Source organism: Acipenser ruthenus, chromosome 18, assembly GCF_902713425.1.
Source record: "Acipenser ruthenus chromosome 18, fAciRut3.2 maternal haplotype, whole genome shotgun sequence".
Lineage (NCBI taxonomy): Eukaryota > Metazoa > Chordata > Actinopteri > Acipenseriformes > Acipenseridae > Acipenser > Acipenser ruthenus.
This window is the reverse complement of record NC_081206.1, coordinates 24,641,455-24,785,633: the sequence shown is the minus strand read 5'-3', so window position 1 is coordinate 24,785,633 and position 144,179 is coordinate 24,641,455. Positions and strand designations below refer to the sequence as shown.

At 35.8% G+C, this 144,179-nt stretch overlaps 9 protein-coding genes across 13 annotated transcripts in view; 4 read left to right on the top strand and 5 right to left on the bottom strand.

The window, feature by feature from the left end:
• The first annotated feature begins 11,142 nt into the window (after positions 1-11,142).
• Positions 11,143-12,871, top strand: LOC117418206 (somatostatin receptor type 1-like). Its single transcript, XM_058991656.1, has one exon. It carries the CDS (start codon positions 11,603-11,605, stop codon positions 12,704-12,706), a length of 1,104 nt encoding a protein of 367 aa, XP_058847639.1. The 5' UTR covers positions 11,143-11,602; the 3' UTR covers positions 12,707-12,871.
• Positions 12,872-14,914: 2,043 nt separating this feature from the next.
• Positions 14,915-15,732, bottom strand: LOC117963947 (C-type lectin domain family 14 member A-like). Its single transcript, XM_034905857.2, has one exon. It carries the CDS (start codon positions 15,699-15,701, stop codon positions 15,132-15,134), a length of 570 nt encoding a protein of 189 aa, XP_034761748.2. The 5' UTR covers positions 15,702-15,732; the 3' UTR covers positions 14,915-15,131.
• Positions 15,733-36,281: 20,549 nt separating this feature from the next.
• Positions 36,282-74,463, bottom strand: LOC117963892 (N-acetylated-alpha-linked acidic dipeptidase 2-like). The gene is made up of 7 exons (XM_058991660.1): positions 73,489-74,463; positions 72,686-72,786; positions 70,453-70,543; positions 61,969-62,221; positions 58,977-59,058; positions 40,072-40,164; positions 36,282-36,903 (listed from the first exon to the last, which is right to left on the bottom strand). Exons 1-7 carry the CDS (start codon positions 73,540-73,542, stop codon positions 36,705-36,707), a joined length of 873 nt encoding a protein of 290 aa, XP_058847643.1. The 5' UTR covers positions 73,543-74,463; the 3' UTR covers positions 36,282-36,704.
• A 1,287-nt stretch (positions 74,464-75,750) lies between these two features.
• LOC117422047 (glutamate carboxypeptidase 2-like) lies at positions 75,751-92,657 on the bottom strand. The gene is made up of 7 exons (XM_058991657.1): positions 92,376-92,657; positions 90,853-91,144; positions 89,748-89,873; positions 89,360-89,543; positions 81,885-81,978; positions 81,701-81,796; positions 75,751-75,961 (listed from the first exon to the last, which is right to left on the bottom strand). Exons 1-7 carry the CDS (start codon positions 92,579-92,581, stop codon positions 75,907-75,909), a joined length of 1,053 nt encoding a protein of 350 aa, XP_058847640.1. The 5' UTR covers positions 92,582-92,657; the 3' UTR covers positions 75,751-75,906.
• A 15,545-nt stretch (positions 92,658-108,202) lies between these two features.
• Positions 108,203-124,810, bottom strand: LOC117423050 (protein transport protein Sec23A-like). 3 transcript variants are annotated; one of them, XM_058991648.1, is made up of 20 exons: positions 124,620-124,810; positions 123,204-123,445; positions 122,828-122,885; positions 122,630-122,716; positions 122,167-122,403; positions 122,001-122,080; positions 121,675-121,819; positions 121,292-121,450; positions 121,054-121,169; positions 120,076-120,199; positions 119,677-119,757; positions 119,341-119,430; positions 114,418-114,524; positions 112,457-112,610; positions 112,285-112,362; positions 111,169-111,330; positions 110,215-110,301; positions 109,894-110,049; positions 109,658-109,723; positions 108,203-109,270 (listed from the first exon to the last, which is right to left on the bottom strand). In XM_058991648.1, exons 2-20 carry the CDS (start codon positions 123,422-123,424, stop codon positions 109,181-109,183), a joined length of 2,298 nt encoding a protein of 765 aa, XP_058847631.1. In that variant the 5' UTR covers positions 123,425-123,445; positions 124,620-124,810; the 3' UTR covers positions 108,203-109,180. The 3 variants fall into 3 exon arrangements, with proteins under 3 accessions (XP_058847631.1, XP_058847630.1, XP_058847632.1); XM_058991647.1 differs by having other exon boundaries at positions 124,653-124,810; XM_058991649.1 differs by lacking the exon at positions 124,620-124,810 and adding an exon at positions 124,077-124,199.
• LOC117963926 (histamine H2 receptor-like) lies at positions 115,465-118,569 on the top strand. The gene is made up of 3 exons (XM_058991658.1): positions 115,465-116,329; positions 116,750-116,903; positions 117,821-118,569. The coding sequence occupies exons 1-3, from the start codon at positions 115,636-115,638 to the stop codon at positions 117,990-117,992; spliced, it is 1,020 nt and encodes a 339-aa protein (XP_058847641.1). The 5' UTR covers positions 115,465-115,635; the 3' UTR covers positions 117,993-118,569.
• Positions 124,811-126,134: 1,324 nt separating the features above from the next.
• On the bottom strand, positions 126,135-133,897 carry LOC117395357 (signal recognition particle subunit SRP54). The gene is made up of 17 exons (XM_033994260.3): positions 133,778-133,897; positions 133,199-133,395; positions 133,005-133,102; positions 132,523-132,614; positions 131,480-131,564; positions 131,145-131,249; positions 130,955-131,021; positions 130,642-130,699; positions 130,353-130,503; positions 130,082-130,230; positions 129,664-129,764; positions 129,300-129,386; positions 128,866-128,939; positions 128,495-128,603; positions 127,989-128,159; positions 127,580-127,675; positions 126,135-126,817 (listed from the first exon to the last, which is right to left on the bottom strand). Exons 3-17 carry the CDS (start codon positions 133,080-133,082, stop codon positions 126,726-126,728), a joined length of 1,515 nt encoding a protein of 504 aa, XP_033850151.1. The 5' UTR covers positions 133,083-133,102; positions 133,199-133,395; positions 133,778-133,897; the 3' UTR covers positions 126,135-126,725.
• Positions 133,898-134,176: 279 nt separating this feature from the next.
• Positions 134,177-139,536, top strand: LOC117422159 (uncharacterized). 2 transcript variants are annotated; one of them, XM_034036853.3, is made up of 8 exons: positions 134,177-134,355; positions 134,519-134,640; positions 135,552-135,690; positions 136,342-136,400; positions 136,899-137,009; positions 137,201-137,307; positions 137,692-137,782; positions 138,183-139,536. In XM_034036853.3, exons 1-8 carry the CDS (start codon positions 134,259-134,261, stop codon positions 138,297-138,299), a joined length of 843 nt encoding a protein of 280 aa, XP_033892744.3. In that variant the 5' UTR covers positions 134,177-134,258; the 3' UTR covers positions 138,300-139,536. The 2 variants fall into 2 exon arrangements, with proteins under 2 accessions (XP_033892744.3, XP_033892743.3); XM_034036852.3 differs by having other exon boundaries at positions 134,180-134,355; positions 136,279-136,400; positions 138,183-139,522.
• Positions 139,537-143,169: 3,633 nt separating this feature from the next.
• The window catches only part of LOC117424331 (bromodomain adjacent to zinc finger domain protein 1A-like), a 20,208-nt gene continuing 19,198 nt past the window's right edge, over positions 143,170-144,179 (top strand). The window contains exons 1-2 of one of the 2 annotated variants that reach the window (XM_034040571.3): positions 143,170-143,309; positions 143,663-143,813. In XM_034040571.3, the coding sequence (XP_033896462.3) occupies positions 143,701-143,813 (113 nt within the window). In that variant the 5' untranslated portion in view covers positions 143,170-143,309; positions 143,663-143,700. The remainder of the gene's footprint in view (positions 143,310-143,662; positions 143,814-144,179) is intronic. The other variant, XM_034040586.3, reaches the window with a different exon arrangement.

Here is a 144,179-nt window from a genome sequence, read left to right as displayed (position 1 = left end):
ACCAGCAGACGTAATGAACAGTCCTCACAGTGATGAGATTCACTGTATGCCATCTGTTCTTCTACAAAGTTGAGCTGCTGCTTCAGTTAACTAAAATGTATTCTAAAAAGAAATCAAGGATTAAAGCGAGCACCTTGAAAGCTGAACATGCTTCTGTGCATAAACACCACTGATTTACATTCATTTTAAAACTAAACTGACAAGCAGAAAAAGAAAAAGAAGAAAAGAAGAAATGACTCATATGGCAGTGGAGGGATGAGTTAAACTACTTTACAAAAAACATTGGATAGCATTTGGATGATCGCCGTGTTTAATGAAGAAATGTGTAAAAAAAAGCTTAATAAAGAGCAAAAATGTTATGCACACACACACACACACACACACACATATATGAATAAGCAACCTGCATATGGTAATTCGTTGATATCTTTCATTGCCAACTCCTTTCCTGGTGGATAACATTTCACCTCGATAATGATCTTAAGTTCTTACTGCATGTTTTCATGAGCACTGCGAAACATTAATGAAATGAATACTGTGAAGTAGGTATTCTGGGAACATTACAAATAATGAATATTTCTGCTAGTTTGAACTGTACTGTGGTGTCAAAGAAGTAGATTCATCTAGTGAGAAATGATCCAGGAACACTGGGTGCTCCAGAATATCTTCCCTTCAACCAAAAATAAGTTAAACATCTTCTGTTTAAATATTTCCTTAATCTAATCTGACAAATTTGAATAACTTTCAATTCCCTTTCACTTAACTTAAAACCAAGCCCTAACTAAAAGAAATATTCAACCTAGATACAAACCCCTTTCTAAACATTGGAATCCCAGGATGCTAATTCCTGCGCCATTCAAACTAGAAAAAGAATGAAATGAAATCAATTATTGGGTTATGTTGGGGACTCAAATGTGCAGTTTAAATACAGTTAAGGATGTGCTAATCTAGGATCAAGGCTAAATACATTATTTGCAATCAAATAAAACCTTGAAAGCATACACAATGGAATAGCGATTTATAAGCATAAAATGACATCAAAACAAAATTAGCAAAAATCCAGTGAACAGCAGCTTTGTCTAATTGCATTTTATCAATGGCATGAACATATTTGCTTTAGTCACTCCAGTGCTTGCTTATTGACTGCTTTGGATTGCCTTCATTGGATTTAATGGTTGTTTTAAATATAGTCACCTATTAATAAACTACTAATAAAAAAATATCTCCCCTTGCTTTAGGATTGTCATCTCAAATTGATTAAATATTTACATTTGTTTAATAGCACTTGTGAAGATCTTACTGTAGTAAAATAACATCAGGTGATACATGTATTCTGCCTTTTATAGAGACATGATTATATTTGTTCATCCTTCTGTGGTTACAGAAGCAGATGTAGCCTCTTTGACCCTCTTTGATAAAACACTTAGAATCATCATACAGCTGTAACTCTTCTAAGAAAGAATGACCTTTCCATTTGGAAGCTGTGTGGTCTAGTGGTTAAAGTCCAGGGCTTGTAACCAGAAGGTCATCATGTGACCCTGAGCAAGTCACTTGCAGATGAGATATTAAATCAGCGTCCTATTGTAAGTGACTCTGCATATAATGCACAGTTCACAGCCTACCTCTGTAAAGTGCTTTGTGATGGTGGTCCACTTTGAAAGGTACTATATAAAAATAAAGATATTATTATTATTATTATTATTATTATTATTATTATTATTATTATTATTATTATTATTATTATGCAGCAGATCCCACAGCAATCAAGGGCACTATTACTTCTACAGAATAACATGCTTCCATGCACAACCATTCTTAGTGCTAATGATGAAGCAAGCTCTTACACCTGATGTATGTATCCCATTGAAATGCTTTTTCCAATAATTCCATTTTTTAATGGTGTATCCCGCAATATATTTGACATCGAAGGGTATAGTATTAAATTATACACTGTTACAACCAGTTGATTACTCTGTACATTTCTATAATAAAAATAATTTGGAACATGCTGACTTAATAATAAAACGAAACATTCTGAATAATTTCTTTTAGGCTGTTTACTCCAAACAACTTTTTAATGTAGGGGTTGTTGTTGTTTTAGAATGGTTAGTCTTCTTTCTTTTTGATTTTTTTATGATAAAATAGCTTTGAGAATCTTGACCATTGTGTTTTATGATGTAGCAGTTGTTCTTTACACTGGCAATGTTAATTTATCATGGGGCTCTACAGAGATGATAAGAGTACTGTGGAGAGCTCTGCTAGTAAAAGATACACTGAGCTCCATCACTGCACTCATTTTCCTTCACAAGCATCACAGCATACCAGATGAGGAATCAAATAGCAACATTGCGGCACTACAGTGTGTGGTATGCAAAATTTCACTTGCAATACGCTTTGTGGGCACATCCAAAAAATGTATTTTAAATTCTTATTTATTAATAATGAATATTTATTGGAGAACATACAGGTAGAAATGCACTTGTCTACATCTGCAATGTACTGTAGCTACAGTATGGGAGTCTGCAGGGATGGACAATATTTCTTATGAGCTTTGGACTGCTTGCAATAAATGACTATTGTCCATGGAAGGGCATCGAGCAATTTATTTGCAAATACTTTCTTTGTTAATGTTAATTATATTTCCACATTGATTTTGTTTTAATTTGTTACCCCAGGCGACAGACTCTGAAAGTAGTAAAACAAAATAGTTAAGTCATGCATACAATTATCTTTATGGTTCAACCATAAATAAAGCTCCCATTATTCCCCTGTTCAATTCACTTAACCTTTACAGAGGTGAAGCATACAGTATAGGGGTTTTACATTCAAGGCATACAGTAACGAATATTAATAATGCCATACACTGTTTGTACCCATGCAGAGGTGTGTTTGAGGCATTCTCCTATGACTGGAAGTGTGATAAAAAAAAGAGCAGCATTTTTGTATTGAATCTCCCATTCAGAGCGATTGAAAGGAGGGGATTGTAGATTACAAGAACATGATGTTCAGTAAAAAATGTATCTGATTTTATCTTGCAGAGATATACTGTACAGCTTGACCACCACAACATCACACTTGTGATTGTGTTGGAAAATATATTGCTGTATACGTAGCAGCAATAATAAGCAATAAACTTGGTAATGTTTGGCAATGCTTTAATTCTGGATTCTCAGATAAAGCTTTTTAAATGGCTTTTGGGGGATGTAAAAATGAAGTATGGCACTTACTTTAAAAACCTCTCCCATTGTAATGTGTGCATGCTTACAATAGTACTGTAATGTGAATCCTGCTGCATTAGTACTTTGCATTAGCTTTGAAAATTGGGGGAAGATACTATTGATATGCAATCTATGGCATTTGAAAAACTGTTAATCAAGTTATACTTCTTGTTACGGGGGGTTAATTACCAGACTGATCATTAGATGTTTACAGATTGCAAGTTATGCCTTTGTAAAATGTGATACGATATGATAAGATATACCACTAAGGGATAACTGGCAGAATGTCCAGTACAGTATTGCCTGAAATGAAGTATGATACATCATAGATCTAGATCAGTAGTTTGGGGTACATATTGTTATGTATTCACTTTCATTGCAGAGCCTTGTCTCCTTGTGATATCTTGCAGCAATACCTTCTCTTCAATAATGCATAGTCTGTAGCTTTTAAAGATATTTCTTGATAATAAAGTCTTTTTTTCTGTAGTCTGAGTCACTTTGTTCTTGGGGTTATTTTGTCTTGGTTGTATTTTTGACTGTTTCATTGTTCCATTGCCTGGTTTTGTTATTCTAATCCCTGTAAGTGTGTTGAATTGTTACAAGTTCTATAATAAGAAGTTTAATATGACAAAGAAGCACACTTCCAAATCTAAATCTTTCGACACCACAAAGAAAGCTAAAGGAAGTGGTCTTGACATGATTACAGGTATTATAGAAGGCAAGCACATATACATTAAACATATAATCAAGCACTAAACCATGTAAAGGGTTTGTTGTCTGAAACTAAATAAGTACCCAGAAACGCAGAACCAAATAATACAATCTTTAAAATATCACCCACATGCACATTGAAGGTATGATTGGGGGTGATTTCTAAAAGTGCAACAGCTTCTAATAGTAAACTTGACAGCTGCTTCAAGCACAGTATATTTTTAAAATAGCATGCAGCACCAACATTGGCTAACAGCATGAATACACCAAGACCTTTTCTAAACATTTCAGCAGCTTTGGGGATAGAAAGGGGGAGCTCTGCACACAATTTGGGAAGCAGAGCTGTGTTGATCCATTGAAATATCCAGTCAAAGAGAACACACTGAATACAGAACCCCAGAGAATACTAAGACTTCCGTTTTTCATCATTGAAGGCTGCAAAACTATTACCAGAACCCTTAGAGAAATCTCAGTAAAACTCATTTCTCCTCCATTGATGATCCACCAGATGTGCTCCTTTGATGTATTATCAAACTATGGATTTTTCCTCTTACGTCAGACTTAGTAGTTGGACTACAATTCCTTTAGTACAGAGAGAAAGGCATTGTTCTACATGTAGACAAAAAATGTGTAAACCTATTCTTGTGGGGAATTTGTTAATTTCCTGTTTCTACTCCAATAGTAAGTTACTTCCTTTGAAGTAAACATGTTTTATTGTTATTTCCAATTACATCATGACTTCAAACGCAATAAGCCATTCAAGAGGCTGGACAGATAGACATGACTCAGTGTTTAATGTATAAATATGAGGTAGATAATGTAGTCAAATTGTGCTTCAGCTATCTGGAGTTTATGAGTTCAGGTTCATGCTGCCTTTCAGATGTAAGCTAAACAATTACAGTTACAGATCATGCCTACGATATTCTGTTACCTCCAGTCTTGAAATACAGTAACCATGACATCCTGGACAGAATTATACTTTGAAACCTCACTGAATATTGAAATCCCCTCATGGCACAGATAAGTGTTTACAAGAAGAAATCACAAATTGTTCCTCCTTCTTCTAACCAGTGCACGCATACACAAACAGTCCTCATAATAATGTAGAGAAAATCCAAATGTTACCAGATTATACTGGCATGCAATCCATTAGCTCTGTGATAAAGATGAGTGGTGCAAATTCAAGACAGTTCACGTGTTTACAATGTAGAGCATGGCAGACAACTGGGCAGACATGAAGACGAAAGCCGTGTGAAAGGGTAGCGTCGCAGCCAAGGCTGGTTACCCTCAGGAAGGAGATTCAGAGGCGGGAAAGCTGCAGTTTGAAGAACAGTTGCGCGTGTTTATTTACAAAAACTGGAACCAAATAAACATGAGAACAAAATAAAGGTTTAAAGAAAATAAATAATTTAAACAAACACTCCTTAATATTCAGGCTGGGCAGTCACCTTCACAGAACACTACCTCTCCTTGACCAGCTGGGAATCTGTCTTCACTGCCTACAGCTCTACAGTACAGGTACAGTCTTGGACCCTGTAGTGAGATCTTTTTCTGGTGAAATTGGGTCTGAGTTTGTTCTGATGCAAGATAACACCCATTATCCTACTGGTGGGACTGTCATGAATTATCTTGAGCAGGATATAAGTTATGGACCGGCCAGCAAGAAGTCCAGATCTTAATTCCTTGGAATACATTTGGACTCTCTTGGACGTTGTGTTCAGGGCCATTGTAAATCTCCACTGGACATCAGAGAGCTTAATGTTGTACTGACTGAAGAACAGGACAGGGTCCCCCAAGACATCATCTGCCACCTGGTTAAAATCATGCCCCGTTGATTAAGAGATTGCACACCATGATCGATACAGACATTCATATGAACTATTTTCAAACTGCATGGAAAATTGATCACCAAAGACAAAGCCTGTATATGGGTCTCATGTTCAAATGTCTGTCATTGATGTTATGCATCATAATACAATTAATTTATCTGTTACTTTTGGTGTTTAATGAGTGATACCTTGACATACTCAAATTTGATTCTTGTTGTTAACTAGTATATTTGAGTAGTGTGTATATATATATATATATATATATATATATATATATATATATATATATATATATATATATATATATCTATGTAGTGTGACATATTATGTTTGTGTAATCATCTCCACAAAATTATGAAATTATAAATTTCTTGTGAGTGTTGCTTTTTCATGCTTATATGTTGTTGTATTTCTCTAGAAACTAGTAATTGGTGCTTAAAATCAAAGGATATATTTCCAGTGGTTTTCTTTGAACTTTTATAAGTGGTCATGAATAACCTGTTTCCCTAGATGTCTATTTCTGCTTCAGACAGAACTGGCAACATTCTCAGCAAACCATGTTATTTTTTTCAAATTAGATTGTTTGTAAAAAATAGATATTTTTATTTAACCTTTTAGGTAAAAAAAAAAAAACATGTCCAGTTAAGTAAGCTATTTACATACCTAATGGAGGGAGTGTAAACTAATTACACTTTTCCAAAGGAATTGCCATATTTAAATAAGAACATAAGAAAGTTTACAAACGAGAGGAGGCCATTCAGCCCATCTTGCTCGTTTGGTTGTTAGTAGCTTATTGATCCCAGAATCTCATCAAGCATCTTCTTGAAGGATGCCAGGGTGTCAGCTTCAACAACATTACTAGGGAGTTGGTTCCACGCAAATGCAAGGAGTGTCTGTGTTTGTCGATGTTCAACGATGGAAACTGTCAGGACTTGATATTAAAATAACATAAACTGATAGGCCTATGTATTCTAACAGCAAGAATTGTATACTTTTGATAATTGTAGTGTGAAAATGTATTAAAATAATATAGAAATGTTTTCACAGTAAATCATAGAGCCATAAAACATACTTTTCCCAAACTTGTCTTATGTTCTCATGTTTTAGGTTGAGTATGTGTACCAAAATACATTCGAAAAGTAATAAAGGAAAACATAATTTGTGAATATTAACTCTATCAGCATGGCTTGACTGCTTTACACTTTACATTGCAAATGAACTGATCTCCCAATATTAATTAATATGAAAATGAATTCATATTTCAAATAAACTAAATAAGTCATATGGGAGATTCTAGAATTGCTACTTGAACTGCTACTCCCAAATAACCCATGCTTATGAAATTGCAAGACTGAAAACAGGGTTGGATATAATTTAGCTAATGTAATATACATTATTACAGGCAATACTGATTGTGTATCCTTGACATTGAAGAAAATAACTCTTTTTGAGAGAAACAGTATGAGTTAGAATCAACCCTGTGTCCTCCTTGGTGACCTTAGAAGACCAAGTATCATATAGCCAATGTAAAGTACAATATCCGAAAGGGGTTAATCTGCAGTATGAATCACCATAAAATCACAGCTTATACTGAAGTGACGGGTTCAAAAAGGTCAAACAGCAGCACCACAGGAAATTATTTTGATTAAGGTTTGTCAGAACACAGATGAGCAGTGACAGTGGAGCTGGAGAGATTACATATTTTCAGCAAGTACAGACTGTGGGAATGTACATCTGGAAAGCTTCCAGATCAATCTCCCAATCTGTGCACTCAAAAACATCTACACCTAATCCATTAGTTTCCAAATGCTGTCATGCAACCATTATAGCAAAACTCCTGTATTATTGCACCATGGCTTTAAGAAAAATAAAATAAAGGCCTATTCACACAGAAAAATATTGCCCAGTCTGCGCCTGCACTGATGCAGTCTATTCTTTCTTCTTTTCCGGTGTGAATAGGTTATGCCTGCAAAAAGCATCCATACTTTGTGCCACCACTAAACTACCTGAGGGGCAGAGGTACTGAAAAGCCTTTTTCGCTGTGTGAGTTACTATGCCACCACAAATACAACATTATGGAGTGAAACAGATCCCTGCTGAGTGAAAGGTCACTTCCTGTTTCCTATGCTTAGCTCGATGGCACAGTGCTTGATGAAGAAAATGTGTACAACCGTATAGTGGAAATGCTACGGAAATCAGGGTAGAACATACTAAGAAACAAGTGATATCTAAGCTGAATAGTTGAAGAGCAAATATGATAATGGGCTTATTATGATATGTTGGTTTCATGTTTGCTAGCATCCATCACTCCAGCACTCCCAGCACATCACGTTCATCATCAGGTTAAGGTAATAACGTTATTATTCATAACAATTAATTCTAAAAACTAGTCACGATCACTTGAGCATCTATATATCACAGAATTTAAAAACAGCAAAAACACAGTTGCATGCTGCTTTCTACAGAAGCGAATATATCTCTTAGCTCTAGCCCTTTCAAATGCATGTTTCCATCTTCTAATTTGTGTCTGCATTGTCTCTGAATCACCTTTAATCTCGTGATTAAATATCTATTCTGTAAATCAGCAGAAATGCTGAACAATATGACCCACACCAACGCAGCTTTCAATATTGTTGTCCTACATGACCGTCTGCTGTAGTAACATTTATTTCAATGCAGGTGTTGTAGATCATTGAAAATGCATGGTCTGGGAATAGAGATAAGCCTGCAAAATACACTGAAGCTTCAGTATTGTTAAGTGTTAATGGGTAAATCAGCAGATAAAATGCTGCATCAGTGCTGGTACTGATCTTTTATTTTTTTATATGAATATGGCTTAAGATGATCGCTTTTTATCTGGACTCATGCAGAGCACGACAGAATATACTAAACTTGCACTTTCTGTGTCTTTGGCTTTTTTTCATCTGAACTGCCTAACTGTTGCTATGACTTCACAAATCGTGATACAGCACTTTGATTTGCAACAGCAGTGTCTCCTTCTAGCACCAGCCCATTTTGTTCTGTTGCTGATTTTGTCGTTGTTAACATTATGTGAGCACAGGGTGATTTGTTTTGTGGGTGTAGTTGTAACTGTAACTGAAAAAAAAAAAAAAATTCTTAATGTTTCTCGATCAATTATTTTCCCCTAACACCTAATCCAATGCCACCATTGTAACTTTCATTGTTACATTAAAGGCACTTGAACTGAATAAAATTATTTACTTAAGATGTGAACCATCTTGGTGGCCAAAGAGTAAAACTGTATAGACCAGTAGTGTTCTAATTAAAATTTTAAATTGGGATTTAATGGAAAACATACTTACAATATTGACAATTTTCCGTTCAGTGCGTTGCTGTAGATAAGAAGAACTTAAAATTATTCATCTAAGCATTCAGGACATCTATTAAAGTAATGTCTACAGCTAGGCCTAATGTGTGTGTAATTTCTTATTTCAGGGCTGTGACAAGTTTAATATAAAGATTTTATTAAAGTTTGAAAACAAAACATTTTTAGAGAAAAGAAGATGACATTAAATGTACAGATTCATTTCTGCAAGTGTTTTTGCAGTTCCCATTATATTGTTACAGTAAATTGTTTGATAAACTGTAATGAAAGGTGATAGCAACCCAAAAGTATTATGTAGGAATTTAAAAGTGAATTGATGATGCGTTATATGAGAGAAAAAAGGGCCACCACCAAGTCTGGCTGTGTTCCTGTTTGGCACCAAAGACAAACATGTGTCTGGTGCCAAATCGAAAAAAAGAAAAAAAAAGGTTGGCACATATTTCTTTGCCTGTTCACACTGTACTCGCAGACTATTACATTTGACCTTGATTTTCCAAGTACATGAACAGTCCACCATTTTCGATGTTCCTGTTGCTACAACTGCATTTATTTTTAAACAAATTGATCTTCCTACAAGGTCTGCTTTGAAGGTCCTGACCCACTCAAGAGAAATCAAGACCCCTAAAGTGAAAGAGAGAAAATGTAAAACTGATCAAAATAATATGAAAGGAGGGTTTTGTATGGATTGGCATGGTCAATCCTACAATACCCAACCCATAATAATAATAGAGAGAAAGAGGGAGCAAAGAGAACGAGAGATATATGGGAGCTTATAAAAGGGTCCTTATAAAAGGGTCCTGTCGCCCCTTCCTGTTTGAATTTCACAAAGCTTCTCTTAAAAGTGAGGGGAGGGGTGTTCTTTGTCTGTTTTGTCTGTCAGGCCTGGAACTGTAATCAACGTAGGATATACCCCCACCAACACGGTTCAATATTTGTTAAAAACTGGACATTTAAAAAACTAAACTCACTACACCAGAATCAACACTGCAAAACCTCAATATGTAATGCAAACCTTTTTTTCAATGATTAATACAATAGTAGTCACAAAATAAAATTATGTGATGTAGAAACCAAACTGTAACTATTAGAGTAAATCTGTTTTTCTTTCTTTCTTTCTTTCTTTCTTTCTTTCTTTCTTTCTTTCTTTCTTTCTTTCTGTCTTTTATTAGTGCTTATAACATCTGTTGCATTTCATCCTGTAGTACCTAACAATTCACTGTCCAAGTGTTCATGTCTTTTTCCCAGCTGGAATGTACCTACAGTAATAAATAAACACATTGTACAACTTTTACAAGACCGTTTAATTATTAATTACCTTAAATGTCACCAGACAGAGTTATATTAATCTGTAGAGATATGTTAACATTGGTAAAATGATGTCACTGATTACAATACGTTTTTCAATTATGAAAATCTTAGGTGTTTAGGGTGACTGGTAGGATAAACTCTTAAGAACATGGGGTCATCGTTTATGGTTTTACTGCTTTTCATACAAACACAAAGAAACACTGTTACCATTCTTTCTCTGCATCCAAGACAACAGCCAAACACTGCTGTTTGTACGAACAATTGATTGAATTCACTTTCAATTTCAGTAAAGAGCGTTTTGAATTGTCACGTCTATCAACTTGTATCTTTTCTCCATGTTTCTATATCTTATCTATATGTAGCACGAAGACGCTGCAAAGGCATAATACCCTGAGGTGAAAATGTCATAATGAGTTTTTCCATAAGTGTGCAGCCGCAGCAATGAATAGAACAGATTGAACAAGTACATTGTTGATATAAAATGGTACCATTTCTATTTGCGCGACAGATATGCCCGTTGTATCTTAATGCATAAAATGCATTTCTTATAGAGCAATTCAGATAATAATAATTATGGATTTATAAATATATCTTATTTTACAGAAATAAACATCTCCCGTATGGAGTAGGAAAAAAGTCGACAGCCATATGAACGCCAGTGTATGTAATTACACAATGAACACAAAATCAGCATCTGTCTGTCGCACAATCAGAGCACGCACACATCTAAACATCTACAACCAAGCAGTCGCAGAAAAAGAAAAACCCGGACCTATTCTAACCAATCAGACGTCTCTAGTGAAAAATACCAATCTGAAAGACTAAGGGCAAAGAAAAAGTGGAAGTTCACCTTCTCTGGCGCACACTGAGGGATTTCTTGCATAGCTCGCGTTGCTGTACCAGGGAGTACAGCTACAGCGTCATTTTGCAGCTGTTGGCGTTCAGACTCTTATCATTCACCAGCAAAGGAGAAACAAACCGCGAGGAGCTATCCTTGGTGCTGAACCACTCGAAACGGGGAATTCAAGGAAAGAATGCATGTTCAGGATAGCCATCACCCCTCAGTGCAAAGACGTTAAAGTGACTGTTCTGACTGACAAGAGAAAGCTCTGAGTACCTTTACTGCATTTCGCTCTTCAGATTTTTTTTTGTGATATTTTTTTATTTTGTTTGTTTGTTTTGTTTACAAAATGCTGCCCAACAACTCCTCTAGACACCTGAATTTAGAGGACGGATTTTATTCGTTGAATACCTCTGGAAATGAGACTCACAATGACACTCACGGCAGTGCAGTACTAATCTCCTTTATCTACTCCGTCGTTTGCTTAGTAGGGCTCTGTGGTAACTCGATGGTTATTTATGTGATCCTGAGGTATGCTAAAATGAAGACGGCTACTAACATCTATATTTTAAACTTGGCTGTCGCAGACGAGCTACTTATGCTGAGCGTGCCGTTTCTGGTGACTTCTTCGTTGCTGCACCACTGGCCCTTTGGATCCTTACTGTGCCGCCTTGTTCTTAGCGTAGATGCCATCAATATGTTTACTAGTATATACTGCCTTACCGTCCTAAGCATCGACCGTTACATTGCAGTGGTGCACCCTATCAAAGCTGCCAGATACAGGAGACCGACCATAGCAAAGATGGTGAACTTGGGGGTGTGGATGTTCTCCATAATGGTCATATTGCCCATAATAATTTTTTCTTCTACCGCACCCAACTCTGACGGCTCTGTAGCATGCAACATGCAGATGCCAGACCCACAGCGTCAGTGGATGGCAGTGTTTGTGATTTATACATTTCTGATGGGGTTTCTGTTCCCTGTGATCGCAATATGCCTGTGTTATATTCTTATTATTGTTAAAATGAGAGTGGTTGCCCTCAAAGCAGGCTGGCAGCAGCGCAAGAAGTCTGAAAGAAAAATCACTCTCATGGTGATGATGGTGGTGACGGTATTTGTCATCTGCTGGATGCCGTTTTACATTGTCCAGCTGGTGAACGTCTTTGTGCAGCAGCACAATGCAACTATCAGCCAGCTTTCTGTCATTCTAGGCTATGCCAACAGCTGTGCCAATCCTATACTCTATGGATTTCTTTCGGACAATTTTAAAAGATCGTTCCAAAGAATATTGTGCCTGCGTTGGATGGACAATGCAACAGAAGAGCCAATTGATTACTATGCCACTGCTCTCAAAAGTAGAGCTTACAGTGTTGACGAATTTCAACCAGACAACCTGGAATCGGACAGCATGTATCGAAATGGTACTTGCGCATCCAGGACTACAACACTGTGATGAACGGCAAATCATTGACGAGTTTGACATTGTTTGGGAGGATTTAACATATGTTACATGAACAAATTTAACAAACTGACTGTTTTGTGTTTGTGTAGGCTATTGCTGCTTATTTTACTGTGTCTGATGTTGCTTCGATGTCATTAAATTTTGCACCAACAGAAATATTGTGGCTATTATCTTTATTCTTGCGAATTTATTAAACTCGTTCTAGTGTTTTAAAACGGGATGTTATCCCTTTTCGGGTCTGTGATATATATATTGAGAAAAAAGTATTGCAGTTGGACATTTAAGTATTTCAATGGTTAAATTGGTTAAATGTTATAGAAGCATCAAGTGCTTGCATTATATTTAAAATTTCAGAAATGCAATTCCAGGAGTCATATTGTGCGTGGGGGGGGGGGGGGGGGGGGGGGTCTATTAAATATAAGTAGTAGTGAAATAATATTAAAGACCGCCCCCCCCTTATCTCAGCAAACATTTAATGTCTACAAAATTCATGGCCGGTGTGTGATTACTGCAAGCCCCGTGTGTACATAGCAAGGTTTAGGACCCAGGGGAGTCCTGTTGCAGGCATGCGTTCAATTTACAAAACTCAATGTTGACAGGTATGGTATTAGCAAATGTAATCAGTGCAAAACTGCCTTTCAAATGTGCCGTCTAAACTTCATGTACAGCACAGTCAGCTTTCAAACAGTTTGTTCATTTAAAATGTCAACATGTGCACGCGGGTGCCTGGCAACATAGAGGATGCTACAATGTTCTTTGTACGGCGACTGCCTTTTCCCATCACACTCCACTGTTAATATATTTGATTTATGTGGAAATGAAGGTAGCAACACACTTGGCTGCTGTTTGTTTATCACACTGCCACGTTAAATAAAACATTGTTGTGTGAATTGATGTTTAAAAAAGATTAGCTGCCGAGTGGCTCAGCAGATATTCTCTTACCATCGTGTTTACATACTTTATCAATGCACCCAAAAGGAGCTTTCCCTGGCGACGATATTTACTTAAGTCAACAGTGTAATTTCCTGCCTAGTTGAAAAAAATATATAAGAACATATTCGTCATTATAATTGAAATAAATAGTTTGAAGCACACATATGAAAATAAAAATTGAATTACAAAGATAGATTGTGTGCTTCCTTGTCATCTGCTTGGACCATACATTGCATTGTTTTGGTTCTCTGGTAAATGCTAAAAGACAGTAATAAGCTTTTCTTTTTTTTTTTGTAGTTTGCAATAATATGCCCCAAAAATGTGTAAATATTCTGAGATAATTCGTCTTGTGCACTTGACATAACAACGTTTCATTGTAATGTTTTTCCATGTCTAAAATGAGACTCTGAAGTTAATCAGGGTTTAGACCCCATCCTTCACAAATTATAAGGTCTGTCAACACAAAGTCTGTGTCAAAAGGTTTCTCAGGAAAGATACGATGAAAGTCAAAGTTCACTGGTGTTGTCAGAAGTGTTGGATTTACTAATGAGGTTTTTATTTTAATGATTGAAATAGTTTTAAACAAGTAAGGGAGGAAGGAGGCTAATAATGTGTTTTAGACTTCAGCTTATTTATTCAGAAACCTGTAACCCAGTAGCGCCCCCTATGGGCATTTCCTCTATGCATTATTGTTGTACCAAAATCCAGCCATTTATTTATTTGTTTATTTAGCAGACGCCTTTATCCAAGGCGACTTACAGAGACTAGGGTGTGTGAACTATGCATCAGCTGCAGAGTCACTTACAACTACGTCTCACCCGAAAGACGGAGCACAAGGAGGTTAAGTGACTTGCTCAGGGTCACACAATGAGTCAGTGGCTGAGGTGGGATTTGAACCGGGGACCTCCTGGTTACAAGCCCTTTTTTTAACCACTGGACCACACAGCCATGGTGTAGATAAGCCACCGCATGTGTGCCTATACTCCAAGTGACTTTATGTCAATCCTATCAATATACAGTGTGTTAGGAATGCTTTCAGTGTGAAAGTTACAACACCAAAGTATTTTCTTTTCACTGTGGATGATTTAAAAAATGCCCAAAGCCAAAGCTAATATCTCACATTTAGTTTCAGAATACCACAATTCAATTAGAACTGGTGTATGTTAACATTTATAATATTGCACAACATCCACACCACAAACCGTAGTATATACTACATTACTACTGTGATTTAAGTAAATAATAGTTTTTATAATTTGGGGAAAATGTATTGAGATCAAAAAACATATACAACAAATTACTCTTTATCATAAATCTTCAAACAGGGCATACAAACAGATGTTTTTTGCAATATAATACATTGCCATTTGTATACACATCTCCTGAAAGAAAACTAAAACTTAAAAAGAAAATACACATGAATTTTCTAATACAAAAAAAAAACTTGCAGTTGTTATCATTAGACTTAAGTACACTCAACTTCTCAACTGGCAACGTAATTGTTCTCATTTTCAATAGAATTTTCATTCACATGCTGTGCTGAGTCAGTGTTTTTAGCTGATAGATCCATTGAACCATTTGATGGTTCTCTTTTCCTGGACTTCAATGTCTTAGAGCTTTTTCTGAAGCAGCACTTAAACACACCAATCACAATTACAATCAACAGAACCAAAACCACAATTCCAACCACAACGGGAATGAACACATTCGACTGGGTTTCCTTGCTTTTAAAGTCTTCATCGTGAACCGGAGATGTGACACCTGAAGCTGAAGTTGGAGCTGGGTTCCTTTCATTCAAAGGCTGATGTGTGGAAGATAAGCGAGTAGAAGACTCAGTGAGGTGTTTTTCATCAGCATTTGAAGCCATGTCATTCGCTATACTGGTGATGTCAGCAAAAGGCATTCTTGTACTACCAGACCCTATTCGGATTCCTTTTTGACGGATGCATGACTTTTTGTCTTCTCCAAGAGCATACCCTTTGCTTTTATCACACTCACAAGCAAAGCTGCCAACAGTGTTGACACATTTAAACTCGCATGGGTTTTTTTGCATTCATCAATGTCTACACATTTACCTGCATTGCTTTGAGCGTGACCTTCTTTGCACGAACACATGTATTCCAAATCTGTGTATACGCTGGATGTCAATTGCCACGTCTGATTTTGGCACTTCAAGAGAACAGTTTTTCCAGATTGACAAGTGACATTTGCTAAGGTCTTTGATGGTAAATACTGTAGCATCGTTAACTGATAATGTGCTGTGTAGTTCACTATTGACATACCTTTCATCTGGAGTGCCTTGCACATTTCTTTATCTTGATACTTACAAATAAAACCATACAGCTTTTTACAGTTTTCTTCTTCCCAGCCCCATTCTTGTACCACTTTGTTTCTGTTGAGTGATAGTTTAAGGGCTCCACAACGACTTCCTGTACATGTTAGTGCTGGTTCTTTAATCCATTTACTTACTTCAGTTTGATTACTGCCCCCATCTTTCCAACTAAATCCCCAAAGTTTTAACTCTTTCTGTGTACATTGTTGCTTTTCTCTCTTGAGGCCTTATTGTTTGTTGAGCAGGTTTGGTCAATTTTTTTAATAGGAAAAACAATCACTCTATAGTTTAGTTTCCTGAATACATTTCAGTTTAATACAGTTGCAAAGTCAATTTATTTGTTACTTTTACTGGATTAAAATATATTTCCATGGTGATTCTTGTGCACTACCGTATGAAGCTGCCCACGTTGTAGTTCACACCCTGCTTTCTTAAGAGACTTATAAGAATGAGACAGATGTTTCCTGAGGAAACAAGAAAATAGCAGGAAACTGTATTGAATGGAGTTTCATAGGATCCTGACCACCAGGGTAATTTGGGTGGTATGTGCGCCCAGGAAGTTGAATCATAAGAAAAGCAGCAGGTGCTTGCTTGTTAACACAGATCTTAGTAACAGATTGAAGAATGTATGGGAGTTCTGGAATGCCAAGATAATCGTTCCTGACAGTGGCACAAAAAATCAGCAACAATTTGAGTGCCCAAAGGAAGAGTTCATGAAATGATTTATCAGATTAATATATCATTTCTGTCATTTCAAAATGTCTTTTTTCATGATACAGTTTTATGGCTTTAATTAAAACAATTAGCATTTGTTTGTAAACGTACAGGAGAAAAACAGGAGAAAAACTACACTAGCAAAGAAATGTCGGCTATTTTAATGAAAGTGATTTCCTTGAGCTAAGAAGAAGACTTGCAGAAAATGCAGTGAGTAAAAAAAGAAAGAAAGAAAGACAATCATTTTTAATGATTTAATTTATTATTATTATTATTATTATTATTATTATTATTATTAGTAGTAGTAGTAGTAGTAGTAGTAGTAGTAGTAGTAGTAGTAGTAGCACTATTATTATTATTATTATTATTATTATTATTATTATTATTATTATTATTATTATTATTATTATTATCATCATCATCATCCATAATAATAAACTCAATATAAAAGTAGCAATACGTATATAGCAAAATAGGGTAAGTCAAACTAATTAGCCACAAATTATACACCTGGGAGTGTACTGAAATTAGATAGCTGCTTAAAAAAGAAAACGATAATACTAAGAGTAAGAGGATGAGCTATTTAAATGGTTTAATTAGTCTTATTAATTATTTAACAATGTGTCCTGGTTTTGAGCTTGGAAAATCTGGTCACCCAATTTAAAGGACTACAAACTAAGGTTTTAATATTAATTTTCATACCTCTTATTATCACTCACAATATAATCACTGATCCCTCCCTTTTCTTCTGCTGAAGATACTTTCTGTTTTTTGGGGGGTTGTATTTTAAACAGGGATATGCAGATATTTCAAAGACAATAGGCTGTAGAAGTGAAAGATGCTGCTGTATCCTGGCACAGAATCACTTCATGTGCTGCAGCTCAATTTCATCGAATGGTAAACCTGCAATCAGGTCATGTGACATACCAAACAAGAAGTGATTGTATGTGTATATAAAACAAGCCAAGAAATACGAATGCTTATAGGTGGGCAGTGTTGTTATTTATGGTGGCACTACAGGCAGTTGAAATGGTTATGTGTTTCTTTTTTATTATTTCATCCTTTTTACTTTATTTTATTTAGCAGAAATACACTTTTTCCCAATTTTTTTCCAATATGACATGATATACTTATTTATCAATAAATATAATGTAACCATTTCATAAATATCAGATTTTGTTTAAAAAAATACAGTATAACTACACTCATGATCTTGATAATATCTGGGGCCCTTCTTAAAAAATGATTTTGAATGGATGGTATTTTGATTGTAGGAGAAGTCAAGTTACACATGAAACACATTTAATTGGTTTCTATGCTAAGCCTGGTTTCCTATTGATCTCTTGAGATTATAAACTTCAATGTATCACTGCAACACCTTGGTAAGCTTGTGGTTCTGGGCTGCTTGTTATTGCTTGTTGCTTTGCAGTTAATATGGCAGGTTAAAATCCTTGGCACCTCATGTCCTTAATTATAAAATCAGTCAGATGCAACAACTCAGCAGGCAGTGATAACAGACCAGAAAGGCTAAACAGGAGCATAAGTATGCCTTGCTCTGTAAAAGAAGGAAATCTAACCCACACAAAACAGCTAGTAGTCAGGTATTATACTATACAGAACTATAGGCAGTACCAGGAGAATCATCATCACACCACAGCATTTAATGTAGATAGAGCCCAATTAATTGAGTGTATCAGAATCTTGGTTTATGTTCCTCTCTCATTCTGTATGTTACACATACATATTTACATATTTCGACTGCCTAGCTAAGTTTTGAGCAAGATAAAGAGCAAGATATTTTAAATACCAGCATTGTTTTCTTTTTTTATTTTCTTGAACATGATAACGGAATCTTGCACTTACTCTGTGCAGCAGTTGTTATCTCTTGATAGATCATTGCAGAGCCTACACAGTTTGTGTGTCATTTTTATTGTACTGTAGATCAACAGTGTATTGAACTTTAAATGTAACAATGGTGTTTTTAGTTCTGTTTATACTGTATATATTACACACTTTAAATAAAATATATTCAGTTATGATGACGCAAAAAACTGACTTGATTTCACCAAAAACACCACATAAAAAGACACCTTTTTCTAAGGATTCTTTTTGACAAGCTCTTCCCTTGAAGATCTTAATGCTAGGTGATATATATATATATATATATATATATATATATATATATATATATATATATATATATATATATTTGTATGACTGCTGCCTTAAATACTTTTGAGAGCTTTGTGGATGACAAATGCACTGTATTTATTTTGAAAGGGATTACAGCACATGCTCATTACGAGACATAAGATATGTAAATATAATATTAATTTTAGACCTGCAATATAACATTTAAACATACATTCTCTAGTCTAGCACCAACATTAAAATTAAAAAGAAGATTAATTAATGTGAATAAGGACGTTTGGCACAAGCAATATTCCATGCCATACAAAGCTCGCTTGAGTCGTTAAATCAGCTTCTTTACTGAACACCGAAAGGAGCATCTGCTGACTGCTGAGGCGTGTTTCTCCTTAAGTCTGATCCAGGAGTACATTCAGATGAAAATATGTTGTGATTTGTTTCATAATAACGTTTGTGCCTGATCGCCTTGTACAGACTACAGCAAATTAACCAATAACATTGAATGGGCACGAATGCAATTCAAGCCCACTAAATCAAGGAGCATCTCTATAATTAAAGGCAAAGTAGTAGATAAAACATTCTTCATTAATGGTGAGGCAATACCAACAGTGTCTGAGAAGCCAGTGAAGAGTCTTGGGAGATGGTACGACGGGGATCTAAAGGACACAGTTCGTGTGGGAGAAGTTAGACAACAAGCAGTGACAGCTGCGCTCTACCAGGTAAACTAAAACTCTGGTGCTTTCAGTTTGGTCTACTGCCGAGGTTGCTGTGGCCACTGACTGTGTACGAGGTTTCTTTGACAACAGTAGAGAAGCTGGAAGCTTTAATCAGTTCATACATCAGGAAATGGTTGGGAGTTCCACGCTGCCTCAGCAGAGTGGGACTTTATGGTAAAGGAATACTGCAGCTACCAGTCTCTGCTCTAACCGAGGAGTTTAAGTGCGCCAAGGTCAGACTGGAAATTACATTAGTAGAGTCACGCAATAAATGCGTAAGGGAGGCAGCACCTGTGTTGAAAACTGGAAGAAAGTGGGCGATGCAAAAAGCTGTGGAAGATGCAAAGGCTGCCCTTCGAATTGGTGATATCATGGGGCAAGTTCAGCATGGAAGAGGGGGTCTTGGTTTCAGTTCAGCTCCTCCTACATGGCACAAGGCAGCCCCAGCTCAAAGGAGGAAGCTGGTAGTCAACGAGGTGCAAAAGCAGGAGGAGAGGATGAGGTGTATAAAGGCCATTTCCCAGGCCAAGCAGGGAGAATGGATGAGATGGGAGAGTGTGGAACAACACAAGATTGGCTGGCAAGACCTATGGTCAATGGAACAGAGCAGGATCAGTTTCCTCATCAGGTCAACATATGATGTTCTCCCATCACCACAGAACCTAAACCTCTGGGTAGGAGAGGATCCCTCATGTCCTTTGTGTTCATCACCTGCAACATTAAGGCACATTTTGACAGGATGTAAGGTGGCTCTTAGCCAAGGACGGTTTACTTGGCGCCATGACCAGGTGCTGCGATGTTTGGCCTTAGCATTGGAAGACAAGCGTAACATGACCAATAAGTTGTCACCTGTTCCATCAAAACATTACACACAAAAGACAACATTCCTCCGCCCAGGACAGCAACCACCAAGAAAAGGTGTTAAAACCAATCCTCGCCCAGGACAACTGGAAGCTGCTAGAGACTGGAAAATGCTGGCAGATGTTGGTCAACGGCTTATTTTTCCACCTGAGATTGCCACCACTAACCTTCGACCAGATATTGTCTTGTGGTCTGGATCAGCACGCCTTGTTCACCTGGTAGAGTTAACAGTGCCATGGGAGGATGCTGTAGATGAGGCGTATGAGAGGAAGAGACTGCGGTATGCTCAACTAGCCACTGAAGCGGAACAGCGAGGATGGAGAGTTCGGGTTTACCCAGTGGAAGTGGGTTGTCGAGGATTTGTGGCACACTCTACAACCCGGTTTCTCAGAGACGTCGGATTCAGTGGCCAAGAGTTGCGTCGCACAGTGAAGAACTTATCTGAAGCAGCAGAGAGGAGCAGCAACTGGCTGTGGTTGAGACAGAAAGATTCTGGCTGGGGATCTCAAGCACAATAGAAAGAAAGAAACGCTGATGTACAGGTAAGTAAGCTGGGCTGAGTTGAGTGGGGGACGGAGGGGGGTGATGCTGGGACGCCAGAATCACTGTCGAGCCCTCTTGAGGTGTCGTGGGCTAGTCGACGAAACACTGAGGATGGAAGGTGCCCACTTGAAAACCCCAGAGATGTACCCTACTTAGCTCAATCCAGACAGTTGTCATGCTGATGCGCTGGGGAGGCTGCACTTTGGTTGATCCCCGGAGCCAGCATCGCAGCCGTTGTGTGTGGAGATGCGCCAGGGAGGCAAAATAAGCTGATCCCTGGAGCCAGCATTACACTTCAGCCATTAACACCAGACAGAAGGATATCTACATCATCATATGGAAGGAAACGTAAATGGATGGAGACACATATGGATCACATTAGTTTACTGTAAAGCTACGTCTTAGTTGGTGCTTATCTTGGCGAGAGCCGAGTTCAAATCAGCATGAAGTTTTAACATCTACTCTCGTGTAATGGAAATCATGTAAGCGATTTGTTTTCAGTGAAAGCGAACTCTTCCTCCCATTCTGGTTTAAAGCCTCATACTTTTGTATATCAGTCGTGGAGGGTTTGCTCAATGCCATGGCCTCCACGAAACGAACAAACACTTAATTCAAAATTATAAAATTGACTTTCAACTGCACATCCGGCTTTCACTCAGGTGATCGAAATACGCATGCGCCAGCGATCAAAAGCCATCAAGGAGGTATGACACAGGCCTGGTTTTTGGGATGGAACCGCATGACAGTCTCGCGTTTTGATTGGTCCATATCTGTCCATATATTTGATATTAAAATATATCGCGTAAACGATTACAGATATATGCTAAAAAGTACACCACCACAGAAAGCCAATTCTTACATTCGTGCATAACACGATAATTTATATAAAGTAATTACCCATAGTTTGTTATATCAGTACAGCGTAATACCACATTATATTTTAATGGTAAGGTTGTGGAAAGCAGATCACTCTCTCTCTCTCTCTCTGATTACAATGTTAAAAATGCCTGCACGCTTTTCCACTCGTGTGACGACATATTCATGTGACAGACATGGACCAATCAAAACGCGAGACTGTTATGCGGTTCCATCCCAAAAACCAGGCCTGTGTCATACCTCCCATCAAGTGACGAAATTTCTTTGCAGTGAGCATGCAGGCTCAAAGAAACAGAAGAGAGAGAATGGAAGAGAAGAAAGAATAATTAACATGAAAGAATACAGACAACACAAATAATAAACTCATGTTTATTTTTACCTTGTCTCGCTTCGTTTTCGTTTATCTTCAGTTCATTCAAGCCTTAAAGTGTGTGTCACCCAGCATTTCACCGGGAGCCCCATGCAGCTCGCGAGCCGTGGTTTGGCCACCTCTGGGCATTGTCAAACAACCTATAGTGGATGCAGGTGTTATTTTGTATTCACCGCCTTGACAGGGGACGGCTGTTCTTCCCTCTATTATAATGCATATATAGATATTGTCATTCTATCTCCAGCTGACAGAAATGTCATTAAGGGAATGACAGGAACTGTTTCTGCGAAATGCAAAGATTTGTATTAATATGCAAATTATGGACATCCAGTATTTTTGACAGCACAGTCTATGAAGAGCAAATTAATTGAAAGGCTTGAAGCTAGAGTAATTGGGAAAAATGACTACTGAAACTTTGCATATTTACAGACTGCATCATTGGTTTTAAGCAACATGATGATGAGCTCAAACACAAAGACACACTTTATTTTCATTAATATTTGGATTATTATTTCAGAATCAATCAGCCAATTACCAAATTGCAGAAACACTGAAAAACACAAGACTGTACTTATAGAATGGTTTGTAACAAAGGTTTGTTAAAAACAAACCACCAGGTTTGGTAAAAAAAAAAAATGTCCACTTTGTGAATTAGGGTACTGTAGATTCTATCTCCCTCAATCCTATCATGCTCCAAATTGTACACCTGTTGGAAATACCTTCCTAGTATAGTATGCTTATAATAATAAATATTTCAGAGTGAACGTCTTATTATACACTATAGACCTGAATCAAAATATTGCCCCTGGTGAATTTAATTGGAATGTTTTTGTGTAGCAATTTTTCTTTAGTTTGTCAGTAGGGAACAGCTAAATCTACCCACTGCAAACTCTTGGAGCTTATAATTGCTATTTGTGAACCACAACAAACTTTACTTTCTCAATGATGAACAAGAAATGCTTAGTTATATCAGTTTTTAAGGAACTGATATGGCATTGTAAATTACAAAGGCATTGTTTATGCTTGCTTCTTCTTCAAAATATTAATTAGGAAATTATTTTATTTCTCAAAACAGTGGTAGAATAAAATTGACATTTCGGAAGGAAATAAACTCTCTAGGAAAGCAGAGTTACCCAGTAGGCTTAGGAAGCTAATACTGCCCCCTGCAATAGGAGCTTATCTCTCGAGGGGTTGCCTAGCTCATAGACTTGCTTATATACCTAGGCTCTATATGGATACCTAGAGAGGCATTGGGTCAAGATTTTCCACTATTTTTATGCATTGTAGAATAAACATAGCAATAATTGTATTAAATCCTCGTTTGCTGACTGAAATAAAATTGCCAGTATTATGCAGACAGGACTAAGTGGGTCTGAATTGATAAGAATTGCAATCCTAAAAACAAATACCTGTATAGAAAAAGGAGGGAACAACCACAACAATTTTCAACCTACTGTAGCTCAGTATGGCAAATCAGAAGATGATAGAAACTGACTTCAGTTGGCAGGATTGTGAACCTACACATTAGACAACATGGACTGCATTATCAAAGCAATATTATCTTTGGACCAGCAGAATTCCAGTGTACAGCAAGCTTTAGTGTGTGTTACCTTATATTACAAAGATCATTTGTGTCAATTAAATTCAGATGATTCATAGGAAATAATCTGTTTTCGATATTATGCAACTAAATAAATTAAACAGAACATGCTTGCCAGTTTAATGGCATTGTTTTTGTGATATTATTGAATAGAAGAGGAATACTGTTCTCTTATGACGCAGTGACCTTTCCTGCTGGCATTGGTACAGTAAATTGTATTCATCTAGATGACTGTGTAGATTATGTGGTGTATAAATTCAGGATGCAATCATAAAATAATAAGAATTTACTATAAAGGGTGACAGTGATGATAATGGTACTGCTTCTCCAATTCCTTGTGTGTCATGGTTCATATCTCAACCCCACCACTCAATCTGACCTATTTGACTCTTCTCAGAAGCCAATTATGAGAGTGCTTGTAATCTCCAACTGCAACTATGCCTTGCCTTCTAACCAATATGATTCCATGATGTGTGTTTTCATTACTTCCTGTATAATAAATTGTTGAAAAATGCGTACTTAAGTGTTGTGTTAAAGCGGTTCAAATTTAGCTGAAACTCATTCAAAATTATTTTTTTTATCCCTTTACTGAACACAATGTGACTATTGTTAAGTAAATACAATTGGTTTTCTATTAAATTGTAGAGATACATAGCATTGAAGACTGACAAATAATGTTATACTGTAGAAGTGTGATGATTGAGTAAATACATTTTGTTGTGATTTTGTTGAATGACAAGAGTTAATATGCAATTGCTATTGCAGATTTAGACAGACATATAAACATGCACTGTTCTCCAGTGTATTTTGCAATAAAGAATGTTTATTTCACAAAGGCTATTCTATAACTGTTTCCACCGCATTGAAAGCTTGATCGAAGTACTGAAACAGTAGCTGTAGTATAAACAAATGCAAATAAGGTAATTATCTTCTCATTTAATTGTGAATTCACCAAGTGTTAAAAACTATATATTTATGGAGCAATTTTGTTATAGCCTTATGGCAGGCAAGATAGGATAATAGGGTCTAATTTAATCAACCAATTATCATCCGATCTAAATACCACCACCCTTTACCTTTTATACGTCTGGTATTTTCCACCAGGGCTCATTTAGCAACCCACATCCTTAAATTACTAAATATGTTTTACAAAAAAAAAAAAAGGTTCTTATTTGTTTTGGTTGCTGGTGATCTGCCACTGTTTAGCTCATTAAAAACTGACAAACAGATTGCGAAGGTAAACAAGATAAGAAACAGTAGTACCTAGCTTAATATTGTTTTTTTCCACCTAGCTTACTATTGTTTCTGAAATTGAAATGAATATTTTGTAGTGTTGTCCTTTTCATTCTCTGAATATATTTTGTTAAAGCCATGTTTATAGTTTAGCTTTGGTTATACACATCCTTTTCAGTTTGGTGCACCAGTTATAATCATTTAATATTCATACCAGTAATAATCATTTCATAATCATTTAATATAAACTAATCCCAACTGTTAACACTCAGATTCTGAAATCATGTATTAAAATCCTAATATGTTGAATGTTATATTATGGGCGTTCTTTAACATTCTCTATCCTTGTGTCTGCTTAGACCATGTTCATGCATACAAAATATTCCAGCAAAAAAGTTATTTTCCTTCTACAAGATGGATTTCTACAGTGAGGTGATTTTAAAACGACCCCTAGAGGCATGCATCTGTAATTTCTGTCACCCCTGAAACTGTGACTTTTCATTGAGATTTAACATTTACTAAGTCACACCATGTGCAAGGTATATATTAATATACAGCTATGCAAGGCTATTTCATGCAGGGTTGCATCCACCAAGTAACAGATGGCTTGGCTGCACATAATCCAGAAAAGATGTCACGGAAGCGTTCTCCATAAATAGTCAATAAATCAAGCACACTCACTATTATGAGAAATATAAATGACCATTGGATCCGACTTGTGTTTGCTGTAAGATGTCTCACATCTGCCTTCAGCATTTTAAACTGCATGTTGTTTTTGCCAAACGTCAGCATCAGAGATATCTCATATCAAATTAGCTTCATTTCTCTGCTTTATATGCTCCGTTGGATTAAATAGTGTCACCACAATTTCTGTTTGTAGTCATTTTACGGGAGCAGCAGCAGGAAATATGTGCCACCAAGCTTAACTTACACTTATCTACTGAGATCTTTAATAACCTGATCTTTATTCAAGTTAAATACCACCACCTTTTATACGTCTGGTATTTTCCACCAGGGCTCATTTAATGAAAGTGTCGTCATTGTCCTCTGGCTCACTGTTTAATTGCCTTCATTTGTTCAAATCGACCAGGCACTTGCCTCATTTGCCCATACACCTATGGACCAGGCTGATCATAAATTCATTGTTCATAGGTCTATGGGCAAATGAAGCAAGTGAACATAAAAAGTTCATGTTCAGTTGAAGTTTCGCTCGTGTCACCCAACAAAATGTTTAGCTCACTTGTGTCAAAGGGAGACAACAGCAGGCTGTGTGGTCCAGTGGTTAAAGAAACAGGCTTGTAACCAGGAGGTTCCTGGTTCAAATCCCACCTCAGCCACTGACTCATTGTGTGACCCTGAGCAAGTCACTTAACCTCCTTGTGCTCTGTCTTTCGGGTGAGACGTATTTGCAAGTGACTCTGCCGCTGATGCATAGTTCACACACCCTAGTCTCTGTATGTTGTCTTGGATAAAGGTGTCTGCTAAATAATCAAAATAATAATAAATATTTGTCTTCTTTAAAAGCTGTCATTTGTAAATGTGTTCACCAGTTGAATGTGTTTGTGTTTGAACACCTTGAGACATATTATATATGTGCTTATTTCTGCAAAATTATTTTCCAATGCATGTTTGTATCTCATAAATCATTCAGACGTCCCTTTGGCATTACATCTGCTTCCAAACTGTTGATTCCTAATTATACTTGCAGCACATGCTTTAGGCCTAACAAGTGCTAAGCAAATGACTTGCCACATGACTACCACAGGGCTCTGTCTTTCACATGAGAAGCACTTGTTGTGATACAGATACTCCAGAAACCTTAGCAATCATTCAACTCCACATTAAGGTTGACCCATTATTATTATTATTAGTTTATTTAGCAGACGCCTTTATCCAAGGCGACTTACAGAGACTCGGGTGTGTGAACTATGCATCAGCTGCAGAGTCACTTACAACTACGTCTCACCCGAAAGACGGAGCACAAGGAGGTTAAGTGACTTGCTCAGGGTCACACAATGATTAAGTGGCTGAGGTGGGATTTGAACCGGGGACCTCCTGGTTACAAGCCCTTTTCTTTAACCACTGGACCACACAGCCTCCCATAGAAGCTAATCTTTATTCAAAAGCAGACTAGTGATAGAGCAGGGTGAAAAGCAATGCTTAATTAAGGTATGTCAAATAAATGTCAGAACTATTCCAACAAAGTAAAACTAATCAATAATAGTCTGTAATAAACGATGGGCATAATAGCATGTTTCTCGCATTTCTATTCCCCCATGTTTGCTACCTAACAATTCCATGTATTTCACCTACCAGTAATACAGTATTGGTAAATAACAGCCTATTATAATTTCGCTTAGTGTGATTAGTTTAAAGTATTTATACATGACTTTAAATGTTTAGATAGATATTTTTCCAAATCACATATTGTACACAGACTCTTGTGGTATTCCTAAAAAAGCTGTCTTTTGCATTGTTCCACAATTTATTATAACTTGAATGCAAATGGCATAAAACGGTACATTTTATAACAGTAGACAGTCTGTTTTCTTATTATGTTTTTACTTTTAAGAAAATCCACTTAATGTAAAATCATTTTTTAAGTTTCTTTCTGCCCGCAGCCTTTACAACAGCTTAATAGCAGCCAGAGAAAGAGCTGAAGCTGATGTCAATAAGGGTGGGTGTACATCAGCTATCTGCTCATTGAAAACAATAATGCTGCTACAAACCTTGATGTTTTTCCATTAAATGTATTGTAAGCCATGCCTCTGGTGCATCATTATCAAAGCTATTTTTACGCTTACTGGAGGACACTCTCATTCATCCCTCCACACTTACAAGTCCGGAAACGTATTCATTTTATGTTTCTTTGTTCAGGGATAATCTAATGGAGAGCAATGGTACTTTTAAAATCACCCTGTACAAATCAGATAAAAACAACATAATTGTATAACTTATTTACAATTAATAGCTATAAGAAAAAAAGTAGTTTAATGTATGATTATGCTAAATAATTACCTGTCTGATTTTTCCTGACTAATATCACGTTTTCACCAACAAAATCATATCTCATTATCCTTATTCCGCATTTTTCTCTTTTTTGTTTTAAAAAAAAAAGAATAGTAATGGTATATCAAATTAAAATATTTTCCTTAAAGATATGTATGAGAATAAAAATATGATTTTCATTCTTGTTACGCTGTAAAACTAAATATGTAAATATAAATCTTATGGAACGGATTAAAACTGTACTTTAAGGTTTGTTAGAATTGTTTTAGACTTGATTTCTTGATTTTTAGACACACAAATAACACACTTCACATCAATTATGAGGTGATTGTTAAGTGTAGACAAACGATTGTTAAGTGTAAATATAAATACTAAAATGTGTTTGTAATCTGTTGCATATAGTTTATGTTTACTCTTAAACACCTGATCCACACAGGGAGATTTATCACCACAAATCATTGTCTCTGTCAAAGTCTGTTATAAATAATTAATAGGGCATCTACATATGTGCTATAAAATATATATTATATATATATATATATATGAATATATGATGTTTTGCAATTTTGTAGTTATTTGCTTTTGTTTGCCTGTCAAAATGTGCTATCAGTAGCAAATGTATAATTGCAGTATAAAAAACATGCATAGTGCTTTTTGCTGAACAGTTTAAAAGATGCAATATTCAGTGTCCTGAATATTATTTTTTACCAAGCTTGCAGAGCTAACATTTTATTAACTAAACTACAGTATAGAACTTGGTACAGTATTTGAATAACAACCAACAGAAACTGAACCTGTTTCACTATGCTAGGCATTGGCAATTCTAAACCTCAGGACTGACAGGTACTGTCTGTGGCCAACCAGAAATGCAAGAATAGCTGTTTTTTTTTTTATCAAGATCAGGAAATTAATATAGCTTTTGAGTACTACTGTTAAAATTTAAATTCTACATTCTAAATTATAAATTATATGCTACATGATCACATTGTGTAGTACAAACAAAAAGTTTTTGAAATTGTCATCATAGTCCTCCGGCTCACTGTTTAATTGCCTTCAAATCGCCCATACACCTATGGACCAGGCTGATCATAAATTAATTGTTCATAAGTCTATGAGCAGATGAAGCAAGTGAACATAAAAAGTTCATGTTCAGTTGAAGTTTCGCTCGTGTCACCCAACAAAATGTTTAGCTCACTTGTGCCAGGTGAAGACAACTATATATGTTGGCATTACCCCCAACTCATCCCCAAATGATCACCCTCCAGAACATTATAACTATAGGGCTTGTAGTTTTCAGTTTTTATTTTCCATCTCTCTCCCTCCCTTTAAACCTTAATTAATAGTTGTTAAGCCTTAACTGAATACCAGATTGTTAAAATTAGCGACACACTACTAGAAAAAAAAACACAGTGGAAATTAATGTGGCGATTAGAGCCAGAATGCAATGCAGGTTCAAATAGAATCAGGTGAGATCAATGCAAGTCGATTGTTAACTCAATCAAGATATGAGGGTAAAAAGAAACAACTTCCTTTGGTAAGTAGTGTTTGGTTAAGAAAGCGAATCACCTCAAAATATGTTTAAAGGGACATCACGTGATCAAAAATAAAACCCGAAAACTAGAAGCCCTAATTATAACCGTATACCAGAACTACAGAAAGTACAATATGTGCTAATATGTGAGTAATTGCAATCAAAATGCAGCAATTTTTTTTATTATACAAAAAAGGGTCAGTATATGTTTACAATTTTTCATTAAAAGCATACAGATTCACCAATAAAAAAGCAGGCTGCTGTCCTGTCACTAACAGAGAATTCTTAGTAATGCATAATGTTTTGCTGGTATCTCTATACCAACCCTACCGTTAATAATTGGTCTAAAATTAAGCTAGATTGCCAGTTAGCCTTTCTGAGCTGAAGAAGAAAGAAAGTGCTTGTCATCCCATTAAGTTTAAAGTGATTCTGCAGTAAACTCTCAACTGCTTAATGAGAAAACTTCCCACAAGAGGAACTTTTCAAAATGATCTTGAAAGTACAGACTGTTGCAGTAACATCAATCAGTGTATCTCTTTGTAGCTAGACATACATTATCTGTGTGCTGGGCTCTTGCCAGAGCTCGTCAATCTCAGCCACTGCTGTAAAAGCACTCTTATCAAAAGCTAATGCTTATAATTATAATAAAAGCCTGTCTAGAATGTTTTTTGTGGAAATACACCTGGGTTATTAAGAAAAACATACAAAAGTCTGTTATGATTTGATTTAGACAAAAATACATTTGGATTATTAAGAAAAATATAAGACATATCAAGGCTTGCTGTAATGATTTGATGTTGATAAAATGTATACCCATCCAAAAAATAACCTTCACTAAAAAGTTCTGGGGGATTCATTTAGTTACAGGCGGTGATATCATATCTGTTGGCATTTAAGTAAATGCTGAGGATTCATTGTAATTCAAACAATGAATTGTGTATTCATTTAACAGCTGTAGAAACACAATAGGTTGAATAATTGCCTCTTTTTTGTAAGCTGCTGTCAATATGCATCCTGGTTCATAGCAGTTCAGGAAAGGGTATGTAATTCAAACAACACTTCAAAGAAAAAAAAAAGAAAAAAAACATAAACATCTTTTTTTTAAATACTGAAACACAATACATAATAACGACGGAAAAACTATTATTTTAGGTAACACTTTAATTTGTAAGGGTCTGTGGTTTGCAAAGTGGTTTGCAGTGTGCAGGTGTAGGAGTGATGCGGTGATCAATAACAGACAGACAAAGATGGTGTAATGGTGTTTTATTTTATAATCTAAAGGCACTTGACAACGGTAAATAATAATGAATGGTAGTACACAAGGCTGTGTACTACACAGTTTAACCTAGGGATTCTGTCCCGAAACAATAAACACGGTATTAAATACACGCACACTATACAAACACAGCGCCCAAAGCGAGTGCTGTAGTGCTCATGGTGCAAATACAATTTATCATGAAACCAGTGCAGTGTTGTCCAGGTTTTGTGCTGGCCTGTAGTGACAGCTCCGGATCGTGTTAGCCGTCTAATAACAACAACGAGTATAATTAGACAAAACAAAAACAAACAAAACACTAACAATACACAATACAGTTCTCCTTCCAGGTTAGCATTAACCACAACAAAGGAACAGATCACCTTGCGACGCCCCCTTACATACCATCAATCATGACCCCTTGGTTAACGATTGCAACTGCTCCTCCGATCCGTGGCTGCCACATCGTTTCCCTTCCAGGTCGATGATTTAGTATAAAGTAGCTCCGCCCACTTTCTAGATGGCCGACTTCCGTCTAACCCTGGGAATTAATTGTCTGGCCATCCAGTCCAGGGCACTCTGTTCCCTTTACACAGCACCCTCACAGGTCGGGAGGGAGATTTATCACCACAAATCATTGTCTCTGTCAAAGTCTGTTATAAATAATTAATAGGGCATCTACATATGTGCTATAAAATATATTATAAAGCAATTCCATGTTATGTGAACATTCTAAAAAACTGTTATTGCTTGTTTATAATCATTAACATCTGTAATAACACGATTATAAAATGTTTTATATATTAAACATGAAACTAAAATGATAATGCTCTGGATTTAGATAAACTACCTTTCCCGTTCTCTCGACTTCAGGCCAATAACATATAGGTGTTCTCTATCAGACAAATGGCATAAAAACGTACTACCATAATGACTTTGGAAGTTTGGCCCTTTGGACAAACAACCACCCATTTTGAAGTTTGAAACCACCAGCTCTCCCAAAAACAATAATCTTTTTTTTTTTGTTGTGGAAAATACGTATTTCTTTTTTTAAATCAATAATACGCATCTTGTAACCAATAATGAATAATCTTGCTGCACTGCAATAATAATGTCAAATTGACTTAATGAAAATCAATTTCACCTAAGACAGAAACAATTTTGAGATTATACTACAACCATATACCTTTCTGGACTTGATGTTTTGATCTTACAATCAACTATGACCTTGCCCTCCTTTGAACAGAAGACGTGTGCAGAGAACAAGATTCAAGAATGTTTCTGTACTGGAATTGAAGCTTTATCACACTCAAATACAACTTGCTATTTTCCCTTTGGTGTTCAGATGCATAACAACTAGATACTGCACTTCCAGCACCGCATTGAACTGAATACGTTTATATGGACTTACACAGTTAGTTGTGTCTGCAAAGTTTCGCCCATATTTTTAACAGATTTAGATCTACAGCTGGGAGATCTAGACCCAATTAATCCCACAGTTTCCCAATCCAATGTCTTTTGTTTGCCTCGTGAACATTAATTGCTTGTTGTCTGAGTCACAGAATGTATCATACTGCATGTAATGTGTATTTAAGCCCTGCCAGAGATTCAGTGGTGGAAGACATTTTGTATGACACTGTTCTTGCATATTTTATTTTAACTCTGTATAGCACAATAGAAGCATTAATAATTAACGCTGCGCTTCAGTGATGTGTGAAATGTACATCATGATTCTGAGATGTTGTCCAGAAGCTTTACAATGTAACATGCAGCAAATTAGAAATAAAGTAAAAGGCAATAATGCAGTACTTATCTCTCTGACAGGAAGACAGGCATCCAACTGGCAATAGTATTTATTTTGGCATGGAATTACATTTTCCAGCAATCTTATCAGCTGAGTCATATTGTTTTTAACTCTTAACATCTGGGTTATTAAGAAAAACATAAAAAAAGACTTGATGTTATGATTTGGTTTAGACTAAATGTATACCCAGTCAAAAAATAACCTTTCACTAAAAGTTCTGGGGAATTCATTTAGTTACAGGCTGTGACGAAAAAAAAGAGGATCACAGTTGTTTAAATAAATAGAATAGCAACAGGAAAGACATTTTAATTTGAAAACCTCAAGTACAGGATTATGATATGTTTAAGCATTTGAAGTTTGAGAGTTAACTTACATATTAATATTGCATTAAACATAACGTTGTACCAACTGCCTTTGAAGTGTTTCAGAACACTGCTGAGATCATCAAAGAGAGGGCAATTTCTCTGTCACCTAGGCAAGGAAAACATATTGAAAGCACAGGCAGCCTGGAGCCACATGGGGCTTCTCTTTAAAGGAATCGTTACCAAAGAAAATCAAGACCGAGAGTGCCAAGCCATTTCTCAAGTATTTTAACATGCTGCCCTTATTGCCAAGCTTTCTGTGATTGACCTGAAGTAGTGCAAGTGTAAATTGGTCTTAGGTAAAGTTGCTCAGGACTGCAAAACTATGGAATTTTTTTCTGAATGAAGAAATACGACGAATTGTCTATTGATCATTCTTTAGGAATATTTGGAAACCTTACTTTCTTAATGCATACTGTGTATGTTCTCCTTATTCTACATAGGAATATATATGCATATATAAAACAGTATATATATATATATATATATATATATATATATATATATATATATATATATATATATATATATATATATATATATATATATTGTATACTAATTGTTCAATCTATACTTCATAACTTGATATTGTTATTTCTGACATTATCCTCTGTTTGAAACATAGATATTTAAAAACAGATTTATAAATAACAGCACTTCAGAAACAGAAGGGTTTTGAACAATTCCCCACAGTATATTGCAATGTTTCCAGTAGCACTGTTGATAACATTTGTTTGAAGTAATTGTTCTCTGAGAACAGATTATGTCTGTATAACATAAAGTCCACTTGGCCAGTTGTGATACTGTATGTGCGTTTGTATGTGTTGTAATGGTCAGTCAGTTACACAATATGATTAATAGCTGCTTAGCTGAGTTAGGGGTATTCCTTATTATTACCCGCTGCTGTGGATGAAATGTTTGGATATATGATGATGCTCAGATCTTCCTCTCCTTCCCCTCCTCTGACCCCACCATTCCCTCCCATATCTCTACCTGTCTGTCTGCTATCTCCTCCTGGATGCACTTGCATCACCTCAAACTCAACCTCTCTAAATCTGACCTTCTTTTCTTCCCCTCCTCATCTTCCCCCTCCTCTGATCTCTCTATCTCCATTCCTCTAGAATCTACCACGCTCTCTCCCTCCTCCTCAGCCAAGAACCTCGGAGTAACCCTGGACCCCTGCCTCTTCTACTCTCATCACATCTCCACTCTAGCACGCACCTGCAGATTCTTCCTGAGCAACATACGAAGAATCCAACACTTCCTCACCAACTACTCCACACAACTCCTCGTCCAGGCCCTGGTACTCTCCCGCCTAGACTACTGCAACTCCCTCCTGGCTGGCCTCCCTGCGTCCGCCACCTGTCCGCTCCAGCTCATCCAGAACTCCGCTGCTTGCCTGGTGTTCTCTCTGCCTCTCTCAGCTACTCCACTGCTCTGCTCACTCCTTTGGCTCCCGATCACCGCTCGCATCCATTTCAAGACTTGTACTCGCCTACCCATGCCTTGACCAGACTGCACCCAGATACCTCCAGACCCTCATCTCTCCCTACACCCCCACCTAACCTCTCAGCTCCACCTGCACTAGAAGACTGGCTGTACCTCTTCTACGCTCCCCTGCCTCCAGAGCTCGCACCTTCTCTACCCTCGCCCCACAGTGGTGGAACGACCTTGCTATGGATGTCAGGACTGCCCAGTCCCTCACCACCTTCTGGCGCTGCCTCAAGACACAACTCTTCAGACAACACCTGTAAAACTCAACTCTTCCCTTCTGTACAATATAGCACTCTGCCTTTAATGCACTTTAACTTGCACTTATCTGATCCCTATTTTACTGCATTTAATCCTGCACTTAAACCAATCTGTGGTATTTTGTATTTCACTTGCACTCGTATCTAACCCTGATGTAACTGTCAACACTGTTATCTGCCCTTGAACTGCCCCGATATCAAAATGTACTGTGTTTTGTATTTGCTCTTATTAGGACTGAAGTCATTGTATTTTGTATCTTGTGCTTAATTGTACTGTAATTCTTAATATATATATTTTTGTATACAACTGTAAGTCACCCTGGGTAAGGGCATCTGCTAATAAATTAATTAATTAATTAATTAATTGATTAATTAATTAATACTACTACTACTACTACTACTACTACTACTACTACTACTACTACTACTAATAATAATAATAATAATAATAATATGTTGAGAACTAATTGTCATGAAATTGGTTATCATAAGTTGTTAAGGTGTCTGTCTGTTCTTCCATCTGTCTGTATGTCACTCTTACATTTTTGCATATGGAGAATTGCTTATCAAATTGTGATTAAACATTTCACTGCTAATTCTGTACATGCTGTTGATACATGTATTAGCCATTCAAGGCCAATAAAGACCTAAGCGTTTCTAAAATAAGTACGCTGCATTTTCATTCTGGAAACCATTGCCAATATGCATGCTGTTCCAGTTCGTGTCAGTCCTTCCTTTGACAGTGTATCTTTCAGATCCCTGCAAGAGCTCTATCTTTACCTAGCAACACAATCCCATTTCTGAACTCTACTGCACTACCTTGTAAATAGTCATGATTACTGAGTAACAAGATGCTTGAGCACCCATCTGAGCTTGGTTACATTGAGATGTGGAAACATGAGTTGACATTCACATTACAATGAAACTTCACATTCTTAATGAAGTGATGTTTAATTTTAGTGCACAAACAGGTTTTAAAAATGGTATCCCTTGGTGTATTATTATTATTATTATTATTATTATTATTATTATTATTATTATTATTATTATCAATAACAGTACTAGTACCCGTAGTATTACAGTAAATGATAATTACAATAATATTCTAGTTAGTAGGGGGCTCCTTTATTCAATGGCATATTTATACTAATTAGTTAAGTATATTACCTTGTTGTCAAAAGGTAGAATTATGTCTGTAAATATTATTGCTCTCAGATTATGTGAAAATGATTGATTAGATGGATGAATTGAGGTGATTTTCAACTGTCATATCACCTTGTTAAATTTCACATCAGGTATTTGTTCGTAATAGACAGTTGCTTTGCAAATACTGTATGTATTATGTTATGTCAGTTAAACCTATTAGTATTAGGGATTTTGAAATGCAGAATTGTGAGCTAGAGAATTAAATAACTTTTAAATATACAGAATCAATGGAAATACTTACGATGCCATCATAAACCTGCATTCCACTAAATAAATCATACTGAATCAGTCCTCAGCTGTACTTTATTTGTACCATATTAAGCCAGCATACTGAAAAAAATCGGATTACGGTACATAAAAAGATGTATCAATTACATAATTTTTTTAAATCAGTTTTTAATGTACAATGTTATATCCTTTTTGTTTTACATTTTAAGATTTTCTTCACATACAATAAAAATCTTCAACAAACAAAATAAGGGTAATGTATTCTCTGCTACAACATGAAGAAAACAACAGTCTGTACCTATTTATCTGTGAAGAAAGAAAAGATTTCTCTTAGGAAGTCTGGAGCTTTGACTGATAGAATCTATAGCGGTCGTTGCTAATAACAACAATGTTAATATAAAACAGCCGAGCACACTGACTAAATTTGCCTGTTTTTCTAGTTACATTTTATGGACACTCCAATAATCATGAAATACTTCAATCCAGTGTGATTTTAAGATGCAGTGTTATTTGTGGTTCAGAGTCCACCAATATCATTGACACCCTTCATGGTGCTAGCCGCAGAATGGATTATGAATGTAATCACCGATATTTCCTTCTTAACCTGTTCCCAGCGTCTGGCTTGGTCTTTCTCAATATCAAATAAAGCATCCATGAGACCAAGAAAACTTGATGAACCGTAAGCGTCATGTAGACTTGGAGAAAAAATGACATGCCTGTGAAAGACAACAACAAAAAATGACATTGTGGACAGTTTAAATATAAATAAGTTAACTGTGTAGATTTATATATAATAATTAACTAACTGACGAAGACACATTGTGTCGTTCTTTAATTATATATATATATATATATATATATATATATATATATATATATATAAACAACATAATTTTAAAAAAAGATGCCTTTTGTACGTCATGATAAAGACTGAGGGGTAGGTTTACTAAAGTGTTGCGCCTGTCGCAATAATCGCAGACGAGTCGCAAGTCTTGGGTGAAATGTACTACACAGGCTCAATGCTATTTGCGACTTTTTAGGGAATGCTTTGTGGCTGCAGTTTCTGCAATAGGAGGTGGGTGGGTGCAAATCAGGGTTCTCAAATATTATAATGAGATGTACGAAAGCGGCAGACAATTGTGACACACATTTTTAAGAACTTTTGAAACCATGTTTTAAATAGTCGCGATTGTTGCCGGAATTCCCCAATCCGCCTTTTCTTGTGCATTGCCAGTTGTGCTCAATGAATTTTTGAGGTGCAGTCAAATGCCTATTTTTCCCTAAAATCAGGGTGTACTTACAAGCCTAGAAAACAAATTTCTATGACATATCTGGTTTCCCCAACGTGTTGGGAGCAATAGACTGGACACATATGCCGCTAACCCCTCCAGCTCATTGTGAACATCTGTATAGGATCTGTACGACTCTCGCAATGTAAAATGCTAGAGATCTCGCTAAGAAGATGCAACAAATATTTAAATTAGTATATTGCGACTCTCTTCATTAACATATTTTCTCTTAGTACATATGACAAAATATTTACTTTAAGTGTAGCAACGAAAATGCAAATTGTGATATGTTTGCGCTGCGACTGGCCCATCTTAGAAAACCTAACCCTGAGGTGTAGATGTACTAAAAACAACTTGCAAAGCATACATTTTTTGATTATTCAGACATTTGGGTGACAAGATGCATTTTTACCACTGTTTCTATTGTCTCCTGGTATGAACTGCCTGTTGGGAGGCACTAATAGTCATTGTAGTTGACAGCTGACAGTCTATTAGAAGTGAGTTAAATGCAGGGACAAGAAGAATTAAGAGTCTCCATGGAAACAGAATAGTATGTCATCCAGGAAATTCTTTTCCACTTTTGCAATAAAAATACCTCTTTAGCACTTGAGGGAGAAATAAGTGAAGCATTTAAAAAATCAGTGGGAGTGAGTGAGCGCATACTTTACTGACAGCAAAGTTGACACATAAATGTATAAAACTATAAACCACATGTCACTATTGTTTGATAATGCTTCCACTGGCCAATGGAACATTCACAAGCATACATTCGCAGTACCTTTTCTAGACATTTGACCAATCTGTCCTAGAAAACAAATTGTTTACATAGTATTGGCACTGTCAGCTAATCCTCAGCTCAAAAGGCACTAATGACGTTTGGGTAGCTAAAGAAATGTCAAAATCTGTTACGAAAACCATACATTTTAAATAATTTTTTTTTTAAAAAAAAGATTTTTTTATATTAGTTTATTATTTTGTTTTTGTTTTTTGTGTAACTGTCTATGAATGAAAGTCGATAATGCTTTTCCATTTACATGCTCAAGCTCTGTGTCGGAGGAACACGATATCCACAAAAGCTGCCTCTCAAGCAGCTTCTCTTTACCATGTATTAAGATAGAATGTGTGTATGCATGCATGTTTACTCTTCTATGCACGCTAAGTGAAGAAAAAAGCTGAAGCTGTGACTGCTTTTGGTTCTGTTCGTTCTATCTGTGTGATACGTCATTTTCGGCAGAAATCCAAGCAGACGCCGGCAATCCTGTTGATCAAATAGACGCTTTACCTCTATAGTCTATCTGTCAATCATATTTGTCCAGCCATTGCACGGTATATGATCTCAACATCAGTGTGCTTTTGGATATAAGTACTAATCATTAACAAAAAATTGCTTTATATTTTTAAACATTGCATTAAGTCAAGGGAAGTCAGAATGGATATCGAGACTTTGAAGACATTTTCAAAGGTGTCCTTTCTAGAAAAACACATGGATTTCATCTATGAATAACTACGTAACTAAAATCAAACCTTTTATTAACAGTTATTACTGTTTAAAGTGTATAATGCGTTTTTTGCTAAATTTGGTATTGTGCTCCTTTGTGCAATATAACAAGTACCATATAACAATACTGGTTTGTATTTTATGCATTTTAAATAATATAATGTGTTTCCAATAATGTGGCCTGACAGTAATGCCTACCCAGACATTTCACCCACCACATGTCACTGCTTTTGGTTTACCTGGACTTTGAAATATTTGGGTCACTAAACTTTGCAAAAGTAATCTATGTTTGTAACACTTTTTTTTTTTTTTTTTTTACAGAAGTCGTTACCAAGTTTGTGTCTTTAAAGCTTTCTTTGACATTTAAGTCATCCAAGTTGTGTAGTGTGAAGCACACACACCTCAAAGCAAGGAGATACGGTACAGGTAGGTGGTTCGTTTCTGCCAGTTTATACATATTGAATTAGTACTCCAGGAAAGCCTGGCTAGAAAATAAACACACTGCAGTTCTGAGTTTGCAACTTGGCTCCCTGCAGGAAAATTGATAGACACTTCAAGCAGGATAAGTCAGAAGAGCTCAGCATGCCAAATGCTGTTTACCCCTCACGCTGCCAAGCAACCAGCAAACAAGCACATACAAATGTAACATTTGTTGTTAAAGATACGAGAATTGATTTTTCACAGAATGTTTTTTTCTTTCATTGAGAAGATGTCTACAGAATACCAGTAACTCATATAATCAAAAGAGTTATACTGTATGAGTCATTACTAACTATATGCCACCCACTTAAATCCAATAATGAGAAGTATGTTTCTGAAAGCTAATTTAAGATTAGGTCAGTTGTTACATAACTTGCAGAACTATCATGATGCCGTCAGAACCCAAGGGCACAATTATACAAAAATGTATTAAATGATCTAAGTTTGTCTCAGCTTATCATATTATCTAGAACAGCAATTTGGGAAGTTTAGCTCCTGGTGGAAAGTGGTTTGTCAATTATTTCATTTAGCAACTGAATTATGATATTCTTAATTTTCTTTTTGGATTTGACATTATAATCTACCGTTACGTGTTGAATACTTTAATGATGCCATACCTGTACCATGGTCTGCCGGAAATTCCCAAAGGATCAATAAAGGCCCTCTCTAGATCCATAAGCTGATCATTCAGTCTGAGGACCTCTAAAGGGCTAAAACAAGAAATAATGAGTACATTTAAAAACGTGACAGAGGAAATACATTAACAACAAGGCACAGTGGTTTAGACTAGAGGCTAGGAGAAAATGTTACATTAGCTAATGTAAATAATTTCAGATAATTAACTTCTAATTGTATGTGTCCATGCTACTTGGCATGAATGTTGATTACCAGTATTTGGAATAAAACAAAAATAGAACAAAACATGAAAGGTCTTGTAAATATTGATTTTGAAAACAATGTATATCCTTTCTACTTTCTATTTTCAACTGTTTTAGTCTGTCTTTATACGTATCAATATATGCAAAAAAATCCATTATTAGGCACAGTCAGTTATGTAAATTTTGTAGGTGACTTGGAGTGGATATTATACATATAAATGCCTATGTGTAATGTTGATTCATGATATGAAAGAGATTTCAGCGCCTGATCAAAACATATACTATACTATTCACTTTTACTAACATAAGGAATAATGAACACTCATACAACCTCACATGCATTAATACACATCTTTGTGTAAGTAGCGTTCAAGTGATCCAACATTGCATATTGGGCTAGGAGACAACATTTCAGTTGTGAAGTTTAAATCTAACATTTCTTCTACGTGTTGTTCTGAAAAAAAACTTAAAGAAGCCTGAAAAGGGCCAGCGGATTAAATGCTTTTAACAGCATATTGGAAGCAAGATGCCTATCAGCTGAGATGCAGGAGAGAGGGGCTCTGCTGTGAACTCTGCACTGGTATCACTTTTATGCTCCATATCAAGTATTCAGCTGTATCTGGTATTGACTGGACACATTCTGCCTATGCAAACATTTGCCAATAAAGTTTTTTCTTTTTTTTTAGTTACAGTACATATTTTTCTATTTGTGTATACTGTAGTATAGTGAGGCTGTTGAGGATTTCACTCGTTTGCAAAGCAACTTGATCCAAATTGCTTCCTTTAGTAAAATGTTTATTAATAATAAAAAAAAAAACTAAAAACAGTAATGTTATGCTCCTATTTGTATTTTGCTTAACCTTACCACTTCATAAGAACAACTGCAATACACAGATACAGTACTGTCCCTTGAAGGGATACATTTACCTAATACTATGTGAGGAAGCATATCATAGTTGAGCTCTATACTAAATCCAACAGGTTGAAGCATTGTGCACTGAAGCCTGTGCAGCACAGCCTTGTTTACATGTAAAGATCATTTTAAGACACCCCATTGTCATGTAATTTTTGTATGATACATTTCACTGGCCTGGATTTTTAGTATGACACAATGGGTTTACAGTCCATGTAGTTCTGATGTCATGCTATTTCTCATGACTTTAAGCAAACGAGAGTGGAGCTATTTGATTTAACCTCTAAGGTACCTTCATACATAGCATTGCACAATGCATTTGTCAATTTGTCAATGGTGTTTACAGGAGGTTTTCAGGTTTTGCATGACAAAGTGGAAAATGATGAGATTGTATCATGGAATAAAAGCCTTGTTCAGTTTACAGTGAAATCAGATGGTTTCTATAGCATTTCCACTTAAGGGTTCAAAAGCACTATCCAGGCTTTTGGGTGCTGATCCTTGTAACACTGCTCCACAATTGGTCTTTTCAGATGCGATTTTTGCTGGAATAGCTAGGAAGCATGATAAGCAGAAGCCACAGAGGAGCAAAAAAACAGCAGCTTTATTCTCCTCATTTTAATTAGATACATATTTTTTTTTACAATAAGAGATAGCTGAGAAAATGTATTGGCTGGAATGAAAAACTGTGTACCTGAGTTGTTAAAATGTAACTTGAATTGACCTCATTATACAGATATATAAAGCTGCTGTCTATAAGCTGCTAAACTTATCTGGTGGTGTTCCCAGCCTGTGGGTAGTGGTTCACATAAAAGAACAAATAACAAAAAAACAAAGTCACATTTTACATTGGTAAGGTAAAAAACTGAGGCCACAGCTTGGATGGGCATGCCCCCTCACATACTGGAGATTGGCCCATCTGCAATGGTGGGGAATTGTTAGTTCTATACATATGATTTTTTTCTGCTGCAACTATTATAATGGTTGATTCAATTAGCCATCCTATTATCTTTGGGTCTATATATACAGTGGAGGTACACTCATTTATTTATATTTAAATCTATTAATGAGCTTCTGATGTCATTTATTACATAGTTAATGTAACTAGTATATACAGTGTTCGCTATCATTGTCAGTTTGTTTTAGTTTACTTTACTGTAAATAAAACAAGATTCTTCCAGCATGTCGGCCTTTAACAACCCCCTCCAATTACCAAGTCTCCTTTGGAGACAAACAAAGGACAACTGTCAATAACAATCAGATTTGTTTTCTACTGTCAGTCAATTCATTTGTAAAGAGCAGCCCTGTTCACGGTTGAAATATCTAAGGTTAAGAGGAGCAGAACTAGTAATTGATATGCCATGCGCCTAGCCATGCCCTCTGAGAATGCAGCTGCGATATGCGGCTGGCTTAATAATGTGCACAGTACAACTGGCAGTCTGCTATAGTTCTTTTTCTTTTTTTTAACAATAGCCCTACAGCACAATCATAGCATTAGTGCAGTAAGATGTAAGGCAGGTAACACTTTTTTTTTTTTTTTTAAATCCTCTCGCCCAGAATGCTTTATATTATTAAAAGGGGTCTATGTAACATAGTCCCTGACTTTCACCTTCAAGCTTTAACTTATATCTTATAAACCAGATCAGTTTAGAAGAGCTGCCAGTGGAACATCAAAACAAAACAAAACAAAAAGGTCTGCATATAATTGTTACAGAAATGCAATATATATTTTTCTCCCTGTAAGATTTTCTATTGTTGTACAAAGTAAGGCCAGCAAGTATTGATGAAGCATGCAGCTGAACTGCTCAGACATACAGTGAGACCCTAGACACCTCATTTTATCAAAATACTGCTGGGTTTTGGACACTGTGGGGTAGATGTACTAAAGTGTTGCACCTGTGGCAATATTTGCAAACCAGATGCAAACGAGTCGGAAGTCTTGGGTGAAATGTACTAAACAAGCGCAATGCTATTCACGACTTTTTAGGGAATGCTTTGCAGCAGCAGTTTTTCTTTGCGGTTCAACCTTAGATGAATATGTAATTATGGGCGTTCCTGGATAAATGTGCAAAAATGGGGTGGAGATAGTGCAAATCAGGAATCTCAAATATTATAATGAGATGTACTAAAGCTGCCGACAATGCGACACTTACAGTTGCATCAATTTGTTAAGCACTTTTGAAAGCACATTTTAAACAGTAGCAATTGTTGCTGGCATTTCCCAGTCCACTTTTTCTCTTGCGTTGTTAGTTGTGCTCAATGCATTTTTGAGGTGAACACCCAAGTACCTAATTTTCACTAAAGGCAGGGTGTACTTTTAAGCCTTGAAAACACATTTCAGTGGAATTTCTGCTTTCCCCAATGTGTTGGGAGCAATAGACTGCACACATGTGGCACTAACCCCTCCAGCTCATTGTGAACATCTGTATAGGAACATGATCTATTGTGTGTTGTCTAGGCTACTAGGTAGTTAAAAATAGTGATAATTAAAAAAAATTAAATGAATAAAACAATAATGTTTTATTCACATTGTACACCAATGTGTACAATGCAGCAGCATGATTTATTTTGTGTTACCGGTAGCCTACAGGCTAAAGTAAAAAGAAAGTGCGCTAGGTATTCATTTGATTTTACTACTGTACTGTATACTGTATAGATCTACTGTACAGATTTATATTTTTACATAATGTAACATTAGAGTTATTTCAGTACAATGATTTACATTTAAAATGCATTGAGCACTATAAATGTATGTGTGTGATTTTATTGTATTGTTTTTAAACCCGACACCTCCTTATGTCAGACAAACATGTGCGGTTTAGCGAGGGGTTACTGTATGATTATGAAAAGCTTTTTGGGGGTGAAGGTGGGGCCACCACTATAGAATCTTATGGGATTAAACTACCTTTCATTATTTTTTTTAGATATAACAGTATTAAAATAGGTAAAATGAAGACGGAACAGAATGCATTCTACAGATTTAACAAAAACAAGGCTATTTTGATTCTTGCACCCTTGCATGTATAGATGTTATCCTTCGGGCACCCTCTGCTGCAGCAAGCAACAACTCAACTTGCTTTTAATTGAACTTTATTCACATTTCTCAATTCACTTTTTTCTTCTTAGCCTAAGCTGCCCAAGGGTTGCAGATGGGTCAACCGATCAAGCGTGGCCCATCCTCTTTAGAGCTCCATAGGCACTGCCCCCGCACATGCTACATACACCCCCTAAACTGGAGGTGAGTATGGCTAGTTCCTATTGCTACCGCTGCACGATGAAGGTACAACTAAAACATTTTCAGTTTCATTTTTTTTTCTGAAAATGTGAAACACTCTCAAGTAGGTAATTACCTGGCTTATTTCAACCCGTTCAAGTGCAGTAAGATGCTGGAAATGGAAAATCTAATGATTTCACCAGAGCACATTTTCTAAGAAAAAGTAACAGTATGGGTTCACAGGAAACGGCATCAATTACTTATTTGCAATTAGACATTGATTTCATACACATAACTAAGAATTTCTTAACAATCACATATAACTAGATCAATAGAACTAGAACAAATCTATGTGATGTTATTGATTCATTAAAACTGAAGGTACTTTTAGGACAAAAATCTATTCATCATTAGCCAGGAAGAATATCAGAAACAACAAGACATGAAACCGCAACAAATCAAAACCTTTATAACATAGAACAATCGAGAAATTAAATAAGAATAATTGGTTACTTGATAATGCCAACTTTTGAAATAACACTAATATATTTTGTGTTACTGTAAGGAATACAAAGGGTGAGCTATTTAATATACAAAGTTGTGTTTCCATAAGAGTTACTTCTAAATGTTACTAGATAAAGTCTGGAATGACTTGCTGCTTCTTTTAGAAGTTTGGATAATATGTAAAGTAAACCATCTCTGGTCTTTTTAATTATAGTGAGAAGTCCTGCTGTTCAACTTCTGACAAATCTCAACTTTGATATTCACTTTTATATTGAGTTGTGAGTTTATTCTGCTCACTGTTAAGTTTCCACACACTGCTGCTGGAAACTAGACGTGTTCCTGGCCACATGTTACATTTCTTCAATAATATGGTTTGATGATTTCTTGATTAGAGCCTCTGGATCTGGGATCCCATTGTGTGCAGTTTAAACACTGAAGTCTTTCTTGTCCATTGCACATTCTCACTAGGAATGTGTTATCTCGAAACTATATAATCCAGAATCCTTTTTTTTTTTTTCTGATGCACCTAATAAAGTTACCAAACTACCAACTCTGAAATTTAATGTAGGACAGTTTAAGAAGTCTTAAGTTGTTTCATATGTGTTACCATTGTAATGATGAAGGTTTATTTTTGTTGTGCAAATGACAGAAACCTTGCAGTGCATTCCAGTGTTGTACAATGGATTCTATAACCCCAAAGAAAAAAATATGTTTTGCCACAGAAAAATCATGGAGGTTGTTACACTGAAAAGAGGGTACAGTACTCCTCTGAACCTTTCAGGCTTGCTAAAACGTACCCTTATAGATAAATATATTTTCTAGGAAATATTTTGCCTCTTGTGTTGTAAGATATAGTAAACTTAGGACTCTCCAATGATACATTTTTATCAGTAACGATATCCATTTTCAGTATTTGACTTTACATCAAGGCTGAGTAAATCTAGCATCTATGGTAAGCTTTAATTACTAACAAAAGAAAAAATAAGTAAGATACTGTTGGTATGGTAAATGCAAAGATAAGCCAAGTGTAATAAATGCCAAATCATATGGGGACAGTGGACAGTGTTTCCATAGTGCTGTAATGAAAAGGCATGACATATGTAGTTTACTGTGGTCAGAAATGTACTTCATATTCCATTGTAACCACTGTCTCATATTTTTCTAAATTATATTTAATGGCACATTTTATGTCCATTGAACTGGAAAGTCTAACTTAAATCTGATGGCATTTTTACACAGTTTAATAAGTGGAAAACCCAGGATTTTATTCCTTCAAGGTTTTGAGATAGCACCCAAGTATCCCCAGGTCAACAGGAGGTTAATTTACTAAATGAAAAGATTGTGTGGGTGAATTATTTAATACTCTTCATTCTTTGCCTGTGTGCAGTGCTCTATGTGGTCATCATCAATCCATTACTGCACTCGCTATTAGACAAAGCTCTCGTCATCCATTAGCTGATTAACCTTATCCTACATTTGGAAAGTGGCTAAACAGATGAGTGGCAGTAATGATAGACAATCTTAACAGCCATGTTTCTCAGCTAATAACGTTTTTGTCTTTGGCAATTTACAGATGAGGCCTTAAAGTGACTGCATCAGTGTTTCTGGTTTCTATGTGTGTGTTATTTATCTCTGTAGACTCCCTGATATCTAGTTTAGCTAGTTGCATTATTGATTTTTAGAGCTATTGTAGTTCACAGATGAATACAATATATTGCTTGTAGTTGCCAATCAAACGGGAGCTGTATCTTCAAATTAAATTAAACATCTTGAGACATATTACCAGATAAACTCTTGCCACTCCTGCACTGCTATCATTTTAGGCAGAATCAAATTGAGGTCAAGCAAAATACTGGTTCTCTTTAAATGTGATAATATAGTGAGGGCTGGGAATGCAAGTGTATAGAATATTAAGTCACAAAGCTTTCATTTTAATAACATAAAACATTTACAAAAAAAAAAAAAAAAGACACAGAGTTATGCCAGGATACACAAATATAGGTAACAGTTTTATGCATACAGTATAATACAGCACTTCCTGTATTATTTGCGCCAGATAAGAAGGGGAGGAGAGTTGTCTTAACAATGGCTCATGGTGATGCTAGATATCTAGACAGTTTAATCTATATAGAAAACACAAAGTCTACAGGATTAATAAAGGTATATTAAAACTGACTAGGTGCTTCACATTCTGCAGGACTCTTTTTTAGCACGGTGGTATTTTTGAAACTTTAGCTAATTGTTCAGGACTAAATTATTATTCATAAGGGAATATTAAATCTAAAATGGTTCTGCATTCTACTGATTTAATTAGCCAGCAGATTTATTCAGCACTTAATTAGTACAGCCTGCTTGTGTTTCCTTGAAAATGACACACTGCTAAACATACAGTTCAGACACAAACAAAGCTTCATTTCGTTCGTGACAAAATCTATTGAATCTATAAATTGTAGCTGTCCATTATGTGCCCTCTTTTCCTTGTATTTTATAAACAAAGTCATTTGAGGATTGTTCCTTCGTTAGAGAAATGGTGCAAAAGCATACTAAATTCTCTTTAAGCTCTTTCAAGATCTGCAGACTAAAAGTATTGCAGTTTTTTTGTTTTCTGCCTCATAACACAAGCAGGTTGTAGTAACATCCTTCAATTTCGTTAATACAGACAGCATATACAGCTTTACAGTGTGGGTCATCTCTCTACACAGTAGATCGTCCAAGATAATGAGAGGCCTATCATACAACTTCTGCCATGAATCAAGACCTCCAACAATGAATAAGCAATCTCAAAAAATGAATGGTCCTAATTAGCTGACGTTCCTTCCTTGGGCGAGAGAGAACTTGAGACTATAAATTAACCACCAGCTAGAACTAGATTTAAGGAGTTACTTTTCTCTTCAGTGTTTGACAAAAGACAACCTTATATAATGCTCAATACATGGTAACATGTAACTGCTATATAAAACAGTATTTCAATAACTGGGGGGAGGGGCACGTAAAAAAAAAATAGGACATTGTAGTCTAACATAGCAGTTCATGTTCTTAATAATAATCAACATAAAACATATGTTGTTTCATTTAGTTAATTGTAGAAGCAAAAGTATATATTTTTTAAAGTACAGTAAGGCATTATCACTCATCTGTCTTTCCTGTAGACTTGATTGATTTGTATATCCATTTGTTGAGATTGTTATCAAGGTTGTTCTTCACAAATCTTCAAGTGAAGGATAGGGAAGATATTTAGAGAAAACTGAAAAAGTGAGCACTGCATGAGATCAGAAAAATTCATATGAATTATTCATTAGAATTATTTATTAAAGCAGTGGTGACCGGTTTGATCGTGTCATTGAGATCTAGGAACTGTCAAAGCAGGAGCTCAAGTGAAGATACTTATATAACAACAGTGCGGGTGAGATGCACCCAGGATTTAAACCTGCAAATACCTGATCTTATGACTAAACCTGCATTCCACAGAGTAGTCCTTTTACAAGGTAAGCCACTGGGGGTATCCTACCCAAAGCTGCTTCTTGTTAAAAAAAAAAAGGTCAACTAAAATCACTGTCTCAAAAAATGTGCTTGTAGTATACAGGTACACTAGACACCTCCTGGTTATATGCAGCATGTCAGTACTTTGGCACCACTATGACCAACAAACTAATATTTCCCAGTCACTCAAAAACCCAGTTTTATTCAACGAAAAAAAAGTATTTGAAAGTAAAAATCATATTAGAATATCAATCTAAATCTAAAATGTTTTGCTTCAGGGGAAATAAAATTAGGAAACCAGAATCATGATTCATTTAAAAGCAATTCATTAGGGATTGAGAATGAACAATTAAGCATAGATGGGACTGTAGTAATTGGAAAAAGTTGTTTAGATACGGAGAATGGCGTGTATGACATTCAGATTTATTATAATTGAGACTGATTTGCCCAATAATGTGACTCCATTATCTGTTCAATTGACCATAAAGGCCACTGGGTAGTTATTAAAAAATGCATTTAAAAGTTATTATAAAGACATCGAAAGCTAAACGTGCATCACTATTGTCAAACATTTACTATCCAGTTCCAAGTAATTATACGTTCATTCCTCACCTCTGTGCATCTACTAAGTGAAGGTTCAATAGAACCCATCTGATACTGTTTCTTGTCAGCCTTTTATTATTTTATTTTATATTAGGTGAATAGATATGAGTCCTTGCTGGAAGGAAAACCCTCCAAAAATCAGTGTTCTGGACCTGGGGTCTTACTGCAAGACAAGAGTTTTCTGATTAACAATGAGACATTATGCTGCCACCCATGATTATCTCTGACCTGTGAGGGGACAATGACAATTACACTAAGGAAGAGAGGCACAAGAACTGCCGTAATTGCTTTTTCATTTCCGCTCTTTGTGGCATTATTTAAATGGATGGAGGAGAAAAAGACAAAATGTATTCTGCAAAAAAAAAAAGGTTGAAATGTTACAAACATATCGACTAGATGTTAATTCTCTGTCAGCAACAAAAGGAAGTAAAATCATTGGACGGACTTGTATCTAAGATGGTATCAAAGGTACAATGTTATAAATACCAGAAAGAACTGGAATATACAAGATACAAGAAAACACATTAAAGGCGATGTGAATGAGTAATACTCATGAAAAGGTAGAATGTATATGGGAATGAGATAAAAAGGGAAGCAGAAAGGCACAAATAAAGTGCAAAATTGCAGCTGGTTTATATTCCTGAACATACTGTATTTCATAAGCAAATAGCAGGCAGGTGTTCCTCAGAATCCTCTCTGTTCAGACACCATTTCCCTCATCCAAAGCAGAATTGATTTAACAGAGCCTAAGCAATAAGTGGCATCAAGTTTAATCAGATTATTTGTTGATTTACTGAGTGATGTACTTCTGCATTCTCAACACATTGTAAGAAATGGAAAGGAAAATTGTGACGCAAACCCAAGTAGGTTTAAAAGACTGTCACACACACTGAATATTTTAACATTTGTTTTAAGTGCTGAAGGCAATTTACACTCCATTTATAACTGTTGCCACCAAGAACATTTCAACAACAAAACCAGCTGCACCGTGATTACTGTGTCTCAGTCAGCTTTTCTCCCCCAGATAACTTTCATTAAGTGAGCTATTTACCGTGCCGCATTTTAAACTTTGAAGATGCCTTTTGCTGGAAGTACTGAACATACTTAGTTGACAAGTAGAGTTCTATGAGGAAAGACTTTTGCGTTCCTACAATTAGAACTCCTTTTGTGGAATATAACCAAACATATGCTAGATATATAGCATGGAAATATAAACAAATGAGGAATTTAGTAAAAATGTAGTGATTATACGGTTGAGGGACACTGTAGCTTTAAAACTTGCATGTGAATGCTGTATCTTATTATGAGACAGACAATTAACCTAGTCCTGTTACATTGCTTATTGTATGGAAATACTTCCAATAAATGTATTCAAGTCAGGGATGTAGTTATTTTGAGTCAGCCATTTTACAAAAGGGGAGCTGCAGGCTGGCTCATACAGAAATATTTCTTAAATGAATGTAACTATCTTGATGTTCTCTCCATCCATATTTGAGCTAAATAAATGCATTCTCTTGTGATTTCTGTTTACTAGTCTGTCACAAATGTTTGTTTGTTTGTATCATTTTGTTTTCCTTATACTGCTTTATTTGTTCTTGTATTTATCATTTTCTGTTATATGAGATTCTAATAAGGCTGTAGTTAGTTAATAGTAAGCATTTGCATATCAGTTCAAACAATGTCATTTAGGGCACCATAAAAATGCTCTGAAGGGGGCTCCCGAGTGGCGCATCCGGTAAAGGCACTCCGCGTGGAGTGTAGGATGCACCCTATAGCCTGGAGGTCCCCGGTTCGAGTCCAGGCTATTCCACAGCCGACCGTGGACGGGAGTTCCCAGGGGGTGGCGCACAATTGGCTGAGTGACCGCCCGTGTGGGGAGGGCTTAGGTCGGCCAGGCTTGAATTTCAAGCTCTTTCCAAAGATGTTTAAAAAAAAAAAAAAAACTTACAAATTTGAAGCTAATTATTCATTTCCCACTATAGAGACCAACACTGACTGCAGGCTAATAAGAACACCTGCTGATAGAGTCACAGTTCAAGCAGCTGCAAGCTCCACCCCCCATAGCTACCGCCTGTCAATGAAGGATCTCGATTGAACAGCATGCACTAACTTCACTTGTACGTGACATCTTGACTTAGTGACTTATTTCCCATTCATCAAGGAAGATTACCTGCAAAGGCACAGCAGGAATTACCCAGAAAACTCCACATTCTTACAGGAAATTGTATTCACTTGCAGGTATTTTAACTGACAAAAGCAGTTTAAAAAGTAACATGTATCACCCAAATGTTTTCAGGAAATTAAATTACCTTAATTTAATTAAAACTACAAATGTTGACAAAACTTATTGTTACACATAGAAGGTATTGTGGGGAACCATATCATAACCATATCTTTTTTACCTACAAAACACATTTCATGTGAAAAAAATACTGTAGCGTTGAGTGGAAATGAAGGCAGAGTCCCGACTGTTCCTCTACCCTCCTATAGCAGAGCTCATCTTGGAGCTTAACCCCCATTACAGGAGGCAGCATGACAACCATTCCCTCAGTACCCCAGTCCCGGCAGTGTTCGGATGTTATCATACGGAGGCGAGGCAAGGCTTCCCCTATCAGGCTAGCAACCAATTGCAGAGCTTTCTCTGCCTCAGGCCACTCCTCCAGCCATGTAACCAGCTCAAATTGCACAACAAAAGCTTGCTGATTGGCCATACCGTCGTACTGCAACAGAGTGATGTGGGCTTTGTTGTTGCTAATGGGTTTCCTGTCCGTCTTGGTTCCTGTTCCGCCTCCACTGCTCTTTACTTCTGTCCAATCCGCCATTTTGACTCCGGTGTTGCTCTCCTTGGGCATCGCGGCTCGGCATCCATTTTGACGAGGTCACTCCTCCCTTGGTCTCTCGGCTTGACCCATCATTGGCATGTCCATCGCTACTCTGCGCTAACTGTCTCTGTCTGCTTGCTCTCTGTGGCACCCGGCTCTCACTGCAGCCATCTCTCTCTTGCTCTCTGCCCCTAATTGCCGCAACCATTTCTTGGAGACGGCTCCATTCTGATCTCCCGACCCATCCTGGCAGTGGTGTCATCTCTGCTTCTGCTTGGCTCCTCGCATTCATTTCCTGCAGTATCGGATCCTTAATCCCACTTCTGAAACACCTATGCAGCATTGCGTGGAAATCAAGGCAGACTCACACAGGGTTTTCAGGTTCTCAAATGCAGTGATTTATCAATTAAAGCATGCCTCTTTACCAGCCAGTGGTACAACTATAGTAAAAGTCAGGGTTCTTGCCGAGCATGGATTTCACACAACACTGGTGCAGTGCTGTGAGAAGAAAAAAAAATTCGGACTGAGTACAAAAAAATTAAAGACAGTAACAACCAGAGTGGGAACAGCCGAAAAACCTTCCCGTTTTTTGAACAAATGGCTGTCGTCCTGTGAACGATCTGCAGGGTCTTTTGTACCACAGCTCCATGGAGACCGTCAGTGTGGAAGATGAACAAGATCCGGTCTGTTGAGCAACAGCTAAGGTTACATATCATTCATAAATTATAATTTACTGTAAAGCCTAGTACACCAGAGTAATATGTATTATTTAAAATACTCCTAACATTGTTTTTTTTAAATAAAACAATACCTAATTTGTCTCACACATATTGTAGTGTGAGTAATCATTTGCTGGAGAAGTTACTGCTGAAATAACTAATTAAACAAAGTAAAAAATAATAATACACACGATTTCATTGCCGTTTCAAAGCTATGCATTTAAAAAAAGGCATTGTAGTTATTTTGTTCTCCATGTGGTCTGTAATCTCAGTAATTGTTTTTACTTCTGCAGAAGACCTGTCGACTCATTGTCTCCACAGCCACCAGATGCATCTGCCAGCTCTCCTGGGTGCCAAGACAGACTGGAAAGAGCCGCCAGCTTGTCTGGGTCATCAATGGGTGCAAGACCAGCAGCATTCCAGAGAGGAAGTAACACTACATTTTTATTTTAACTAATGCAAACAAAAAGGCTCACAGCCCTACAGCTGTGTGTATTAACCATGCAAATCTAGGACTAGTGGTAATCTGGGTCTGTTTTCAACCTGTGGTACACGTACCTTTACTGGTACGTGACATGCTTGCCAATGGTACCCGCACCGACAGTTCTTGAGGATGATATGATTCCTCAAAACACAATGCTCCTTCAATCGCACCATCGTAATGTATCACTCTGTTTGTACCACTGAATCACAGAGAAATTAGAAATTATGATGCAGGGGTCCAGACTAAAATGGTTATAAATACAACAACAAAAAACTGTTTTTTAGGGGTTAGGCACAAAAACGCTGCATCTCCCTTTAAAAGCAAGTGTCAATATTTACGAATATTCAGTCCAAGAAGCAGGCACAGTAATTTAAGAGCACCGTTACCATTATGATATGTAGCGTGCGTGAGTTTTGTACTAAAGCAGGGTCAGCTGTTGCAGGGAAAACAAAGTTTATTTCTCAAACTTTAAAAAAAAAGTGAAATCAAAACACACATAAATACTTGGGACTGTGTACTATGTACTGCAGCTTACTTGATTGTAGTAAACAAAACAAACAAAAAAATACCATTTACTAAATTTAGCTCTCAGATTGTGATTTATGATCTAATGATGTTGAACGAGCTCGGTTGCTTTACTTTGTAATGTAGCCATTCACACTACTCAATACTTTTCCACATTGCAAACATTTTTTTTAAAGTGTTGACGCAGAAAGATCGTTTTCTGTACACAAAAGTGTACTTTAGGATGACCGTCAGTCCACAAAAGCATCAAACCTCTCAATGTACAACATGTTGTATCAGAATAATACGCAAACAAACCAGTACCACAGCAGAAGCAACAGATGCACGCAAACGTTATTTTTTCAAGGTATGTAAAAACAAACATTTTTGTTTATACGCTGTGAAGCTTACCGATTTACAGGATTAAAACTCAAACCTGATGTTGTGAAACCCACAATAAATAAATCAATATTTAGATTAATTTTCCTTTTTTTCCTACGTATATCCAGACTTCTATAGAATATATATAGAATATATAGTATAGAAGAACTTCCGACAATGGTCAGGTTTGCAAAAAGTTCAGGAACGGGTGCCGTGCCGGCAGTGGAAACAAGGTAAGCGTGCAGGCTCTGGTTTCTTGGTTCTCTTTACTCCCGCTTCTCTCTGGCTCTCCTTGGTTGTTTCTCTCCAATCTTTCTCTCAATCCTTCAGCTCTCTCTTTTGTCTCAGCACCAGTTCTCTTTAATCTCTTCAGCCCCTTCTATCTTTTGTCTCTGCAGCCCGTTCATCTCAGCTGCCACTTGCCACTATCCTCACTCTTACTTATCCCCCCATCCAGGCCATGCCCCCGGTGCAGCAGCTACAAATTCCAAGCATGCACGGCTTCTCATTCTCAATCCCTTGATTGTTGCAAACATCTTATCCACGGATTTGGGACAACAATGTTGCAACCGGGTCCCACTCATGTGGAAGGCCGAGCTTCTGATTGGTGGCGATTCTCCCGTCTCTGACATCCCTGAACTCCTGCTGCAGTTGAACCTGGACTCTGGATCACAAAAGCTTACCGAACGTGGTTACAGGAGACCTGAAAGCTGAATCACCATGGAAACTGTAGGGATTGGTGACTCAAACCCATACTATATGGACTCAATTATCACAGTGATTGATCCAGATTATCTGTTATCTTGAGAATTATTGTCACTGATGGTACAATTTACATTATAGGATTTCACAGTATGCATTACTGTAAGCAAACTCCTACTGTTCACTAATCTTTTAATATCTTTATTTTTTTCATGAGAATATTCTAATCTGTTAAATGCTGACACTGTATGCACACAACACTTTTCATCATGTGGGAAATTCTCCTATTTACAAAAGAATTATCAGAATTATTCGTCAGATGGTTTTAAGCTTGACCAAAGCTCCAGGATTAACAACATACTTCTATCTTAACATGTCACCATGGAAACCAAACTTGTTCTCACTGGTTCCAGCTACTTAATGAAAATGCCCTGAGGTTTGAATTCTCTCTTTTTTTCACATAAGTAAACACTTGATTAATCGTTTGTAGCAGACTAAGCAGTCGTTTATAACCTGACACCACACTCTGTGGCTATATTAAAACGCTAAAAGGGATATCATACTGTACTTCTCAATCAGCAACTGTTCTGCAGAGAACTAATTGGAATTCATGTTAAATAATAATTAGTTTTATCTGCAGCAGGATAGCAATGAAGGGATCTGACCTTTTGAAATGGAATATTTGACATTTAGATCAGAGGAAACTAAACACCTTCATACAGTACAATAAAGTGGGAGGTGCATGCTGCTTTGCAATTTAGAGCTTTATCAACTTGTTTTTGTAAGTTCCATTGTTATTACACTGTAACTACACAACTACATCTGTAATTACAATGAAAGTCAGCGTTAACTATAAACTGTATCTACTTTACAATTACACACCTCTGAGCCATCCTCAATATTCATTAAAGCTGCAGTATTCCAGTCATGTTCACATTCTAGACTAACGTATGGATTCTTAACAACTATCTCCCATAGCTATGACCTTCAACAGAAACTAGACCCTGCTGGATTACTAGTTACAGTGCATTACATTCCCTGAACAATCTCTGTCACTGTTCATTATCTGCAGTAGCATGAGATTATCAATGCTTTGCAGTAGCTCAGGTATGAAACAAAATGTTAATAAAAGGGATCTTGTTCTTCACGCAGGTGCTTTTTTAATTTATTTATTTATTTATTTATTTATTTATTTATTTATTTATTTATTTATTTTCACGCAGGTGATTTTTTCATTTTTTTTTTATTTATTGCATGTGGTTCCAGGACGCATAGAGCGCATTGCCAGACAAAACATGAATGACATAAATAGGGTCTTCTTTTCAACTGCTCTTCTTTTCAAGAGCTCCTTTTGGGTGTGCTGATTTTCAGGAAAGTTTAAATAAGGCATGATTAAAACATTGGTATTAGTTCTGTGCAGTGCAAAACATGGTTTATTAAAATTAAAGAAATCTTTAAGAAAAATCTGCCTCTTTGTATTGCTAACTCCCTATTACTACTGTATATATAATGGTAAATATTGTATAATAATGTTTTACTAAAAGCTACATAGTCAAGCAAAATGGGATACCTATTTAAGGACATATACTTAGATTACCTCTAATTAGTTTTTAATAGTTACATGCACATTTCAAGTCCCTTTTCCAATAGGGAACAGTATGTCTGGCTATGCAAGAGAGTTAAGAGATTGGTTTAAATGGTCTCCATTTTGCCTTTTACTGTAATTTTAGGGGCTTCCACAAGTGAAAGATGTAGTTAAACGAAAAGGCACAAAAGCAAGGTTCTATCATCTTTACAATGCAGGGATATGCATGTGTGAAGTACAGACCAGGCGACTGTAAGACTACTCTTGCCAGTAAGACAACTGGAGGACTTGCTATGCCCCTGATATGGTTTTAAATAACAGACGAAAGTCCAGTGCTTTAGGAATAGGTATAACCTTACAAGCCGTCTTGCTACACCAGCGACAGAAGGCAGTCTGCTGGAGCCTTTCATTAGGAAAGAATTTGCCTAGCAGGAGACAAACAAGGAGACAAACAAGCTTCAAAATGTGTTATACCAGAAAGCAAAGAGGATAAAAAGAATGTAATGAATACTGTATTGTACAAGCTATTTCATCCTTAAAAACTATACAGCGTCGTGAAGTGCAGCTTTCCTGTTCTTCACATTCATTGAAATGCATTAACATTCCAAAAGCCCACCGTGAAAATAGAATAATTGGTGCAAAGCGGCAGTCCACAATTTTTATTTATTTAATGAATTAATTAATTAGTCCTAATATCGGTATTCTGAGCCAGAACACAGACTCTGTAGATTGCATATAGTACTTTGTGTCAGACATATCTGGGAACAAAATAGTTATTTGTACATGCTGTATAGTTAGTCTTCTTGTAACCTCCTATAACCTTCCACAGTTTAAAGTCTCAACACTTTCAGTTTCAGCATCAGTCAAATCACGTCCTTTGATTGAAGACCAGATATCATTTTCTACCTATTTTATTCCACCCTTTTCCCAGGGATTAAAGATGACTGAGTCCACATTGAATTATTATGTGCTTTTTGAAGGAATGAACCACAGCCTGGTCTCTCCAGACTATCTGGACTTCAACTAAAGAGAACAAAGTGTGTTTCTTTTAATCTCCAGTGAAGCAGTTTAAAATCCGCAAGGCAACATTTTATGTGGCAAAGTATAATTTGCCACATAAAATGTACATTTCTCTTTTTCACTTGTGGTGTTTTAACTGCTTAGTTTATTTGTGTATCAAGATACATGGCCTGTAGCCCATACTTTTACAAAATTGGTCACACTTTAGCTAAAAGATTAATTTACAGTATAAAACATTTATAATATGTTATTAAACATGTTGACAATTATTACTATGTAATACAGATTTTTCTACAATTTTAATGGAAAATTACTAGATTAAACTTCATGTTTTGTTATACAGTAATTATATTATTTACACTGTACTGCTTGCCTGTTATTAACTGTCTAGTAGTTTTTATTTCTTCTTTTATATCATATTTATAGATCCTTAAATAAAAAGAAAAATACAATCATCTTTCTATGGTAATTCATGGCAATCCATTGTCTTCCAATGACTTCAGTCAGATAAGGACACCAAGGAACATAATTGGTGCAAATGATATGAATTGGCACTGACAAATATGAAACATCCTCCAGTAGTCCCTTCCTGATCTGTCATTATTACTAGTAAGTTATACTCTCCCAGCACACATTTTTTTGTAATGTTTTTCTCCAAAAGCCAACTGATTGAACTTTTTTAAAAGCAACCATAAGAAATATCAGATTTTTGCAATGCTTGACCCTAATGGCCACATATCAAATCTTATATCTATTTGTATATTATCTCGTGGGTTGTAACAATGCCATCAGTAATCTGATTGCCACCATGAATTCCAGATTTAATGAGTGCAAAACCAGGACAAGTTAGCTTGAGGAAGTGATAAGCAGGTATAACTCATACAGTATCTACTTATAGTTACGTGAAGGTGCATCTGAGATCGTTAGGAGTACAAAAACTTCTGAAGATATACTTTTAAAGAAAACAAGAAAAACAACAGACTTATACCGCCAAGGTCATCGGTTTTAATTTGTTGATCAACCCACAGCTCACTTAAAACATGTCATGTAAGAAAATACTGAAATATACAAATAAAGACATGACCTTTTGCTACCATAATTTTAGGAATTCTTACCATACTGGGGTCTACAACTATTTAATACCCACACAACTGTTGGTAATCTGACCATGCAAAATGTGTCATTTTAAAGATTTTGAAAAACAGACTTTCACAAGTAGGGTTTGTCTTTCTTAAAAAAAAAAAAAAAAAAATAGAAAAAAGAAACAGTGGGTGTTAAAGAATTAAGTTATTTGGATTTGTTGTAAGGGTCAGAAATGTAACTAAGAATATAGCATGAGTGAAATAATAATGTACTGTAACTATAGCAATGGGTCTTATTGTGATAAATCAACAGCTATGCATAATAAGAAACAAAAAAATTAAGTCCCTCAAATACAAAAAGCCACGGGCCATTACAACAAAGCAAGGTACCTATATCTCTATCATATATCGATTAGTAGAAAATAGGGTTAAAGTCAACAAGATTTACAGCTTACTTCATTACGCATTTTACTGTCAGGATTATCTTTATACACTAAGATATGGGTTTTTCCAGCCGGTTCAGAGCTTTTTTTGGTTGTGAATGTACTTATGTACAATGTATGTTTGTATGGCCGTGTGTGGGGGTGTTTTGGAGGTGGTGGGCTTATTGTGCCACAAAACAATCTTCACTTACTTGGTCAGCTCAACAGTTTCAGTTCTTCCATGTAGATTTCTGGCAGCCTCTTTAAATTCTTGTATTGCTTTTACCACTCCATCTGTGAGAGACCAGACACAGCATCACATTTACATCAGTACTAATTGTCACAGGGACAGCTCTAGTATAACACACATAAAACAGTCTGATGTACCAAAGCACCTCGTTCTTGACGACTGTTGCTAATAGTTTCCACTGGTTTAACTGAATTGAGCAGACTGCCGGAATAAAGAGAGATTTTCTGTCAGAGAAATATCTCTTCACGTCAGCTCCAGCAGTATTACAAGGCTCTCGGCTGACAGCAGCTCTAGATGCGTTCTGGTTACATATTAAAAAAAAAACGTAAACATGAATCAATAGACCCCATTTTTAAAGAAAGCAGTGCAGTTATTATTCATGTACTGTACTTACTGATGAATTACAGTGGCAAGTTTTTTCTTTTTTTTTTCAAGCATCACTTAGAATACTGATCTGTATACACTTTAGTCTAGAGATCTCTTGTCAGTGGTTATATTCATGTAACTATATATATATTACTAACATTCTTATAATATGTTAGTACTATACTTCTAATAAATCTATAACTGTTACTAACAGAATTAATAACATATTTTAGATTACATAACATATAATTGGATCCATGAATTAAAGTGTTACCTGTAACCGTGGATAAAATCTAGAAGTTGGGTTCTTTATACGCCTTGTATACTATTATTATTATTATTATTATTTATTATTATTTATTTCTTAGCAGACGCCCTTATCCAGGGCGACTTACAATTGTTACATTATTTTACATACAATTACCCATTTATACAGTTGGGTTTTTACTGGAGCAATCTAGGTAAAGTACCTTGCTCAAGGGTACAACAGCAGTGTCCCCCACTGGGGATTGAACCCACAACCCTCTGGTCAAGAGTCCAGAGCCCTAACCACTACTCCACACTGCTGCCCCAGAAAACTATCCCAGAAAACAGACTGCAGTGTATATAACATGCAGACATTCTTCAAAAATGTATTAATGAGTGCGTTATATTTCTAGAAATGTCAGCAGCAGTGGTCAATAAAAATATATACTGCAGCAAGAACAAACAAGGAATGTATGAATAATTGCTGATGCCACTGTATACAGTAGTTTAAATCTAGGGAAATGGTAACATGGTATGTTGTCAACCAGAATAGCTTAATATGGCTTATTCTGCAGCATGTGGATACATAATACTGTGCTGCGATTGCCATGTCAACCTCCTTATTAGTATTCTCCAAGCTCAGCTGTGCTCGGCACTACAGCGCCTCTGGCCTCTTAGGACCTGTGCCTACTGAATTTGGTAACCAGTTTCCATGATCTCAACCTTGAGATTCATGATCTAGACTCTACAAGGTGTTGGATCAATCCATCAAGCATTCAGAAGTTATAAGGCTCACAAGTATGTGCTCTGTGCATGCAGCTTGCCAGCATGATATACAAAGTGTTTAGTTTTTATCTCAAATTGTTGTAATACATCTTTAATTTGACCTCACTTACTTTTATTAGAATTTGACCCCATAATACATCGCTTTCATCAGTGTTTATAAAGCTGCAAACATATACGTGTAATAGTAAAATGGTACCAAAACAACAAGGAAAAAGAAAGACAGACAGCATATTAAGAAACTACAGAGCTAGCAGCAGGTACCAGTGGATCAAACGCATTATATAATAAATGGACATCTGATATCTCCAAAGGTGTCTGAACAGATAAACCCTATGTACAGATGGCTGTCAACCCTCTATACTGACCTCGGGAAACATAACAAAATCCTAAAGTTCTGCCTAATTAAGTTGAGAGATATTTATATCACTGCTGGTAATCCTTTCTCACGACCGGGAGGCAGTGATAGCCAGCAGGCAATGCTATATGTGGGCAGAAGGAGGACATTTTTCATTTAAAGAAAAAATCCAACACAATCCACGAAAACCACACGAACACAGGGTGTTTTACTGTACTACCAACAATGAGTCAGTATACGGGGATAGAAATAATGCTCCCATTGTATAGCAATAACACACACCTGAGCTTGTTACCTATATACTGGGGCTAATCAAATTCATATTAAAACCTAGAATGAGTGAATCTGCTCCGCAATAAGAGTCTTATTTCCATCCCTCATATAGTTCTATTTAACCCATTTCTTATTTTTTAATTTGATGTTGGCAGTAGCAGTACACTATGATGACTGTTATCAACCAGGCAACCAAGATTGCTGAGAGAACACAGTTAAAGTAGCCCACAAAAAGAGCTGGTATGTATGTCAATACTTCTCATTATTTACTGCCAGTATTACTGGCAGTGTAATTGTTCGCACTACTAAGCACATCCACAGAAGGTTCAAGACAAATAAACTCAATTGCAGTTGTTCAGCACATCAGCACATATGTGTCTATCTTAATATAACCATAATACTACTGCAGACATAACAAGAGCAGTCATTCTTTGCTGTATAATAAACAGCAGATTTTATAGCATTGGTCTTTGTTGCTGCAGAAGCAACAGGAAATAGAAAATACTTATTGTTATATTTAATTTCTCAAGAAAAATGTGAAGCGTGTATTCACATAGAATAAAGAAATAAAGAAAGAATAAAACTTTTTTCTAGAACAAAAAAAAAAGTCCCATGATTAAATTTGAAAATTGCACATCCTCATCCATATTCAACCCTATACTAAAACAGAATAACAAATGCAAAATATTTTAAGATGGAGGTAAACTTTAAATCAATTTCATGCCCACGTATAATTCAAGTTATTTGATTCAAATTCTTGTTGTGTTTCTGTTTTTCATTACATTCATATATCAATATTTTCTCTACTATAGACCATTACAATATACTTCTAGTTAGTTCCCCACAAGGCACTATCTATTCCACATTTATGGTATTAATGGAATATGTTGTTGCATATTTAAGAGTAAAGTAAGAACTGACGTCTTACCCATGCTTATACCATGCTTCTCAAACAGTGGCCCATAGTGGGTTTGAATATCCTTCACCATTCTTTCCAGTTTGTTGGCATACTGTGTGCAGTCCAAGTCCAAAATGACCTTTTCAGCCAGAGTCATTGTCATCACTCCCAAAAGGCGAGCCACAGCCTGATGGTATTTAAAGCCTCTGTCCACAAGACGGGAAACCAGGTCAAATGTCTCATAGGCTGAATGGTACATTGGATAGTCGCTGAGCTTGTATGTCTGTCAAGAACAAAGTCTTGTTAAAATGGGTATTACATCTGACACTCAATCATTCACTAGTAAAAGTAATTAAGCTTGGTAAGCTCCATTGAGAAATTAAAAGATGACATCTGAAAAGTAAGCAAATACTTTTTGTAATCAAAACAGAATAAATAATGAATGAACTGACTACAAAAATACTGGAGGAGGCTACAGTATTTCCTGGAGATAAAATCTTGAATTATTTATTGTACTGAACTACAGGGGAATAGCCACTGGTGGGCCACGGCCCACCCAGTTAGCACACAGGCCCACCCAAATCTGTGGCTATGTGAGTGCCACGTTTAAGTACCGATAAATGTATATATATATATATATATATATATATATATATATATATATATATATATATATATATATTGTTAATTGTGCACCCCAACGGTGGGAGGTCAAGTTTAGGACAATAAGCTACAGAGAACATGTTGCAGGCTTTAGCTAATCAAATCCAAGTAGTCATTAGGCCAGTTTACATGTGTGATTTGTTTCACGTGAATGGACAATGCGTGTGAAACAAGGCAGGGAAAGCTTGTTAAAATGTAGTATCAGTAGAATCTGCCACCTCCCTTTCAATAGCCCAAACGTCTGTTCAATGACCACTCCAATTTGGCACAGTTTATTATTAATAAAGATCTAACCCCTGCAAATGTCTCGAGAAAAGTCAAACACTCATGTAGCGTGACCTATTGTGATGCAATGTTTGGGTGGGATTTTCCTCTCACACAATGAATCATGTGTAAGCTGTGTTTGATTGACAGCTTGTGAGGCAGGTGGCAAGGATTTATTTAAAATGTGCCGTTTAAGTAAACTTTCAGACTAATTAGCAGTAGTGTGGCAGTCAACATACTAAAACAAATAAGTATTTAATTTAAAAGACAACGGGCAGATAATGAAGCCACAAAACCAACTCACATATTATCCTCTTCCTCCGAATCTCATATTCATTTACATCTACTTCAGCAGTGGAAGTGACAACTTGTGAAAATAAATGTCGGAAGAGAAAATTATCAAATCGACTGGATGATTCGTTTGTTACTTCTTCTTTGGGAAAGTCAAACAGGGAGCACTCTAATGAAGATTTGAGAGCAACGTGGACTCATATTTTACTAGATAGTCAACACATATCTTACGGCCTCATGAAAGCCGCATCAGCATGCTTGCCAACATCGGACATATTCGGCAATAGAGAAAGTCTACTCTACTGGCATGTACTTTGTACAACGTTAATATGGATGCAGCTGAAGTGTCCGTCTTCATTCAACAAATAAAGAGCAAATCGACTGTGGGGGAAAATGATCCAACACTAATTTAAATTTGAGATGATTGCCACATGATTATCTTTCCAAATATGTGCGCACTTTTAGGGGTCTTCTCTGGCGTGAACTGGATTAAGACAGCTGAGCAAGCCTCAATGCTGACAAGTCGCTTGAAAGAGACCTGTGCGATTCTCTGGAGTTTGACTATAATTGCAATATTCAGCAGCAAGCCCCAATGCCTTAAGGCCTTACACACCAGATGCAACGAGAACAGCGACACGACAAAGTGATGCGAGAAAATAAAAAAAACTACGCTTTTAAATGGCACCCTTCACACCAAAAGCGACACAAATTCCAATGCGAGCGATGAAAAAAAAAATAGAACCTGGTCCTATTTGCATGAATTCGTCACGCGAAAACTACACAACTGAGCAATCAGAGAACAGCTTCATGTCATGTGGTTTGAAATCAAACCCTGTTTCACTTTCACTGAAAATGGAGGAGAAGATCATTACTTGCAGTGTCTAATTTCCCTGACCTTTTTGACAAGTCAAAGCAATTATAAAAACACCAAAGCCAAAAACGGAATATGGGAGTCGATTTCTAATGATCGGGGCATGCCTGGTTTGTATAAATTCATACATGATTAAATGCATATTGCTTAATATTTTGCCATTATCATCAGGCCTATAATAATAATAAGTCATTTTCTATTGCATTTGTTTGTTAGTAATCATACTTTCTGGAAGATTTGGCAAATTTCCAGCGGTCGCGTCTAGTCTGTGATCGCTTCTGGTGTGCACGGTTTTTTCGCAGCGAATTTGTCGTGTCGCCCCAGTAAAAATCCCATCGCATCTGGTGTGTGAAGGCCTTTATCCTGTAAGGTGGAGTGGAGACAAGAGGATACTAACTAGCTAATGGTAAGTCATTTACTAGCTTTCATTATATTTAATAATTGCTTAAAATGAAATATTACTGTGTTCTTGCCAGTTTGGTGATGCTACATGTTTGGCTTTTTAAAGTGCATTCAAATGTATTTTTTTGGTCTACTTTAAACATTTGAAATGGATTTACAAGGGAAATATTTGACGTATTCAGGGTTTTAATGGATTTAAATCATTTTTGCAATGCAAACTATTTCTTGTGATGTCAGACCTTTGGTATATATATATATTATTTTCATTGTCATGTGTCTGTTTTCCTTATTGTGTTCTTGCAGTGCAAAACAGGTAATTTAAAAGCAAATCCATATCTGCCAGTGGGGCAAGTTAATAGTCACATTTTTAGTTTACTCTTTATCAATGGTGTGACCAAATGGCAGTAGCTTATTTAGTATACTGTATTTCAATGGGCCTTGGTCCACTGTTTGGAATGGGAAAGGATTAAGATATAAAGAAACAATTTTTTGTACTGCACAAGGTAGCAACTGGAGCCTGTTTTATGGACAAAATCTACTGTGGGTCCAGATCACAAAAATAAGTAATACCAAAATTGTGAAAGAGAATCAGCACTATTTGACTGAAGTAATAAAGTCAGCTCTCTAGGTACTGTATGACTATCACATCAGTCCACTATTTCCTTTGTAGCATTTGTACAGTGTAACTCCTTACACAACTTTACAAAGGGCTCCTGGCTCATTATTTATGCGTACTAAAATGTTCACCCAAGGAGATTTATGTAACAGCATATCAAAAGAAAATAGCTTTTTCTTGATCATTAATTTGCTGCTCTTTAGAGAATAACATATAAGGCATCTCCTTGATGTGAAGAAAATCTCCACTTTCCCTGTGATTAACGTGCATGAATTTTGTATCATCATAAAAACTAATCCCAGAAGTCTATGAAACGAAGAACATTTAGAGATCGCTATCTCAATCTGTCCGTTTGAAGATTAAATATCCTAAGTTATTCTATAACTTTCAGGCAACTTATTATGGTAGCTTTTGAAGCACATTGTCACCATTGTCGCCTCAGAAAAAATATATTGATACCACTGAAATACCAGTGTATTACCCTGAAGAACTTCAAGCATCACTATCAACCACAGCACTACCAGCAATAGCAACACAATGGGTCTGGAACACATATCGCACAGTGGTTCTGATACAGTTGCAAATTCACACTTTATCTTTGAATCACAATGAAATACCAGTATTCATCGACTCATAACATTGTGACACCATTGACAAGTCAAAATACTGTATGAAAATGTTTCCACACAGTGATATCAGTATTCAGGTGGCATTATCACATTATCATCATGCCATTGAGATTTACTAACAACACCTAAAATCATTCCTCCACGAGTTGGAAACTAGTTCCCCACTGAGAAAGTTTGCTGGCTTGCATGACTGGACAGATATAGGTTTAAATGTTTCCACCTTGGTTTATGTACACTGTTTATAGTTAAACATGTCAAGCAACAATTATGTAGATGTTTTACAAAATGGACAGACTACAGTATACAAAGAACTGCTGGGCAAGGCCCTGCTTCAATCATAGTCTGAAAAAAAATTGGAACTAAATTGGAAATACACTTATCTATGGTGCTCTGAAAATGGTGGTAATGATGTGTCCAAGATATATTATTCTTTTTGTTCCTTTTGATGGCAATAATTGATTATCTGTGCTCTGTTCTCTGTTAGCCAGCAACTCTCAATGAGTAACATTCATCAATGTATTGAAAGAGAATAGTCTTAAATTATTTATACAATTAGATTTTTCAGTTGTCTCTAGATAAGACTAAACTGTATCTTTTCTTTTTTTTCTCAGCTCTAAAGTGGTTTGAAATTAATGGAATTCCAAACCACAGGTTAAAGGCTTGTTCTTGAGTTTTCACACAATGGACATGTTTCCATCCACTTTTCTTTCGCTTTAACAGTAGTGAACATTGAAAAATGTACAGTAAGTCTGTTGGAAATGGCATAAACATACATAACATTTGCAAATACAGGTTTGCTACTAATCTGTGGATTGAATACCACCCTGGATATCAATTTAGTGCAAAACACTTAACTTTTCATTTGTGTGTATTCTTCTGTGAATCATAAAAACAGCTTTCTATTTTGCTTATTTCTCAAGGTGAAAAAAGCCCAGTTAATTAAAAACCACATACTGTCAAGCAGCTGTTGATGACAGATGTCTCATTTTAACGATTAACTCAATTCTTACAAAGTCCTTAAAGGGGCAGACAAATACCATGTGGTGTGAGAGATATGAAATATTTTACCCTCCTAGAGCAGATGTTTTATCTACAGGGCATGGGAAAGTTTAGGCAGTCACAAATATAAGTTATTCATTTGGAACTATATTTATAACATCATTTTAAGACCAATTTAAATAGTTACTGTAAAAGCTGCACTATGTTATTCAATCTTAGGCCTTGGTGTTGACTCAAACACATTTTTTAAATACATACAGTATCTTAGAAAGAATTATATTTAACACACAAATATTCAACCTCACATTCATCCCTGTTATATGATTGTTTTCGTTGCCAAATCCCAGGGTTTTGTGTGTTTACTGCTGATGAACCTTTCTAAGGCAAAGCAAAAAGTCATTACAGACCCGATCACAGTGTTGTTACAGTTAAGTCTACTGCCATTACAGAACATGCACTAAAATCTATTCCTGTCCTAGCTCTTTTAATACATGAGAAACCTATTTCACAAGTACAGAGTATGGTCTTTGAATCTGAGAAAAACTGAGCAAGCAATTAAAATCCGAAGGATTTATAATAACATACTTTATGAATATACCCCAGAAGTTCTAAATTGATTCTATTCTTTAAAATCTCAATAATATGAAGCGTAAAGAAAAGGCTTCCTGCAAGGAAGGTTACCACAAATTCAATGAAGCCAGACAACAGGGTTTAAAACTAAACAAAATCCTGAGTTCAAGGCAAGTTCTAAAAACAGTCTAAAAACAGCCCAATCATCAGGGAGCAGTGAAAACAAGACATCATTAAGTGGATAAGAAAGTTTTCAGTGTCAAGTGTTTCAAATGTCAAACAGTGTATGATGGATTGGTCTGACCATAGCTAAGGTTTATAGATTAAATCAATATTCTGAAGAACAATGGTCGTAAAATAGGAAGTGCCTGAAGTGAATTTGGTTTTTAATGAGGAATTGAACCTTAGAACCCTTTCTTCTGTTTTAAAACAGGGTTGATCCAAACGCAAACATATTAAAAATGTTAGCATTTATCATATCAGCAAATTACTGATAAAATGTCACATTATGTGCAGTGCAAAGTTAGCTAGGTATTGTCCATTTTTAGTCTACTATAACCACTTCATATCCTTTTAAACCAAAACCTACATATTACTAATAAATTAAAACCATTTTTGGTTAAATATTTTTCAACAATTTCCCCTACTGGTTCATTCGATGAAGCTGAAATCCCTGAAAATACCAATCATGTCAAGAGAAACCTGACTTCTAAATGATCTGTTTGGTAAAAGCCAGTCACTGTAATCATCGTTTTATTCATCAGGAACACCATTTTGTAGCAGCAAGTTTAGGATCATCAACAACATTGTTATACTATATATATATAAAAAAAGTGCAATGGCAAACATGTTTTTGCTTTTAAGACTGTTTTTCCTATTGTAAGACACATTTAAGAATTTATATTTTTTTAGTATTGACACAAGACCTAAATTTCTCCCCTGGCTTCAATGTTCTTGGCTATGGAGCCAGGTAATAAATTATTCTTTGTTTAAATATTATTTGACTAAATTATTCCTATTTTTTTCTTCTTATTGGAAAAATAAGAACCTTTTTCTAAGTATTTTTGGCAGTGTGAAAATCAAACAGCTTGATAAATTGAACTAAATACAGTAACTATATTGTACACAGTAAGGGTTGCTGTGTTTCTGATGACTGGTAAATGGATGTTTCTTCAGTTATGAAGCTTTCTTATACACATAATGTTAGGAAAATAGCACTTTGGAAATTGTTTTTAAAGAGCAAATTCCATTTCACAGAATTGCTATAAAAATGGCTATACAGCTACATATGGATATTCATTTTTTAGAAATATGAACTACTGAAAAACTACCGGGTTTTGTGATGGGTACACAGATTCCATGTCTTATCTGCAGAGTGTTTTAAATCAATACTGTATGTGAAAGGCAATTGATGTGTTAAAAAAGAGAAATAAATTTGAATGTTGCAGGTCTGCATCCAGTAATACAAGTACACCTCTCGTACTGCAACATCTTTATTGAATACGTAGTGCGTGGTGCTTTGAGTAGACAAGAGAAAATAACCAACAATTACATTTTGAATAGCTGGAAATTCGCAGAAAGATGGTTACTACAGTAATAAAGATAAAGCAGAGGCACTTTACTGGATTGTACTGTACCTTTCTCTTACCAATTAAATTTACCAGATTTACTTTATTTAGATTTACTAGAGGCCTGCCCCTGTAGATTTAAAAATCATTCTTTTGTTCTTTGTTTGTGCTGTGCTTTCTTCGATAAGCCTAGAGGTGGAGGTGGAGGAGGAGGTGGAGATGGAGGTGGAGGAGGTGGAAGTGGAGGTGGTGGAGGTGGAAGTGGAGGTGGTGGAGGTGGAGGTGGAGGTGGAGAAGGATCATGGTGTGTAGACCAGGATACCTACAACTTTAGGGTAGGAATTCATTTAGGGGATTTTAATCAACCAAGTTTATTTAATTTGTGTAATGAGAAGGTTCCTAGAGCGGGACCACCCTTTTAGTGGGAGCAGCGCTCTGCCAGCTTTTGTTTTATGGCTGTTTTTGCATTTTTGTGATTATGTACGCTGTGTTTGTATGTTTTCCTGCACTAGGGATACCATTGCTGGAACCCTAGTGGCGGCCAACATCCACTGCATCTGCCTGTGCGATCTTTAATAAAACCTGGACGTGCAGCATTTCAACGTCATACCCTGTGTCTCTCATCTCTCAGGTAATAGTATACCCACACAGAAACAGAACACCCCTGTCACACACCCACTGACATTTTTACCTAATTTTCTAACCTTTTTAAGTCCTGCATTTCCCCTCTCATGCCTATGTGATGAACAGTACCTAGAAAGAATTGACCTCGTCACACCTATACATGGCAAATATGTGCAATAACCAGCATGCCAGTTGATTAATTCCACTAATTGTCCCATTAAGTAATGTTTCACGCATTATCATTAGTGGTGCAAACACCAAAACCTGGAATATAAATATGTGAACTGGACTAATTTTAACATTTATGACATTGAGAAACATTTGTCATGGAAGTCATCAGGTTTGTATGTCTGAGTTTTAGTTTGGACTACTGTAAACAGTGGACATGAACCTGGGATCAGATGTCATGAACTTCCTCATCCTTAACCTTACAATACCCTGTAACCTTTTAGATAAACAGAAAGAGGGTATTGGCTCTACTGTAATCCCTGTTAGAGATTATTAATGACTTCATTTTAAATAATAAATACAAAGCTATTTATTCTTGTTGATCTGCCATAGTTACCAGATAGCAGTTCTAATATAAAATTTCTAAATTTGCAGCTATATGCAAAATAAAATCGGCATTTATCAATACAGCGCATTATGAAACACATTATAGCGTGAGATGATATATCTTATGTGTACATAAAAAAAATATGCTCAGAGAAACAGGGGTATCGATCACAGTTCCTTAGTTTATTCACTCAGACCATAACCGTGTAATAATATAACAACTGTATATAATTATATGACATGAAACTGATTGTTTAAATTGTAATAATAATAATAATAATAATAATACAAAAATAGACAACATAAGAATAGATCAAATAAAATACACATATTGGTTATTTATCTAAATAAATAACACATTTTAAAGATGTTTCTTTTATCCATGTGATTGCATGAACATATGTTCCTCCACAACATGACTGCATGAAAGCTGTAAAATATAGAAGATGTAAGATAGCATACCTTGCTGTAGGTGTAGCTCATGTCTATGCATGGAATACCTCCTATTTGTAGAAATGCGGTATAGTCACTTGCAGATCCCAGTTCACCAATACTAAAAAGACATAATTAGTATTGCATTAACCACAGATGAATTAAACTAAAACAAACTATTAGTTTGTTTGTTTTTTCTGGATAATGTTATACAGACACGTAAAGGTTATGAAACCATCGGAGATGGAGTTTATTGTCATCAAAGCCCTCAACAGCGTAGCCTCTTCAGTCAGAAAACAAACACTAGAGACTATTTTAAACTGAATCATCACGACACTCTGAATGCTTTTGCCATTAATAAGCTTCTCATCAAGGAAGATGTTTGCTAAAACTGCTGCTGCTATACAGCTCAAGTCTTAAAATAACATACTTTATCAGGTACATATATTTGAGGTGAGTTTAAGGTCTTCAGGTATTTCATTATTTATTTGTAGATGTCACACATATCACTGAGTGGTAGTGGGTGGGGCATGGAAAAGTAGGTAGGCTGCCAGGTCCACGCAGGCAAAACATGGCTTTATACTCTATCATCCTTGAGCAAAAACCAAAAAAAAAAACCACATTTCTGTACTCCTCTATTAGCTTGATGATGATCTCAAATCTAAATAAAGCCTGACGTGACGGTATGGCTGGTTTCCTCAATTTTGGTTGTAAAAACTTAAATCTCCATACAGAAAAAAAGCCTGTGGATTCACTTAAACAATAATACCCTTGCTTTTGAACCAGAATCTGCAGTAAACAGTAGTACAACAAAGACTTGCTTACAATTATACCTGGGCTCTATAGCTTTAAATAATGAGACTGAAAGAAAACAAGTATTGTTGTTATTGCACTGACTAATTTAATCTGTTGAGATCCTCTAGACAGAGGAACTGACGCACACTGTCTGCCACCAGTGCAGGTGAAAGCAGATAATGTCAGTTTTATGATTCATTTTCAGCGATGGCTTTTTCCTTATTAGACTTTGTTGAATACATCTGTGAATTTGTATTCTGTGTGCAAAACAAGACTGTGATGTCAAGCAAAACTGATCCCACTAGAATCTTAAGCAAAACTCTAGAATGTGATTTCATTCCTAGCAATTCTTTTCATCTAATCATACGTCATGGAATTTCAGTCCTCCTAGTGCTGACCCAGAAAAAAAATAACATTTGACTTTCTCAACGGTAATTCACAATTAAGAGTTGGCAAGAAATCTCTCATTGCAGGTTAGGTCTGAAATGCATTTGATCCAGGTTTCAGAAACCCAAACCCCGGAGGTTCAAAATCACATCTAAAACTGAATCAACCAGAAATTTGCAAGACTAAATTCAGTCAGGTTATTTTTTTTTTTTATTCCTTCACTGAGTCACGCAGTTACCTTGTTGCCAGTACTATGAAAACAAGATTGTAGGTGAAATTGGTATGTATATATTGAAGTTTTCAATCATAGCTGAAATTAGTGCATACAAGTCACTCGGCAGTAGTGGTGAGAAACATTACCTACAAGATCCTATTGGCTTCTTTGATCATGGTAACATCACCAACAAGATCCCCAATACCTACATTCATAGGACTGTAACAAATGTCCATTCCAAGTTTCATCAGATTTAAGTAACAAAACTGTAATAAACTATTGTTTATGGCTCAGATTCTATTAATACTTTTTAATAGCATGTCATACTGTATGTATGTATGTTTTATTTTTAAATATTACAATTGGGGTACTAATTATTATTATTTTTATATATATATATATATATATATATATATATATATATATATATATATATATATATATATATATTTTGTCGCATTTGGCTTTTCTTAAAGTTAAAATTCAGGATAGGAGTGAAATATTTTTGAAATCTTTAGACACAAAACTCCTGTTTCTTAAGAAAATCCACAGCAGGCAATTGGTTACCATCTCAATGGAGGTGCAGAGATTCTTAGTTTTTTTTTAAATGAGTCGTAATGCTGTCAATAAGGGAGAAGGGCCAGCAAGGGCAACACATATTCAACTTGACAAATCTGCATGTTATTTACATTTCTGTAAGGTATGCATGACTATAATTATTTGTTGCAACAAGATCCTATAATTTGAATGAAAAAAACAGCAACATTTGCAGCAATTCATAATTGTGAAAGTCAATTTACTGTCACAATACCAAAATAATTACAATTTTGAATGCAGTTAATGAGAACCGAACTACTGAATACATACTGAGGGAGAGTTGGGTCGTAATCAGATGGGTCATTTGCCAACCATGTATCAAACACTGTCTTCCTACCATTAGCAATTTCATCTGGATTCGGATTTTCAACCTGGAATACATTAACATAACAGACAATATGAAACCATTGAAATGCAGGGAATAGCTGTATTCACTGCAGAGCCTTTTAAATCCGAAAATAAATCTTTGTCATGTTAAAACAGACAAGTAAGAACAAATGGATCAACCATACAATACAAAAAAGGACAAGTTACAAATAATGGTAATCCACATCAGGGTTGTGGTCAATTCCTGTTTTTCAATTCCATTTCCAATTCCTTTGTAAAATCATTTTCCAATTCCCATTCCCTTTTAATCAACTCCAACACATAATTTATTAAATGAAAGCAGTTGAACAATCACAACCATTATTATGTCTCTAAAATATCAATTCCAATTCCTTCAAAGGAATTGGAATTTACCCCAGCCCTGATCCCTATTATTATTTATTTCTTAGCAGACACCCTTATCCAGGGCAACTTATAATTGTTACAAGATATCACATTATTTTTTACATACATTTACCCTTTTATACAGTTGGGTTTTTACTGGAGCAATCTAGGTAAAATACCTTGCTCAAGGGTACAGCAGCAGTGTCCCCCACCTGGGACTGAACCCACAACTCTCTGGTCAAGAGTCCAGAGCCCTGACCACTACTCCACACTGCTGCCCTGTGGTTGTGCTGAAGAATAGATTTCTTACAGTTGAAATGGTCTGCTTAGGCACCTGGTTATGAAAATAAAGAGCTCATTACCTTCTTTGCAGACTCGTGTAATAACTTGTATAGGTTGGGTGTTCCACTTGCCATCAAAGTCGTGTTTCCTAATAAAACACAATGTCAATTTTCTACTCGGGGATAAAAGCTTGGTCAATCTAATCAAAAAATGCAATGCTACTATTTTCTGTAGGTATACAGTAAATAAATTCTGTTTTTCCAAGAATTTTAACAAGTTCCTGTGAAAAGTTACAGACAGCCACAAGGTTGTCCTGGAAGAAAACTTGCTTCCTTCTGCTCTGACAATGTTCCCCAACTCTGAAGATTGTTTTTTCCAGTAGGACAATGCTCCATGCCACACAGCCAGGTCAATCAAGGTGTGGATGGAGGACCACCAGATCAAGACCCTGTCATGGCCAGCCCAATCTCCAGACCTGAACCCCATTGAAAACCTCTGGAATGTGATCAAGAGGAAGATGGATGGTCACAAGCCATCAAACAAAGCCGAGCTGCTTGAATTTTTGCGCCAGGAGTGGCATAAAGTCACCCAACATCAATGTGAAAGACTGGTGGAGAGCATGCCAAGACGCATGAAAGCTGTGCTTGAAAATCATTCCACCAAATATTGATTTCTGAACTCTTCCTAAATTAAAACATTAGTATTGTCTGTTGTTTGTTGTTTAAAAATGAATATGAACTTATTTTCTTTGCATTATTCGAGGTCTGACAACACTGCATCTTTTTTGTTATTTTGACCAGTTGTCATTTTCTGCAAATAAATGCTCTAAATGACATATTTTTATTTGGAATTTGGGAGAAATGTTGTCAGTAGTTTATAGAATAAAACAAAAATGTTCATTTTACCCAAACACATACCTATAAATAGTAAAACCAGAGAAACTGATAATTTTGCAGTTGTCTCTTAATTTTTTCCAGAGCTGTATGCAAATAATATATATATATATATATGAATCAAATTCATTCCAATGTTATCTTTTGCCACTCATTTAAAAATGATATGAGTGTGTGACATCACTGTTTAGTAATTCACAATATAACTTATTTTTCTTCTTCTCTGTATTTGAAAAACTGGGTCTGGTGTAAATTTGCATAAATGAATCTTTCCATTTATAGCTTGTGATAATACCCAGAGGTTCACTGCAGATTGTAGTCTGCCTAAGTACTTTAAAAAGTCAAGCTTATTGTGCATTATCTGATCATTAACTGGCTAGGTTAGGCCTAATATGTTTTTTTTTTCCCCCAATGTTTTGTTTGAAAATAGCTTTATTTGAAAAGTATGACAAATCTTTTAATATTATGCTCAGTCATTTCTTTTGTATGTGTTGCTAATGGGCTATAAAGATGATAAAAAGGAGATGTCATTACTTAGATTTCTACTCCATAGATTCTAAATTCCTTTTTAATATGGTTGTTAAGATACAGCAGGATGCAGTGGTTAGAGTTTCACTTTGAGGTCCATCAGCACAAGAGACCACAGGGCCATTACCATGCTACCTAATCCATTAGAATTCTGTCTTTTTAAATATCTTGCTTTTAAGACTTTTTTTGCTTTAAACTATTTAAGTACCAAATACATTTATTTGAAAAAATCAGAATAAGCTGTATTTATGTAATTTGATACATTCTAAATCAATATTTCTTCACAGAAAAAAATATATAATTATTTGTTTTGGCTGCTCAACACTGTGGGTAGGAAAACACCAAGAAAAGGATCATTTTTATTCTTCATTTTCTTATTTTATATTGAGGCATCCTAAAAGCATATGAAGGGCTATATTTTCAGAAATAAGTTACATTTCGAGTTCTGCGGTTAACAAAATTAGAGTTAGTTATCATAACACTATAGTAAAGAGAACATTTAAATAACAGGTAGGTGCCAGTTAAAAATGAAAATGTAGCCTGTCCTCAAATGGGTTAAACAGAAAAAAGTCTTCTGTGCTCTCAAACTATGTATTATTAGAAACTTGAATGCTCCACAAGAGAGGGCATTATTCCTTTATTGTACGCTACAACACCCTCTCTTGCTGGTCTTTTACAATTTAATGCTGTTTCTAATGATGCAAAGAAAATAATTCCTCTTTTTCATTTACATTTCTGCATGCATTTCGCAAAAGAAAACCACAGAGTAGCCTGCTAAAGAAGATACTGTAAGCATGGGAAACTCTGAAATTGTCAAACCTACAGACAGACAGACAGACATACAATGGCATCCACTTACCCCCTTGGCAGGGAATTTCATCCCCAGTGGGGAGTAAAAAACCAAATGATAACATCCCTTAAGTACTTGTCACTAGTTGGTTATCAGATTCGACATAGCATACTGTGCATCTTGTGTTTGCAGGAGCAGTAACTGCTCCTTTAATTACTGTACCATCTTTCAGCAGTTCCCCAAAAGCTCTACTGAGTTCCATCATAGCTGCAGAGGCACTGGAGGGGTCAACAGCTCCGAACACCCAGGCGTCTCGATAGTTTCCAAGGACAACATATTGATCTGCAGTTAAAAGTATATTCCAGCCATTAGGATAGTAAAACTCAACCTTGGAATCCTCTATAGATTACATTCAGGGTACATATTAGAGGTTTCAATGAGACAGAAAAAGACAGGCCGGACTCCAACCGAGAGAGCCTTCCTTATGGAGTTGAGGCTAACCCTAATGGTCTCCGGGCCCATGAAAAGGCGGTCCTTTGACTTCTCTGAGAGTTGTTATAGGCTCGGCCTCGCAACTGGGTCCCAATTAGTGACCAGGTTCGACCCTCAGAGGACGGAATGCCTCATACGAAGCCTTGACGTAAGGAAGAAAAGAGAATCGGAAAGAACACTAAGAGTAAGAGGATCACGTCCCAGAAGGGTAAAGAAGGAAGTAAGCAGAACCTTCTTTCTTGAGGCAAGATAAAGCGCATGAGCTGCGAAAGAATAGTGTGGCCGGTGGTCCCCTCTGACCACATGAAGAACCTGCAGAGTTACTGGAACTCCAAATCAGGGAAGTGAGACTCACTATCCCCCCCAAAAGATGGGCCTTTTCCCCTTTAAACTGCTAGGTTTAATTATTAAGACAATTCTCCAGGGCAAAGAACAATCATGTATCAGACTTTTACTTGTATCTGATTTTTGGAATTGCTTCAAGCTGTTTATTATTTTTTTTTTTTAAGTAATAAAATCCAAAGAAGCAGCTACATATTTTGCGTTTAGCTTAGCAATACTATTCTTATTTATATTGCGAGACAAGACCCAAAGCAATATGATCGTCATCACCAGGATTATTATAGTTTAAAATTAGTCTGGTCTACAATTGTATTAACAAATAAAAATGTTGTAAGAGTTTGTCTTTTTTTTTTTTTTTTTTTGATGTACCAATAACACAACGACTCACTTGATGCCTGTGGGAGAACCAGCTCAGAAAAATAAGTTCTCCAAGGTAGTGAGAGAAAGATTAAGAAGTGTGAGGGTCTGGAACCAACTCCCCTGTAATGTTGTTGAAGCTGATGCCCTGGGATCCTTCAAGAAGCTGCTTGATGAGATTCTGGGATCAATAAGCTACTAACAACCAAACAAGCAAGATGGGCCGAATGGCCTCCTCTCATTTGTAAACTTTCTTATGTTCTTATGTTCTAATGTGGAAACACATTAAAGAAAAGTCCCCAAGAGAAAAGCCAGCTTCTTTATCATTAATCCTAATATACCCCACTAGTCATGTTGTAATGAGCAATCATCTGTCAGTGTATAGATATTTGCATTCCAGTACTTCTTTAGAAGCAAATTTATTTGAACAGTAATTATCTGATCCTACCTACAGCACTAGCAAAGGCTGTTTTTGTACTTATTCAACATTTTTGTCTTATGTACACCTTTACATACTTTGTTCAGTAACTAAAGAAATAAATAAGGCAAATAAATGACAAAAGCAGTATTTAATCTGTTAAATTGCTTAAAGTCATTCAAATACAGCAGAAAAGATGTGTTGATGCTAATTGGATCATGCACTCTTCTCTTCTGAAGATTAATTTAAAAAATGAATGACCACTCTATTCCATATGTCTACAGTGTATGCTTCCATATCTGTTCTTTAATCACATTCTGAATGCATGAACATTTAATTCATTCACACAGACTCATCCCATTATGCTTGCTTCCTAATCAGATTTCAGTGCTACAAAATCAGAATATAAAATAAACTGACCATCAAGACAATATGGAAGTCTTGTCTTTATCTATGATTCGGCAGGTCAAGGCAATTCATTTTAAGAATTTTTAAAGAGCTGCAGTAAGTCAAGTGTTTTCTGTTACATCTGTTGCTTTCATTCAATCTTACTTATGGCGTGGAGAATGTGTTTGGACTCGGTTTTTAAAAAAAAAACTATTGCATTACATGAAATTACTTTTTTTAGCAAAAGAGTTCTTGTGCATGTCTTGTGAATCTACCTTTCTAAATGGTCTTATTCTGTATGATGTATTCAAAGTCTTATTTTTTTGTATTCTATACTGTATGACATTAAAGTAGAAATCATTTCATTTAAAAGATTTTCTTCCCATGTGGTATATATGGTGCATATCTAAAAACAGCAGGTTTCATCTGTGGGGTGAAATGACCTTAATGTGTCAACATCACGTTGTTACCACCTGCAATGACAGGGCCTTGCATTTTAAACAATGCTGCACAGCAGCTAATGAAATCAATGATGCCTTTTAAATGTTATTTATGCATACTAGGAAACATTTTGAGAAGAAAATTGGGGAGCTGTGTAGAGGTACAGTATGGTCCTCAGCACAGGGAGAGAGCTTCAGCTTCAACCAAGTGTCTTATCTGGGTATGGATCTTACTCATCCCATTGTGGCAGCAGTGTGGAGTAGTGGTTAGGGCTCTGGACTCTTGACCGGAGGGTTGTGGGTTCAATCCCCAGTGGGGGACACTGCTGTTGTACCCTTGAGCAAGGTACTTTACCTAAATTGCTTAAGTAAAAACCCAACTGTATAAATGGGTAATTGTATGTAAAAATAATGTGATATCTTGTAACAATTGTAAGTCGCCCTGGATAAGGGCACCTGCTAAGAAATAAATAATACTCATTTAAAAGTGATTGAAATCTATTTTGACATTGCTGGTGGCTGTATACACAATAAAATCAACAATTATTTCAGCACTATCGTTGTATATCTTGTGTACAGTGATAGATGCATACAAGCCATCCCGTTTTATTTTATCTGCACGGATTCCCCTAGACCTTATTTTTGCTCCTACACTTTTTTTACCTTTGTAAATTTACATTGTTCATTTAGCAGTGTTCCCATGGTTTGCCATGCTTCTTAATATGCTTTACTATACTGTACATCTCAGGACCTTACAATGCGTACCTATGCTTTAGCATGCTTTATTACACTTTGCTATGGTTTTGCTATAGTACACTTTTATAAGGGTAAACATCAGTTATCTGTTGGTTTTTCTGACAACCACCCTCTTCTGTTTTTGCATACTGTACATTGAGCATGACCTTATCAGCAAAACTGTAATTCTTGACCAAATGCAGAGAGTCAGTCAATATACAGTACTGAAGTACAGTCACACCATACATATAGCTATTTATTTTCTTTTATTGATTGGTTTATAATCCAATGTGACCGTTAGTGCTGACTGATCTTTCATATAGACATCTGATGAATCAATTGGTTATTTAATGGTTTGAAAGTGAAATTTAATTAGATTGACCTTTTGCCCATTCATGTGGGATCAGAAAAGTCTACATGCACCCAGTCCTGTACATGATGGCTACATGCACCTGTTGATACACAGCCCTGCCTGCCTGAGATGATTATCGGACACAATTAACCTTTTCAAGCAGCTTCGTCTTAGCTTGTTTTAATAATGTTATTTATTTTAATGAGAGCTGCTAATAACCTATATTATATGGAAGCATTCCAGAATTGACAGAATAATTTATATACAATGGAGATTACTTCTAAAAAGCATTACTAGAAAATAAATCATATATGCTGGTAAATAGTTCTTAAATGGAATATCTGAGTTGTTTAATAAGTTTTTTTTTTCCTCTTCACAGTAAAAGTGCAAATTACATGCAGGAACCAGAGAAGCTTTAAAAAAAGAAAACTCCAAGTTTAATCTTTCTAGCATTAGTCACTTTCTGCCAAAATGATAGACAACCACTAGTCTCTGAGCCCAAAGCATCTGGGATTTAATCTGTGTCACAATTACTCTCATCCATCTCTTCCAATCCATCTCATAATTAGCTGCCTTCCTTTTTTTTATCAGTTTTTAAAGGTCAGATTTTTCAAAGGCTAAAGTTGTGTTGCTTAAAGAATCTGCCATTATATCATTACCACTATTCTCTGAATAATGTGACAATAAAAGCATTCCTACTAAATCAACTGTACAAAGCAAAACTAAAAGCAGCCTTCAACATTATAGAATCCATTCGACTTCTATAATATAACCTTGGAATATAGTGTTCTATATAAAACCATCCCTATTACCAGCAATTGAAGAACAAGCTGCCACACGAGTGCAAAGCAGGTGCAGCACCTTCAGCCATGTTGACCCAGAATGAAGATGATGTAATGTCCTGGACTGCAGCCTGCCTTTTAAACAATGCATACAGCTTCAGTAGAAGTTGGTGCTAACCAAAATTGACACGTAAATCTGAAACATCACTAAGTTGTTTTTAAAGTTCCCAGGGATGACGGATAAACATCACAAGCGTCTAATGTTTATGAAAGGTATTGTAATACCCTTTAACAATGTTATGCTGCTTCTTTAACGTAGGCCTATTTACATGTAGGGCCTGTAAAATTTGTCAGTAGTAGTTTGTTTTTTGTTTTTTCTAATTTGTATGCGAGAGCCTATGCGGTTATGTCTAAATCCTTTAGTTTCAGAGACTTTTCCATTTGAATTTGAATGCTCACAGAAAAAAAGTAAATATTTATTTTAATATCTGCATTGTTTTGGGGGGGATTAACTTTTTTTTTTTTAAGCTACCAATAAATTCACCAGGAAACTACTGTGAGTTGCCATGGAGACATCTGCTGATTTCTTTCTACATCACCATACAGTCCTGAGTACTTCCATCTTTTTTTCAAATGTAGCCAACCTGAAAAGCATTATCATGTGCCTTGGAATTATACTTATCTGCCACAGCCAGACTGCTAATAATACCTTTTGTAATGTACTAATGAATGAGTTTGCAGCATATTTTCCAAGTATGTGCACATACATTTTTCAAAGCTTGGAGAAGAACTCTGATTGACTTGATTGGTAAACCTCATGTGGTGCTGAAAATACTGTGCCCAGGGAGAGCCCATATTCATCCCCAGCAAGTTTACTATTGAGAGACTGAAGAAAGCAGACAGGCACTAAATGAATTTTGTAAAGCATTTTAAATCCTGGAAACTTCTGAGCCCCTTACAGCAAACTAAGAATGAAGTGCAAGATGCAAATAAAACTACTAAGTATTTCCACAATTAACTCCTGCCCAATGTATGTGAATCCTCAGCAGGTCATTGCTGGATTAATGATTTTGGTTCTTGGTCAATGGCCAAAACAGAGGCTATTTTGACCTATTTGCCATTCACAGATTTACTTTAAACGCAATAGGAACCAAGTTCATTGTTTGATTCTACAAAATGTTATCCAAATCGGGTCATTGGTTCTACCCCGATTGTGAGAACGTCAAACAGAGAATCGTTTTGATATTCTGTGACCTTGACCGGGAGGTCAAAAGTCAAAGGTTTCACACAATCCTTGTATATGCTTTAGTCTACCTGCATAACAATGACCTCTATAACCTACTTAGTTAGTGAGTGATGGAGTGTGAAAGACAGATGGACGGAAAGTATAATTTTAGTATCTTCTCCCTGCTTTGCGGGCTGCAGATAATTATTGCAAACAGCATTTAGTCAGTAAAAAACAAAACAAAAACAGAATTTGATTTTAAGCTAACAGACCCTACCACTACTACCAAATGTACTGTGGATTGAAATAAAATATTTCATGATAAAGTACCACAGTACAACAATGGATTATCAGTATGCATTGGTTCATAACATTGTGTTACCACTGTTACTTTATGTTAAAGTGCTAACATTGACCTCTGAGTAAAGACAATATTGCACTGCCACCGATGTGCCACTACTGAAGATCATTATTAATATGGACATGAATGTTTAAAATGCCAGTGTGAAATACTGCAAAGGGTCTTAGCTGAATAAATGTTAGGTCATCACCTGTTGCTATAAGGAGGAATAAATCCTGGACCAAGTCGATATGTCACATTCAGACCCCCTTGCCATGTGCTGTTTGCTTCTGGTCCAGATATTTTTCTAAAATAGAAAAAAGAAAGGTTTGTATAATATTTCTATGATATCGTCTTGAAAATCTTTATGTATGCCACATTTAAATGTAAATTACCTGAGGTATTTAATAGCATCATCATATCCTATTGGAGTAACTGGGATCGCAGATACACTAAAAGAGTCACTCTCTTTTTGGTAAAATGCAGACTCTGTAGAGAATTAAAAAAAAACCACAACCAAGTCAAATGTAATTTGAAATAAACAATAGTCATATGATTTAAAGTGCTAAAAGTAACATGATATTGATGAACAAAAACACCATTGTTCTTCAGATGATTTGTGTATTTGCTATATTAAATAAACAGGGTGGTAAGTCAGTACTGATATTCATATAAATGTTAGAAAACACACGTGAATGACATGGAAATATGTAGCCCAGTATCTCTGCTTTCAGTCTGAAATGAGCTTGAATACCTAAAGGACTCTCTGGGACATTCTGGAGAATAGACTCCTTTGAGGAATGGTCATTAAAGTTCACACATTTAAACTTGGTGACTGATGCAATTCTGTAACCATTTGAGTAGCAATTAAGACTTGCTTTAACAACCTGGTGTCATCTTAGACTTGGCTGCATGTCTATACAAATCAGCAGCATGTTGTTTTCTAAATAAAATCTTGTCTCTAACTGGAAAGATCCATTCATTATAATGTATATAATAACCTTGTATAGATTTCAATACATTACATTTGGGAATAATCATGTTATAAGACTACCTATTTTTTATCTATATATATATATATATATATATATATATATATATATATATATATATATATATATATATATTAGGAGCAATGACCTGCATGCCTTATGTTTAGCCTACCCACACTGTCTAAATCATGCAAGATTATGTTGAAACCATGTAATTGCCTTTCACTTCATTCACAATCTCATTGTCACACTATTTAGGTAGTATGTTTAGATATTGTTAGTTTTTCAAATAGGGAGTATGAAGAACAAACGGACAACCAGACAAATGGATGATACGTACTAATATATATATATATATATATATATATATATATATATATATATATATATATATATATATATATATATATATATTATAGTGTGGCTGAAGATAAAAAAAATTCCTTTGTGAATGCAATCCTATATTTGGACAACTTAAAAAACTTAAAAAGATTTTTTGACACTTGTTACCTATTGATACAACAGAATTCATTTAAGCTTCATTTTCAAAAGGCTTGAAATGCCCAGAAATGCATTACAGCAATTATTAATAATTCACTGTTCTTTTCATTCTGCTTTCTGGGGGAATTGCTAGAGAAACAGACAAAATAACATAATTGCCAATATCTAGGCCATGCTAATTATATAATTTGCAACAAAGACATCAGAAAAAAACAACCTTTCAGTACATACTGTACTGTAATTAGATAAATGGGCCTCATTGCCAACAAGTGCCCCAAAACTGTTGTGTGCCGTACAGTATTTAAATATGTATAGCCATATTTAAATACACTAAAATATGTTGCACTTGCATTAGAAATATGTAACTAATGGTAATATCCTATGTTTGTAAGTCCTGCTTTGCACAAGATTATGAACTCAAATAAAAAGTGTGTTTGTTGTAGCAGTAGTATTTAAGTTTTAGATTGTTTCTTTTTTAATTTTTTGGTGCAAAGTAAAATGTCATATTGAGACACACTGCACTTTATAATCTAATAGTAAATCACGAAAAAAAATTGACCTCTGACAGTATTGTAAGTCGATAGCAATTGTTTTTAATCTATCCTACAAGCACTGAAAAACCATGTAGTGCAGGTAGAACTGAGCAAATCAGATGAATCAGTGCACAGTATATACCTAGCTGTTGTAAAACCCACTCATTCTTTTCAAACTCTTCCGGCTTTGACCTACCACCATTTTCTATTTGCAACACATCCATTTTCATTTCCTGTTCTCTTACCAGCCACAGAGCAGGTTTGTCTCTACAAGCATACACAGTGACATAATAGCCCCAGAACCCCGCTGGAGTGAAAGGACCTTTCTTCAGTGATTACTTGCAGTAGCTGCAATAATCCAATACCACAAATCAATTCAGATATACATAAACACGGCAAGATCAATTCTGCAAAAATATATTGAATAGCAAATCATTAAAGTGACAAAATAAAATAACAGAATTGTAAACGTGGGTGAATGTTAATATAGAAATACAAATAAGTATTGTGTCGTCTCTAAGCCGAAATGTTATTATGCCCTCTTAGCCATTCTGTATAGAATCTAAACAGAGCAGAACAAAAAGAAGCATGTAACACTGTTAGTGAAGCTCTTATACAGAATATAACAAAGACACAGCCATAAAAACATTATATAATGAATATGTGCACTTTAAAAGAATTCATTACAGCAGGTATCTACATGCACACTAGCTAGTCCAGCCAGTACAGTATTAGTCTAACATTGTGGTTAATCAGACTTGAATAACAGTGTACATTATACTATATTTATTATGAAAACGAATATAAACTTTTGGATTGGAATGCATATTTAGTCTGTTTATTTAACATTTGCCCTCCAGAATACACCACCAGCTTTAAATGAAGGTTTGGGTTGCAGCACCTTGTGATTAAAGGCTAACATTTGTATTTACTTTTATGGTCAATGAGAAAAATATTTACAGCTGTTGATGAGGGGTACAGTAGAGAATTGCATATTGATTTTGAGGACGACTGCAGTCAAAGTTCACTGTGTACATTCTTATCACCCAGGGGTTCCACAAAAAAAAAAAAAAACTTTTACACTCTCACACTTCCCCAATTGAATGCATCTGTCCTTGTGGATCAGAACCCCTACCCACAAGTTTGGTAATCTATAATGATAATTACTAACTGCAAGCCAATAAGGAACATTTTACAAACATAATAACCATTACTATTATATTGGTAATGTTAATTGGACATGTAAAAGATCAATGCCAAACACAAACACTAGACATCTTCATTTGCTGTACATAGTTGAATAGATCATTAATAAATATAAGAGTAGACAGGTTTATTGATAGATGAACTGATGTATACATAAATAGATGGATGGAGTACAGTATGTATTGACTTGCCTGTTATGTGTTTCGATGTGATACAACATACCCTCACTGGACACCAATGCAACGAATATAATTCATACATTTTGATTTTTTTTCTTAATACAATCATTTATTTTTTGTACTGTTTTTCCTTTTTGAAGGCTTAAAACTCTGCTTTCTCATATTTACAAATCAGAACTGTGTCTTGCACCCTACAAGTCCTATGCTTTTCTGTCAGATTTAATTTTGTAAAGCACTGTGTAATGGGTAACCATAAAAATAAATACACACAGCCATGTGATCAGCCAACATTTGAAATGTTGTAATAATAAACAATATATTATATACCAGATATGACAAAGTCCCCAATCTTGTCATAGCCATTGTCATTTTTGACCAAAATCCATTAGAACTAGACTGGATCTGGTTTTATTGATACACAATACATTTGGCAGTAGCAAACACGAATATCTTATTAATTATTATTATTATTTATTTCTTAGCAGACGCCCTTATCCAGGGCGACTTACAATTGTTACAACATATCACATTATACATTATTTCACATTATACAGATATCACATTATTTTTACATACAATTACCCATTTATACAGTTGGGTTTTTACTGGAGCAATCTAGGTAAAGTACCTTGCTCAAGGGTACAACAGCAGTGTCCCTCACTGGGGATTGAACCCACAACCCTCCGGTCAAGAGTCCAGAGCCCTAACCACTACTCCACACTGCTGCTATTAATGATTTCCACTAATCAAGAGAAGGCAAATACGTAATCAAAAAGGCTGCTGGTCTGGACGAGTTGATTTGGCTGCTCTTTAGATCATGCTTCATCACAAGAATATACCTAAATAGCAGCCAATTCGACCAACCAAACATGTAAAATCCCCCCACGCTGGTCTATTCTCTGTAAATGGTGACCCCTTAGAAAGCTTTTCACACACACATACTCCACTGTTCTGCAGTTGTAACTCTGTGTTTGTTCTAGTATGTGAAACTAACACATTTTTTCCCAGTATAATTAAACAAGTTGAAGGAGTAGCGTGTCTGAATAATTGACACACCCCTACGGTGTTCTGGATTACAGTAATTGAAAGCAATATTATGATTCACAACACACAGTGAAACATAAGTTGCTGTATTTTTTTGTCCACTTATCATAGGTACTGTAATGAATTACCTATGCTTGGGATGTGACACAAACCTCGGCCACTAGGTGCTCCATTGTGAACCCTCTACCACAGCTCCAAGAGAGGAGCAGTAGGGCACACCACATCACGTCACGCACATAACATCAGGAACCATCACAGTATCAAATCAGAATTTCATTTTTTAATATCACAAGCTACAAATGTGGTCCAATACTCTGTGGGTGACTCATATTTTCTATTTGAGCTCCTGTAACTGTAATTGAGCAGCTGACATTTACAACAGCCAAACAAACTGCCTGAGTGGCTGACTATATTAGTTGAAATTCATTCTTTGGGTTTATAATGTATATTGGGAGTCATGCGCCATGCTGATGACATTAATGTTGCCATAACAGAATGAAAAACCGAATTACACAAACATGAATGGACAGTAATAGCCCTTCCTGACATCAGAGGTTAAGAATATTTTTTTGGGGTTTATATAGCAAATTCATTGAATATTTGGATCAAATTATTTTATATTGTAGTTGTCATAATGTTGTTGCTGTACTCACCCTGCCTTTGTTTTGTTTTTTCAATTATGTTGGTCTTTCCACCATGATGGATTGCATGGAATCCCAGAATCCATGCAATCATCCAAGCAGAATCATTCAACCAATCATTAGCCTCACCTGATGCCTGTAATTGTTTAACAGTTTACCTGCTGGATGTGATCCAGAATCCCATCGAAGGAAACTCATTGTTTCAATCAGTTACCCATGTTTAGCGTAACTCCTCTCAACAAAAGACAGGCTTCAGGATACAAGCATCTCCACTATTGAGCTCTGATATTGCAGATTTACCTACACAAGTAAAAGCAGACCGTTTTTGTGTTCATTCAAAGGTCAGCACCTTGGAAAGCACAGAGTGCAGTACTGTGGTGTACCCCAGGCAGGCAGGACGTTCTAGCCCACAGGGAAAACACATTAGCTATAAATCTTGTTGTGAAATGAGAAGGCAATTCTGCTGTTGATGCTGTTAGTAGGAATTAATTCCCCAGTATGGTCCTGTGGCCTAGGGACAAATATTTATAGCTGTAGGTTAACAGCCAAGAAGATGCCTGCAAGCTGCTAGCACCAGAGAATATTACAAAGTTTAAACGCTAATACTAAAGTACAAACATTTCAGAAATAAGACGTTTTACTACAGAATACAAGTGTAAAGTCATTGTACTGTAGTGTACTTTTTAATACCGGGCCCTGTCACAATGTATTATACTTTCCAAGTTTACTGTGCTGGTAATACCTTTAGGAGAATGACGTTTACTTTATTATTTGCAGGGTCTGGAATAACAATTAGTGCAATCAGCCACCTGGTTCAGCTTCAAACTGCAACAGCAGCACAGCTATTTCTGAAAGTAATGTGCCGGAAAGATGCAGCATCTGGTATTACACAGCATGAAAAGAGAGACTGCCTTGGAGATTCATGGTGTGTGTTGTTTTAGAGAAATTAGGAAAACCTGAAATCACATGGCTTGCATGAAAGACGTATCTAAGAGAGGCAAACTAAATGAAACTCCAGTGGAGCAGCTTCATTTTGAGAGCTCAGTCTGTTTCTGTGTCGCAAACGCAGGAGAAGAGATCAACGATTTTGCTTTGTTGTTATTACTTTGTTTTATATTTGAACCCCATGCTATAACAGACGGTGTGAATGATCTTCTACTGTATGTAAATGACTCAGAACTCCTTTGCATCTTCTCCATCTCATAGCCCTTCATCCCTGTGCTGAGTTGCTTTTTTCAGAAACAATCACACTGACAAAAACAATATTTGGTGCTCTGCCCTGATAGTGCTGGGATGTGTTTGTACAATAAGGAGCAAAAAATGGTCAATCAACCTCATGGTTTTGTGCCTTACCTAACAAATAGGTCAGCTATCCACCTATTAGGTTTCTATTGTTTAAATGAATAATATGTCAAGGCCAACAACTTCAATAACATGTCATCTAATTGTTCATCATGTTTTACAGTAATTACCACAACGTATGTTCATTGTTCTTATCAACATGAGCACTGATTAAAGTTAACAATTACCTCAGCTGATCAATACTGAATCTAATGTTGTATTGAAACTAGAAAATGTCTGTTCCATTGATATTTGACACATTTCAGTTGTAATTATCTACACATCATTCTAAAACAACCTGATTCTGACAGTTATTCCTGTGTAACACGTACAACAAACACTGAGCAGTAAAGTTGGATTGTTTAAACATAGTGTTACGATACCACATTAGTTAAATTGACATATCTAGGCAGTAATCATGGCATAGGTTCCCTTTTTGAAAAATAAAGTGCCGACATTGACTGTTCAAGGGATGCTACTGGTAGCCATAGAGATAGTATCTGAGTCACTTACCAGACATAACTGAAAACTTTCATAAGGAGCTCATGAAAGGTTTTACTGGCACACTTTCCAAGGACATACAGAAGAAATCAATAAAACTCAAGACTTGAGCAACAGCACTCATACTGGGACTACTCAGAATGCTTACAAAGCTAATGAAAAGTATAAAAAAAGGTAAAAATGTCATTTAAAGCTGCTTGTTATTTAAGCATGTGATCTTGAAAGAAGGAAGTACCAACATCTACAGAGTATAACACACACCATTTTGTACATTTATGTTAGTTTTATGTGGGTTGCGCATTATATACAAGGTGCACCGTATATTCTGGTTATAGTCTATAGTATACTATAGTATATAAGATGCAGCAGTTATATAACCCAAAGGCAGCTCAGTTATACACATATTCAAAAGATGGAGGCACCTAAAGGGGCCATGTGCCTGTCTAAGTGCTTGAATGAAGTGAACAGTTTTCCATTGGCTATATTCAACCAATTCCAATTAAGCACATAACAGGGCTTACTCCTTCCTTTCCTAAGCACCGAAGTGCACAATGTGTTGGTGGGTGTTCCCAGTGTTGTTTTTTATGTCTTTCTTTGGACAGGCAGGTACCATGTTTAACTTCTGGACAACTAATTTAAAGGAACAGACCTCATATTGGTTTCTATCCATTTTAAACTATAAACAAAAAAAGAGCATGCAGACTATATTTATATATTTTTCACAGCCCTTTCAAAGTAGTTGCCGTGGGATACTGATTGCTTTAATGCTAGATAAAACACTTTTAACAGTTTACTGCCATGATGCACCACAATCTTGGGGACACACAAATAAACAACACACCTTTATTGGACAGTGGAGCTGCCTGCCAACTAAAAAACTAGTGGCCTTTGTGTAAAGATATTAATATGAAAAAAATAGCCACTTTATTCACCTATTGATGGGTAATATGGTGTCAAAGGATCCCCGTCTCTGGGAAGGACAGTCCCACGCTGAACTCCTGTACCAGGCAACCACCAGTCATCAGGGTACACCCTCACCTCACTGTCAACTGCATAGTCTGCAGGGTCTGAGTACAGTACCATCCCAACACAGCCAAACTCTGCTGCATGTTTTACCTGCAAATAATATGATATGGAATCATGGCTAACCCTGCTGTTTAGATCATTCAAATAAATGCTTCAGAACATGGTCCGGGTGAGTTCACAAATGCACCCAAAACAATGAGAGCGAAGCTCAAGGTTTTTTATTTTATTTTTATGAATCCCCTTAAGTGCTTAAGTGCATGTTATAAACAAATAAAGCATTTTCATGTACTGTACCTTGTCCGCTCTGTAAATTTTCCCATAGCGAGCAATTGCAATTGTTCCATTCAGATCAATTGAAAGATTCCTCTTCATGTATGTGAAGTCTTCAATGGTCCCATAGTTTACATAAACAGGATCCCCCTACACAATTAAAAAAAAAGATATAAAAATAATTGCATATTTAAATGTACTGGAATTCATCTTTGACATTATTTTTTGTAGCACAAATCTAATTGTTTCTAAATGCTGCATATCAATAAAACATATATATATATATATATATATATATATATATATATATATATATATATATATATATATATATAGTATTGAGACATGGCATGAATCCCAGAATAACACATGCTTGTCTTTCTTAAATAAAGTAGTTGTTGCTGTTCACCGAACCAATTAGATGCACAGTGATGTTTCAGATTAGAATGGTAAATGCAATTTAAGTCAATCGTGAGGCACCAGTGCACCACTTACTGAAAGAGACACCCAGTGATATTACAAAACAAGAAAAAAAACACCCTATCATAATATATTGTAAATAGCAGAAATTATTTTAGTAATACTATAAAACCTCTTCAGTGTAACACCATACTAGTTTTGTATTTAATGTTGTAAATGTCCCTTAAAAATGTATACTCCAAAATAATTATATGCATAGTATCTTCTAGAAGTTAAGTATCTTCTAGAAGCTTGAGTTACATTTTGGTCACACCAGGTGGTTTACATAGGCTGCTCCAACTTAGAACTGCTCAGCACAAAGCTGCCCTTCTGCTAATGAGCCAGCTGAACAGTATCGGTTGTTAAACTAATAGAAAAATAATAATCTCTCACTACTGGGACTACTGTCCCCCCAAACACTCCCACATTAGAAAACTAGCCAACCAGTGTTCTTCCAATTGCCAATTGGTAATAATGGGGTGCACTAAACCACCACCTGCACAACACCTGATTAAATCAACTCTGACAACTAATAAACAGTTTCTTTGATCTCATCTGCAATAGATATCTTTCTATCTAAAATAGGCAATTACAGATTTTCTGCAAAGGAAATTTAAGATAAAAGGATGCTAAAGCGTCTGACCCTTACACTAACACAAGAGAATCTTACCACGACAGTGCCGGGAAGAGAGTAAGCATTAAAAGGGTTTACAACAGTGGGGTCCTCCTCCTGGTCTGGGTTGAGAATTTTCTCCACCTTGGCCGACACGTCAGCTTCAGTGCCATTCTCAAGCTGAACAGCTACGTAATTTGGGTCACTGGCATTTGGATAGGAGAGTAGTACAGAGTAGGGGTAGATCCGAGCACTATCAAGGTGACTTTTCCACTCATTAAAAATATAATTAACCAGCTCTTCTTCTTCTCGGGGGCTGCCAGCGATATGAGCTTTTTGTGTGAAGTACCTGCGCAAAAAGATTGCACATCGTGAATATGCCAAGCCTCAAACCTGAACACCTTCATTTGTCTATTCAAATTCATGGAAATATGAGAATAAGAATAAGACACACTAATGACATTATGGCACATATTTAACTTGGCCCCTTCTTTACAGGCAAATAGCTACAAAAAATATTCACTACGTTGTCAAAAACATTCTTTGAAGCCAATATCATCACGGAATAAAAAAAGTGTAGAGGATTGATGGGGGAAAAGCAGGGAAGCGAGGATATAGTAAGTGGGTGGGACATGTTTGTTGGAAGTAATAGATTAAAGAGGAAACATACAGATGCATGACAAACAGCATCAAATACAAACACATTGATTCACCTACTCAACTTGAAATGTGCATACAGATCTCAAGTAGAATCCAAGGACAAACACATGAGCGTCATGTACAGAATTACGGTATGTATTTATAAGGATTGATTCAAACAACACCCTGTTCCCATTATAAACACAAAGTAGCTTTTGGTCATTGATCTTCGAGAGTTCTGAAGAGTAACCTTTCAAATATGTAGCAGTAGGTATGAAGTCTTTACCCCATCAGCATGCATACTCATATTGTTCAGCAAATGTTTGTTTCTCAGAATACATCTCACAATGATGTGTCCGGTATTTTATTAGGTTAAAGAAAACTGTAAAACTTCTACATCACACCCCTAGAGCCACAGACTGACAGCATGTCTGAACATTTTCAGGGTTCTTAGCAGGCAGGTGTTCACAAACAAAAAGTGGCTCCAACAAAAGCTGACACAAATGTCAATCACTATTATTATTATTTGTTTATTTAGCAGATGCCTTTATCCAAGGCGATTTACAGAGACTAGGGTGTGTGAACTATGCATCAGCTGCAGAGTCACTTACAACTACGTCTCACCCAAAAGACAGAGCACAAGGAGGTTAAGTGACATGCTCAGGGTCACACGATGAGTCAGTGGCTGAGGTGGGATTTGAACCGGGGACCTCTTGGTTATAAGACCATTTCTTTAACCACTGGACCACACAGGCAGGGCTGGAGCCTATTGCCAGAACAGATTACCAAGAGTGTGCTAAAGGTTGCCCATAATGTACTGTACCTGCTCTGTTCATGAATGCATTTAATCTGTGTTTGTGTGTAGATACCAGGCACAGTTAGTACCTTTAGATTATTGCCATTGCCAGTAGAAAATACGTGAGAACAAGCTGGATACCTACTTCAAGTTTTTCTCAATGTTGTCTGCACGGATTTCCTTCATGAGTCTTTCTGTGAGGCTGCTGTCTCCATCAATACTCATTCCCCTGAGCCAGCTGGGGAGGTCAGGAGGAATACCAAACTTTCCAATTAAGATTCCTAGGACTAGAAACACTACAGTACACACAACAGCTACCAGTTTCCAAGACATCATTTTCCAAGACACCATTTTCAGAAGCTCCCTGGGTTGCTATAAAAAGCTCACTACCAGCGGATGACAGAGCTGTTAAGTTTTCAAACTGTTGCCAGTGCTGTGCCTACATTTGCATAAATAGATGTTGAAAGTGTAATCCACTGAACTAAATGGCAAACTAAAGTAAATCATCTATATACGGCAGTAATGCTGAGCAAAAGTCGTAAAGTAATACAATTCAAAATGATTATGTAAAATTGGTTATTCATTAACCAATTTTAGTAAATAATCTACACAACACTGCTGCAACAAACCCTTGTGCGATATGACTTAAAGCGCCCAATAACAAAATACAAGAGAACACTCATAACATTGTATTTGCTCAGAATTCTCCTAACAGCGCATCTGATCATAAAACAAGACAAAATCATAGTGATTTGCATTGCCAGAAACACCAGTCTTCTGTAGTGCACAGAACCAGACACCTGTATTTTGATTTGAGAAGAATTGTTTGGGAACATGTTCTTTGCATGAATACAGTAGACTGCTGGAAGCAAAATGCTTAAATGCTTGAAGCCTCAGTATGTCGCTACATGCCTGGAATGTTAACATTAATATAATATTATTATTATTATTATTATTTATTTCTTAGCAGACACCCTTATCCAGGGCGACTTTTACAATTGTTACAAGATATCACATTATACATTATTTCACATTATACAGATATCACATTATTTTACATACAATTACCCATTTATACAGTTGGGTTTTTACTGGAGCAATCTAGGTAAAGTACCTTGCTCAAGGGTACAACAGCAGTGTCCCCCACTGGGGATTGAACCCACAACCTCCGGTCAAGAGTCCAGAGCCCATATTAGCAACACTGTATATATGCTGCTGTAGCAGTACACCACAGCAAGTGACAAGAATGTGAAAAGGACTGGTTGAGATACAGCACACACATTATTATACTTCATCAAAAGCAACAGGTGCATTTGAAAGCTTTCATTGTACATGTTAAATGATTCAGCTTAGCAGTGTACCTGTATTGCAAGAGCTAAATGAAACTGTAAAATAGAAAATGATTGAAAAATATTCCTTTAACTGTTCATGACACATTTTATACCAGATAGGCTCCTTCCAACGCCCCCAAGGTCATAAGTTGAGTTTCCGTCAATAGGAACTGTGAAAAAAATGCTAATAGCATGATAAAAAAGGATGAAACTGGAGATGGTCTATGAGAAGAACTGAGGTTTTGACAAGAGCAAATCTGATGTATTTAATAATAACTACAGGGTTCATTGTGTGTAAGAGGAGGTAACCTTCTTAAGACTGGACTGGATAACCCTGCTTGTATTAAAATACTTTTATCTTTCCTTTTTATTTTATTATTAAAATAATACACAGCAAATGACCTATAAACAACCAATAAAACAAACTATAATAAAATAATAGAAAAAAAGGGAAATAACCAAACATATACGCAAATGCACCCAAAGTAAAGCTCATAAAGCACTTTGAGTTACATAGTATCAGCCACCTGTTATTGTCACAGGACGAGGTTTATTAATCTGTAAGGTAAGACTGAAGGGAGGACTGGTGTGAACTAGGTTCTGATATACAATAAAAAGTAATCTCTGATTCTGATCTGTATTTTTAAACAGTTTAACATTTTAACATTTCCATATACATGTAATAAGGAAAGTCATTTACAGTTTACTTTATTTATGTAAAATAGAGAAGTCGCCCGATAAAACACAATTAGCAAAAAAACGACATAACACATTTGTATTTATATCTATTCTTTCAAAGAGTTCTGTCTCCTCAACTCTAAGGAGAAGAGACAGGAATCCAATGTAATGAGTGTCTGGATGTCAATTGTAGTTCCTAGTATACTGCAGAGAACAATTGTTTAACATTTCACTCACATGTACTGGCACTTTTTTTTTTTTAACACTGCCTTGCCCTTATCCATCTCTCAGGAAAGAACACACATCCAAGCCTGACCAATAGTGTTAGAAATCCATCGTATAACCCTCTGAAGTATATGTTCAACCACTGCTCCATTGATCCAGTAGCCTCTTGAGACTAAATAACATCAGCCCTTTATAGTAAAAATAGGGCAAGATAGAAAGGTAAACTGAGTTCAAACATTAATGCATATGGTTAGGACTGGCAATTCTGAAAAATAAATATAATACAAAGATGACCCAGATATAAACCAGAAAACATACACAAATACACCAAGCATACCTTTGCTCTACTATATGTGAACTATTTCAACAGACTATGGGTATATAGAGGTCAAACCACCAGTGTCTTGACCTAGTTAAATATTAATCTGAATGTTTCTGGAAGACCCTCACACTTTCACTCTCTAAATCGGTTACCCTATTGCTAATTAACCTATTAACCTAATGAAGGCATGATCCAAAACATCTATTTAACTGGATACATTCATAAACCATAATTCCCAAGAACTGGCACGCCGTAGTCACTTGTAAAACACCCTGTTGGGAGAAGAATTTCTGTTGGAACTAAATCAGTTATGTAAAATACATTTCTGTATTAATGCCTTGAGAACGTATTCAGAATACGTTCAAAGCGTAACACTCTCTACGGCAGCAAGCTCTAAAATACCACAGCAATTAAGCACATCTTCTATGCTGGTAATTCGAGGACACCACAGATGAGGTGTTGTGGTTGTAACAAAAGAAGACACCACTTCAGGAAAATAGAATGGCATAAAATGATGCCTCTTCTGTCAGCAAGTAGATAAGAAGCAATGCTTAAGATCTTTAAAAAAAAAAGTCAATAGTGGCCAACAACTATTACAATGACTGTTCCTGACATTAGTAATCTGGAGATAAAGTGAGCGACCAGACAGCACATCTCTTATTTAGAAAAGAGACAAATCTGATAGCCGCTGTTTGATCTGAACCGCTGAGCCCGAAAATGAAAGCTATTGTCAGTTCAGCTGAGTGAACACTCATTTGAAAGCTCCACTTTTTGATAGCATGAGATGGATGTATAGCACTTTGTTAAACAATTTTTTTGTGGTAGCTGCTTCAGTGAATGTATGAAAGGTTGTGTTATTATTGTTGCTATTTATTTATTTATTTAGTTATTTTTATTGACACATTAGCAATCTCCAAAGCAACAGCAAATTTAAATTTAAATCTAAATGGAATAATTCACAGGGTTAAGAACTGGAGAATATTGAGCCAGTTGTCTGTGTTGACATATTTTATGGTTTAAGAATATTAGATGCTTATTGTATTCTGTGTGGATGGTTCAAGAAAATGTACATAAGTTAAGACTGAAACTTTCTGCTCCCTGAAAACGTCAAACATGCACTATTGTCTGCCACAATAGCTTGATGGTGTTATTGTCCATTCATCTGCTATAATTCTTCCTAGTGCTCAGAAAATGTGTTGTATTTTTAATACTTATTTTTTACCAGTGAACCCAATTATCTATCACAACAGTATTATTAAAATATGACATGAGTGGGAGACTAGATGAAGCAACAGATGGGTACATTTTATATGAAACAGGCACAATGAGAAGTCCATGAGCAGTGAAGGATAAGTGTTGAGTAAATTCAAAACACCTTTTGTTTCCCCAGTGCACTGCTATTGACAAGTCGTGTAATGAAAACTGAATTTCCAGCCAACCATATTTGTTTTGCTGTCCTGAATAGAGCAAGCACGTGCATCGACATCAAGCATAGCACCTATTAGTTTGCACATCCATAACATGTACTCCTATCAGGCAAATTGCCTTCTCCTTACTCAATGTATTACAAGGTACATGTCAATGAATAGGCTTATAGTGACAGTAAATCTCATGGTCAAACAGCAGGTGAAAACTGTATCACTGCTCATATCATTCTTTTCCAATGGTTTAATAAGCTAAACGGAATTTGAATTGAAAGTGGTGGCCTATATTTCTTACGGTGGATTTTGTCTCATCAATAATCAGGTTAAATTATTTATAAATGTGGTACATTGTGCCAGGGTAACAAAAACGGTAGTAAAGCCAAGTAAAATCATACAGAGAGCATGATAAAACACAGGCTAGCAGGGTTGCAGCACATGCCAAGAGAAGGATATTTTCCTTAATACTCATTCCATAAATATGGTCAATTAGGAGCCAGCATGGCTGTAAATGAGAGTATGTTTAAGAACAGAGGACGTTTTTAGTGTAATGAAAGTAAGGCTCTCTTTCTGTGGGAAAGGTTTTCTCTTTGAGCAACAACAAAAGGTAGCAATTAACTATGTGTATATGGCTATATTAACACATCTGTGTGTGACATTCTGAAAGTACCTGGTCATAGTGTGTTGACTATGCATGCTGGAGTGTGGTGAATGGTACATTTTGAAATCTTCGTTCACTCAAGAAGCTGAGAGGATAAGGGTTCAGGGTTCGACGTTTTCCAATTGAATCATCAATATTTGATTTCACAAACTGACAGAGATTGAATTCAGAAGAACTTGCAAATCCCTATTTTTAGTGAATTTGTTGTGCTGTGTCTGATTCAACTGGCTTATTTTAAGCCTGTTCACAAAACTTTAATAATTCCATTAAGCTGACTTTATTGCTCGTTAAACACTTTTATTAGATGTTTATGTCAAAAAAAGTCACATGCATTATATAGCCACCAGTGTGTCTGGACTCACTTGATTACGAGTGCAAGCAAGTGTCTTAATCATGAAAAAAGCCAGGTCAGTTTGCACAAACAGCTAATAAGTTTTTAGCCTCATTTCACTGGCAGGAGTCAGAAGCCATACTGGCAGGGCATCATCAGCTAGCACTGCCTGCTACATAGTCATGTTAAAGCAGTTAACGAGGGAAAAAAAAGTAGGCTGGCATGCCAGAGACCATCTGTAGTCGACCTTAATATATCTGAGAATTATTTAGACTTCTTCAAATAAAAAAAAACAACAGGTAGGCTACTAGTAGAAATGTTGTTAAGGATGCTGTGGCAGGGCAGAGGAAAAGCCCTGTACATAAATAGCCCTGCTTGTAAATAAATGTATTGTTTATGTTTATTTCAAAACGGGTGTTATGATTTGTTCTGTGCTTGGATTTAAAAACACGATATATTAGGATTTAAAGGTCATGGTTTATTGTTGGATTAGTATGATTAAAGAATGTATTGTTTGTATTTTACAACGGGGTAACCCCCCACCCCTGTGTATAGTTTGTGTTATTTTCTTATTATGAGTTATTTATTTGGAAATGTGATGGCGAAAAAGCTGTGTTTTGTTATTGTTTGTGTGGAAGCCTCATCCAGACAAAACCTTGTGCAGAAGGTGACCATCTCCCGAGTTAATTAATTGATTAATTTGGTGCTAATCGGGAGATGATCACCAATATAAAAGCCTGCAGCTCTCCCTGTTTCAAGGTGGTTATTCAGAGGAGGAACGTGTGTGTGAAAGAGAGATGGGAGATGGGAGATGGGAGATGGGAGATGGGAGATGGGAGATGGGAGGTGGGAGATGGGAGATGGGAGATGGGAGATGGGAGATGGGAGATGGGAGATGGGAGATGGGAGGTGGGAGATGGGAGATGGGAGATGGGAGATGGGAGATGGGAGATGGGAGATGGGAGGTGGGAGATGGGAGATGGGAGATGGGAGATGGGAGATGGGAGATGGGAGAAGTAAGTCAAAGCAAAGCAAAGCAAAATGAAACTGAAAGTAAGGAAACAAGAAAGCAAGCAATTGCTACTAGTGCTGGGCAGACCAGCACGGTATTTTCTTGGGTGTCAGTGTTGGTGAGTTTGTTTTTCTTTACCTTTTTATTTTGCTCTGTGAGCAGTGTTTTCTGTTTAAATATTGAATTTGTTTTTGTTTAATAAAAACGGCGCTGCAGTGCGCTTTGTACCCGAGTTCCTGCCTGTGTGTTTTCAGTTCCTGCTGCTGGTCTGATGTCATTAACACTCAGCCGCCCTGTCACAGATGCCTAGAGTAACATTAAGCAATTTTATTAAATACATTGCTTACTAAGGATTTCATAGGATGCTAAAGGATGGCACACAAAGTACCATAGTTATTTCTTTTCAAAAGCTGCTGTATTTGGGGTTTTGAATGAAATAGGTTTCCTGTTAATTTCAAAGGTACAAAGTAACTGAGGCTATAGAAAACTAAACTAAGACATGAACATCTAACATCAATAGTGAAATTCACTTTAAGTAATGCTACATGTGTTATGATTGATTTTCATGATACATGTGGATTTTTTTTACCAGTCGCTCATTAGCTGTACTACTGAACATAAGAATGTCAGTTACTTCTATATGGTTTCATTTCCAACAGCAGCTCACCACCCGAATCCATCCCCTGTAGCCTTCTCTGTTACCACTGCAGTTCTGTGATCATTTCTTATCGCTTTCTATTCTTCTCACATTACACAAACTTTTTTATCATGCTGCACACAGAGAAACTAAAGAAGTGCATCAAATCTATATATATATATTCACTGGCTCCGCTCCAAGTGCTTTTTTCCCCCAGGTAATTTTGAAAGAGTTTGGATAATTTCGTTTGCATTCTCTAATAACAATATTTTTAGAGATATGCCTGTGTTTGGTCGATGAAAACCAGGGAATGTGCAATAAAACTTGCAATACAGATATGAGCTATGATTAATGTCCTGTTTAATAGCTAGAACATCAATGGAACTGAAATTTAATAAAAATCCTTTGGTTCCAAAGGAGAAATAAAAAAAATATGTTATTTATTTAATGGAATGTAATGAAACGGATGTATTGTCCAGGCTGCACATACTGTATCATGAAGCTAATACTTCCATCACCCCAGATATTTTGCTATTCTTTAAGAGACTGTTTCTCTAGGTGTTGCCAGTACCAAATTGCTCTGTGAGTAAATGTCTCACCTTTGTCAGGCTACTTCACTTCCATCTACCTCCGTGCATCCAGTAAAATTAGGTACAAGAAAAGAGCTTGGGTTATCTGTTTGCACTTATACTCTTTGGATCATTTCACCTCAGCAATGTTTTCTGGGTCAAAGCATGTGACTGGCTAAAAGTAAGTGACTCAACAGAGGAAGCAGCTGATTGGATACTGACAGGTATATTGCCAGTGAAGGGAGTGGGGACAATTTCACTCTGCAAGTGAAATGACCGACGAAATACAAGACAGTAAAAGCATGGCGTGTGAACAGAGTTTTTTTTTTTTTTTTTAACCTAGTGTACTACTAGACATCACGTTTCGAAATGAAAATTCAAAACTGTGCATTTGAGACCTATATAATGAACTACTTTAAATAGCATGATGAAGAAGATAGGTGAATTGGGATTACCAGGGTTGATTAATGCTCACACAATGCTCTATTGGTTCAAGTTATCATCCAAGAATAAAGTGTGTTTGTTTATGTAAATAATAATAAATAATCATAATGTATGTGTGGGTGTATGTGGTGCTGGTCAGGGGTCACAAGCCCAGGAACTTCTGATGCAAATTAGCTTATAGCTAAGTCTTGGTACAATACATCTTGTGACTTGTCATGAATGTTAAATATTGTACATTGCCCCTGACAAATAAAGAAGATTAATGATAATAAAAAGGATCTCAAATAGGCAGTTGAAATGTTATTTGCTTCTGGCTATTCCTGTGTATGGCTACCAGTGTCTGCAACGATTCACCATTAGACAGCTGTGGCTTAAGAAACTTTCACTATTCCTTTTTCAGGTTTTTTTTATACCCTATTCAAATAAGCTTAATAAATTCTGCGCAAATAATTAGCATTATATATTTCCCCCTTCACACCAGGACATTTTCCTGAGGTGTCTTTGCATGCATTTACAAATAATGAATTAATTTTCCAATAAATCAAAGTTAATGTGATGTTCCGTAGACATGTTGAGGCCTGTTTTCACATGAGTGCAAAGGCACAGGCACATTGTTGGAGGAAAAAGGTTAGAAGATGATAGAAAAATAGCAAGAAACAGCTTACAAGAAGGGTAGCTTATCATCGTGAGTTGGTTCTTTGCATGTTACAATGTGAAAAATGTTATTCACCTCAGAAAATGTGCCTTTGTGCTTTGCATCATTTTTTGTGAAAACAAGTAACAACTTGAAAGATTCATTGAAGGATTAAAAAGTGTGACAAAGCTGTGTTACTGGTATGTACTATAGCTTTTATTTTAAAAAGTAATACTGAAAATTGCAATTTTTACATTTTCAATGACTACACAGATATAAGTATTGTAGCAAATCATAATTTGTATCAAAAGGTGCAGTCAAGGCATGACATCCAATTGTCTTTGGATACTGTGCCAGTCAGACACAGATCAGCTGTTATCCAGGCAGTATTTCCAGCATCAGACCTGTGCAAGAGTTGTAGATTGTTGTGCCCATATGAACGCAGCAGCTGGGTGAAAGGGAGATTTTGATACCCAGCCATAAATCCAAGGGCTTTAATTTGGAATTTGAAAATTAGACTTTGATTTGATAGCAATATGTTCAGGAATTCTTTGTGTGGGTCAAAATCATGTTTATTTGTTTTGCAAACAATACCATTCTTTATTTTCTTGTCATGCTATAAAATCAGTCCTACCTGATGTTGAGAGTGGATGAAAAGGTGTTGGGAGCATGGATAGTTATCACCACTCCATTGTTTAATGTGCTCTTAACTGATGTGTCATCTAAGCCAATGAAATTCCAAGTCAACAAAACATGGCATCTTGGATTTCTTCTAATTCCAACATACCAAGCAACTCATATCAATGGATACCTCTTCAGTGAACATTAATTACCTTTGTCTTGGGCTGCTTAACATTTGCTGCAGTCAGTTATCTAGTGCTGTACAGTAGCTTTGGGTGCAAACTGCAGAAACCAGTAGAAATGTCACAGACAATACAATGTTTACAATGTTGTGATACTTGACATACTGTATAACATGTTTTCAAATGACTCTTCAGGTCCTTTAAAAGTTGGCATCAGCTGATCTCTACAGTACATCAGTAGCAATACATGAATGAACACATTCCAGGTTTGCAAGACTAAAGCAGAGGTGCCAACCTGTTTGGCTAACCGAGCCATACCGATTACGAGGGAGTTCTCACTGAGCCTTACAAATAAAATATATAGCACTAAAAAAAATAATAATAAAAAAAGAGTTTAGTTTAATAAAAAGCGGACTGCAGTAGCAACAATACTCATAAACTGCTCTGGTAGTTTTCTGCTCATAACAGCATGTTTAAATATCGATGTGGATGCATTGTTACTGTATTTGCTTCTACTGTAAAGTACAAATGTCTTTATAGTCTTTTCGAAGCCATTGAAAACCTTAAATTGGATACTTCAAAAGAACCACATTGTGGAACTTGATGAGCTATATATATATATATATATATATATATATATATATATATATATATATATATATATATGGCTCAAGTGTCAGACAGCAGTGTACTGAAGCACTCAAATTCAAGAAGGAAGGCTTCTGTTCCATACAATGAATGATTACTTTAAGATGACATAATGAGAGACCACTTGCTGTGTTATAAAGGTTGCTAGCAGATACAATTTGAATTTAGGCAACAGATCAATACAACTACAGCTCTAGCCAAAAGATTTGCATCACCTTGAATTTTAGCATTTAGACTTTTTTTTTTTTTTTTTTTACTTTATGATCATAATTTAGATATTTTATTTAACATCATGGAATCAAAGAAACAACAAAATGATATCGCAAAAGTCCACCGGAAGCCATAATAGTAGTACAGTATTTGATAAATTTTAAAATATCAAATGTTTCAATTTTTGTCAGTTTTTCAGTAAGTATATGGAAAACTACAAAGCGGTGTGTAATTTAATATGTTAATGTTACATTGTTTAGCAGGTTTCATTTGACTTTATGAAGCAAAATTAGTTAACTATAGGGTGATGCAAAACTTTTGGCCATAGCTGTACTTGAGCTTAGAACAAGGTCAACTAATTATACAAATAATTTTCCAGCAGCCAGAAGTCTTCAAATATAAACATTTATAAATAGGCACATCATTGCAAAACTGTGAAGGCTTTTAGAACAAGGTCAAAAGATGTAGTCACATTGCCCTGTTCGTTTTCTGCAGTAAAACTAAGTTAACAAACGCTTTGGCTAATGCCTTCTAGTACTTAGAAATAAAAAGATCAGAACGCTTAACTCGTCTGACATTTAAGAATTTACTTTTGCTGTAATACCAAAAGCCAATCCAACATATGTCTCCATTGACCGTAGAGTCAAATATGTTACCAATTATTCCGTTCCTTGTACTGCTATTTGAATGTTGAACTGGGTGTGCTTAACTAGTTATAGTGGTTGCTGCCAAAGTAACCAATAAACAACATTAGAGAGGGAGGACAGCTAACAAAGTAAAGGCTATTTATAAACCGGACTGTCCTTGAAACACTTCAGGGAGATGGCACTTGAGCCTGTGCATTGTTTTTTGTCTGTAGAGAGTGCCGCAGTAAACTGAACACGGTCTTCAGTCACAAATAAAGTACAGTGGTTTGGGTCATTTTGCTTGTTTATTGTGAAAAGGAAAACTAGAAAATAAAGTATGTTTCCTGGCTGAAACTGATAGTAATATTGTATACTGTAACAGAAATGTGTTCTCCTAAACCTGTGTATCAACCTTAGAGTTGAAAAAATAAATAAATAAATAACATCATTATTAACTATAGGGAACTTGTCAATTGGTCATTTAGCTTACTGTCCAGAAGTCACATGTGCAGATTCAGCACGTCTTCATCCAAGATTAAATCAAATCACATGTCAATAACAACTCAATTAGCAGCTTATTGGGAATTTTCTTGGAGCTCAGTCTGAATTGTGTGATATTCCTGTTGGGTCTGTTATAAACCATGTTTTATTTAGTATCTTTTCTTATCACCTCACTTCACTTCACTTAAGCATTATGTTGATGACAAGCTTTCTTCTGAAGCTCTTCATTGCTAAGCAACATTAGAAATAGGATTTTATGCATTTAAAAATTCTATAACTCTAGCACCGATTGTGACGAAGAAAGAACAGAGCAGCAATGCAGCACAGGCCTTTTCAAAACAAGCTCTTTGTCTGTAGTCTTTATATTCAGATACAAATGTAAAAAGGGGGTTTTGAAAGCTTGTATCTCAAACAAAATCTACATTTTGGTTAATCAACTATCACTCTGAATTATTATTCTTTTTTTATTTAGCAGACACCTTTATCCAAGGCGACTTACAGAGACTAGGGTGTGTGAACTATGCATCAGCTGCTGAGTCACTTACAACTACTCACCCAAAAGACGGAGCACAAGGAGGTTAAGTTACTTGCTCAGGGTCACACAATGAGTCAGTGGCTGAGGTGGGATTTGAACTGGGGACTTTCTGGTTAAGCCCTTTTCTTTAACCACTGGACCATACAGCCTGAATTAGATATTTGGACTTGTAACTAACACAGTGTATAACTAAAACTGAAAAGTGATTTATTTTTATTTTGATCTTAATACTGTAGGGTTTCAGATGTATCCCTAATACTGTAGCACACTGGTAACGCTATTGTAGTGCAATGGATTACCAATACATAATGGTACAGTTGTTAAAAAAAAAAAAAAAAAATGTATTTCACTAATATGTAAAAAATAATAAAAATACCAAAAGCTGCCTTGTGCTTTTTTTTTGTTCTGTAATTGTCTGTACATAGCCTCTGCCGTTGTAATAACACTGCATTAACAATATTCAATTTAAAATCATTACAGAAGTTCAGTGAAACTGACATAAACATTTTCCAATATACTGGATAGGTCTTAATAGCATGGTGTTAGACAAAGCTTAGCCCTTAAAAAGCACAGTTGAGTGCTCTTATAAAAATACCTTTTAGTATCCAAGTCCAGGTAAGAGAATCCTTTAAATAGTGCACCTGCAATATTATTCTGGAATCAGTCAGTCAATTACGCACAATCACTGTAGTTTTTATGGCATTCAGGCTTCACAATAGATCAAACTGTCTTCATTGTTAAGAGACTTTGGAAAGAATAACAATGCAAGATCCTTGAGGATGGGTTCTTGATTTCTCATTAAATTTAAAAGCTGCCTGGCAAAACACAAAAAGGATGTTCATATAAAACTATTGAACCACCTTAAATGGAGTGTGTCATTTCAATGTTTAGTTTTGTCATAAAATAATGTGAAATCACAGGCTGTGGATTATCAATTGGTTTCATTTTTTAGTGTTGTATGCCACGTCCTTTTATAAACATTACACTTATCTCCATGAGGGGCCAACATGCGTCTTGATTTCAAACCATGGTAAGGGTATTCAGCAATGTAACAATTGTGTTAAATGTATTTTCACAACTCATTAAATCAAATGTCTACAGGTTTCTTCCAGGAATATGTGTTTTTTTAAAACCTAGGCTGGCAGGAAATATAACCCAAACCTTCAATCTCCAAATCTGGAAGAAGTGATGGGGGCTACACTTCTTTTTCAAACTTCAACTGTTTTTAAAAGCGATTGTGGACTTTGGTTCTATCCAACTGTACCAAGTTGAAGGTTATTCAGTAGAATTGTACTTGGTGTGGAAAGTCATAGATGGACAATTATACAAAACATTGTACAGAAAACTAGTCTTTATACTTGACAGCTGCTGTCTGGTTTCAATACTTGAGTCATGGAAGCTGACAACTACAACAACCATATCAGACATACATGTGGACCTTTTTGAACTCAATAGCACTCCTGTGTACTGGCCAATGGAAACACCTTCATGGATTCTTTGAAAATGTAGGAGGCGCAAATCTTTAATGAAATGAGGATTAACAAACTTGATTTAAAAATGTTTAATAAAATAATTACTTATTACACTATGCTTATAATTGGCATTGAAATATCTGGCCTCCTATATAACTGTGGAACAAGAGTCTATATTTGAATCGAGTGCAGAACTTCATTTTAGTGTCTGCTGCCCTCCTGAGGTTAAAACAAGAATAGCTGAAAACACAGAAGATTTGAGAAGGTCAACTTATGCCCTGGAGGGCCATTCTGGAGGTTTAATGGGTTCAATTAAAACAATGATTAACATGGTTGGAACAAACACCTGGTCTGGAACAGACTCTGTAAACCACAAAACAAGCCCCTGTGTATTTTAGTTTTAAAAGGCAAGGTTAATTATTTTTAAAACTAGAAAAAAAAAGCTTATTTAAAATCATTTTTAAATACCAAATCTCATTTTGGAGTAAATGGTTAGGGAGGTGCACCAGTATATTTGCATTGAAGAAAATGCTATCCTTACATTTTACAAGAAAAACTAAGCCTAATGTTAAGAAGGAGTTCTATTTTGTTTAATTTCCTAAGCGTTTAAGATTTAACATGTTTGGAATGTTGATAACCTTAACAAGATGCACTAAAGAGTATAAGACTATTATATGTAAGGTATAAACCACGACGGGCAGCGCAGTTCCCATGATATATACCACGCCTGGGGTGGTGATAAGGCCCGAGGTGTCGTGCCAGATTAAATTTAAGATCGATCCAGACTTTACGCACCAATCCGACCACAGTATCAGGGGACAGTGCCTCAGTTTCCCACAGACGCTTCAAATCCAGGCCAGTAATTCGGGTGGTGATGTCTGGCCTTGTCTACCTGCTTTTGTAAAAGTTTTTATGACTAACAGGAGTACATTATTGCTGGTTTTAAACTCGCTGTCAGCAGAGCTGTTAACACTTCTACTGTTAAAATATCTATTTAGTCCAGCTCTCAGTTATAAAACTGGAGACTAAATAGTGGTTGCTAGCTGAACTTCTTGCACTGGCATAAAATCCCGTGCATATATATATTATATATATATATATATATATATATATATATATATGCACGTGATGCTGTTTAACCAATCAGAGGATATTATTTTTTCCAAGCCATGTTATACACTACTTAGCTTAGATGACATCTTTCAAAAACCCTTCAAAATATTTAAATTTTGCTTGACACAACAGCTTGACACAACTGCTTGACACAACAGCCCCTCTGAGGCATGGCAGAATTCAACAATTGACCTTGCTAAGGTTGCGTTGTGAAAAGATGGAATTTTCATCAAAGGAGCCCTACTTGTGTGGAGCCAATTAATTTAGAAACTAGAGATTTTGCAGGCATATTAAAATGTATACTCACTATGTGGTTATCTAGCCATAATAGAATAATAATAAAAAAAATAAAAACACACACACACAACAGGTGAAATTTCTAAGCCGTGAACATTTTTTTAAACAGCAACTAATGAATTACCCGTGTCAAGATAGCATTTCAGTATGCCTTTTTGTACCAATTATCTTCACGTTTATGTCAATTTGGCTTTTCATTGAAATGTGTTTGCAACTTGGTAAACATTTGCTAAAAGGTTCAATGAGTAAAAACATTTATTGTCAATTAGCTGTTGCATTAAGCAAACTGAAAAAAAAGATTGTTTATCCATTTGCTTTAAAGATCAATAGGGAAATGCTAAATAAACATTATTTAAATTGTATTCATTCCTACTCTGTGGGGAGTTGAGAAGCCTAGTATCTCAGCCTTTGTTTATAGCCTTTAAAAAAAAAAATAATAATAAAAAAAAAGTTTTATATAAAACGTATATGAGCCTAATTTAAAATGCCTAGCCGTATATAAAAGGTAGGATAGCCAAACAACCCTTGAGACAGAAACTTACTGTACAGCAGTTTTGGGGGGAAAAATGAACTAACCAATAAATGGTGAGTGTTCTGAAGTTTTGATGACATAACCAGTGACTCCACAGGAACCCATTCAAAGATTTGTTCATTTGGAGACAAACATGCCCAGTGTTGCTGAGCTTGTGCCCAAACCTACTACTTTCTATTATACTGTCCATTGCTCTTACCTGAAGAGCAACCCACACAACTACATTTACCACAAACACGATATGCTTGGATTACCTTCGAAACCGGTTGCTAGCCAATCCAGAATATTTCACCCTGCTAGTAATGGTTTGTAGGTGAACAGCAATAGCTGGCAATCGGATGCAACTGTACGTGCTTCTGTACTGCTACTGACACAAAGTAAAAAGATTATCATAACGCTCCAATGTTAAATCAACAGTAAATGTCAATATTTTTTACAATTTATTTTCCTTGAATCAATATTATAAAATAAATCGTGAACCAACCTTTAACCTTTCTGCTAACTAGCTTAGGACTAGCTCCCTAGACACTCTACCTACACTGTCTACTGGAAATCTCCTTAGATCTCTTTTAGAACTGCATAAAATGCTATACTACAACTATAAAATAAAAATCTTTAAAAAGCAAGGCTAATTGGGAATGAAGTTACAAGGGCTCACACAATGGGTTCAGAGTGCTGGCTGTACTTTTAGAAATTGAGTTAGAAATGTATACTTCTACTCACAATAGCCATAAACGTTAACATTTAAAATTAGCAAGATATGTCATACTTACTTACTTAATATCTTCACAAAGGTCCTTTTATAGTGCAATGGGAAGAACTCAAATAATGACTGCATGACTAGAAGCCACATAAACAGGATGACTGGTGGTCATCAGCCAAATGCTAGTAATGCCTTTAAGGGTTACAGCCACAGCTCAGATGCCTAAAGTAAATCATATGACTAAAAATTATGAAAAAACAAACAAAATTATATATGAAGGATCAGGTTTATTTGAAATATTAAATATGCAATACTGTTTACAAACAAGGCATTAAATTCATTTAAAAAAAATCTAACTGAAAAAAAAGGTAGGCCTTCAAAAACCTACTCTAAACATTAGTGTTTGATTGTTCAGGGCGGTACATCCTCTGATAGTAATATAAGCAATATGGATAGGCAGTTTTACACTGACAACAAATTTAACATTTCAGTTTGTAAATTGCAATTTACTATAAAAGTAGCAAAAATAGGGAACATCAGCATTTTCTAATAAATGTTCTTCACACTTGATCTTTCCTGGTGTTTTATCCTTCCACAAAATGATAATCATCACCTACAGTAGATTTTTGGTATTATAAGTAAATTCAACTGCATTACTGTTTACAAATTTGATGAAAAGCTTTGAAAATATGCATTTAAAGACAACAGTAATTAATAGGTAGATACAGGGTAATCTGTATTTAAATCCCTCTTTTTTTAAACAGCCAATACAGATAAGAACAGGCATATACATGTAAACAATACAGGACTGTTGTGACGGTACCCATAAAAGCCCCTCGTTTACACTGGCCAGGTCCAATATAAAATGTTTTTTGTCATGTACCCTGCCATGCCTGTATTCCAATCTTAATAAGAGTGATTTTTTCATAAAGAACCAAGCCATTCAAGAAAGTACATTGACTAAACGGAAGGTAAAAAATCAGTGGCATTCACAGGTACGTTGCTTGTCTTTCATCTCGTATTACATTTATCTCAAAATAACAGCAAACTAAGATTTTTCACATTTTATCAGCCGTAGTTTATTTAAATATGCATAGTAAAAACTATTTAGCCAACAGTAGTGTTTCCATCAAAAGTTTATTTTCTGCATAAACCATACTGTATTGGCTTTCTATAACCCAATGCAACAGAGATAATATCGAGCATCAAGTCATCTATGTCTATCGCATTATTAGCAAGTTGAGCTTAAGCTGCACTGGAAACAGCAAGTTTCTTTAAATGATCCATAAACACCTGCAAGCTGACATCATCAGTAAGGATTGGTGCTCCCGATTCCTGCAAAATGTGTAGAGAATTGAAAATGGTCACATGGGCACAATTTTAACATACAGCTTAAAATCATATATTTCTTTATTAATGGAGTGTAATGTAATTTAGAAAATGGTCAATGTCCAGTGATCTTGTTTTTATTCTATTTTATCACAGTAGAATAAATGATTAAAGCACACAATGCAAATTCAGAAACAGGCATTCAGTAAAACTAAACACGCCCAAGTAGAGTTGAACTATAATTAATTATCTGGAAGACAAAAATGCAGACATATATATGGATTATTTCGCATACATTCCAAGTATGTGTTGTAAAACGTTGTTTTAAATATATAGATTTATTTTTTAATCTATGAACTATTTACCCATAAACAATTGTTACTGCTTTCTTACCTGGCCCCATGCATACATGTTGTTGTGGGTCTGAGAAGGGTTTACTTTAGATAAAAGAAATCTAGCCTGTAAAAATAAGAAAAACAAAGAAAAAGACAAATATCAAGAAAAGACAACACAAAATCATAACATTTGAATCAGATAAAACATCACAGACCTTATCAGTATAGAGTACATTAAAATATATGTACTATATATGCAGTAAGATATTGATAAAAACAAGAGTGATTATTTACCTGACTGCCTCCATGCTCAGTGTCTATATATCTGGGCATTGGAAAACGACTATGGAGAATCTCCTGAGCATCATCGGCCGGAGCCTGAAGCAGGTGTCGGAAGTTTTCATATTCTGTCATCTCTTGATACCCAGCCTTGCGCCACTGAGAGATTGTCTAGGAAAAAGAAAAATGTTTTAACTTTTTTTTCATTTTGGTCAGGACTTATTTCCTTTTCTTTTGGAAGCCAGTATATATTTTTTTCCTGATTAACCTATTTGCTCTACCTGCTTTACCTAATTTTACAACTACTACCTGGCATATATTGAAAGTTAGTATTACCTCTCCATGGTATATAAGGATTTGAAAGAACGTGTCCATCAGGAGAATGCGATCAGGCAGAATGCTGCTGCTGTCTAAAAGAACTGGCTGTACAAAGAATACAAAAAAGTCACATATTAAACATATCTTAAAAACATGAGAAAGCTAGCACTATATATGAGAGAGTAATCTGTCACGTATCTGACTGCAGTGGGACCAGAGTAAGGGTGGATATGTAAAAATGCAGATAAATGAATCCTGTTTTAAATACCATTATACACAGCTGTAACAATTACTATATTCACACAATTACTGTTTTCATATTCAGCTTTTATTAGGGTGCTCCCCTAAATCCCTTGTTTAGAAAGATACACGGTATTAATGCTTGTGACAGAGTAGCTGTCTGCCATGTGGGTGCGTGCATTCACTGCTGAGTGACAGGCATGAGATCGAGACAGAGGTTGAAGTTACCGCAGATGAGCAGGATATATTTATATATCAACACACTGAACAGCTCACTTGACAATGGGAGAGCACGAAGCACATAAATCAGTGTACAAAAACTTTGGTAGGACCTACAATATCTGAACTAATCTTCTCTGTTCAATAATAAACATTGCTGAAGAGGTTGATCATGGTGGATAAACGGTTAGGCTGGATATGTGACTGGCAGATACGCAACAGATTACTGTAATTAATATATATACTTATACACACACACACACACACACACACACACATTATACACTCTTTCTTAGCAAGACTAATTACAATTATATTTGTAATATAATATGTATTGCTTCATACATTTTCAGGTTAGATTAAAATTTTATATATATATATATATATATATATATATATATATATATATATATATATATATATATATATATATATATATATTTTACACTATATGAACATGGCATTCACGTTTCTCAATGACTTAATATTATCTAATAGTATCATTCTCTTTACCTCTGGAGGTCCACTGAAAGAATAGGCATACAGGATAGGCTGGATCATGATGAGTGACTGTGTGAGGTCTTGCCGCATAAACTGATGTCGATAATATGAGCTCTCATCAGGACTGTTATTAAAAACTTGCAAAAATGGTGATCTTCTCAGATGAAACATGAACTACAAGAGAGAAGACAAATGATGTCCGTTCTAAAAACTTGCAACCTGATCTGCAATTTCTATTAACCCTTCTAGAAGTTTACCAAAGTAAAAGCAAAGCAAATTGCAATACAGCAGTGAAAGTATGGTACATATAGTGAAAGCATTGTAAAGAATATTAAAACAGATTGCAAACCAGAGTAGTCCGGTGATAAAAGTATGCATATTTCCTGCACATAAAAGTCTATTTGTAAAAGGACAATCTTGCATAACATTAATCTGGCACCACAAAGAGCAAGTCAATTTATCATCATATTACTTAAATAAGACAATGCAGCACTGTGTACTCGAAGCAACTGCAAGCAATCACTGATAAATAACCCCTTGTCTTTGGGTTTGAATTTGCTCTATGACCCATTAACAAACAAATCAAATTAAGTCTGGTTCAATAGAAATAACTGAATAAACAAGACCTTATGATAGCCATGTATGTGGAATATGTTTTAAGACACTTATTTATTTGTTTCTTGTTCAAAATTCTAGGAAGTAGTATTGCATTAGATATAAAATAGTATGTGTTTTCATGGTTTCAGAGCAGTATCAGTAAAAATTCATTTTTACATTTATTCTGTAGGTGTGTTTGGCCATCTCGGATTTATCATTTACAGTACTGTACAGTAAGAAATTCAACAGGGAATCCAATAAAACCCTCAAACCCTCAAATCCAAATACATTTTGCAACATGCATTTGCTATATTTTAAAACTGTAGACATCAAAAAGAGTTTCTCAGCAGTATAATGCAATTTCCTTATTTAACCAAAGATCCTACAGACTACAGTAATTACACAGAATAAAGTAAATGCACAGAATAAGCTGCCACTTAAAGGTCATCACAGTATAAGTTCTGTAGTATCAATAAGACCATATACATTGCATTAACACATGCAATTATTTTGAAAAGGAAACTATATTACCTGCGGATAAAGTGAGAACGTTTCTGAGAATCTGAAGGAAGTGGGATCGTCCTTATGGTAATCTCCAAATTTCTGGCACTAAAATGAAAGAAAAACAAACAAACACATGCAATTACTATACACCCCCCACCAACCACTGCAAAAACTGTACCCTGGGTGCTCATTTACATACCAGCCGTATAAGCTGCCTGTCTAACCAGCGCAACACATCTGGTCCTTCTTCTGTCTCAGCTCTGTAAACTGCCAGTCTGGCCATAAGGATGGCAGAGGCTTCCTGATCAAACGATGCGGCAATGCTCTGTATCTGTGTCTGTGCATCTGCCCAACTAAAAGAAAAAGAAAGAATTGCAGGTTTTATTATTAGTTTTCCTGTTACAGTGGTAATGTTTATTGTGGGAGGGAGAGGGAGTTGGAGTTACATTGGTTCCTATGAATATTGCACCACTGCTGTATATTAATGTTTTAAAATCCATTTCCAACCCTTTAACTTCAGTATTTTATTTTCAGATCCCCACTCTATTAAGGGTTAGACTGGACACATTTACTAGGAAAAAGTAATTATCATGCAATTAGAGATTTTCAGTTTACAGTAGGTTTGACTATTAAATTCAAACTGAGCAGTCTGTACATCTTTATCTTAGTTAAAAAACATAATCATCAAGTTTCCTTGTGCCAAACAGAAAAAGGAATTCCCTTGTTATATTCACAGAATAATAATAAAAAAATCCAGTAAGTTAATAATTAAACAGGTTATGGAACATTTCACTTCATTATCAAAGACATTGGCTTGAAAAAAAGTCAAGCTTTAAATTAAGGCTAAAAAAATAAGTAAGCAGAGGCTTTCCACGCTTTTCATATGAAGACACGCTGTAAAAACAACAGACGCACAGCTAGTCAAGTCTGCATATTACAGCCTCAGGACAAAGATTAATATTCTCTACAAGACAAAAACAGCGGTCTTGTACTTCCATCACTAATGAGTGAAGAATTAAAAGCTGACTGTTAAGATAACTGTGTGGCCACCTCTCAGAGGAATCCTAGGTTAGCAAAACAAATCCTTGCATGGAAACACAGAGAAATCATAATACATCTCTCCCAATTAACTGGCTGTAATTAATGAGTAGTTAAAACTGATTAACCCAAGCCTATACTTTATTTTGAACAAGCTGAGCAAGTTTTGTCAAGTTAGAGTTGTATTGTAATCAAGCCAAATCAGTAAAACCAGTGAAGCAGCATTGTCTCACGACTCGGTGCGCGACATTGTCAGTGATACATAATTTTATCCATAACCATTTCTTCCCTCTTATTTGCATTTAACCTTCTCCATCAGGGAGCTACTGTTTATTATTTTCCCATGAAATGCAAGAGGCCTTGTGTCACAACAAGCTGTTTAGGGGCAGCAATGGGAACATGTTCCTTCTTTTGAAATATATCAATTATGTCACACACACACACACACACACACAGCATGGGATTAATTGGCAATCTGGTCTTTTTTAGTATAGCAACTGCTGTCTTCAAGTGAAGAGGAGAACCTATTTTACATTCAAGAAGAATGACCTATTTTGGCAAGTGCTGTGCTTTGTTTTTTTTATATAAAATATTTTGTTATTAAATGCAACAGGACATTAAGTCATACTTGCTTAACCTGCAAGCGCAATATCTGTTAATTTCTGCAATTTTTATTTATGGATTTCATCAGCATATGTAAATCAGCAATTTTATGAACCACAATTTAAGTACGTTTTTACTAGGGGGTCATAATTACCAAAGCTACAGGGGGCTACTAGGAATCCCTTGTGTGTTAAGGAAGGTGACCTAGGCAACAAAAGCAAAGTCAGCTTGCTGTAAGGTTGCCATTAGACCACAAAAAAAAAAAAAAAGTAAAAAAAAATAAGTGAATGAGTCCATAAGTGCCCATTCCAAAAACCCTGCAGTGGTTCAGTGTCAATGGCTACCGATTGCTCAGTAATTCACAGAATTGGAAATAACAATATTAATAATAATAATAATAATAATAATAACGTTAAAAATCAACTCATTAGCATTGATGCTGGATAACACAAATAATCAAAGACACATCCATATCATTAAATGTGACTTCAATGTATATTTTAAAAAAGAAGGACCTACTTTCTTGCAATTGTGGTAACTCGAATGCGTCTTTGTCCACTGGAATGTTGATACTGAGTCACGAACTGGACAGCACCACGTCCACCCTGAGGTATTGGAGCGTTATGCTGAAAAACAACAGTCAAAATAAATTAATCTCACAATATACATACAAATTGCTAATACATGTGTGCTTACAGTGAGGTCGAACAAGGATATTTCTTTGGATCCTGATAACAATTCAGCCTTCACGATCAAATGAATATGCTACAAATGTACTCTTTATCCCTTGATCTTTAAATAGATTATATACTTTGTGGAGACATTCTTTAGTGTACAAAGTGCCTTATATTGGTCAGCACCTCTTTTATAAAAAGCTTTGATGTGCATGAATGCATTCATGAGATATATATATATATATATATATATATATATATATATATATATATATATATATATATATATATATATATAGATATATAGATATATATTCATTTTAATCACTGGTATGAGTTATGATTTAAAATACTGAATTATGCCTTCTCTTTCCTGCCAATTACCTTTAAAAGCACTTATCCCATACACATGAACACTAATTAACAGAAAGCCAGCTTCACAGCAGTTGTCTAGTGTACAGTATTACAGGTTACAGAAAATGGGGGGATGGGGGATTAATCCAAGCATTTTATCAAGGTTTTCTTATACTTAAAAAAATAAATAAATAAAATGTTTTTAAATCACCTAAAAGTTGTATATCCCTGACAATAATCTAAGATATTTAGTAAACAAGTGGCCTAAATGGAGTAAATTCAATATTTCCCCCATCTGAAGGAAGAGATCATATTTATTTGGGTATATTCTTTATAATCTTGTGTTTCTTTTTCACACATGCTTTGCATCTCATGTGTTATTGAACCATTCAAAAAAAGGGAAAGAAAAACACTGTGCATAACACCCATCTTCAGCATCGACAATACCAGCAACTGGTAGAGCAGTGAAAGAGTTAAGTAATCCCTCTCTTTTCATAACAGCTAACCCGTGGATGAACTCAGTCAAATTGCACTGAGACTGACTGTTGCACACCACAGCAATGCATTTCTCTGTGCTTTATCCTGTACTGTTCCAGTATCAAGTTAACCATCAGGAACAGAGGATTCTTCTAAAGATGGAATAGCCCGAAGAGCTTATCAGCAGCACACAAACTTCTTCCAATGACTTAAGCAAAAGACATTTCTTACAATGCAAATACATGCTGTACTCTACGTTATACTAATGATCCCTACAAGCATTGGATCTATACTTGCAAACATACTGCTGCTTCTTATATTTGCCTACAACCTGAAACTGCAGACAGAAACGTCAGCATTGACCTTAAACTTTTGCATCTGTGATTTACTCTTGGGGCTCACTGTGATTCCTTTTGGTGTCCATAACAGCCTTTTTGGGATTACAAACTATACCAAGGACAGTTTTATTTGCCAGTCCACAGCTTTTTTTTATATGCTGCTGCAGCTTGCTTCAGTCCATTCACTCACTTGGTCCACAATAGACAAGTTTACTGAAATCTGCTTTCCTTTGCATTCTGCTCAACTCTTCACAAAGAAGCGGACTTGGGCAATACTTTGCCTTCTCTGGATTTACTGCTTATTAAATGCTTCTTTCCCTTTCCTGGGGTTTGGATCCTACAAATATGGCGAAAGGAAGTTTATTTGCGCTCCAAACTTACAACAATCTTCCAAGGGTTACGGTGTAGTGCTGATAGCCATTGGAGTCATCATTCCAATACTGATAATGTGCTCTCTGTACATTTATATTGTTAAAATTGCAAGGAACCAAGCATTGCGTGGGACATTTGCGTGCAATGATCAGCACTGTTACTATGTACCTGCAAACAATTATTTCAGGAGAACTATTGTGCTGATTTCAACTGCAAGTAAGTTGACTTTTACATATACACTAACAGCAATGCATCCATGACCTTGCTCCAGCTTTTATGAGGAATAGTTAACAGATGTTTTCTCTTTAGAAACAGAAGATACAATGTGATTATTATTTGTACTGCACTTAAGAAAAACAAAAATGAACCCTGTTAATTACTAATTAAGGGTTACAAATCAATGTTCAATTGACTTATCTACACTGGCAATGCTTTTATTTAATATTTTTAAATGCAACATGTTTATTCCTCTGACATTAAACACACTGTCTTATTTATATTTACACTCATAAATTAGCTATACATTTTCAACCTGGTTACACTGTAGAAGATCCACCACTACTCAGTTGCTTATGCACATTTAACCACTATTATATTTTTCTAAAATGATTAATACATAATTTTCCTTTTTCATAGTGTGTCTTCTGGTTTGTTGGATGCCTTACATTACCATTAGTTTCTATGAAATGTTCACTGGAAACAACATTGCTCCTCTGACAGAAGTGATCGCCACATGGCTGGTACTATTTACATCAGCATTAAACCCGTGGGTCACCATTATGTCACAAAAGTAAGTACAAAATTAAATTACCGATAGCTTAGCATGTGACAGAGACAGAAAGCATTCATATACCCCAAGAATCAAATTCTCCCAGTAACTACTACTAGGCAAATTTAATCACAATTGGACAAGTTCTCTACATATACAAATCACCAGCATGGAATAATAAAGTGTACATGAAAAATTTATAAAAAGTTGCAAAAGCAATGACTTTTTGATTGGTCACATAATGTGCTCCATCTTGTAACAACTTCCACTGCAACCCATAGAGGCCACAGTTTTCCAACATTTACTGGTTTTAATCCATGTACTGTTCCGTTTAATTTATATTTTAGTCTACTACACCATCCATTATTGGCAGGATGTTGTAAAAAATGCAGAATTATTAATTTCCCAGATATAATACCTTAGTGCTGTAGCTGCATGGCTGTATTGGTATAAAAAAATAAAAAAAAAAAGCATAAACACATATTCCTTGTTAGCTGCCTTTTATAAAGCAGTTTCTAGTTTAACGATTCTCAACTCCAGTTCCTGAATGCTGTACAGTCCAGGTTTTACTTTAACCAGGTGTTAAGCAGAGTAATTTACAACAGGCAATCTAGTCACAGATGCATGTACTGTCATTTATGGGTAGTGGAGAGAAATGCAGATTTAAAATGAAGACATTCATGGTTACCAGGAGCTGAAGTTTTAACACCACTGTGCTTGGAACACATACTAGCAGCAATAGATGCATCAGTGAAGGTTGAGGAAAATCTTGAGAAATTTCTATTTTCTGTGACTTATTCTCAACTATTGCTGATTAGTCCCTTTTTAATTGTCTTTATAAGTACCCTGTATATTGAGCACAGTTGTTGTTTTGTGATGTACAGATCTTCTGAAAGGGTTACAAAATATTGTATACTTTTTTTTATTTAACTTTTTAGGAAATATAGAAAAGCACTACGAGAAAGCTGGAAGAAATTGAAAGTATTTCAAAACCCCATTAGGAACACTCTTTCTTCCTCCAAGGAGATCAACTTCAATTTAAAGCCTCAAACATTACTTCCTGGAAGAGTCACGCTCACCTCTTCGGACATAAAACATGACTGGCAGTAGAATAAAAAAGTAAAAGTTACTTCTGCTACTGCAGGATCCAGAAGGGGGTGACCTGCATATACTGAGCAAAATGTTCCTACCAGATGGTGACAGATACCTGGAATGCAACTGCTGTTATTGAAAATCTGTACCAATATCTACATTAGAATCGCTAAATAGTTATGATGTGTGTCTTAATGTGGAATTGTCATTGTGGAAGTAACGTTAAATGACAGATAACTCAAACTTTCTTACATCAAATTTGACACTAAAATATAATTTTTAGGTGTGTGTTTACTTTTGTGCACTACACTACATGAGAAGAGGAGCTTGCTGAAAGTCTAGTCCTTTTTCCTTTGAAATTTGAACCTTTTTTTTGGAGGGGAAAGAATTAAAACCTTGTTTTTACAACTCACTAGTCATGTTATTAGCACTCTGGATCATTCTTGGTACATAATAAAGACATTACATAACATATATTGTTGTATAAATGTTATTCTACACAACAGTTTCATTAGCTCAACCTAGGTTGTATAATAAAGGCCTGCACTTACCTGTATTTACTAGCCTTTTCACTTGTCATTCTGAGCCTATACTAGTGCAGCTTTTAGACCAGCAGCCGCACTGCCGGTGCTAACCTATGGTGAGGTTTTCAAAACAGACTGGAGGGTGAAGCCACCAGTGTTTAAACAGTGGAGGATTTTTATTATTATTATTATTTTTATAACATGATTTGTCAGTCCCTATTTTTTTTTTTTTTACAGTTGTACTAGTATAGGTTTAACTCTCAGAAATGAGGTCATCTTTCTGATGCTCACGTTAAAATCCGTTATTGTTTTTTTTAATGTGTCAAAACAGCTTTTGTATTAAATGAATAACAGAATGTTATTTACTTTTTATTTTAGTAGTATTTAGGCTTTATTCAAGCCATTGAAAAGAACATTACTGTATCAAAATATAGGTCTGCTTAATGTACAGGCTGGTGAAATCAACACACAAGTCCAGTTGTGGCTTATCCTGGTGGGGTATACGTTAATCATATAAACCACTTAGTTTCGTCTAGTTTTCAATAAGGGTTTAGTATTATTAAGTAAAATATTATCTACTATGTACAAAATCAACCAGTGTATTTTTTTCTATCTAAGAAGCTCTCTGCTTTATTGATCAGTAACTAAAAGTTTTCATAATAAATACATGAAACAAACATCAGAAACAAAACCTTAATTCATGCCACACAGTGTACAACACTGCCCCCAAGTGGGGAACTGATAACTGACTAAGTAATTATGTATAATATAGCTTCTAATTAGTTTTTTTGGGGGGGGGTTTAACACCTTTTATAACAGCCTGAAAAAAATATTTTACATACCTGATTCACCACCTCAAAATATATTGCCAGGGTTGAGTTGTGATCAAGACCACAGATCTTCCACTGGCAAGTGCCACCTGTTCCTATCTCCTATATGAAAAAAATATAAAGCTTTTTGTAAGCAAACACAAGAATTATCAAATGAACAGTTACATGAACAGTACCAATAATTCTTGCTGAGGATATAATATTAGATGTTTCTACATGAATCCATCATAATAACTAAGATTTATTACACTGTTGAACAATGTTTTCTCAAAGGATTAAGCCTAAAATGAAGATAAAGGAATATATTTATCCAACTGAAAAGCAAAGTGGGAACCTTAAAACACATACATTTTCTGATACACAGGGTCCTTTGGCACTGAGTGACACACAGGGGCCAATTGCTCCAGAAATCTTGATTTCCCTTGAAGTCTAGTAAGAAAAAATTATTTAAAAAATGATAAAATCATATATAAATGATCAATAATTAAAATCACTTTTTTTATTTTTATAAACCTACAGCAGTTATGCCTAGGAATTATTTCATACTGCCAGATTGGACTGTGAAACAGTGTCAGATACATGCAGACAATATTTTCAACCCCTCTGATTAAAATAACTATAATTGTTTGCAATATCAGTAGGTTCTATTTGTAAGGATTGTTGTAGTAACCACATACAGTAGAACAGTTTAAAAGGTGGTAGTCATTGTTAATATGTCCTAATAATCATATATACTGTAAGGCTTACCTTTATTTCCAATGTGCCTCCAAATGCCATTTTAAAAACCCCCTGAACATCTTTGGTAAAAACTCTCTGAAACGTTTGCTTGAACAAAGATGTGTTAAAGGAGTCTGCCATTACCATATAGCCCCTAAAGAAAACAAATGGTGGTTTCAGTTTTACAAACTTCAGTTCAGCATATCGCACATCATGTAGTGCCAACAATTCCTTTGTTACTGTTTTATTAGACAGGAAACTTGTAAGACTACATGACACGTACGGTTTGGTTGGTTTACTGATATGATGGGCAACTTGGTAACTTCCACCATCAATGCTAAGCGATAAAGTTCTGTCAGCCCGTAATTCTAACTGGGGCTGACACAGTGTCCCAATTGAAATCATTTTGATCCCCATTTTCATCTGATGGAAATTAACACACAAACTATCACACCTCTTCAAAGTCTTGGCTCTAGTCATCACATCGTGCCATCAAACTGGCATCAGCTGTGGCTCAACCTATTAACTTGTATCATTGTTTGCATATTAGCAACACCTCATGCTACACAGCAAGAGTTCCCAAACCTTTTTGGTTCAAGGCCCCCCCATGACATCTGTCGTCCTGATCGAGGACCCCCACCCAAACAATCCATAGAAATGGAGTCCCTTGTTCCTAGGCCAAAACATATTTCTATTTATATATCTTTTTGTATTTTCCTTTATTTATATTTATTTTGTACATATTGTATGTGTTTGTTTTTTGCATTTTTATTGCCTGGAATTTTTTTTGTTATGGAATACATGTTATTTGGAATATATTTTGTTAGATTTTGTTTAATTTCTGTAAGTCGCTTTGGATAAAAGCATCTGCTAAATAATTTAATTAATAATAACTTCTAAAAATGGTCTAAACTTAGCGGGCACAACCTTCAAAGTACAGATTTTTTTTAAAAACTACATTTTTAGGAGGGATGAGGGCTACCCAGTAGTTTATTTATAAACACTTACCCTGTGTGATTGGAACAGCATTTCATCTCCAGAAGCCCAGTTTGATCCAGTGCACAAGCATAGATGTCAATTATATGTCCATTTGTAGAGGCTCGACTAGCCAGTGACTCATAGTGCTAATGCAAAGACAGAAGTATATTAATTCAAACTGAACACAAGAGACATATCCTTCTGTTTCAATAATGAACACGGCATCAGCTCATTGCAATGTACTGTATAATAAAGTCTTTTAGGTTACCTTTGTTCCTTTCTTCATGAACTTTGCATTATCTTTTTCAATGTCATGCCAGGACCGTATGGGCGTTTTCAGTTCATCACCAACAACCATTCCAGGTCCCTGAGTGGCTGGTCCTCCTATGAACGTCATGATGCGAGCTCCGGTGTTAGGGAATGTACACTAGAGGAAATGAATACTAGGATGAAGATTTTTTTTTTCTTTTGCTTTGTTTAGGAGCAAAATGAAAAGACAAGAGCAGTGACAGATACATCCACAGCCACTACCCATCAATACCTTCCTCTGGATTAACAACGGGTGCTTTAGACTATATATCAATGTTCATACTATTTCTTGAAATTAGGACCTCAACCTAAGGTGACCAAAAACCAAATAAAGACCATTACCTCCAGCAAGCCAACAGCAATGGAAAGTGCGACCCCTAAAGATCGCAAGGGTCTTTTCCCTTGTGTTACTGGCCATGGATCACGCTGCAGCTCTCCCAAAAGGTCTGTTAAGTTCATGTCAATTTTCTGCACAGGCTGCAAAAACCTAAACAAAAATTACAATACAATAAGTCTTTCTTCAGTTTAAAGCACATGAACCTGATTTAATTTGCCAAACATTACCACGCAGCTTCTGTCTCTACATTTAATTTTAAATTCACCTGAAGCCATGCACTTAACAACCCAAACATGACAGATCAAACTGCAAAACAATACACACAGGTTACCTGTTGGAGGGGGGTGGCTGTTGTACCTGAGGTCCTCGACCTGCCTGTGCTGCAGCTTGTTTAGTCAAGCCCAACATTTCCTAGAAATAGAACAAATTACAATACAATCTTTAAAAAAATGGTGACTGGCAAGATAAAACAATCAATTGTCTTCAGTGTTACTAACCTGGAGTTGTTTCGCACTTAGATCTTTTGTTCCTCTGAAAACGTAACTCTTAGAAATTCCTTCACAACCCAGTTCATGGACCTGTACCATTCTGCCAAAGGTAATGAGTCCCACCAAAGCAGTCGGTGGTAAAAGACTGAGGGACATCTGCAAAGACTCTTTAAGTGCCTGTAAATCCTCATCTTCCATGCAGGTATCAATCACATAGAGAAAAATTAAAGGCATTTGGGGTCCACGCTGAAAAATGAAAGCAAAACTGGTAAAGATGAGGTGTCAATAAAGTAGTGTTTTTTTTTTTTTTTTTAGTCAACATTTCACAAAGCTATATCTATTCTAAAAAATGGTAAATTTTTGATAAATAGACTGGCATTGCAGTGTAATATTTATTATTCTGAGTGACCATAAGTTTACCAGAAAAAAAGCAACAGTACTCTGATTATCTGTCTTTAAACAAGCGAGATACCTGTACTACATATTCAATTGTGGAAAACTGAGGAAGAAGCTCAGCCGGTTGGTTCATCTCTGAAATCCCAGCGTATGTAGGTGGAAACTGAAATTAACAGATACGAACAGCAATTTAAACTATGTTAATTAAAAAGCAAACTGTGCCTATACATTAAATGTATAAATTTGAAATACCAGAGTGCTTTGAATTTAATACCTGATTTCTCTGATAACAGAAATTACAAGCCCACAGCTTTGCTTTATAATCCACTTGACTGGAAAAGAAAGAATGGGCAAATATTTAATATCATACCAATAATAATCTTCTAGTTAACTACAATGAAACTAGTCATACATTGCAAACAATATTTGCATAATTACAGATTAAACTGGAAATTAATAAACATTTTTTTCTGAGTGATGCCAGAGTTAATCATTTGGAATAATGAATAATAAAAACATGTTTCAGCACTGTTTTACGATTTACTTTGGATTAAAGTTAAAATGCCACTGAAACATTTTCCATCTTAATATTTTGGCACGTTAACTTGGGATAGCATAGATACATACTCATTCAGGAAATATTTACTTACCATAAAGGATTTAAAACTGCTCTGCAAGTCGCCCTGCTACACAGAACTGGTTCATACTGAATGGGTGGTAAATCAGGTCGTTCCTTTAGTGGTGTGAACAGGGTCGACACAGGAACCACCATTCTTGTGGCTTCCAATCGGCTTGACGGCCAAACATTCCAGCTAAACCGAACCCCATCCCGGTCCTCATTCTGCTGAATGAACTCCTGGAAGGTTGCCATAGTTTCCTTACTATGCTAGATCTAGGGAAAATGAGAGATCATTTTAGGTATTAAACAAACATGATGTGTTAACTTCCCACTGTAAATCAAAGTGTTGTTTTTTTTTTTTTTTTACTTTAGGGGGCAGTTTGAGACATTACAGTAAACTCTGAATGTAGCCATTCTGTGCCGTTTCCCATTAGTTATGCAAGTGTGGTTTTCCTTTAAAAAAAATGTGCAGTGTACACTGGATAAAAAGATTTGATAAATAGGCGCCATGACTGTTTGGAAGTAGTATGTTTTTTACTATTATTATTATTATTATTATTATTATTATTATTATTATTATTGTTGTTGTTGTTGTTGTTGTTGTTGTTTGTAAATATTCAATAAAACAATCAATATCAAAATAACAACTCAGACAGATAACATACGTATGGGTTATTGTTTGCAATCATGGGTTCACATAAAACACATGCATATAAATCAACAAACTGCATATTGATAACAAAACAAAAAATATCGCAAACCAGATCTATAGAGGATATAAAGGCCAACTATCAATAGTTTAAAATAGTGTGTATGTGTACATCTATATATACATACTACAAGGCTGTAATATAACGTAACGCAAAATAAATGTATACGAAATGTTCTATACTACATAACGTACCATAGGCCCCAGCTGTCTCTCGTACCAGAACTGTGCAAGCAAGCTCTCTGACACCAGTCTGAACTCTGGACGTACAGATGCCAACGCTGCACCGATTTGCAGCAACTCAGACACCAGTAAAATATCTATTAGCCGACCATTTTAATTTGGACTAATAGCGAGTTAAATAACCACAACCTACACTATAAATGTATTTCCATTTAAACATACATTTTAAAACGAATTCAAATTATGGCACACATATAACAGTAAGCAAGTATATACTGACTGCAACTGCAACTGATTATCAAAAACGTAATTAATCCAGGTAATAATCTAGGTGCTACATCAAGTAAAAATGACTAAACCCAAAAATCCACCATAGCATTGAGATACGCCGACCTCAGAGCGATAGCTCGGTATAGTACTACTTCCACTGCCTGGCATTGCAGATTCAAGTTTTTCAACATCTATCTACAGTATACACACCTCCCAACTTTTTTGATTAATGTCCAACAAACCCTTATCATCCACTGTTAGTTTATGTAAGCTAAAACGTCTTACTTTTCAGAGCAGCTGTGTAAATATTTGCCTTACCAACAGAAAGGCTGCTGCCGCTTCTCCCGTACACAACGCCGCTGCCTGAGCTCCAAGGGCCGAAGGAACTGACAGCCTATCCCGGTGACGTCGTCAACAACATGGCCGCCCCCTTTGCATTGCCTGCCACGTCAAGGGGCACAAACTAAACCTGTCACAGCAAATCAATTCTCACTTGTCCTCTGTACTATTTAAAGGTACTAGTGGTTAGAATTATGCTTTGCAAGAAATGGTGAAACAACCATGCAATTTTTTTTTATTATTATTATAAGGAAGCTTTAAATAATAAACATGTTTGTTTAATTGAACCTGTAAAATCGGGATGACTTATTTCTGGAGACCCAGGTTGTACGCCCGACCGTAGCAAGTTTACAACATTGAGTTATATTAATTTGAAGGTGTGGACTGTAGACAACAATAACTTTACAATTTTACACAGGCCGATGGTTCCAAAGACGCTCATTAGAACTAATCTTGTACTAACTTACCTAAGGTAACGTTAGGTGGGCCAAGTTTGAACCAGCATTAAGTCTCTGGAATAAGCACTAACATTTCAGACAGACACGGATAAAGAAGTGCTGATGGATGCTGAATTTTTAAAAACAAATTCTAGATAATATGATCAATTATTTTATATTGCAAATATTATATAAATGGCGTGAAAATCATAATTGACCTTTGTTCCACTAAATAACCTAATATATCTTGTGTATTGCTTATTTCTCAAATTGTGTGTTATAGTACTACCTGTAAAATGTTTCGAAAGGGTATGTCTGCTTTTCACAGCTCAGCTCAGAGTAAAAACAAAACAAAAATACACAAAAAAGAAAAACTAAAAACACAGAATTAATGATGGGTATATCAAAGCGGGACAACTTTATTTTTTCAACACCTTGTTTTCTACAGACCTTTGCAGTCTGAATTGGGTAAACTCAATTTCTCCAGCCACAACTTCATTTGTAACAGGTATTGACAAATTCATTTGTAAAGCAAAGGTTATTTAAAGGTTTTAAGGTGATGCATAGGGAGTGACTACAAAGTAGTGGCAAGTTCCATTGTAATTCATGCTCATTTAAATTATGAATTAGTGTCTGCTCCACAGGTGAAAATGGTACACACCCCACCAAGGTTATATTACAAATCATTAGGAGCCAGCAGTATTATGAGAAGTAAAACCAGTTGTGAACCTACATCCACCCCATAAGCACAAATACTGTGTTTCTGTTTGTCATGTTATGAAATGAAAATGAAATGAGAATACATTAGAAAACAAGGAACTGAGGCAGTCACTATCTGTAAAAATGCTGTACTACATTGGCAGTTACTTAAGAATTCAAATTCTTGTTTATTTAAAATATTTTTTTTAGGAGGATAGCCTCTTAAATAAAACAAATGTCAGTTTTGTCCTGGTACACACACCAGATTTACAAAGGGCCATTATAGTTTTATAAACAGTAACATAAAAGAAAGCAAATGACAGAATAACTTACAAATCTTAAATTTTATTATACAACACATTTGATGACAAAATAATGTCATGGACTAAAGCCCCATTTTGCTTAATTTTTCACCTGTACATTGCCTGCCTATTACAGCCAGACTAAATTAAATGCAACTAAGAGGAAATATAATTTTTCCAAAAAACTGAAAATCTCTTCCAATTACAGCGCTCCACCTTTATACTACAGAACAGGTTGTATGGCGGTACGGTCATGGCTCCCATTTGCCCCATAATGCCATTACACTAACACTTGTATTCTTGTTATAAGGTGGAACACAATCAGCACGGTCTCTTTTTTAACAATGGCTCCCGACTACAGAGTTATAAAGGGGGAGCACTGTACCTACTTGCAGATTAATATCACTGAAATGTTTAAAGTGAGTAGTGTTGCTGGGGGAAAATTAAACATTAAAACAAAACTTTATAAAACTGAAACTCATTTGTTCAGTTATTTGAACGAATTCAAACTGTTGGGGAGTAAAAAGTTGAAACACACCCACCACAACTCCTGTTTCCTAAAAGAAGATTGTTTTAAATAAGGTTTAATGACACAGTTTATTAAGGCTTTGTCTTCACATGTTGTTGAATCCCATCATGCCTTTCATGTTGCCTGCAGCACCTTGCTGAAACTGTCTCATCATAGACTGGAGCCCAGCCATGCCACCTGCAGCACAGGAAAACAAACATTAGAACAATACCCTAAAAATAAACCCCATTCCTTCCTCTTAGAAAGCAAACTGATTAGTTAACTTTACGGCTAGTGTAACCTAATAATGCACAAACTATAGTTTTAAAAAAACCACACACACACACACACACACACACACACACACTATAAGCACTGTGGATATTCTTTTTATTCAAAAAGATTTAGAGCTCATAATAAACTGAGCTTGTTTCCAAAAGTGTAGCTGGGTCATCAAACACCACAAAAATAAGAACAAATCATCCTTGTACACTGTACAAATTCAACAACAAGCAAAATAAAGGGATCTTGATTGGCCAGCAGTGGTCATTTTCTAATTGATATTTTTACAACCAAATAATATTCAGACTTAAACCATTTCTTAGGCAGGTTGCATCTTAAGTTTCAAAATATTTATGATGCTAAGGATCTACTATATCCAAGAATGTCCTGTCTAAATGTAATGGGTTGAAGAATGGACACAAATTAAACATGCTTCAAACATAGGACAGCACTATCTGCTAACCATGCTGGGGCTTAATGGGCCTGTCTGGTAAGCCACCGACACTGCTTTCTTCTACAGCTAACGGTGTTGTTTGGACATCTCCCAATCAAGAACAGAATCAATACATGTTGCTTACCTTCTGTCATTTAATAATCCAAATCCAAAGTGGGTTGGCTACAGTTTGGGCAATTGAATATAAACTACTTAAAAAAGAGAAAGTGGTAAACATAACATACCCATGTGGTGAAGAACTCTGGGGTCCATCATTTTCGCCATTTGCTGATTCAATTTTGCCATCTGGGATGGGTTGACATTCTTGGACATATCACCGCCTATCAAAACAAATATATTGTAACACTAGACACATCAAATTACTACTGTATTACTGAATTAATAACTTGTACATTATACATACAAATCAAGGAAGGTTTCCTGTTATGTAGCTGAATTTAAACAAATTTGAAATCTAATAATATCCAGTGTCAAGATCTAAGGTGTTGACATTTTTAAAACTACATAATTATAAATTCTGTTTATATATATTTTTTATTTATATATTTATATATATATATATATATCAAATGTAACCTTATATAGCATTTATCAAAAAATAAAAAAACAGCTAATTTCGAGGTGTTCTATTACCTTTGAAGAGTCCCTTGATGCCACCCATCTTTTTCACCATCTGTGCAAATTTGGTATACTGTGTTAAAAGTTCCTGTACATCTCTGGTGGCAACACCAGCTCCTCGCCCCACTCTCTGAATTCTGTTAGGCTGTTTGCTGAAAAGCTTGGCACCATCTTTACTGTCCAGCTCTAAAGAAAGAAGTGCCCCAGTCAATTTGAGAAGAAACTAATAGTATAAAGTAAACCTATTCAAGACAAGGAGTCTTGTTTAGTTACTGAGCAATAACTCAAGGAGTATATGCTGGCAATTATTGTCAAGTCAATCTTTTGGCTTTTAAATAAACAGATATGGGCTAACAAACACTCAGCACCAAATTAAACAAATATTACAATTCTAACAAAGTAATACTTTCCTCCTCCATCCCTCAATGATCTGTGAGCCTCAATCCTTTACAAACCCACTGCAGGTGTTAAATAATATCCACAAATGTCATAGTATATTTTCATCCACTCTTCAGTTTTACCTTGGTCATTCATACTGTCCATTATTGTCATTAGTTTCTTCAGCCTGGCCATTGACTCCTGCTCATTACCTTTGCTCATGAAATCTGTTCCAAATCCTGGAATCATGCCCTAAGAAACAAACAAACAAACATCCATCAACCTTATAACCCTCCATTGTTAAATTACATGTAACAAACATAAGTAGTGCTGAACAGACTGTCAAATAATCTATAGAATATTGTTAAATTGTCAAATTATTGCAACAACACAACAAATCCACAAACATTTTAAGTATGTTATAAATCTAGGACCTAGATATATAAAAATTAAAATGTACTAAGATTTTCCTTTGGGTTAATGTACAGTCTAATGACGCTCAGATTTTACTTACCATGATTTGACTAAAAGGCCCCATTTTCATGATGTTTTGAAACTGCTCATACATGTCTCTCAATGTAAACTGACCTAAGATAAGAATAAAAAACACAAATTTCAGCTAAACACATACCTAATATTCATAGTATGGACTCTACGATGTTTAAAAGACAAACCACCCTGTTCCCCATACCAAGACATTGAAGGTTTATCAATTTAAAGCTTTTGCCAAATCATTATACAGGACGTTTACCTTCATGAATGTTCATTAATTATACACATTTTAATGAGGGGAGATCGTGACAACAAACAAGAACAGTGTTTACAAATTCTACATTCAAGCAACCCGATCAAATATGTTCTCCTTAGTGTCCGTAGTTAAACAAAGAAATAAACGTCACTTAAATAAAAAATAACCAAAAACTGGATGAACAGAATTAAAATCCTTACCATGTTTCAACTTGTCTATCAACTCTTCATTGTCATCCAGCTTAAGTTCATTGACTTTGTCTATCAATCCCTCAATGTCTCCCATACCTGAAAAAATAAATGACAAATGACCATTAGTAATCACAGATGCTCATTAAAATGTTACAATACATGCAATGTCAGTAATTATGATCCTGATTCAAGGCCTATGAATGCTTTAAAACCAAAATAATACAATATTCCATCAATAAGAATCTGGAAGCCTTCGTTTCCAGTACCAGTTCACTTGCTTTCTGATCATCACAGTTCAATGGTCTACTGAAAAGTTAAACTGAAAAATAATTTTTTAGGTCTACTCATAAGTCACTAAATGATGAAAACTAACCAAGAAGCTTGCTGATGAAGGGCTGGGTTTTAAATGGCTCAAAGTCATCAATGTGCTCTCCAGTACCAATGAAAATTATAGGGCTTTTGGTGGCAGCAACACTAAGGAAAAAAACACACACATTGTTTTAAAAACACATATCAGCGTTCCACATATCAGTTACAGCTCCAAATTACTATACAAGATGCCATCTTTTGCAGTTTGGAAAAGAGAATTATGAAGCAAAACTTATATTTGTAACTTCAGATTTCAGCTGGAGTGTTGACATCTGCACAGGATATGATGAAGCAGAATTCTGACATATCCTTAACTGTAATTGGTTGATTTCTAATGCATTATATTTTATCATGAACAATGTTAAAACTTAAATGTGACAAGCACCATTTCAGCCAGAGAGAGAAACTAACAAGATACTTACGCACTGAGAGCACCCCCACCCTTTGCATGTCCGTCCAGTTTGGTCACAATCACAGAGGCCACATCTACTTTATCTTTGAAAGCTTTGGCTTGTGCTTCACAAGCTTGACCAATAGACGCGTCCATCACATACACAATATTATCTGGTTGCTATAGAATAAAAACAATTCAGAAGTAAACTGTAATAAAATGTAACTGCATGTATTTTTTTTGTGTTAAATTAAAAATCATCGCTCACATATATCACACTGTTCATGCTGCGACTGACTTACCACAGCATTGGAAACCTGAAGCATTTCTTCAAACAAGGAGTCTTCCTGTTTATGACGGCCACTGGTGTCAACGATTATTATTTCAAAGTTTTCTTTTTTGAACTTTTCCACACCATCTGCAGCTATAATAACTGGGTCCATCTCTGTGTAACTGCAGAAAACAGAGAAGGTTTAACCTTCCACTTTACCACTCAAATTATATTTTAGCAAATGGCTGTAGTAAGGTGATGCAATGTTCCTTATGCACAACCAGAAACTGTGTGGTTCATTCTTATTTTACAGAGCATACCTGCCGTAGAAAGGAATTCTTGCTTTTGTTGCATTCTGTTTCAGCTGATCAAAAGCACCTAAAAAGCAAAAACAATATTACTTTTAAATGGGATCTTAATGCTGAGAAATCAATTAATAATAATCTGAACCAGTTACTGTCCTACATGTCATGGCTGGTTAAAAAAATTGTACATGTGTATACAAACATTTATAAAATAATTATGTAATGAATACAAACTACAAAAATACTAACACCCAGCTTATAAAAGCATGCATATAGATATATATTTTATTCCATTTCATAAGTTACATTGTTTAATGTTCAACATTACCTGCTCTGAATGTGTCTGCACATATCAAACATGTCTTCCAGCCTTTCCTTTGATAGTAATATGCCAACTGTGAAAATATACAAAAAACACTAAGCAAAAGGAACCATACATCATTTTAAAGTCAACATACATCTCAGCTTATCAACTAGAATAAGTTCACATTTCAGCAAAGGGGAGCTTTATTTCATACCTTTGAACAGGTTGTTGTTTTTCCACTCCCTTGAAGACCAACAAACATGATGACATTATTTTTTCCTTTCGTTGGTGTCCAGGCTTTGACTCCTGGATCAACAAGCTTTAAAAAAAGAAAAGTATTTTATTAAGACGAAAAAAACACACACACAGAGACTGAATAACAAAGACCCAAAAGCCAGCTTAAAACTTCGTAACTTTTATAAGCCAATTTCCAGCACTGATCAACCTGTGTACATTATTTTCTGCTTATTTTTCTGTCCACCAGGAGTCAAGCAGCTAAAGGCACAAGGCCTACAACCCTATTACTTCTATATCAAAACATAAAAGTACCTTGACTAGTTCTTTGAAAACTGCATGCTGTATCATTCTTCTTTTGTTAAGACCAGAGGCCATTTCTTCAAGATCTATTGCTGCCCTACAAAAGAATTTAGAATATATTATTGATGATATGAAAGCAATGCAAGTCCTTCCAACAGCCAGAGTGAAACTAGTACAGATCTTAGTAGATCACACTGCCAAACAGCTTTCAGTTACACATTTCCCTGTGTCAAAACATTTTGAATAGCCATATAAAGCAATGTAAAAGATTGCATAACTGTAATATTTAAGCCAATTAATAGCAACTGTTCAGATGTCTAGGATCTAACTAGCAATGTTATTTTTTATTTGTTTTAAATGTTTTTAGACTATTTTTACATCAGAAAAAAAGTTTTGATGGAAAGCTACAGGTGTTTTACAAAGATAATTTAGTGGTTACTGAAATTACTTTGGAGGCAACCCCTCAGTGAATTAAATAAATAAATCAAAACAATTGCAAATGTGTTTGTGTGAATATGGAACGAATTCTGTAACATTTATCCCCTGCCACCACAGTAAATTCAAAATCAGATTTTTAAAAAATGTTGATGATCATGACACAGATCAACAGTATGTACAAAATTGTGCAAAATAATAAATTAGCAATTAAATGTTTAATCACAATTGGAAATTATTCTCCAACTAGATGCAAAAACGTAAGGGCGACACAGAAACGTGCAGAGATGCCCGCATATATCACCATTCAATAACGTAATCTAAACTATACAATATCGTTATGACGCAGTTCCCTTGTAACTGGATAAGCGACTCTCCTGATATATGGACAAATGTGAAGTGTTGTACATGCGTATTGTTATACAGCATATACATTAACTGGTCCTATTAAAAAAATAACGTATACACCTTACTAAACAGCAGTAAACATGTACGACCAGTGTTCAGACAGACAGACACCATTTTATATCCCAGATGCACGGGGATTTTAAGTAAAGTGTAAATAATGAATGCAACAAATGGCCCAAATAAAAGGAATGACATATGTTTCATATACTTACTTGACATTTTCTCTTAACTGCTTAACGAGTTTTATATTTACGTCTGCTTCTAGTAATGCCGCACAGACTTCTTTGAGCATGGCATTTAAAACCTGCAGGAAAAGTAACCAAGATAATGTAACAGTTAAAGCAACTGCATTCTTTATTAGGTTAATACTAGATGAAGGGGAAGAAAAAAAAAGATTTGGCTACTGCAACAATTTTTGCCCCATTCAGAATCACTATATCAAATGAACTTCTAGCAATAACCGTGCCTGTTAAATCAGTAACATAATTGGTACTAGAAATCCATCCCCGTAGCCAACAATATGTCTGACTGTGCCAGAATCAGATGTATGCAATTCTACATCATGTTGACTTACATATTAATGATTTAAGCTAACTAATTAACTATGTTTTTCTTTTTACCAATCAAGAAATATGGCATTGTACCTCGCCTGTATTAATACAGTGCCAAGTGTACAATAAATAATATCACCTACCTCTTCATTGATGATCGTTGCATTGCTCAGCGACCGCAGCGCTGATGTTATTTTTCTTCCAAGATCAGCTAACACCATTTTGACAACTTCTTAAAAACCTGATTTACAAAAGAAACACAATAATTCAACTAAACACGTCAAAGCCACCACGACACAGAAAATTGTGCAATAGAAAAGAACGGAGTTCAAATTACCAATAATCCGGTGAAAACGCAGTTGTAAATACAACTGAATCATTAAAAGTGAGGCCTGCTCGGCTGTTCAATACAAAGATCCTCGGACTCAATCCATAAGGTATCCCAGCTGAACGGCGAGGCGTTATGGTGTGACAGGAGCAAGGGCAGGGCTTTTAACACTCCGACTACCAGCAGTGGTAGTAGTACCTAAACGACTGTGTGCAGTGGAAAGTGTTATTTAACAGTAAACATGTGGGAAAACACTAATAACGTGCTGTTGTGTTTATTTACACGCAGGACATATTTGTTACGTACTTTTTATTTACACAACAGGTTGCAACAGATGAATGTACACTTACTACAACATATTATACACAGAACATGTAAAATAAACCATACCTTGCTAATGAAGTCTACCAGTAATAAAGTAAAAACTAAATAAAACATACGGTCACACAACAAACCCGCTGGGCCCTAGCATACTACGATGCATTTGACATTATAAATAATTGTAATAATACACAATAAACGCGGCATAACTGTCTTTTTTTCTGAAATAGCAATTAGGTTTAATAATAAAGAAAATGAAACGCATACCTAGTAGAATCTGAACAAACGCTAAACCTCTTCTTCCGACCAAGACCACATAGAAACGTCACCATTAAAATCTGACCCCGACCAGGAAACGGTAACCCCTTCCTGGTTCGCAACGACCCGCCCCTTCTGATCTCGTCAAGACAAAATATTCTTAAGGTGGCATGTTTAATTTGCTGTTAGAGTCGCTTGCCATTTGGCCTTTTGGAGTGTTAACGAACTACTGTACTACAAGACTGAACATCACTATCTTATGACCACATTCGTAAATTTATTTTTACGACAAAAACAAAACAAAACAGACCCTTAGTTAATAGGATGTTGGAATTTTACTGTTGCACTTCCGCGAACGGGAACACCTTAACTGTAAGTCTGTGCTTGGTTTCATACTCACGTTTGACAATATAACACGCGATTTCAAACCGGAGGCGGTACAGCGTGCAATTTTTTATTTATTTCAAGTGTATTGTAATATACATTAGTAATGGATTTTTCAACTGCTAAAACAGCCGTTCTCGACTTGCTTTCCAAAGTAGAATCAAGTGAACTCCCCAAACTCGTTCAGTGGTTAAGGGTATCCAGTAAGAATTGTATTTCATATTTCTCAAAACACTAATTTAGAGTATGACAATGTTATTCACATTTTAAGTACTATATTTCCATTTTGGAGTTTCGATATAGAAATGCATGGACCGGCTGAAGTGCACATTAATTGAAAAATATATTTTTCATTTGATATTTTAGATGAACTGGATGAGTGCTGCACTGACAACAACGACATTATACTTAAAAGTATTGCAGAAGATCTTAGAAGTTGTTTACCTGTGGAAGCAATGGTTAAATCAGAACCCAGAGCTATTCAGAAGGTACAGTAGATGTTTTTAATTATCTTGATTTTGTCAATGGCAGTGTTGCAGTTTAGTGACTGCAACTAAAAAAAAGGAAAACCAATAAGCAATAGGCTGTATTCTCCACATTATGATTTCGCTGATAATACTATGTGTCAACCTTCCACTCTACACACACATGATTTTGCATACAGTGTTGGGGAGTAACTGTACTCTTATTACACTTTTCAGTAACTTGTATCGGTAACGATTCCTTTTTCAGACAGGTAATTAAATGTGGTAACGCATTACATCTTATGTGCAAAAATAACGTAGCAAGTCCAACATGTCACATGAACACGCTGTTTATCATCTTGCTACAAAATTGTGTCAGTGGAGGGGTTTGATAACTGGATCTTCAAAGAATATTTCAAGCTTCAGCCTGGCCAATCTGAAGAAAAAAAAAACAAAACAAAAAAATCAGTTAATTGGAAACTGTGCCTGAGAAGAAATATTTGTAACAGTAACTAGTTAAAATATTGTTCAAGTAACTTTTAACTAAAGGATTTGTAAAACAGTATAACAGTAGTGTCACTCACCGTGACGTCATCCACAGCATAGAATAGCAAAATGAGACGAGCTGTAAATAAGATAATTGCTCTCCAAATGATGTGCAGTTTTAACACATAGCCATGCAAAGTGTCAACTTAATGAGCAGGGATGGAAATAAGACTCCTATTGCATAACGTTTTCACCCATTCCGGGTTTTACTACAATCTTGATTAGCCACAGTGCACAGTTAACAAGCTCAGTTTTATCTTATTAAACCAGGAATGGATCAAACTGCTATGTATTGGGAGGCTTATTTCGATCCATGGTGAGGCCTGTAACTACTCTGTAGTAGGCAATGTAATGACTTGCTAAACTGATAACAGGTACTGCATTTTTAGATGCAGAAGAATCCAGAACCTACGATTCATGTAGACGCGTTCCTATATGATGAGGAGTTTGTTGACTCTCTGTGTGAGGAGGGGAAGATGAGCAGGAACTACTGTTTAAACTGTGGATCCCACAACACTTCTCCTTTGGGTTGGTTTATTCAGTTTTGTATTACTGGTCTACCTGATTTTCCCAACTAAGTTGCTTGTACAGTATAAATACACTGAGAACTGACTCTCTGCATAGTTACTGTGGTACTCTTCAAAGTCAGGTGCTTAATACCTGTGAGATTTCCAGTGGTTCCTTTTTTTCCATCCCACAGAAAGTGGAGACCAAGAACAATGTAATTGATGCAACATTCAGCATTGTGCAGGACTTGTACAAGTGTGACATTACATGACCAAAGACACAAATATTTAAATAGTGAAGTGAATGGCTATACCAAATCTGCTGTGTTATCCAATTTATGATGTAATAGATGGCGGTAAAGCAGAAACTCTGGGATTCTAAAAAAGAATGATGTTGAGGACATGGGAGCCTAACTGACTGACTGGTACAATGGTTTAATTTCTCAACGTACACTGCGGTGGAAACAGAAACCTAGCTTCACTCTCATGGTTCAAGTCACTAATAAGACATATGAAATGTGCACCTTATTTGTTTAAAGCAGTCCTATAAGTAGGGTGCAATGTTTGTTGTAATCCACATACTGTACTCGTATCCTTGTGTTTTACCTAGGTTTCATCTCACACTCTTTCTCCACAATGGAACTCAAGTTTCTTTTCCATCATGTATTACCAGATCTGACAGGAAAAGTGCTTGTTGATGTGGGCTCCAGACTTGGGGCTGTGCTGTATGGGGTAAGGCTCAATACTGTACTATTCACACAGAGACAGGTCTGTCTTTTCAATATATGTCTTTCTTTGTAATATATTTAAAGCATGGTGCCTATTTACAAGTAGGGATTATTATTATTTATTTATTTATTTATTTATTTATTTATTTTTAATGTGTGTTTTTTTAAAAACTACATTTAATATTCAAGAAAGTGTTTAATTGTTTTTGACAAAGCCCACAGCAGTTTAGAGCCTTTTCATGTTATCCAACTTCATATAATTCATAAAAACAAGTTTTAAAAATATTTCTAACATACAGCACACACATTTTTTAAATCTTGAGTAAAACATCCTTTTGCAAGTACTGATTAATCAAACTAAAATAATTCCAAACATACAATACTAGTTTTACCACCCCCTTAAATTTTGTGTTGATCAATGCCTTGATACAGTATAAACACACTAAAGAATTTATATTTGTTTTGTAGTAAAAATTCAAACCTTGTGCATTTTTTGTTACAGGGCTATTTATACAGTTCTGCCTCCCAGTTAGTCGGGGTAGAGATCAATGCGGATTTCTGCCAGCTTCAGCAAATGGCAATCACAAAGTATCACTTTAAAGACAGAATACAGGTATTCTTTTTTCTGTTACTATTTTTACAATACATGAGGTAAATACATTGGGCTCTACTGTAGTGAAGGGTTGTATCTCAGGAGTTCCTGTTGCTGGGGGAGAGGCGTTACCATTACAGTGTTGTTCAGCTCACTTGGAGTTGTACCTAGATTTCAAATGCTCAGGTCTTTATCTTCATTTCTGTTGTTAGGTAGTCCATGCAGACATTTGTTCCCAGAGTTCCCTCCTGCAAAATGCTGATGTCATAGTTATGAACAACGTATTTGAATACTTTCTTGATGCAGAAGAACAGAGCAGGTAATTATTATTCTAATTTGCAATTGTTAATAGCTTGTGTAAGCTATGAATTATCTGTTTTAATCAGTGAAATAGACCCCACCCCCCCCAAACAAATGGGATTATATTCAGGTGTATATGGGTGTTTATTTCATCGAAGGCACAAAAGAGTTAATGACATCATTGCTCCCCTGAAGGAAATATTATTAATTAGACTTGATGCCAACTTGTTTACTTAACCAAAAGTACCTAAACTGTAGGTAACATTACCGTTCTATTTTCTTTTAACAAACATTTTTAAAAATTGCAGTTTGAGGGAAAATACCTTAATAAACAGCCCTTTGTGTCCAAAATTGATGTAAAATTCAATATATAAATAATATTTGTTTCTTGTTTCCTGTCAAGGGCATGGCAATGTGTGAGTCAACATACAAGAAAGAAAGGAGCCTTATTGCTAACTGTGCCAAGCCTTCAAGAATCAATTGAGCGACTTCAGGTAAATATCCTAATTTCAGGTGAACTTGATCGACCTTAGAGAAAATAAATCACTAACTGCAAAATAAAACAAACAAAAAAAAACAATGTACTAAAATCATTAGATCTTTGTTAGGTTGGCATTTACAGCATTTTTAATAATTCAAGAAACAGTTTATGTTCAAGCTATTAAACTGTTAATACCTGGTATTGTGATTTGTGTGTTTGGTTTTGCAGTGCAGGATTGTAAGTGGCTAATCTCAAATTGGGGTCTGTAGAAGGGCAGGATGCATTTAAACCTGATATTATATCAATATATCTATATTTACCTGTCTAAATGTGACTCTACAATGGAATATTGGTGTGTGTAACATATAAATTTGTTTAAAATTATTATTATATTTTGTTTTTTTTATATAAAGTTTTCTATACAGCTTAATCAATGGGTGGAAGAAGTTCCCCTTGACTATGAAGTATATCTGGGGCAGGACACTGATGCAGATGCACTGAAGCAGGTCCATCTCTACAGAATACTTTAACTTATCAAAGTGTTTACCAATCTACTAGTGCCACAATTCAGAAAGAAGGTGGTAAAACTCCTAAGGAGTACTAACATTTGAAACTGCTGTTAAACCGCATGTAGCCAAGCATTTCAACAGACTCTGAGCCTCCTAGTTCTTGGATTCCAAAGGTTGTGAAATATTCATCATGCTAAAATAAGTGTGCTGTAGTTTGTAAATTACAATGGCTTTGCCATGAGTAGACTTTTTATACGCCACACTGTTTTTTGTTATATATATAATTAAAATAAGCCAGGCTCTTTTGCATAGTAGTTAAGCCTGTGGATCTGGTTGCCAAACCCATGTCTGCCTAAGGAAATCGTATAGCCATCATCTTTAACAAATTGCTCATAACGTGACTTAAAGCTGTTTGAAAAGGACACTCAAAGACATGCTTACTAACATATTTTTGTAACAAAAAATACAATTTTGAATAATATCCAAATTGGACAAATAAATCTAGATACCTGTGCTGAAAAATATGTTGCCGTTTTGTCTTGTATCAGCTGTGTAGTTTATATTCCTATGACCATGGGCTCAGGATGTGGTTCTCTGCATTCAGTCATCCCTCCCTCAGACCCACGTCAGCTTTGATCATGAGGGTGGGAAGGAGGGGGGCAGATCCAGCTAGGGAGGATGTGGCTTCCTGCGCATTTATATTTCAACCCTCCTTCAGATCCTTCTAATTAGACAACATGTTGTACTCTTCAAAACTGGTTATCTAAGTTAATGGAACGTATGTGTAGTTTGAATCACGTACTGTATCTTCAAAATAATGGAAAGAAAAGTTCACTACCCACCAACAACTATAGTGACACAGGGCAGTATTACTGTAGTGTATACTGTATGTGTATGTTTTCATGTAAATCCCATACCAGACTTGTTCCTAAAATTTGTAATATTCCACCCTGGTCATGTAATTAAGCATCCATATAAAGGGAGCTTGTATGAGATTATAAACCCTCTACTTCGCCTGCTACTACAAATATCTCGTAAACTATTAAAGCTGGCAACTTCAAACCATTTGAACTGGTGACTTCATATTTTCAAGGTTATATTAACCCATCACGCTAAATGTGTTGTTGACCTTGAAATTTACCTCTGACCTAATATGGCTGCCATGTGACTTTTGAATGCGTGTTACACAGCTTTATTTGGTTTTCTTAGGTTTTCTTACATCACCACTGTTGTCCTGTAAATATTAGGTCTTTCACTGAAGTGTTGCCTAACTTCTTACATATCAATGGTACAGACCACATGGTACACAGTTGTAGTCTATGATTCTCAATAAATGTCCATTACAGGTGCTGTCCAGTGAAGGTTAACTGTTTCAGTGCCACGTTGTTTTTAAGCTCTGGATATACCAATGATGCCATCTTTTTCACATGTCAATTTTACTTCATCATGCCATTTTGATCTGATATGACATACCTTTGATTATTCTGCTGGGGATACTGCACACAGATGCTGTATTGTAGTCCTGAAAAGAGAAGCAATTGTGATTACTACACAGCATCTGCTTTTATTGTGTACCATTGTCTGAGAGGCACCTTTAGTAACCAAGCCAGTATAAAGTTGCAGGCACTGAAAGGTAATGACGGGTCATTACATTCTGGATAACTAGAAAATAGCCCTTAATTATGAAGGACAATTATGGCTATTTTAATTGATGCTTTTAAAGAAAAAGCTTATCTCGAGACATGAAAAAATGGATGCACCAACAAAATCAAAAAGCATTTCTTTGAGAGATCGCATGCAGCAATGTCCACCTGGTGTCTCAACTCCATGATTGCAACGCATGTTAAGGGACTAGTGGATCTTATACAGTGTTTTCAAAGCTGTAACGTTAGAGGTTATCAAACGTATAATGAAGTTGCAGAATTAATAAATACATACCGAGCCCTGGCAGAGATGCCAGTATAAACAAGCAGTGTGTTAAAACTTTCCACAATATTTATGACAAATTGACAAGCTACTACAACCCTGATCAGTGCAGAATAAAACCATGTTTTATTCAACCAGCTCACAAGTTTCTGAAGGCAGTAAGGATTTTTGACCCACAACAATTTTGTAGTTAAAGAAACCCTCCCGGTAGATTCTATTCCAGGGTTTGATGCTTACTGTAAATCAGAAATGGAGGGATATCAGCTATATGCAAAAGGAAACAGTAATGTAATTTCTGCCCACAGAAATGCAGAATAACTAACTTTTACAGTTTAGCAAGAAACGCTGGAAGATATTTGTCAGTTACCAATTCTGTGGATGCTGAAAGAAGTGTTTCTTCATATCTACACATTTTCACAGAGCAACATCAACTGACGATGCTTATGTTTAACAGCAAAATATATGCACAAGAAAAAAACAAACCCTCCCCTAGCTTCTGTTGACAAATTACATATTTGTGACCGGTGAGAGCCAGATATCAAGGAAATGTAATTCATTTTTTTTAACAAATGATTTGCTTAAAAGTGTACTGGTAAAAGCTTTAAATAACGTATTTATACTTATGAGTTCTCTGAAATAATATTGGGAAAAAAAACTGCCTTTTAAAATCCTGTTATACGTATTCACAGCGATGTAAGGGTTAATTAAATGCCAGTAGCCATCTACAGCATTCTGTTTATTAATCTGCTAATACGTACTTTTAATGAGATGAGCAATTCACATGGTTAAATTAATGTAATGGGATGATTGTTTAATGATTGCTCATAACGTGACTTACTGTGGAGGCTATATCGACATCATGTGGCGAGAGGACTAAATTACAGGTTAAAAAACAAGTGAAAAACACAGGGCCCTAATTACAAATGCTCTGGTTCTAGTATTGTGAATGATAGATCACTGTTCTGTTTCATTTGCATCAGACTGGGACAGGAATCTGCCTTCAGCAAATTAACTGTTTATGAATTGCACTTTTGAAATTTAGGTAAATAATAAAGATTTACAATTGTTGAACTAAAAATTAAGTGTTTACCAGTATTCTCTTATGATGTAATATTTCTGGCAATTATATTACACAATAGAAACTATGTGTATTTCTTATATTAGAGTAGGTCCATATTTTACTGGTAGAGTTCATATATTCTGTTTAATTTCAATCCATTCCTCAAAATCAAATTACAATATTGATAAAACAAACAAAAAAAATAGACACAGTGGCTATGTCAGATTACCCTGAACATTGGTCAAGTTCTTTCAGGAGAATAGCTCTCTAACAAACTGTGAGTTATAATGGCACCATCTATGGGCTTATGTCTGCCTCACAAAGGAAAATGCCAGCATGTTATCTTTTTTAGAACGAAAAGTCTATTCAGAATGAGGGAAGCGGGTGATTTCTTATGGAGATTCATGTTCTTTATTGTTGGATTTTCCATAATTTTCAAAAAAGGTCGGTCAACCTTCTTAAACTGGATTTTTTTGGGAAAAAATTTCTTTAAGTGCATGCCTGAAAACACTTAAGTAGTCATATAAGATGCGTTCATGTGTAGCATAAAACTACTGGCAAAATAGCTTGTCTGGCATGAACTCTAGTTTCCCATTCAAAAAAAGCTTGTAGACAAAGCTGATGGCCTTTGTTGGGGTTCATAGTCTTTTAAAATGCATTCTCCTTTACAGTTTTTAGAAAGATGTCACCAGAGTTACCAATAACCATTAAAATGTGCATTATCATATTTATAGTAAAAAGTAAAATAATAATAAAATAACATGGAAAGTCATATTAGACTGGTTACTGTGGATCAGTGCTCATTTACAAAAATGAATATTTCTGATTTTTAGGTAAAGAAAATTAATATCTGGTTAGTTTTCTTGCTAAACAAAATGAAAGTTTAACATTACCAAAAATAAAATAGAAAGCAAAACCCCACATATTTGTGAATATTGTGGGCAATTACATATCAAGAACACTTGGGACACAGGACAGTTAACAATGTGAGCAACTAATTAAGGCGAACCATTTAAATCTTCAATGGGATTTAAAACAACCCTACTATATTATTTAATGATAGCATTCCCAACAGTCTGCAGCCTGGTGCACAATATATCATCGCTCCCATTATGTTTTTCTGTTCCACTGAATGAGCTAAACTGGGTGCCTGGGTAACAGTTGGTCATCACCTGTCATCTAATTTTCAGCACAACGAAACACCTTCAGCGAACCATGGCTTTGAAACTGTCCATTGGTCTTTGTAAAGCCTTGAACTAATCTTTAAACACTGGTTCAGAATCATGAGGTATAGCCTCTTATATTGTTTCTCAAATGGGACCCCTTCTACATACACACACACACACATAGACAAGATTTAAATACGTAGGGGCTTCCTGTGTTACAGGTAATAGAACCCTACCTGAACCTTACACTTGTGTTTCATGCTGCCCAGATAAGTGGAGTCCTGTTACCTCATACCTATAATAATACAAGAAGTGGGTGGAAAATTAAACTGTAGAGTTTTGGCAGGATAAATGGCCTTTAACTGAGTAAAAGTCAAAATAATGCCTGGAAAACAAAAAGAACATCAGCCAAACAGCAAACATCCAATGAGGAACAGAATGTAATTTGGCTTGTAAACTATAGTTGTATGTAAAGCTGAGAAAACGTGAGCGAGGCCCCAAAACAAAGATGGTCCACGTGATTGCAAAATGCTATGGGCTACTGAATAACGACAATAAATACGAAATCTCTCGAATATGACTAATCCTTTTCAAGCCTGTGAAACTCACAAGAGACCTCTTGATAAGCACCGCCCCCCCGCCCACCACCCCAACGAACTCTATCGCTAGCCTGGTTGATTGGTCAAAGGCTTGTCAGTAGGGTAACAATGAGCCAACCGGAACGTGGATCAGAAGCGAAAGCTCCACCTCTTTGTCCTTCCTCATCTGTGAACTGGAGCGGATCAAAACTTGATTAATACAAACAGCTCCGACAAGTCGGGCAACCGGGAACGGAACGTTTATCTTGAACAGATAACCTTTTTCATCATTACACGACCGGTAATGAGTTTCCTAACTCTGTTGTGAAAGGTGTATTGGTTTTATTGGTATTATATACATATTTTTCTAATTATAAGCAGTAAAATACGGTATGATAGCCTGAGCACATTTCATGTGGGCAGGATTTAACGTCACTTACTATTGTGTGTGTGAGTGAGGGACTGGGAAGCGTGTGTCATTAACAAAAGGCTGAATTTCCTCTTTAAGAAATCTCATTAAAAACTTTAATTCGCTTCTCTCTACACGTGTTTCTCCTTCAGACTGTTCCCTGCATAACTGGGTGAGTTGGGAGGCAACAGTTGACTATCTGATAGTAGTTTTTTTACTTTGTTTTTCCCTCCAATTTTTGAAAGTCCCGAGAGTTAAGAGAGACAGAAGAGAAAGGAAAAAGATGCCGCTTCTCCACAGAAAGCCGTTTGTCAGACAGAAACCTCCACTGAATCTCAAGCCCGCGGAAGAAGTTTTTCATTGCAAAGTAACCAACGAGATCTTCAGAGACTATGAGTAAGGGGGTTATTTATTTCAAACAACTAAGAGAGTGGTTCATCTTTGCAATCAGAAAGATGACATTCGTAGTTCGACAATTAAAAAAAAAAAAAAAAAAAAACACAGTCAAGGAAGTCGGTTTCAGTTTGTTCAAACTCGAACTAAGGCGTTAGATCAAAGTTTTATATGTTGAGGCTTGTAAATAAAAACAACTAGAATTGAACTCTGTTGATGGTATAGGTGATCCAATGTCACGAATTCTCATAACACTGTAGAGAAGATGCCGTCTGGTGGGTTGATACTTTAGTACTGTAACTAATCTGCATAGGCCTTGCTTTACAATAAGCATGTACAGTATACGCATGTTTTATGAGAACACACTTT

What these genes read in the sequence shown, in the direction of transcription:
- LOC117422159 (XM_034036852.3), top strand. Translation starts at nt 134,259, where the DNA reads ATGGATTTTTCAACTGCTAAAACAGCCGTTCTCGACTTGCTTTCCAAA. An exon ending in AACCCAGAGCTATTCAGAAG is followed by an intron (nt 134,641 to 135,551) that starts GTACAGTAGATG and finishes CTGCATTTTTAG; the next exon opens with ATGCAGAAGAATCCAGAACC. An exon ending in CCACAACACTTCTCCTTTGG is followed by an intron (nt 135,691 to 136,278) that starts GTTGGTTTATTC and finishes TGTTTTACCTAG; the next exon opens with GTTTCATCTCACACTCTTTC.
- LOC117395357 (XM_033994260.3), bottom strand. Translation starts at nt 133,082, where the DNA reads ATGGTGTTAGCTGATCTTGGAAGAAAAATAACATCAGCGCTGCGGTCG. An exon ending in TTTTCAAAGAACTAGTCAAG is followed by an intron (nt 131,250 to 131,479) that starts GTACTTTTATGT and finishes CTTTTTTTAAAG; the next exon opens with CTTGTTGATCCAGGAGTCAA. An exon ending in GGACAGTATGAATGACCAAG is followed by an intron (nt 128,160 to 128,494) that starts GTAAAACTGAAG and finishes TTCTTTCTTTAG; the next exon opens with AGCTGGACAGTAAAGATGGT.
- LOC117963947 (XM_034905857.2), bottom strand. Translation starts at nt 15,701, where the DNA reads ATGCAAAAAAACCCATGCGAGTTTAAATGTGTCAACACTGTTGGCAGC.
- LOC117963892 (XM_058991660.1), bottom strand. Translation starts at nt 73,542, where the DNA reads ATGGCAAGTGGAACACCCAACCTATACAAGTTATTACACGAGTCTGCA. An exon ending in TACACGAGTCTGCAAAGAAG is followed by an intron (nt 72,787 to 73,488) that starts GTAATGAGCTCT and finishes AATGTATTCCAG; the next exon opens with GTTGAAAATCCGAATCCAGA. An exon ending in TGAGCTACACCTACAGCAAG is followed by an intron (nt 62,222 to 70,452) that starts GTATGCTATCTT and finishes TGTTCTTGACAG; the next exon opens with ACATACAAGCTCAGCGACTA.
- LOC117422047 (XM_058991657.1), bottom strand. Translation starts at nt 92,581, where the DNA reads ATGGTGTCTTGGAAAATGATGTCTTGGAAACTGGTAGCTGTTGTGTGT. An exon ending in AACATTGAGAAAAACTTGAA is followed by an intron (nt 91,145 to 92,375) that starts GTAGGTATCCAG and finishes CTTTTTGCGCAG; the next exon opens with GTACTTCACACAAAAAGCTC. An exon ending in ACCATATTACCCATCAATAG is followed by an intron (nt 81,979 to 89,359) that starts GTGAATAAAGTG and finishes AATTCTCTACAG; the next exon opens with AGTCTGCATTTTACCAAAAA.
- LOC117963926 (XM_058991658.1), top strand. Translation starts at nt 115,636, where the DNA reads ATGCAAATACATGCTGTACTCTACGTTATACTAATGATCCCTACAAGC. An exon ending in TGTGCTGATTTCAACTGCAA is followed by an intron (nt 116,330 to 116,749) that starts GTAAGTTGACTT and finishes CCTTTTTCATAG; the next exon opens with TGTGTCTTCTGGTTTGTTGG. An exon ending in GTCACCATTATGTCACAAAA is followed by an intron (nt 116,904 to 117,820) that starts GTAAGTACAAAA and finishes TTAACTTTTTAG; the next exon opens with GAAATATAGAAAAGCACTAC.
- LOC117418206 (XM_058991656.1), top strand. Translation starts at nt 11,603, where the DNA reads ATGCTGCCCAACAACTCCTCTAGACACCTGAATTTAGAGGACGGATTT.
- LOC117423050 (XM_058991648.1), bottom strand. Translation starts at nt 123,424, where the DNA reads ATGGCAACCTTCCAGGAGTTCATTCAGCAGAATGAGGACCGGGATGGG. An exon ending in TAAGTGCGAAACAACTCCAG is followed by an intron (nt 122,081 to 122,166) that starts GTTAGTAACACT and finishes TTCTATTTCTAG; the next exon opens with GAAATGTTGGGCTTGACTAA. An exon ending in GACCCTGTGTATCAGAAAAT is followed by an intron (nt 119,431 to 119,676) that starts GTATGTGTTTTA and finishes TTTTTCATATAG; the next exon opens with GAGATAGGAACAGGTGGCAC.